At 38.4% G+C, this 144,179-nt stretch overlaps 2 protein-coding genes and 3 long non-coding RNA genes across 10 annotated transcripts; all 5 read left to right on the top strand.

Moving 5' to 3' along the window:
• The first annotated feature begins 92,050 nt into the window (after window positions 1-92,050).
• LOC139190508 (uncharacterized) lies at window positions 92,051-94,207 on the top strand. The gene is made up of 2 exons (XR_011574775.1): window positions 92,051-92,352; window positions 93,856-94,207. It is a non-coding gene; the product is annotated as an uncharacterized lncRNA (long non-coding RNA).
• Window positions 94,208-95,425: 1,218 nt separating this feature from the next.
• On the top strand, window positions 95,426-104,711 carry LOC139193665 (uncharacterized). 4 transcript variants are annotated; one of them, XR_011578023.1, is made up of 6 exons: window positions 95,426-95,632; window positions 95,716-95,875; window positions 95,981-96,049; window positions 96,748-96,806; window positions 103,533-103,591; window positions 104,523-104,710. It is a non-coding gene; the product is annotated as an uncharacterized lncRNA (long non-coding RNA). The 4 variants fall into 4 exon arrangements; XR_011578021.1 differs by lacking the exons at window positions 103,533-103,591; window positions 104,523-104,710 and adding an exon at window positions 97,738-98,591; XR_011578026.1 differs by lacking the exons at window positions 95,426-95,632; window positions 95,716-95,875; window positions 95,981-96,049; window positions 96,748-96,806 and adding exons at window positions 101,425-102,419; window positions 102,503-102,660; window positions 102,766-102,834 and having other exon boundaries at window positions 104,523-104,711.
• A 102-nt stretch (window positions 104,712-104,813) lies between these two features.
• Window positions 104,814-106,961, top strand: LOC139193664 (uncharacterized). The gene is made up of 4 exons (XR_011578020.1): window positions 104,814-105,032; window positions 105,116-105,237; window positions 106,000-106,058; window positions 106,884-106,961. It is a non-coding gene; the product is annotated as an uncharacterized lncRNA (long non-coding RNA).
• Window positions 106,962-114,007: 7,046 nt separating this feature from the next.
• LOC114824589 (uncharacterized) lies at window positions 114,008-116,889 on the top strand. The gene is made up of 5 exons (XM_070817126.1): window positions 114,008-114,107; window positions 114,614-114,696; window positions 114,782-115,266; window positions 115,428-116,337; window positions 116,424-116,889. The coding sequence occupies exons 2-4, from the start codon at window positions 114,668-114,670 to the stop codon at window positions 115,433-115,435; spliced, it is 522 nt and encodes a 173-aa protein (XP_070673227.1). The 5' UTR covers window positions 114,008-114,107; window positions 114,614-114,667; the 3' UTR covers window positions 115,436-116,337; window positions 116,424-116,889.
• Window positions 116,890-117,487: 598 nt separating this feature from the next.
• On the top strand, window positions 117,488-124,811 carry LOC103408432 (uncharacterized). Of its 3 annotated transcripts, XM_070817121.1 has the most exons (10): window positions 117,491-117,608; window positions 117,711-118,096; window positions 118,210-118,269; window positions 123,044-123,160; window positions 123,466-123,525; window positions 123,606-123,698; window positions 123,876-123,947; window positions 124,037-124,108; window positions 124,207-124,272; window positions 124,363-124,811. In XM_070817121.1, the coding sequence occupies exons 3-10, from the start codon at window positions 118,213-118,215 to the stop codon at window positions 124,636-124,638; spliced, it is 813 nt and encodes a 270-aa protein (XP_070673222.1). In that variant the 5' UTR covers window positions 117,491-117,608; window positions 117,711-118,096; window positions 118,210-118,212; the 3' UTR covers window positions 124,639-124,811. The 3 variants fall into 3 exon arrangements, with proteins under 3 accessions (XP_070673221.1, XP_028949098.2, XP_070673222.1); XM_070817120.1 differs by lacking the exon at window positions 117,711-118,096 and having other exon boundaries at window positions 117,488-117,608; XM_029093265.2 differs by having other exon boundaries at window positions 117,490-117,608; window positions 117,711-118,269.
• Window positions 124,812-144,179: the final 19,368 nt, after the last annotated feature.

Here is a 144,179-nt window from a genome sequence, read left to right as displayed (position 1 = left end):
TCGAGCAAAACAAAACAAATGAAACAAACAAAACATAGCCTAGACCTTCCAACATTTGCCTCAGGGATTTTTAATGAAACATGACATGCCAAAGATCACCACTCATATAGATTTAAGCAATCCTTACCCTCGAGCATACTTAATCATAGTCACCATTCACTAGTGATGTGAAAATTACCTGACAAACAAATTAAACCCTATTGATGACAATTGTAGCAAAGATGTAAGTAGGGATCGTTCTAAACCGGGGATTAACTAGGGCTACTAATCTACTCAAATTAAACTCTAAAACACTAAACTAGACTTAAAAACACAAGAATAGACTCTATAGACTCTAAACTGACCTAAGACACTCAAATCTGCAAAACTAAGTGAAATTGACTCAATTCTAAACCTAACAAGTGATTTAGACGAAATTAAAACTTACTTTGACTCAAAAGATTAAAAGAAAACAGATTGTAACTTAACTAACTCAGAAAACACTTAAAAGACTCAAAACAACACAATACTAACAATTAGACTCAAAACAGATTCTAGAGATGAAATTGGACGAATTTAAGACTAAACTAAGACCCAAACAATGTTTATGGACTAAACCTAACCTATATTGACTCAAAACACTCTAAAGAACCTAATTAGGACAGATTCTGACCTAATAACATAAAACAGAAAAGGGTGTTTGATTTCTGACGAAATTGAATTAAAACTAAACAGATTGCAAATCAAAGTAAACTAAAACGAAATTGAGATGAATTCAAGGGTGAAAAGATAGTTAGAGCATCCTTCTCCATACATGAACATATGCAACATAAATCAATTTCCAGTATTGTTTCTTTAAACCATGAACGACAATGCCCCAAATTAATCGTGAATGCACAAATTAACTATCAGATTTCCCTAAATTCATTGAATTGGATGAATGCATGCAACAACCCAAATTATTCTTCTCAAGTTCCCTATATGAACAACATGATAGAGATACATTCAAAGATCATTAAATCCCATGGAAATCATAAGCATTGACAAGGCAATTATAACTATGAACTGCATGATACTTTTGCCAAGAATCTACTTAACACGATTGTGACTAACAATCTCCACTACTTGTAATTCTAAGTTTCTAACGATTAGGTGAAAGTCCCTTATAATTTAGCATCAGATTCAAGCATGCAAACTAAGTAGGCCTCCTTAATTAACACACAAGAATAAGTTATCAATCAAATAGATAAGTAAATCGCATTCATGTTTTACGAAACAATAACTAAAAGGAATCAATTCATATTAACATATGTCCATGGCTTCAAATTCACCACTAACTAATAAGAGTTTAGTTCCACATGTTCATAGCAATTGAAAAGCAAATTAAAATAAACATCGAAACTGAAACGAGGGAAGAAAGAACTCTTAAAACTCCCAAGGATGCAGATGGCTTGCACACAAGGCCCTCCTTCATCAATGGAATGCACGACAAGGCTCTCCTTCTTCTCCAAAAGGTGCGGCAGAGATGTATATGGATGTAGGATGGTGTTTTGTGATGTAGAATGGTGATTAGGGTTGCGGCAAGGTGTTTCTGAATGGTGTGAAGGGTGGTGACGAATTTAGGCTTTAAAAACACATATATATAGGCACGGCAAAGCTAGGGTTTTCACAAAATCTGATGGGAAAAGGTTAGGGTTTTGGAGATAAAAGGCTTGGCCCATCCAAGGGAGAAAAGAACTAGGGTTTGTGTAGATTTTTAGGCTTCTAGAAGTGTTAGGTGCGACACAACCCTAGGGGAGATAGATTAGGGTTTAAACTTAGCAGATTTTAAGGCTTAAGGCCTAAGGATTCGGTTTAGGGTTTAAATCAACAAAGAAAAGGATTTGTAGAACCCAAATCCACAAGGAAAATGGCCTAACAATTCAGAATCCAAGAGGGAAGAAGCTTGAGAGGTGCGGCAAGGGTTGGAACCAAGGTGAAAAAAAGATTAGGAAACTTCCAATCCAAGAATAGAAACTTTCAAGAATGGAAACCTCCAACTTTAGAAACTTTGGCTTCCAATTCTGAACTCTTTGTTCTTCATGTTCATTTCTTCATTTCTTACCTCCTTTGATCTTCAATTTTGTCCATCCATTTGACTCCAAGCATGTGATATCCATTTTATGCTCAAAACTGCTCCAAAAGGCTCCAAATTACACCTTCTTGCATACTTTGTCATTTGGACCTACAAACACACAAAAATAGCTTAAAACACTATAATAACCACAAACTAACTATAAAAGTTCAAGAAAACAAGCTAACTAAGTCGCATAAATATGCTCCTATCAACTAGCTCACATTTAATCAATTAACACAACATTTTGTAGTAACATGCCTTAGAGAATTCCCTCAATTCCTTACTAGATGCACTCTTATTTTCACACAAGAATTTCTGACTACATTCCCTATACTAGGTATATGTGAGAAGATTGATGTAAACATGAAAACTAGTACTCACATATGTTTTTCAACAAAGAAGCAATTTTTGGAATTATTAATTCATGTATATATATGATCTCATGAATGGAATGCTACTACTTAGAAGCGAGAACCAGTGATATCATATGCTCATACCAATTTCAAACTCCACATATTGAAACACATAACACTCAAGATGGAAGTCACGGGTTGTAATTGGGTTAAAGGTGTTGGCTAACAAAGAAAGGTAAAGGTAAACAAACGTTCTTAAAGCAATAGTGAGCAAAGTAATGATTTTGACACTTAGAATTCACTTTTTGTTTGTAAAAATCTACTTAAACACAAAGGGGAAGTTCATGCAACAAAAGTTGATTTTTACATACAAAAGTGAATTCTAAGTGTCAAAATCATTCCTTTGCTCACTATTGCTTTAAGAACGTTTGTTTACCCTTACCTTTCTTTGTTAGCCAATACCTTAACCACATTACAACCCTTGACTTCCATCTTGAGTGTTGTGTGTTTCAATATGTGGAGTTTGGAATTGGTATGAGCATATGGAATCCTTGGTTCTCGCTTCAAAGTAGTGGCATTCTGTTCATGAGATCATATATATACATGCATTAATAATTCCAGAAAATTGCTTTCTTAACATATGTGAGTACTAGTTGTCATGTTTACATCAATCTTCTCACATATACCTAGTATAGGGTGTGTAGTCAGAAAATCTGAGTGAAAATTGAGTGCATATCTAGTAAGGAATTGGGGGAATTCTCTAAGGCATGTTACTACATTCAAAATGTTGTTTTAATTGATTAAATGTGAGCTAGTGAATGGTGACTATGATTAAGTATGCTCAAGGGTAAGGATTGCTTAAATTCATGTGAGTAGTGATCTTTGGCATGTCATGTTTCCTTGGAAATCCCTGAGATAAATGTTGGAAGGTTTAGATTGTATGTTTTGCTCGAGGACTAGTAAAATCGAAGTGTGGGGGAATTTGATAGGAGCATATTTATGAGACTTAGTTAGCTTGTTCTTATGCATTTATGTTGTTATTTCTTAGTTATTTTAGTATTTTAATCTATTTTTGTGTTTCTAGGTCCAAAGGGCTAAGGAGCAAAGAAAGTGCATTTTAGAGCCTTTTGGAGCAGTTTTGGGCATGAATTGAATAGCTTATGCTTGGAGTAATATAAATGGACGAAATTGAAGACTTAAGGAAGCTAGGAACCTGCCAAAGAGAGGAAGAAGAAGTAATTCAAGTCAAGGGGGAAAAAGGAATCCAAGAAGAAGATGGATTGACCAAGTCAAAGTTTCCTAATCTCAGTCCACAAAGGTTTCAGCTACAAAGAAGGAGTCTCAAACACTTTGGGATGACTAATTCCTTGCTCTAGGAGGATGCCGCACCTTCCTCATCACTCTCCCTTCCTTGCCGCACAAGTAAACACATTCCCTTTTAATTTAGGACCCAAATCAGCAAGGAAAACTCATTCTCTTCCCTTGCCGCATAGGAAAATTCTTTTCCCTTTATTTTCAGTCCTTGCCGCACCCTACATCCCTTTTTCCTTAGGATTCTAACTTTAATTCCTATTTCCCTTTAAGTTTTGGTTTAATTTCTGTTACCTAAATTATTTCCTAGCCCTAAATACCCTAAAGTCTTTAAATAAACACCCAAGCCGCATTCTCTTGCTCTCATTGACCATTCTACACAATCAACCATTTCCATACACATCTAGCTGCAACCCCATTCAACCTAAAACACATTCCTGAGCCCTAAATACATCTCATACACTTCATCCACCTCTGTGCCGCAGCAAGAAGAAAGAAGGGAAGACTCTTGAATGTTCGAGCTTGATTGTTGGTGCATTCTAGGTGTAATTCGTTCTATATTTACAATGTTTAATTTCTTTTTCTTTCGTTTTGCTGTGAACATGAGTGGCTAAACCCTTACTTAGCTAGGGGGAAGTTTGAAGCCATGAACATCCTTGAGATATGAATTGATTTCTTCCAACTGTGAATTGATAAGTTATGAATGCAATTCAATTAACTGTTTTCTTTAAAACTGATTCTTGTATGTTGATTAGGGATGCATACTTAGTTTTCATGCATGAATTTCATGCTAGAATATAAATGAGTTTCACCTAATCATTACAAATTTATATTCACGAGTAGTGAAGGTTGCTAGTCACAATCGCGTTAATTGAATTCTTGGCAAACGTATCATGCATTCATAGTTATGAATGTCTTGTCAACACTTATGATTTTCATAGAACGTAATGATCTCTGGTTGTATCCTTATTATGCATTCATGTAGGGGACCTTTGGAGAATGATTTGGGTTGTCGCATGTATTCATCCAATCCAATGAGTAAAGGAAAATCTAAGGGTTAATTAGTGCATCACGGTTAATCAGGGGTGTTGAGCTTCATAGTTTATTGAAAAGCAATTGGAAATCAATTCATGTACAAGTATGTCATGTGTGAATAATAGACCTCTAGCTAATCCATCAACCATCTTATTTCCCAAAATTCGTTTTACAATCTGTTTAGTTTTACAATTTGTTTATTTGTTTCAAATTCGTCAAAACCAACTCCCCCCTTTACTTTGTTGAGTCATATTAGTTAGAAATTGTTTTAGTTAGTGTTTTTAAGTGTTTTGAGTCAAGGTAAAACCAATTTTCGTCCAAATCACTTCCTAGGGTTTAGTTCGAGTCTATTTAGTTGTTTTAAGCTGTTTTGAGTCACTCTAGTTAGTTTTGAGTTGTTTGAGTCTAGTTAAGTGTTTTCAAGCCTAGTTTTGTGTTTTAAAGTCAGTTTAGCATAGATTAGCAATCCTTCCTAATCCCCGGTCCAGAACGATCCCTACTTACATCTTTACTACAATTGTCAATAAGAGGGTTTAATTTGTGTGCTTATATAGTTCGCATCAAAGATCATAATCAATAAGGGAAAAATTTGTTTCCAACATGTACAATCCCGATTGGAGTGATCAATCAAACTCTATGTGGTGGGAATCTCAACAAGTTCAACACAAAGGATATTGGCAACCATATGAGGAGTTCTATTCAAGTCCTGTGCAGCCACCACAACCTCATATACAATATGCCCGACCAAACTCAGGTTCATCAATAGATTATGGTCAAATTCTTGAAGAATTAATTTCTTTGGCATAGGGCTGACAAAATCAAGCCAAGGAGGCTCAACAAGGAGAATACTGGCAGCCATATGAAGGGTTATATACAACGCCATGTGCATCACCACAACCTCCCCCACAACAATATGCCCAACCAAATTCAGGTTTGCTATTTAATAATGATCAAGCTATTCAATTACTAACTTCTGTATCGCAGGAATTACAAAATCAAAATAATCGAATAGCAAATCAAGCCCAAGTGATGAGTAAATTGAAGAATCAAATGCGAGAGATTGTGGAATTCATGGGGCAAATACAAGAACAAAGTGAACTATCTGACTTAACTGTTGAAATTGCTGAAGCATCACTTTGAAAAGTGGCATGGAGGTTGGAGATGAACCCAAGACGTCCAAACCAAGCCAAAACATGGATGACCAGCTACTACTCGAATAAGAAGAAGAGGATAACAAGGCCACGGCAAGGCAAGAACCACCCTTGCCGCATCCTATCCTAGTACCAACACCCTTGTCGCCGCCCCATATGCCCTCTATGCCGTCCACTATAACCAAGGTAAGCCCAAATTCCATTCATCTTGACCCCATTCCACCAAATGTCCTTATTCCTTGTAGGATTATGCAATCCAAGGAAGAAGAGGGTGAGAAAGGCATCTTCGAAACCTTTCCAAAGAATCAAGAGCAAGAAGTGGATGGGGAATGTCTAGAATTCATCAAAGAGGATATACTTGAGACGACAATTCCTAAAGAAGTTGGATTTTATGACACGGGACAAGTCATAACTCTCACAACACCAAATCTGGTTGAATTTTCTAGTCCTACAACTTTCAAAGGGGTGTTTATTCTTGAGTTCATGTTGGAGCACACAGGTAAGCCACCGCCCCGAATTTCAGTTTTGTTTTATACTAATATGTTGTTAATGATTCAGGCACCCACTTTAGAATTTAAACCATTACCCAATCATTTCAAGTATCACCTCTCATTCAAAGATCAATTCCATGCCGTGGGACTTAGGGGAGTTTGAATGGAAGTATCGTCCGGTTGGAAGACGTTAAAGCAAGCACTTCTTGGGAGGCAACCCATGTGTTCAAATAAAGAAGACCTTGGAAGCTCTGACTCCATAACCAGATTTGCATTCTTAAAACTCTATTATTTATTGCTTTTACTTTTCCATAATTGTCGTGTTTGTTAGTTGTGTTGTTTGCTTGCTTATGTGTGAGTTTATGTTTAAAACATTGAGGACAATGTTTGGTTAAGTGTTGGGGGGGTAAACAAGTGTTTTTATTGAAAATTCATGGGTTTTTATCACCTAGCACCACTAAAGTTGTTTCTCACTATTTTTAAGTGTTTTTAGTGTGTTTTGAAGTGTTTTAGTGTGTTTTGAAAGGAAAATACGAAAATTTGAGAAAAAATAGAAAAAGTTTTGAAAAACCCAAAAAGAGTCGTTTTTGTGTGTTTGTGTCTTAGGGTACCTTCGAACACAATGATAAGGATTTGGTTTTTAATTGCATGACTGGTAAAGAAAGTTACAAACATGGGTGGAAGTTTGATATGCTTTTTGGTTTATGCTTGGTCAGTTTTTGTAACATGCTTGAAGGAAAGAACTCAAACTAACACTACAACCCTGAGAGACTTGAGCCTAAACTTTATTTGGAGAGTTATTAATCTGTGATTTCTTGTTTTCTAAAGTTGTTGCATGATCTCATTATTCTTTGCTTGGTTGCTACTTAGAATGCGTTTTATCACTTTAGTTCCAAATATTAGAACTCATGCCAGTTTCATTCAAAACTTAAAATTGAGTGCATAACATATAACAAGATGAAGTTATTTAGTAGTTACTACCAGAGACAAAAAGCCTTAATCCCTTGTGTATGTATTGTAGGTTTACACCCTTTGAGCCTTATTTAGCCTATTTTCGTTGTTTGCCACATTATTCCGACCTAGCTTAGAATAGGACTATTCACACCCTTGTTCTTAAAGTATAGTGGAGCATTACTTAGATGGAATTCCTTTTGATAAAACATAGTGCAGAAATCAAGTGTGGGGGAAAGATATGTATACGGGTAGAAAAAAAAAAGAAGAAAAAAAAGAGAAAAAACGTGAAAAGAAGAAAAAAGAAAGAAAAAAAAATAGAGTTGTGAAATAAGTGAGAATAAGCTCACAAGTATTGTTTGTTTAAGGAAGGGTAAAAAAAGTTTGAATATGACCCTAAGTTGTAAGAAATCCCCTTAGTGTTTCAAGTTATTTGTTGCATTCAAGAATGAATTCTAAGTTGATTTCATTGATTTGCTTACTATTGCTTTAAGAACCTTTGTTTATCCTTATCTTTCTTTGTTAGCCAATACCCTTAGTCCTATTACAACTCTTAGACTTCTATATTGGTTGTTGTGTGTTTCAATATGTGGAGTTTGGGATTGGTATGAGCATATGGTATCCCTGGTTCTCGCGTCTAAGTAGTGGCATTCCATTCATGAGATCATATATATACATGCATTAATAATTCCCGAAAGTGCCTTATTTAATTATAACATATGTGAGTATTAGTTTTCATATTTACATCAATCTTCTCACATATACCTAGTATAGGGAGTGTAGTTCGAAAATTAGTGTGAAAATAGAGTGTATATCCGGAGAGGAATTGAGGGAATTCTCTAAGGCATGTTACTACATCAAAACCATGTTTTAATTAAATGCGAGCTAGTGAGTGGTGACTATGATTAAGTATGCACTCGAGGGTAGGGATAACAAAAATCTATGTGCGTAGTGATTTTTAATGTGTCATGTTCCATTGGAAATCCCTGAGGCGAATGTTGGAAGGTCTAGGTTATGTTTTGTTTGCTTTGCTCGAGGACTAGCAAAAGCTAAGTGTGGGGGAATTTGATAGGAGCATATTTATGCAACTTAGTTCGCTTGTTTTCTTGCATTTTCATAGCTAGTTCCTACTTATTATAGTGTTTTAAGCTATTTTCGTGTATTTGTAGGTCCATATGACAAAGTTGGCAAGAAAGTGCAATTTGGAGCATTTTGAGGTAGTTTTGGGCATCAAATGGATAACTTATGAGTGGAGCAAGGTGGATGGATGAATTTGAAGTTCAAGAGGCCAGGAATGTGCTGAAAAGATGAAGAAAATAAATCTAAGACAAAGAAGATAAGGAATCAGCTCAAATGAAGGAGCTATTATCCAAAATCTTATTCAACCTTATCTTATCCAAACTAACCTTATCTTATCTTATCCTTTCCTAATCTAGCATTATCCAACCTTATCTTATCCAAATCAGCTTGTGCCTTAATTCCAGCCATTTATAAGGGATAATTATGCATTTAAAATACATATTTCATATTCTAGAAGCCTTATCTCCTCTCCCTACAAAAGTGGCACCCCAACCCTTTCTAGAACCCCTTTTCCTAGTTGTGATGCACCCTATATCCTTGTTCCTGATGGTTTTTGATGTGTCATCCTAATTTCTCTTGGTTTCTAATTGTTTTAACCCATTCCACTTGGGTTTGGAGTGCCAATCCTTTTCCAATGCTACCTAGGCCGTGCCTTTTTTCCCTATAAATATAATTACTGCAGCATTCATTCAGAACACCACCCTCTACCATCAAATCACCACACCATCCACCACAATTTTGTGCACCACACATACAAGTGACAAAACATCAAAAAAAAAAAAACATACTTGTGCACAGATTTGCAAGGAAGGAAGGAGAGGAGACCATTGGAGTCATGCCCTGCCATTCAAACTTAGATTGCTGGACATTCCTAGGTGTATTGTATCCTTAGTTTTAGTTCAATGTTTGTTTTAATTTGGTTTAATGTTTTTAAAGACATGAGGAACTAATTTCTTTTTAGTTAGAGGTGAATTTGAAGCCATGATTATATGCTTTATATGAATTGATTACATCTAGTTATTGTTTCTTGAGTCTTGAATGTGATTTGCTTATCTGAGTTATTAAAACTTGTTTATGTATGTTGATTGAGGGTCGACACTTAATTTGCATGCATGAACTTGATGCTAGAGTATAAGGGAGTTTCACCTAATCGTTATGAACTTATATTCACAAGTAGTAAAAGTCACTAGTCATGATTGTGTTAAGTAAATCCTTGGCAGGAGTATCATGCTTTTCATAGTTACGAATGGCCCGTCAATGCATATGATTTTCAAAGAACTTAATGACCTTTGATATGTTTTCTATCATGCTTTTCATAGTTAGGGGACTTGAGAAGGATAATTTGGTTATGATGCGTATCCCCTCCAATTCAATAAAATAAGGAAAATCTGATGGTTAATTTGTGCTATCATGGTTAACTTGGGGTGTTGTCATCACCAAACTCATTTTTATAAAGTGTTTTATGCAAAGTTTCTGTTTTAAGTTTTAAACTCGTCAAAAACAATCCCCCATTCATTAAGTCTTGTTAGTTGAGTCATAATATGTTTTCTTTTAGTCTTTTGAGTGAAGTTAAGTTTTATTTTCGTCAAAATCACTTGTTAGGTCTAGAATTGAGTCTTTTTTATTGTTTGTTGTTGTTTTGAGTGTTTTAAGTCAGTTTTGAGTCTATAGAGTCTAGTTTAGTGTTTTTGAGTCTTATTTGTGTAGCTTAGCATCCCTAGTTAATCCCCGATCTAGAAAGATCCCTACTTACATCTTTGCTACAATTGTCATCAATAGGTTTAATTTGTGTGTCAAGTTAATTTTCACATCAAATTTTGGCGCCGTTGCCGGGGATTAACAAAATTGCTAATCTCCCTTTGTTTCTGTTCATGTCTTTTACTTTTGATATTTGATTTAGTTTTCTTTCTTTGATTTTAGGTACTAGAAAAGCAAGATATGGCAATTGCTAACATTCAAGCTCAAATAGCGAATCTTACTTCTCAATTGTCGCAGTATACCGAAAGGACCACAAGGCAAAGTGTCCCTACATTTGGTGCGTCTTATAGCAAGAATATCAAGCAAATCAACGTCCACAAAGAGGTTGGGAGAATGTCAATACCTGGGGTTATCAAGATTGATAGGACCATATTTATGCGACTTAGTTAGCTTGTTCTTATGCGTTTATGTTGTTATTTCTTAGTTATTTTAGTATTTTAAGCTATTTTTGTGTGTTTCTAGGTCCAAACGGCTAAGGAGGCAAGAAAGTGCATTTTGGAGCATTTTAGAGCAGTTTTGGGAATGAATTGAATAGCTTATTCTTGGAGTAATATAGATGGATGAAATTGAAGACTTAAAGAAGCTAGGAACCTGCCAAAGAGAGGAAGAAGAAGTAATTCAAGTCAAGGGGGAAAAAGGAATCTAAGAAGAAGATGGATTGACCAAGTCAAAGTTTCCTAATCTCAGTGCACAAATGTTTCAGCTACAAAGAATGAGTCTTAAACACTTTGGGATGCCTAATTCCTTGCTCTAAGAGGATGCCGCACCTTCCTAATCACTCTTCCTTCCTTACCGCACAAGTAAACACACTTTGATTTTATCGATAACATTCATGGCCCATCCTCGAAATGGTCATGGTTTGGTGACCGAATGTATTGATTCGACTGGTTCTCTCTATATAGGCCCATGGATTTGACACTGTACACAACCTTTTGCGTACTCAATACAATCCTTCAAAATACTCGGCCAGAAATAATCGTGATGTCGATGTAGCAATGCATTTTTCATCCAAATTGGTGGGCTCCATAAATTCCTTCGTGTACTTCTGCCATCGTTTGAGTAGCTTCTTGTGGGCCAAGGCACAGCAACAATAACCCATCCTCACTTTTTCAATACAGCTCATTCTGATATAATACGTAGTTTGTGGCATGAACCCTTATCCGTCGGTCGTGTTTTTTGTTGGGGTTATTAATATATCGCATAATCATCCTTCTCCAATTGTCTGGTAATGCTTTGACGGCACACACCTCGATAATGTCCTTACGTTCTAACAACGACGACAAAGACATGACTCGTGTATGGATCACGCAATCTTCTTGGAGAACTTGTTGATTAATCAAGGCCGAATGTACTTGTCATAACACAGGTATTTCTCGGCCTAATTTGCCCTCATGAGTTGGGCTCCAGAGGCTGTTTGAGCCAATTCATCGGCGTCAGTGTTATGAACTCGTGAAATGTGTTAGAAAGTGATTATGTATAAGGATTCGACCAAATAGCTGGCAACCATGTGGTAAGGTGCCAGAGTACAACTTATGCAATGAAAAGTCCCGCTGAGTTGATTAATGACAAGTTCAGAGTTAGCACAAGGACACGAGTTACCCGCAAATCGTGTAGCACGCCGAGGTCGATAACAAGGGCTTCGTATTCGGCCTGATTATTTGTACAATTAAAATCGAGCTTGAGAGAAAAATACCAACGTTTATGAGTAGGGGACTGAATGACGATCCTAATGCCAGCCGAGACTAAAGTACTGGACCCATTAAAGTACATCATCCAGTAATTATCATGTGTTTGTAGTAGTCCGATGTCAATAGCAGTGCCCCCGAATTCGTACGGGGAAGGGTGGTGGGCCAAAAAATCGGTGAGAGCATGACCTTTGACAGCTTTCTGGGGTACATATTGCAGGCTGAATTCAGAGAGGGCCATCGTCCATTTGCCAATTCGGCCCTTTACGATCGGCCGAGTGAGCATGTAACGAATGACATCGGTCTAGGCGATGACCTGAGTGACTAACGGGAGCATGTAATGTTTGAGTTTTGACGCGGAGAAAAATAAAGCAAGGCAGAGCTTCTCGACAACAGAGTAATTAATCTCTGGTGGGTTGAGGTTCCGGCTAAGGTACAAAATGGCCTATTCTCATCCGGCGTCTGTTGGAAATATGCCCTAAAACCAATCATGTGATGATACTTTACGGACATTTCACATGTTAAACTAATCTAGTTTAAATATAAAGGGCAAAGATTATTGTTTGAGCTGTCTCATATAAATGTTATATGCTTAAACGATAAGTCCAAGGAATAGGTGATTGGAAGAATACGATCTAAAGAAGTTAGATTCATGAGACTATTCTTTCGTAGACACATCCTAAACGTTCCTAATGAAGGAAAAAATTTGTCCTAGCTAAGAACAAGTATGAACATTTGAATACACATGCAAGCTATCAACACTTTAAAGTAGACATGCATCCAAAAACAATTCATAAAACCCATGACTTTCAAAGCCTAGTATATGGTGAACCAAAATAAACTCTTTAACAAAATTAAAGAGAAGTAAAGATTTAGTGATTCTTTACCCTTGAAGCTCATCCTTGTTTACACAAGGGATTCACCCAAGTGGAGGGCCTTCAAGTCACCTCCAAGCTCCTTGAATCCTCCTTGTGTTTTCCTCCCTTTAGTGCTCCTTTGATGATTAGAGGAAAAAGGATTTGTTCTCCAAAAACATCAAAAGCTTGATGTCTCTAAGTCTCTTCACCAAGGTTGTATATTGTGAAGATGATATGGATGACTTAGAGAGATTTTAGATGCTAGTAAAAATCCTCTAAGTGGCCGGCCTCTATGTAGAAAAAGAGAGAAAATGTTTCACCCAATTTCTATTAGAAAACCCTAATGAGAAAATTGCTATAAAGTTCCTTTTATAACATTTTCTTTGGTGAGTGGCAAACTTGTAATTAAGCAAGCTTGCCCATTCACCCTAATGGCCGGCCTCTCCTTGTTATTGGGCTAATTTGCCCATTTTGTTTTAGTTGTCATACAACTTAAACATAATGGGCCTTGTGGACCAAAACACTTTTGGGCCCCGAAACCCAAAACCAACTTATAAGCCCAATACGAACTTTTCGTATAATTAATTAACTAATTAATTAATCTTGACCATTCTTCAATTAAACCATTTAATTGCTTATCCATTTCATATAATTTCTTCACTAACATCCTTATGTGGTGTGCGATCCATTAGGTTCCAATTAGCGAGGCAGTGGGCGATGTTACTCTTAACGATCGATTGTGAATTGAAACCACATTTCAATTCTCCCTTAAGATTAGTGTTTGCTAATCTTCAGGGCTTCCACAAACCATGAGTGACACCTAGCAGCATATCATGGTTACCCAAGCTGAGTAGAATTGGTTGGAGAACCTATCCAGTTACAACTACAATGCAATACGGTCATTCTCTAATACAATACTCTTAATCACATTGTTTAAGTGATAGTTTGTTTCATGTCTACTATCCAATGTGATACTTTCCTATATGACTCCTTTGAATATGATTTGGAACAAACTTCCTAAGTCATATTCATATGCTTTGGCCAAAGACTTTAGAATCATATCTTAGAGTATTCTCCTTCCACCATGGAAGGTTAGAGATCCCTTGTTGTGCATTCATATGCCTACATGACTAGATAGCTTGACCCCAACAATGCCGTGGACAATCCGAAGGAATGCCATTGACATGATCAAAGATCAAGGACCTAACCATTAGACATCTATGATGCCTCAGGTCAAAGGACTACTTTGCATATTGCAACTTTAGAGTTCATACATGACATGTATGTTCGAACTCTCTTTTGATCGACGTTCAGTGTACTCGATTACTCTTTCGAGCACCTATGTGTTTGTCTCAGTGTCCAACACCAAATGACTTGAGACTAGTTCATACTCACGTTTGAGTCAACATAACACATACTAACCTTAGCGGATTGTCAATGCCCAACTGGCAATCCTATGGCTAGGAACGTTTTAGGAATGAACATAAGAGAGAGGTCTCGATAATCTAACTCATTAGATCACTTCTCTCTTAGAACAAATACATTCCTTGGATTCCCTTATTGCTTAAACACATGATACAATAAATAGTGATTAACAATAAGCTTTGCCCTTCATTAAACATATAAAAGTTTAATACAATAAGTATTCCAAAAAGCTATTACATCAAATGAGTGGCTTTGTGGGCATACTTCCAACAATCTCCCACTTGCACTCAAAGCCATCTTCCCATGTATCTAATACCCATCTTATCCATATGACGATCAAGCTGGATTTGAGACATTGGCTTTGTCAGTGGATCTGCTACGTTATCGGCTGAGGCAACTTTGAGGATGTTGACTTTCCCCTCGGCAGCATATCTTCTAATGATATTAAAGCGCCTATCAAAATGCTTGTTCTTTTGATGTGCCCTGGGTTCCTTGGCTTGAGCTATCGCCCCACTATTATCACAGTACAAAGTTACTGGTGATGTAATGGTTGGAACCACTCCAAGTTCAGTAATGAACTTCTTCATCCAGAACGCTTCTTTGCCGGTTTCAGCTGTAGCGACATATTCAGCCTCTGTCGTGGAATCAGCAATTACACTTTGCTTCTTGCTTTTCCAACTGACAGCCCCACCATTCAGAGTGAATACATATCCGGAGTTGGAACTTCTATCATCGACGTCAGATTGGAAATCTGCGTCTGTATAGCCTTCCACTCGCAACTCTGATGCTCCTCCATATACAAGGAACATGTCCTTAGTTCTTCTTAAGTACTTAAGGACCGTCTTGACAGTTGCCCAGTGTTCTAATCCTGGGTTAGATTGATATCGACTAGTAATGCTCACAGCATATGCGATATCAGGCCTTGTGCATATCATGGCATACATGAGACTTCCTATGGCTGAAGCATAAGGAATTCTACTCATATGCCTTATCTCTTCAGGAGTCTTAGGTTCCATGGACTTAGAAAGGTGAATTCCATGTCTTACAGGAAGAAAGCCTTTCTTACATTGTTCCATCTCGAACCTACTTAGCACCTTATCAATGTACATAGATTGGGATAATCCAATTAATTTTCTGGATCTATCACGATAGAGCTTTATCCCAAGTACATAAGATGCATCTCCTAAATCTTTCATGTGGAAGGTTTTGGACAACCACACTTTTACAGAAGAAAGTATTGCAGTGTCATTCCCGAATAGTAATATGTCATCTACATATAACACTAGGAATACAACTGCATCCCCAACGACTTTTTGATAAACACAATTGTCGTCTTCGTTTTGAGTAAAACCAAACGTTTTGATTTCAGTGTCGAAACGAATGTTCCAGCTCCTGGAAGCTTGCTTGAGTCCATAAATGGACCTTTGAAGCTTGCATACCTTAGTCTTTTCAGACTTGGACACGAAACCTTCGGGTTGAGTCATATAGAGCTCTTCCTCTAGGTAGCCGTTCAGAAAGGCCGTCTTCACGTCCATTTGCCAGATCTCATAATCATGGTACGCAGCTATAGCAAGCAAAATCCGAATGGACTTAATCATGGCTACAGGAGAGAAAGTTTCTTCATAGTCAATCCCTTCTCTTTGCCTGTAACCCTTGGCTACCAATCTAGCCTTATAAGTCTCCACGTTCCCATCAACGCCTATCTTCCTCTTGAAGACCCATTTGTTTCCAACTGGTACAATACCTTCTGGAGGGTCTACAAGAGTCCAGACCTGATTTTGATACATGGAATCCATCTCGGATTTCATGGCCTCTTGCCATCTCTTTAAATCAATGTCGGACATTGCTTCAGTGTAGTCTCTAGGGTCCTCCTTTGTTTCATTGTCACCTAGAAGGTACAATTCATCAAAGTCATTGTCTAAGCCATACCTCTTAGGTGGCTTACTAACCCGTTCAGATCTACGTGGAGCCAGGGGTTCAGGAACAGGGTTGTCAATATGTCTAGTGCTTGTTTGTGGTTCATTATTAATCTCATTAATTTCCATCTGTTTGCTTATAGTCCCTTTGAGAACGAATTCGTCCTCTAGAAACTTAGCAGTTCTGGCGACAAAGACTTTCTGGTCGTCAGGATGGTAGAACTCATATCCCATAGTTTCTTTAGGATATCCCACAAAATAGCATCTTACTGATATCGCTTCAAGCTTAGTAGCTTCAAGCTTCTTGACATATGCTTCACAACCCCAAATCTTAATGTGTTTAAGACTTGGCTTTCTTCCATGCCATATCTCATAGGGCGTTTGTGGAACTGACTTGGAAGGTACTCTATTAAGCAAGTAAGCTGCTGTATATAGAGCGTATCCCCAGAATGTTACTGGTAGATCAGCAGAACTCATCATAGAACGAACCATGTTCATCAAGGTTCGATTTCTCCTTTCAGAAACTCCATTGAGTTGTGGAGTTCCCGGTGGAGTCCACTGTGATATTATTCCACACTCTTTGAGGTAATCTAGGAACTCGTTACTCAGATATTCACCCCCTCGATCCGATCTTAGGATCTTTATCTGTTTCCCAGTTTGCTTCTCAACTTCATTCTTGAATTCTTTGAACCTTTCAAAGGATTCTGACTTGTACTTCATAAGATACACATAGCCAAACCGAGAGTGATCGTCGGTGAATGTGATATAGTAGGAGAAGCCTCCTCTCGACGTAGTAGACATAGGTCCACATACGTCAGTGTGGATTAACCCTAGAATTTCAGTGGCACGCTCTCCTTTTCCAGTAAATGGAGATTTGGTCATTTTCCCTTTCAAGCAACATTCACAAGTACCCATCTGGTCATTACCTAATGGGTGGATGTATCCGTCTTTCGACATCTTGTGAATCTTTTCAAGGTTCACATGTCCAAGTTTAAGATGCCACATCTTTTCTTGGTTAACTTCTTCTCTAGCCCTTTTGGGTTTTGAGGTATTCCTGCTTGCAATACAGTGCATCCCACTATTCGTCTCTAGGTGAAAAAGTCCCTCTATCATATTACCATGAGAGATAATACGACCGTTCAAGTATAAAGTGCAACTCATTTTGTCAAACAATACTGAGTGCCCATCTCGTAAAAGCTTAGAGATGGAAATCAAATTCTTTATACATGAAGGAAAATATAAACAATTTTTAAGTTCCAGGACTTCCCCAGAGGGTAGGTTAAGCATGTAGGTGCCTATTGCTTTTGCAGAGATTTTAGTGCCGTTCCCAACTCGCACAACCATCTCATTATTGCGCAGTGATTTGCTCCCCACTAGTCCCTGCATCGTATTACAGATATGTTGACTAGCGCCTGAATCAAATATCCAGGAACTGGAGCTCACTGTAAAAGCACTCTCTATGACAGAAATAGTCTCTTCAAAAGTTCGTGTCATAAGGCTCGCAATGCGCACCCTGTAATTCTTCTTCCAACGTTCATCCTTTCCACAATGAAAGCATGTTCCTTTGGATTTCTTTGCCTTCTTCTTATGCAACCTTTTCCTTATGTTTGCATTCTCACTCCCACTGTCTATTTTGAAACCTTTTTCAAATTTACAGCACATGTCAATCATCTCTTTCAAAGAATGATCGAATCTATTCACTTTATAGTTTACAATAAACTTAGTGAAATCATCCGAGAGAGATGCAAGGAAAAAATCTTGGGCCATTTTCCCATCGATGGAAGTTCCTAAAATTTTAAGATCTTTAAATATCTTTTCCATCTTTTGTCCATGTTTATGGACCGATGTCCCCATTGCCATTTTGGCATTCATTAGACTACAAACATTTGAGAATCGTACATTACTAGTCTCAATGTCATGCATCTTATGCACACTTTCAACCATGGCACAAGAAGTGTCCATGTGCTTATGTAGCTTCATAAGCTCCTTACTAAGTGAAGTGAGGATTAAGCATTTGGCTTGTAAGTCATCCTCATAGTGTCTAACATAGTTTTGACACTCCTCCTTTGAAGCTAATTTCATAGGAGGTACATGAGGAGGGGATTGCTTAAGCACATACAATATGTCTTTCACCTTTGAGACATTCTCAATGTGGCGATACCAAGCAAGGAAACGTTGGCCCTTAAGGCCCCTTTTGTCAAGTATAATGGTGGGTATAATTTTAGGCATGTCGTTCACTACATAACATAACAGAAATCGTATTAGATTGTTTGTTTAAAACTATTTGATTGGGTCTTTGAATCAAATAGTACCACCCACTATTTTTGGCAAATTCCACATCCCTCAATAGAATTCGAGAGTTATATTGAACTCTTAGCGGGTTATGGGAGACTCACCATTACCAAGCCCACCTCACGATGATACGATGTTGGCTAGCAAAAATAATGATGAGAGAATAACGCATTATTCATTTACAACTTTTGTAATTACCCATCCGTTTGGCCTCTAGAGAATGTTGCCTCACGATGATACGATGTCGGCTTCATTGCACTTAGTTAAGTTATTCCCACCATGCTTAGTTTGTATAGGGGTTCAAGAATAGCCTCACGATGATGCGATGTCGGCTATCCTCGTTGCCTACATTCACCTCATCATATGTATATGAATTCCTCCTGGATGTAAGCACATGCTTTGTACTTCCCCATGATAGGGTGAAGCCGGTGCATGAGTCACAAACGCTTGGAACCCACCACGGTGGAAGGCCTACGAAGAGATGTTCAAAACATCTCTCGCTTATCAACTTAATATTTGATTTGAGGGAGTAGTTTTGGGCTACATCAAAACATTTTAATCATATTAAAAGAACTTGGGCCTATCACAACTATTGGTCCAAGTCAATATGATTTAGTAGCATATAATACTCCCACTGTTTCGTTGAAACAAGCGAGACTATATGGAACTACTAACGAATGCATTGCATCCTCATATGGACTATATAGTCATATTAGGTTTTAGGATGATTATGAACCGTTTGATTTGATCCAACACGAGCCTTGTGTTGGACCTTGGGTTTAAGGTAGATAGTTGTTGATTTTAGTTACGCGTTTAATCCAATTAAACCGTTATTTCCTATTGGGCGTTGGACCCAACTATTCCATTTTGCATACATATAAACAAAAAGGAATACATGAAATAATAATAAGGGCTTATGCCCTTTTACAACACAAATCAAATGATGGACTTATGTCCATTTACAACAAATTGAATTAATCAAATTACATTCAAATCTATACTACTAAAAAACCCAAACATTCAAAATGTATATCGGCCAATCACATAGCTCAATTATCGTGGCCTTTGGTTCATAATCACCCTTTTCTTAATCAATCACATTAACTAAGAAAACAACTTTAAACAATTGGTTTTTGGATCCATAGAATTGATTTAAGTGGAACTAAATGAAATGAAAATCCAATTCTCATTAAAGAGACAAAACAATTTTGTTCTCATTTTATTTGGGCCAAAAGGAAACTATGACCACAACAATTGGGCCATAATGCAAATACCAAAACTTTTGGGGTCACTTTGTATAAACACAATAGTCCACAACTTCATGTAAATACAACTAGATCCCAAAATTTTAATAATGTAAAAACATCATTAAAGGATCAAAACAATTTGTCCTTTAGAGTTTTTAAGCCTAAACGTAAAAACGTAAACTTTTGGGCCAAAATGCAAATACACAAAAGTATCTAAAACTTTATGTAATTGCACAAAAGGCCCCAAAAGCACCCCCACTAGGGGTGGCCGGCCATTTAATGAAAAATTGAAAAAAATTCTAAAAAGTTTTTGCAAGTTGATTTTATTAGGTGAGGTTAAAGGTGAAGGTGATGGTTTGTAAGAAAAACTTAAAGTTTATGACAAAACATTAAAACATTTCATCACATCTCACCAATAACATCACCCATCAAATAATAAATCAATTATATACCAAAACTTTATGAAAAACATAAAATTTTTGAATCAAAACTTCAAAACTTTATGTTCTTGGCAAGAACACCAAGAACAATGAAGAACACCATGAAAACTCATAATAGTTCCATGGATGTTTTCATTCACCAAAACTCAATTTTTCACCTCTCAAAAGAGGGCTAATATCCTAGGGTACTAAGGGGTTCCAAAAGTCACCTTAAAACCATTTTAACAAGACAAACATGAACCCAAAAAATCACCCTAAGGATTTGGCCGAATTTCCCAAAACTCATGGCACCAAATTTTAGTTCCAATATTTATGCTTAAATGAAATACATCTACAACATTTGAGATGCTAAATTTTCTAGCAAAATTTATATATTCAAAAGCAAGAACAAAGCTTGTAACATTTACAACATTTAAATCACAAAATATGAACATCACAAAACCCAAAAGGATTCACCATACACTAGGCCTAGGCTCTGATACCACTTGAAGGAAAACATTTGTCCTAGCTAAGAACAAGTATGAACATTTGAATACACATGCAAGCTATCAGCACTTTAAAGTAGACATGCATCCAAAAACAATTCATAAAACCCATGACTTTCAAAGCCTAGTATATGGTGAACCAAAATAAACTCTTTAACAAAATTAAAGAGAAGTAAAGATTTAGTGATTCTTTACCCTTGAAGCTCATCCTTGTTTACACAAGGGATTCACCCAAGTGGAGGGCCTTCAAGTCACCTCCAAGCTCCTTGAATCCTCCTTGTGTTTTCCTCCCTTTAGTGCTCCTTTGATGATTAGAGGAAAAAGGATTTGTTCTCCAAAAACATCAAAAGCTTGATGTCTCTAAGTCTCTTCACCAAGGTTGTATATTGTGAAGATGATATGGATGACTTAGAGAGATTTTAGATGCTAGTAAAAATCCTCTAAGTGGCCGGCCTCTATGTAGAAAAAGAGAGAAAATGTTTCACCCAATTTCTATTAGAAAACCCTAATGAGAAAATTGCTATAAAGTTCCTTTTATAACATTTTCTTTGGTGAGTGGCAAACTTGTAATTAAGCAAGCTTGCCCATTCACCCTAATGGCCGGCCTCTCCTTGTTATTGGGCTAATTTGCCCATTTTGTTTTAGTTGTCATACAACTTAAACATAATGGGCCTTGTGGACCAAAACACTTTTGGGCCCCGAAACCCAAAACCAACTTATAAGCCCAATACGAACTTTTCGTATAATTAATTAACTAATTAATTAATCTTGACCATTATTCAATTAAACCATTTAATTGCTTATCCATTTCATATAATTTCTTCACTAACATCCTTATGTGGTGTGCGATCCATTAGGTTCCAATTAGCGAGGCAGTGGGCGATGTTACTCTTAACGATCGATTGTGAATTGAAACCACATTTCAATTCTCCCTTAAGATTAGTGTTTGCTAATCTTCAGGGCTTCCACAAACCATGAGTGACACCTAGCAGCATATCATGGTTACCCAAGCTGAGTAGAATTGGTTGTGAAGGATTTATTTTGAAAAACATGTTCATTTGAATAACATCTATAGCATGCAATTAACAAATTAAAGGCGGAATCATGCTTGTATGCATTCAAAAACAAAACATTACCCATGAAATTCAAAGCCTAGTAGATTGGTGAACCAATAATCAACTCAAAACAAAGTGAGTTGAAATTAATACCTTTGTAGATTCCTCTTTGCATAAGCAAAGGCTAATCACCCAAAGAGATAGGGCCTTCATTCCTTGCTTCTTAGATCCATGGATTTGGATGGAAGAATAGGTTCTCCAAGTTCCCAAAATTGAGAACCTCTAAGTCTCTTCACCAAGGTTTGATTGTAGAATAAATGAGTGACCTTGGAGTAGTAGGATTGCTAGATGTACCCTCCAAGGTGTTGGCCTCTTTAGAGAGAAAATGGAGAGACAATTCTCACCCATTTTCACCCAAAATAAACCCTTAATCACATTAATGAATATTTGGCTATAAAGTCATTTATATAGTCACTTCTTTAAGTGACCTAAACAACCAAAACCCTAATTCATACACATATGGCCGGCCATTTAGGGAGTTTTGGGCTTTTGGGCCTTAATGAATCTTTATTCATTAAATTGTCATACAACTTAAGTTAATGGGCTTGACGTTCGAAGCCCATTGGGCCTTAAGGTCCAAAACTATCCCGAAGTCTTTAACGAATTTATTCGTTTGATTAATTAACATATTAATTAATCCTTGCCATAAATAAATGATTAAACCATTTAATCATTCTTACTCATTTCCGTTTAATCTTCAATCTCCACCTTTTATGGTGTGCGATCCATTAGGTTCCTTTTAGCGAGGCAGTGGGCGATTAAAACCATTTTACATCGATTGTGAATTGAAACAATTTTCAATTCTCCCTTTAGTGGTTATACACGTATAGGGCTTCCACAAACCATGGTTGACGCCTAACAGCATGTCAAGGTTACCCAAGCTAATCAGAAGAGGATAGAGAACCTATTCAGTTCGGGATTACAAATGCAATACGGTCCTTCTCTAATCTAATACTCTTGACCACATTGTTTGGTATGATAGTTTATTTACTCATGTCTACTATCCAATGTGAATCGTTTGCTTATATGATTTCCTTGAATGTGATTTGGAACGCATTCCCCAATCTCATTCATACTCTGGCCAGAGATTCCAAATCATATCATAGAGTATTCTCCCTCAACTGTTTGAAGGTTAGAGATCCCTTGTTGCGCATTTACTTGTCTCCATAGCTAAGTGGCTTAACCCCAACGATGCCGTGACACCCCTAGGGGGTGAATTAGACATAATCAAAGATTAAGGACTTAACCACAAGACAACTGTGATGCCTCAGGTCAAAGGACTACTTTGCATTATCCCAACCATGAGTTCTCATGTGACATGGAATATAAGAACTCTTCGTTGATCACGTTCAGTGAACTCATTCTCTTATTGAGCACCTACGTACTTGTCTTGATGTCACACACACCAATGACTCGAGACTAGTCACTCTCCCTGAGAGAAGACACAGTACGTACTGATCTTAACGGACTGTCAATGCCCAATTGGTAATCCTATGATCAGGAACATTTAGGATGTGTCTACGAAAGAATGGTCTCATTAATCTAACTTCATTAGATTGCATTCTCCCAATCACATATTCCTTGGACTTTATCGTTTAAGCATATAACATTTATATGAGACGGCTCAAACAATAATCTTTGCCCTTTATATGTTAAACTAGATTAGTTTAACATTTGAAATGTCCGTAAAGTATCATCATATGATTGGTTTTAGGGCACATTTCCAACAGGTTGGAGAACCTATCCAGTTACAACTACAATGCAATACGGTCATTCTCTAATACAATACTCTTAATCACATTGTTTAAGTGATAGTTTGTTTCATGTCTACTATCCAATGTGATACTTTCCTATATGACTCCTTTGAATATGATTTGGAACAAACATCCTAAGTCATATTCATATGCTTTGGCCAAAGACTTTAGAATCATATCTTAGAGTATTCTCCTTCCACCATGGAAGGTTAGAGATCCCTTGTTGTGCATTCATATGCCTACATGACTAGATAGCTTGACCCCAACAATGCCGTGGACAATCCGAAGGAATGCCATTGACATGATCGAAGATCAAGGACCTAACCATTAGACATCTATGATGCTTCAGGTCAAAGGACTACTTTGCATATTGCAACTTTAGAGTTCATACATGACATGTATGTTCGAACTCTCTTTTGATCAACGTTCAGTGTACTCGATTACTCTTTCGAGCACCTATGTGTTTGTCTCAGTGTCCAACACCAAATGACTTGAGACTAGTTCATACTCACGTTTGAGTCAACATAACACATACTAACCTTAGCGGATTGTCAATGCCCAACTGGCAATCCTATGGCTAGGAACGTTTTAGGAATGAACATAAGAGAGAGGTCTCGATAATCTAACTCATTTGATCACTTCTCTCTTAGAACAAATACATTCCTTGGATTCCCTTATTGCTTAAACACATGATACAATAAATAGTGATTAACAATAAGCTTTGCCCTTCATTAAACATATAAAAGTTTAATACAATAAGTATTCCAAAAAGCTATTACATCAAATGAGTTGCTTTGTGGGCATACTTCCAACACCTAATCATAGGATTGCCAATTGGGCATTGACAGTCCGTTAAGATCAGTACGTCCTGTGTCTTCTCTCAGGGAGAGTGACTAGTCTCGAGTCATTGGTGTGTGTGACATCAAGACAAGTACGTAGGTGCTCAATAGAGAATGAGTTCACTGAACATGGTCAACGAAGAGTTCTCATATTCATGTCACATGAGAACTCATGGTTGGGATAATGCAAAGTAGTCCTTTGACCTGAGGCATCACAGTTGTCTTGTGGTTAAGTCCTTGATCTTTGATTATGTCAAAGTCACCCTATCGGGGTGTCCACGGCATCGTTGGGGTTAAGCCACTTAGCCATGGAGACAAGTGAATGCGCAACAAGGGATCTCTAACCTTCAAACCGTTTGAGGGAGAATACTCTATGATATGATTTAGAATCTCTGGCACCAGAGTATGAATGAGATTTAGGAAGTCGTTCCAAATCACATTCAAGGTAATCATATAAGCACACGAATCACATTGGATAGTAGACATGAATAAATAAACTATCAAACCAAACAATGTGGTCAAGAGTATTGTATTAGAGAAAGACCGTATTGCATTTGTAGTCCTAAACTGAATAGGTTCTCCACTTCTTCTCATTAGCTTGGGTAACCATGATATGCTGCTAGGTGTCACTCATGGTTTGTGGAAGCCCTAAACGTGTATAATCACTAAAGGGAGAATTGAAAGTAAGTTTCAAATTCACAATCGATTTGAAATGGTTTTAATCGCCCACTGCCTCGCTAAAAGGAACCTAATGGATCGTACACCGTGTAAGGTGGAGATTGAAGAAACAATGGAAATGAGTAAGAATAATTAAATGGTTTAATTATATATGGCAAGGATTAATTAACATGTTAATTAAGCAAACAAATACGTTCGTTAAAGACCTCGGGATAGTTTTGGACCTTAAGGCCCAATGGGCTTTGAACGTCAAGTCCATTAACTTAAGTTGTATGACAACTTAATGAAGTTATTAGAGAGACTTTGATCTGCGTGAATGCCTCTTGGTGCTTGGCACGCCATTCGAAGGTGTCGAAGTCCTTGAGTTTCAAAAGTGTGGAAAAGGTTTTCATTTTCTTGGCCGAGTTAGCAATGAATTGGCGGAGAAAGTTGATCTTGCCGAGCAACAACTGTAATTGTTTCTTAGTCGTCGGTGGTAGAGCATTAATGATTGCGCAAGCCTTGTTGTCATCTACCTCAATACCTCAATACCACATTTGGCAGGATTCATTTTCAAATTGTGTCGGTGCATACGTAGGAATGCCTGACGAAGGTCATTGATAGGAGCATATTTATGCGACTTAATTGGCTTGTTCTCGTGCTTTTACGTTGTGTTTCTTTAGTTATTTTAGTGTTTAAAGTCACTTTTGTGTGTTTTCAGGTTTTAAGGTCAATGGATGCAAGATGATGCATTTTGGAGCCTTTTAAAGCAAAATTGAGCTTGGAATGGTGATCACATGCTTGAAGCAAAAGGAATGGATGAATTGAAGACTTGAAGGAAGTAGGTTTCCTAATCAACGAAGGATTCCTACTCCAAGAAGCAAACACATGGCAAAGAAAAGAATGTTGCAGCACACACATGGGAGCACACGACATGGGCAGAAATTGTGTGTGTTTTGTGGTTGAAATGATGAAGCATGTGTGTGTGTAAATGTAAAGGAGAAACATGGCAGAAAATGTGTGTGTTTTGTGGTTGAAATGATGCAAAGAACATGTATGTGTGCAAGTGTAATGGCAAAGCAAAGAAATATGGTAGCAAACCCACATGCAAAGTGGAAGAAAAGCACATGGCATGGGCAGAAAATTGGTGTGTTTTGTGGTTGAAATGATGAAGCATGTGTGTATAAATGTAAAAGGGAAACATGACAACTCACACCCACACAAGCTGCACATGCAAAGGAAATGGAGTGGTCCTCTCTCAAGCCTATAAATACCACCTCCCATATTCATCAAAGAAAACAGATTTTGATCCCTTACCTTAGCCGCACCTCTCCATCACCATTCTCTAAAAATTCAGCCAAACACCACCCCTAGCCACACCACCCATCAACCCTAAACCTTTCCATACCATTCCCCATCCATTCTACACCATAAAAACCACCCAAAACCTGTTCTAAATCTCTTATGCCGTGACTATTGCAAGGAAGGAAGGAGAAGGAACATCTTGTGCCGTGCCTATGCCCAAGCCTTGGGAGTGTTGGAGTGTTTCTAGGTGTTTTCTATCTTTGATTTCAATGTTTAATTTAAGTTATCTTTGTGTAATTGCGAGCATGAGGAACTAAACCCCTCTTAGTTAGGGGGTGATTCGAAACTATGTTCATGCTTACAATATGATTTGATTACATCCAGTTGTGATTCATAAGTTGTGAATTCAATTTACTTATCCGTTCGTATAAAAACTGATTTGTGTATGTTGGTTGAGAGTGCACGCTTAATTTTCATGCATGAATTTGACGCTAGAGTATAAGGGAGTTTCACCTAATCATTATGAACTTATATTCACAAGTAGTGAAGGTTGCTAGTCACAGTCACGTTAAGTAAATTCTTGGCATAAGTTTCATGCAAATCATAGTAACGAGTGCCTCGTCAATGCTTATGTTTTTCATAGAACTTAATGATTCTTACTTGTATCTCTATTATGCAATTCATGTAGGGAACTTGTAGGGAATGTTTTGGGTTGTCGTATGCAATCATCCAACCCAATAACTTGTGGAAAAACTGAGGGTTAATTAGTGCAATTCACGGTTAATTTGGGACGTTGAGTATTCATAGTTTATCGAAAAGCAACTGGAAATCGTTTTGTATGCAAGTGTGACATGTGTGGAGAAGAACCTCCTAGCTAGTCTTCCATCCATAAGTTTCATTCAAATTCATTTACAATCTGTTTTGTTTTACAAAGTTTGTTTTGTTTTCAAATTTGTCAAGAACCAATCTCCCATTTATTTCAAAGTGTTAGATTAGTTAGTAATCACTTTAGTTTGTGTTTTTAAGTGTCTTGAGTCAAGTCATAACCCAATTTCGTCCAATTTAGTGTTAGGTGTTCAAAACTGCCCAGAAAGTGTTTTTAAGGCAGTTTTGAGTGTTTATTTGCTGTTTTGAATCTTTTTGTTTATCTTAGTATTTTAAAGTATAGTTTTGCATTCTTTGAGTCTAGTTTAGTGTTTTAAACTTTGTTTTTACGTTTTCAAGTCAGTTTCCAAGTGATTTAGCAATCCCTCCTAATCCCCGGCCTAGAACGATCCCTACTTACATACTTTACTACATTTGATAAAAAGAGGGTTTCATTTGTGTGTTAAGTTAATTTTCGCATCACTAAGTCGCATAAATATACTCCTATCAAATTCCCCCATACTTAGCTTTTGCTAGTCCTCGAGCAAAACAAAACGAACTCAAGAAAACAAAACGAAACAAAACAAACAAAACACAACCTAAACCTTCCAACGTTTGCCTCAGAGATTTCCACTTACTAGTTCACATTTAATCATAGTTACCACTTACTAGTTCACATTTAATCAATTAAAACGATGTTTTGAATGTAGTAACATGCCTTAGAGAATTCGTTCAATTCCTTACTAGATATGCACCAATTTTCACTCAGATTTTCTAACTACACACCATATACTAGTTATATGTGAGAAGATTGATGTAGACATGAAACTGACCGCTCACATATATGTATAACAAAGAAAGCAATTTCTGGAGTTAATAAGCATGTTTAGATATGATCTCATGAATGGAATGCTACTACTAAGATGCGAGAACCAGTGACACCATATGCTCATACCAAATTCAAACTCCACAAATTGAACACATAACACTCAAGATAGAAGTCAAAGGTTGTAACGGGGCTTGGGGTATTGGTTAACAAAGGAAGGATAGGGATAACAAACGTTCTTAAAGCAATAGCAAGCAAAGTAATGAAATCGCAACTTAGAATTCACTTTAGAATGCATAAATCAACTTTTAAACACAAAGGGAAGAGTCATACAACACTTAGGGCCGAATTTAATATTTTGGACCCTATCTTCAACAATCAACACTTTAGAACTCGTTTTCACATCTTTTTCACTCTTTTCCACACTTTTCAGAACTTTTCTTTTCTTTTTTCTATTTTCCACAAAATTTTTTTTTTCTTTTTTTCTACCCGTGCCACATGAAAGTCTTTGGCACACACACACATCCCTTCCCCCACACTTGTTTTCTGCAATACATTGATCAAAAGGAATTCATCTTGAGTCATGCTTTACTATGCTTCAAGAACAAGGGTATGGATGGTCCTAATCTAGGCTAGGTGAGGATAATGTGGGTCAACAAAGAACATAGGCTACACAAGGCTCAACGCGGTTAAACTTAAACATATAATGAATTAGGGCACATGGCAATTTGGCTTTGGTGGTCACTACACAACTTCATCTTGAATATGTATTATGCAAATCAATAGCATGCTTTGAATGAAATGGGCATGAGTTCTAGCATTTGGAACTAAATGATGAAATGCCTTCTAAGTAGTAACCAAGCAAAGAATAATGAGATCATGCAATGACTTTAGAAAACAACAATGCACAGATTATTAACTCTCCAAATAAACGTTTAGGCTCAAGTTTCACAAGGTTGTAGCGTTAATTTGAGTTCCTTCCTTCAAACATGTTACAAAAACTGATTTTTTCCTTTATGATTGCATGTGAATTCATAAGTTATAATCACGACCAAGCATAAACTAAAGAGTAAATCAACTTTCATCCATGTTTATAATTATCTTTAACAGTCATGCAATTAAAAACCGAATCCTCATCATTGTGTTGAAAGGTACCCTAAGACACAAACAAACACACAAAAACAACTAAAAAACAACTCTTTTTGGGTTTTCAAAACAATTTTTCAAATTTTTATGAGATTTTCGGATTTTTATGTCAAAACACACTAAAACATTCTAAAACAGCTTAAAAACACTTAAAAACAGTAAAGAACAACTCTGGAAGTTATGGGTGATAAAATCCCACGAATTTGCATCAAAAGCACTTGTTTAACCCCCCACACTTAAATCAAACATTGTCCTCAATGTTTCAAGCATACACTCACACAAAAACACATAAACAAACAAACAGCAACTAAACAACTCAACATGGCAGAAACGAAATAACAACAAAGAAAAGGGTTTGAGGAACGCAAATCTGGAATTGGAGTGATTCCTAGGCCTTCATTTGTTGAATGCATGGGTTGCCTCCCAAGTAGTGCTTGCTTCAACGTCGTGCAGTCGGACGAATAACACATTCACTCCCCATTGGAGCCCACGCCATGCAGGGAGATGTCATCCACGGCATGCTCCTGAAAGTTCTCATAATAGAGCTTTAAATGGTGCCCATTCACCTTGAATTCATGTCCCGTTTTCAAGCTTTGGATTTGGACTGCACCATACACAAAAACATTAGTAATAACAAACGATCTAATCCACTTAGAACGTAACTTACCGGAAACAAACATAAGCGGGAATTGAACAATAGCACTTTCTGCCCTATGGAGAATGTTTTGCCACGAATCATTTTGTCTTGGAAAGCTTTGGTCTTCTCCTTGTAAATGCTAGCATTCTCGTACACCTCATGCCTTATCTCATTAAGTTCATTTAATTGGAATTTTCTATGACTTCTCGCTGCATCTAGATTCATGTTGAACTTCTTGATGGCCCAATTAGCTTTGTGCTCCAATTCTACGGGGAGATGGCATGGCTTGCCATAAATGAGCCTAAATGGGGACATCCCAATGGGTGTTTTGTACGCTGTACGATATGCCCACAATGCGTCATCTAACCGTAAGCTCCAATCCTTCCTTGTTGGCCCAACGGTCTTCTCTAGGATTTGCTTGATCTCTCGGTTAGACACCTCGGCTTGGCCATTTGTTTGAGGATGGTAAGGTGTAGAAACCTTATGGTTGACATTTTACTTCCTCAATAACGCCTCAATGATCCGGTTGCAAAAGTGAGACCCTCCATCACATATGATTACACATGGCATGCCAAACCTTGCAAATATGTTAGTTTTAATAAAATCTGCAACCATTTTAGAATCATTAGTCCGAGTGGCTTTTGCTTCTACCCACTTTGACACGTAATCAACCGCAAGCAAAATATACATGAACCCATACGAGGAAGGGAAGGGACCCATAAAATCAATACCCCGAACATAAAAAATTTCAACATTAAGGATAGAAACCTGCAGCATTTGATCCCTAACACCTATGTTACCCATTCTTTGGCATTTATCACAAGTTAAGCAAAAAGTTCTAGCGTCCTTAAAGATACTAGGCCAATAGAATCCACATTGTAACACCTTAAGTGTTGTTCTTTGTGTGCCAAAGTGCCCACCACATGCATATGTATAACAAAAGCTTAGAATTGATGGAAATTCAGAATCATGCACACATCGACGTACAATCTGATTAGGGCAAAATTTCCATAAATATGGATCATCCCATGCCTAAAACTGTGCATCATGTCTTAACTTATCACGTTGGTGCCTAGTGAAAGTGTCTCAGCAATAGGTAGGGACTCCTCATTATGCACCATTTGTTGGAAGTATGCCCACAAAGCCACTCATTTGATGTAATAGCTTTTGGAATACTTATTGTATTAAACGTTTATATGTTTAATGAAGGGCAAAGCTTATTGTTAATCACTATTTATTGTATCATGTGTTTAAGCAATAAGGGAATCCAAGGAATGTATTTGATCTAAGAGATAAGTGATCTAAGTGAGTTGGATTATCGAGACCTTTCTCTTATGTTCATTCCTAAAACGTTCCTAGCCATAGGATTGCCAATTGGGCATTGACAATCCACTAAGGTTAGTATGTGTTATGTTGACTCAAGCGTGAGTATGACTAGTCTCAAGTCATTTAGTGTTGGACACTAAGACAAACACAGGTGCTCGAAAGAGTAATCGAGTACACTGAACAACGATCAAAAGAGAGTTCGAACATACATGTCATGTAAGAACTCGATAGTTGCAATATGCAAAGTAGTCCTTTGACCTGAGGCATCATAGATGTCTAATGGTTAGGTCCTTGATCTTTGATCATGTCAAAGGCATTCCATTGGAGTGTCCACGACATTGTTGGGGTCAAGCTATCTACTCATGTAGGCATATGAATGTACAACAAGGGATCTCTAACCTTCCATGGAGGAAGGAGAATACTCTAAGATATGATTCGAGAGTCTTTGGCCAAAGCATATGAATATAACTTAGGAAGTTTGTTCCAAATCATATTCAATTGAATCATATAGAGAAGTATCACATTGGATAGTAGACATGAAACAAACTATCATTCAAACAATGTGATTAAGAGTATTGTATTAGAGAATGACCGTATTGCATTGTAATTGTAACTGGATAGGTTCTCCAACCACTTCTACTTAGCTTGGGTAACCATGACATACTGCTAGGTGTCACTCATGGTTTGTGGAAGCCCTAATGATTAGCAAACACTAATTTTAAGGGAGAATTGAAATGTGGTTTCAATTCACAATCGATTGTTAAGAGTAACAATCGCCCACTACCTCGCTAATTGGAACCTAATGGATCGTACACCGAGTAAGGGCGATAATGAAGAAATTAAATGAAATGGATATGCAATTAAATGGTTTAATTGAAGAATGGTCAAAGATTAATTAAATTAGTTAATTAATTTTACGAAAGGTTCGTATTGGGCTTTTAAGTTGGTTTTGGGTTTCGGGGCCCAAAAGCGTTTTGGTCCACAAGGCCCATTATGTTTAAGTTGTATGACAACTAAAACAAAATGGGCAAATTAGCCCAATAACAAGGTAAGGCCGGCCATTAGGGTGAATGGAGCAAACTTGGATTAATTACAAGTTTGCCACTCACTTGTAATGAAGTATAAAAGCAACTTTATAGCTTTATTTTCATTAGGGTTTTCTTTGAGGCAAAGAGGTGAAACATTTTCTCTCTTTCTCTCTACAAAGAGGCCGGCCACTTAATGGAGATTTAGCTAGCAATCTTTTCTTCTCTAAGTCATCCATTTCATCTTCACACCTCACCCTTGGTGTGGAGACTTAGAGACACCAAACCTTTGGTGTTTTGGAGATCCTTTCCTGACATCCTCAAGGAGCAAAGGAGCACTAAAAGGGGAAAATCACAAGCAAGATTCAAGTAGCTTGGAGGTGACTTGAAGGCCCTCCACTTGGGTGAATCCCTTGTGTAAACAAGGATGAGCTTCAAGGGTAAAGAAACTCTAAATCTTTACTTCTCTTTAATGTTGTTAAAGAGTCTTTTGGTTCACCATATACTAGGCTTTGAAAGTCATGGGTTTTATGAATTGTTTTTCAATGCATGCCTACTTTAAAGTGTTAATAGTTTGCATATGTATTCAAATGTTCTTACATGTTCTTAGCTAGGACAAAAATTTTCCTTCACCATTTGTAAACTATAAAGTGAATAGATTCGATCATGCTTTAAACGAGATGATTGACATGCGCTGTAAATTTGAAAAAGGTTTCAAACGGGACAGTGGGAGTGAGAATGCAATCACAAGGAAAAGGTTGCATAAGAAGAAGGCAAAGAAATCCAAACGAACATGCTTTCATTGTGGAAAGGATGAACGTTGGAAGAAGAAATACAGGGTGCGCATTGCGAGCCTTATGACACGAACTTTTGAAGAGACTATTTCTGTCATAGAGAGTGCTTTTACAGTGAGCTCCAATTCCTGGATATTTGATTCAGGTGCTAGTCAACATATCTGCAATACGTTGCAGGGACTAGCAGGGAGCAGGTCACTGCGCAATGGGGAGATGGTTGTGCGAGTTGGGAACGACACTAAAATCTCTGCAAAAGCAATAGGCACCTACATGCTTAACCTACCCTCTGGGGAAGTCCTGGAACTTAAAAATTGTTTATATTTTCCTTCATGTATAAAGAATTTGATTTCCATCTCTAAGCTTTTACGAGATGGGCACTCAGTATTGTTTGACAAAATGAGTTGCACTTTATACTTGAACGGTCGTATTATCTCTCATGGTAATATGATAGAGGGACTTTTTCACCTAGAGACAAATAGTGGGATGCACTGTATTGCAAGCGGGAATACCTCAAAACCCAAAAGGGCTAGAGAAGAAGTTAACCAAGAAAAGATGTGGCATCTTAAACTTGGACATGTGAACCTTGATAAGATTCGAAAGATGTCGAAAGACGGATATTTCCGCCCATTAGGTGATGACCGGATGGGTACTTGTGAATGTTGCTTAAAAGGGAAGATGACCAAATCTCCATTTACTGGAAAAGGAGAGCGTGCCACTGAAATTCTAGGGTTAATCCACACTGACGTATGTGGACCTATATCACATTCACCGACGATCACTCTCAGTTTGGCTATGTGTATCTTATGAAGTACAAGTCAGAATCCTTTGAAAGGTTCAAAGAATTCAAGAATGAAGTTGAGAAGCAAACTGGGAAACAAATAAAGATCCTAAGATCGGATCGAGGGGGTGAATATCTGAGTAATGAGTTCCTAGATTATCTCAAAGAGTGTGGAATAATATCACAGTGGACTCCACCGAGAACTCCACAACTTAATGGAGTTTCTGTAAGGAGAAATCGAACCTTGATGAACATGGTTCGTTCTATGATGAGTTCCGCTGATCTACCAGTAACATTCTGGGGATACGCTCTATATACAGCAGCTTACTTGCTTAATAGAGTACCTTCCAAGTCAGTTTCACAAACGCCCTATGAGATATGGCATGGAAGAAAGCCAAGTCTTAATCATGTTAAGATTTGGGGTTGTGAAGCATATGTCAAGAAGCTTGAAGCTACTAAGCTCGAAGCGAGATCAGTAAGGTGCTATTTTGTGGGATATCCTAGAGAAACTATGGGATATAAGTTCTACCATCCAGACAACCAGAAAGTCTTTGTCGCCAGAACTGCTAAGTTTCTAGAGGACGAATTTGTTCTCAAAGGAACTATAAGCAAAGAGATGGAAATTAATGAGATTAATGATGAACCACAAACAAGCACTCGACAAGTTGACAACCCTGTTCCTGAACCCCTAGCTCCACGTAGATTTGAACGGGTTAGTAAGCCACTTAAGAGGTATGGCTTAGACAATGACTTTGCGGAATTGCACCTTCTAGGTGACAATGACACAAAGGAGGACCCTAAGGACTACACTGAAGCAATGTCCGACATTGATTCAAAAAGATGGTAAGAAGCCATGAAATCCGAGATGGATTCCATGTATCAAAATCAGGTCTGAACTTTTGTAGACCCTCCAGAAGGTATAGTACCTGTTGGAAACAAATGGGTCTTCAAGAGGAAGATAGGCGTTGATGGGAACGTGGAGACTTATAAGGCTGGACTAGTAGCCAAGGGTTACAGGCAAAGAGAAGAGATTGACTATGAAGAAACTTTCTCTCCTGTAGCCATGATTAAGTCCATTCGGATTTTGCTTGCTATAGCTGCGTACCATGATTATGAAATCTGGCAAATGGATGTGAAGACGGCCTTTCTGAACGGCTACGTAGAGGAAGAGCTTTACATGGCTCAACCCGAAGGTTTCGTGTCCAAGTCTGAAAACACTAAGGTATGCAAGCTTCAGAGGTCCATTTATGGACTTAAGCAAGCCTCCAGGAGCTGGAATATTCGTTTTGATACTGAAATCAAATCATTTGGTTTTACTCAAAACGAAGACGACAATTGTGTTTATCAAAAGGTCGTTGGGGATGCAGTAGTATTCCTAGTGTTATATGTAGATGACATGTTACTATTCGGGAATGACACTGCAATACTTTCTTCTGTAAAAGTGTGGTTGTCCAAAACCTTCCACATGAAAGATTTAGGAGATGCATCTTATGTACTTGGGATAAAGCTCTATCGTGATAGATCCAGAAAATTAATTAGATTATCCCAATCTATGTACATTGATAAGGTGCTAAGTAGGTTCCAGATGGAACAATCTAAGAAAGGTTTTCTTCCTGTTAGACATGGAATTCACCTTTCTAAGTCCATGGAACCTAAGACTCCTGAAGAGATACGGCAAATGAATGCTATTCCTTATGCTTCCGCCATAGGGAGTCTCATGTATGCCATGATATGCACAAGGCCTGATATCGCATATGCTGTGAGCATTACTAGTCGATATCAATCTAACCCAGGATCAGAACACTGGGCAGCTGTCAAGACGGTCCTTAAGTACTTAAGAAGAACTAAGGACATGTTCCTCGTTTATGGAGGAGCAACAGAGTTGCGAGTGGAAGCCTATACAGACGCAGATTTCCAATCTGACGTCGATGATAGGAGTTCCAACTCCGGATATGTATTCACTTTGAATAATGGGGTTGTCAGTTGGAAAAGCAAGAAACAAAGTGTAATTGCTGATTCCACGACAGAGGCTGAATATGTCGCTGCAGCTGAAGCCGGCAAAGAAGCGTTCTGGATGAAGAAGTTCATCACTGAACTTGGAGTGGTTCCAACCATTACATCACCAGTAACTTTGTACTGTGATAATAGTGGGGCGATAGCTCAAGCCAAGGAACCCAGGGCACATCAAAAGAACAAGCATTTTGACAGGCGCTTTAATATCATTAGAAGATATGCTGCCGAGGGGAAAGTCAACATTCTCAAAGTTGCTTCGGCCGATAATGTAGCAGATCCACTGACAAAGCCAATGTCTCAAATCCAGCTTGACCGTCATATGGAAAGGATGGGTATTAGATACATGGGAGGATGGCTTTGAGTGCAAGTGGGAGATTGTTGGAAGTATGCCCACAAAGCCACTCATTTGATGTAATAGCTTTTGGAATACTTATTGTATTAAATGTTTATATGTTTAATGAAGGGCATAGCTTATTGTTAATCACTATTTATTGTATCATGTGTTTAAGCAATAAGGGAATCCAAGGAATGTATTTGATCTAAGAGATAAGTGATCTAAGTGAGTTAGATTATCGAGACCTTTCTCTTATGTTCATTCCTAAAACGTTCCTAGCCATAGGATTGCCAATTGGGCATTGACAATCCGCTAAGGTTAGTATGTGTTATGTTGACTCAAGCGTGAGTATGACTAGTCTTAAGTCATTTAGTGTTGGACACTAAGACAAACACATAGGTGCTCGAAAGAGTAATCGAGTACACTGAACAACGATCAAAAGAGAGTTCGAACATACATGTCATGTAAGAACTTGATAGTTGCAATATGCAAAGTAGTCCTTTGACCTGAGGCATCATAGATGTCTAATGGTTAGGTCCTTGATCTTTGATCATGTCAAAGGCATTCCATTGGAGTGTCCACGGCATTATTGGGGTCAAGCTATCTACTCATGTAGGCATATGAATGTACAACAAGGGATCTCTAACCTTCCATGGAGGAAGGAGAATACTCTAAGATATGATTCGAGAGTCTTTGGCCAAAGCATATGAATATAACTTAGGAAGTTTGTTCCAAATCATATTCAATTGAATCATATAAAGAAGTATCACATTGGATAGTAGACATGAAACAAACTATCATTCAAACAATGTGATTAAGAGTATTGTATTAGAGAAGGACCGTATTGCATTGTAATTGTAACTGGATAGGTTCTCCAACCACTTCTACTTAGCTTGGGTAACCATGACATACTGCTAGGTGTCACTCATGGTTTGTGGAAGCCCTAATGATTAGCAAACACTAATTTTAAGGGAGAATTGAAATGTGGTTTCAATTCACAATCGATTGTTAAGAGTAACAATCGCCCACTACCTCGCTAATTGGAACCTAATGGATCGTACACCGAGTAAGGGCGATAGTGAAGAAATTAAATGAAATGGATATGCAATTAAATGGTTTAATTGAAGAATGGTCAAAGATTAATTAAATTAGTTAATTAATTTTACGAAAGGTTCGTATTGGGCTTTTAATTTGGTTTTGGGTTTCGGGGCCCAAAACCGTTTTGGTCCACAAGGCCCATTATGTTTAAGTTGTATGACAACTAAAACAAAATGGGCAAATTAGCCCAATAACAAGGTAAGGCCGGCCATTAGGGTGAATGGAGCAAACTTGGATTAATTACAAGTTTGCCACTCACTTGTAATGAAGTAGAAAAGCAACTTTATAGCTTTATTTTCATTAGGGTTTTCTTTGAGGCAAAGAGGTGAAACATTTTCTCTCTTTCTCTCTACAAAGAGGCCGGCCACTTAGAGGAGATTTAGCTAGCAATCTTTTCTTCTCTAAGTCATCCATTTCATCTTCACACCTCACTCTTGGTGTGGAGACTTAGAGACACCAAACCTTTGGTGTTTTGGAGATCCTTTCCTGACATCCTCAAGGAGCAAAGGAGCACTAAAAGGGGAAAATCACAAGCAAGATTCAAGTAGCTTGGAGGTGACTTGAAGGCCCTCCACTTGGGTGAATCCCTTGTGTAAACAAGGATGAGCTTCAAGGGTAAAGAAACTCTAAATCTTTACTTCTCTTTAATGTTGTTAAAGAGTCTTTTGGTTCACCATATACTAGGCTTTGAAAGTCATGGGTTTTATGAATTGTTTTTTAATGCATGCCTACTTTAAAGTGTTAATAGTTTGCATATGTATTCAAATGTTCTTACATGTTCTTAGCTAGGACAAAATTTTTCCTTCACCATTTGGCTTAGGTGGTCAGCCACCACGTTTTCTCTTCCCTTCTTGTCTTGAATCTCAATGTCAAACTCTTGAAGTAGCAACATCCAACGAATTAACGGTGGCTTGGCATCCTTTTTGGTGAGCAAGTACTTCAAGGCTGCATGATCGGTGAAAATAATTACTTTAGAACCAATTAGATATGATCTAAATTTATCTAAAGCAAAGACAACGGCAAAAAGTTCTTTTTGCATAGTGGAATAGTTCAATTGAGCATCATTCAATGTCCATGAGGCATAGTAGATGACATGTGGCCTCTTGTCTTTCCTTTGTCCTAAAATAGCCCCTAAAGCGTAAGCGGACGCATCACACATAAGCTCGAAAGGTAGGCTCCAATCAGGTGGGACAATGATTGGTGCCGTGGTCAATAACTCCTTGAGTTGGTTGAATGATGTCGTGCATTCCCCATTGAAATCAAACACCACATCTTTTTGTAGGAGTCGGCAAAGAGGTCCTTTGAGAAGTCTTTGATGAACCCACGATAGAACCATGCATGGCCAAGAAAGAACGAACCTCTCTAACCGAAGTAGGAGAGGGTAAGTGACGTATAAGATCTATCTTTGACTTATCAACCTCAATACCATTTTCAGAGATGATATGACCTAAAACAATGCCTTGTTTAACCATAAAATGACATTTTCCCAATTAAGAACAAGGTTAGTTTCAACGCATCGTTTTAAGATCAAACTGAGATTATGCAAACAACCATCAAATGAATCACCAAAAACGCTGAAATCATCAATAAAAACTTCAATTATTTTCTTAACATAATTAGAAAATATGATCATCATGCATCTTTGAAATGTGGCAGGTGCGTTACATAAACCAAAAGGCATGCAACGATAAGCAAATGTACCAAAAGGGAATGTGAACGTGGTTTTTTCTTGGTCCTCGGGTGCTATGACAATTTGATTATAACCAAAATAACCATCAAGAAAACAATAGAAAGCATAACCTACTAACCTCTAAAGCATTTGCTCAATGAATGGCAAGGGGAAGTGATCCTTCCTTGTGGTGGCGTTTAGCTTCTTATAGTCGATACACACCCTCCAACCGGTTTGAATGCGAGTAGGCATAAGTTCATTTTCAGCATTTGCTACCACTGTCACTCCAGATTTCTTTGAAATGCATTGAACTGGCGAAACCCACCTACTGTCCGAGATTGGATAGATTACTCCACAATCTAAAAGCTTGATGATTTTCTTCTTCACAACTTCCATCATAGAAGGGTTGAGTCGGCGTTGAGCCTCTCTAGATGTTTTAGACCCCTTCTCCAAAAGTAAGTGATGCATGCACGTAGTAGGGTTGATTCCTTTTATGTCGGCCAATGTCCATCCAATTGCCGTTTTGTACTCCTTTAACACCCTCACCAACTTGCCATCTTCTTGTGCCGTTAGTGAGCATGAGATAATGACGGGCAACGTCTCATTATCTCCCAAGAAAACGTACTTCAAATGACTAGGCAATGGCTTAAGTTCAAGGGTAGGTGGCTGCACAACTGAGGGAAGCATCTTATTAACCGAAACTGAACTTAAAATTGGGTCTAATAACTTACCAGATTGTGGTGGCAATGATTCAAGGGCAGCCACCATCTCAATGACACCATCATTGGGGGGCACGACAAGGGAAAATTCATGCATGCCGTGGGTGTGCATAGTTACTGCTTCAATGTTTTGCATGTCCATTCCTCGTGCAATGACCAATTCAAGTGCATCGCTTTTCAATTTGTCAAAATGGTACTGCGCCAAAGAGTCAATTACATCAATAGAAAAACATGAATGATTCTCACTAGGGTACTTCATAGAATCAGAAAGATTGAAATTAATAACTTCCCCAGCAAATTCCATCGTCAATGTTCCATTAAACACATCAATCTTTGTCGGGGCCGTTTTCATGAATGGTGTGGAGCCAAAAATATTCACAAGGCGACACGTGGGTTTTTTGGACAAAAATGACAAAAATACCCTCGAGGCATACCGGGTCTCCTACACGCGAGCAGTGGAGAATCATCCATCAACCAAGTCAGAAGTACCCAAAATGGGTAACAATTCAAAACCTATTTCATATATGTTTTTACCTCATTTTTTCCTTATTCAATTAGCCATTTATTTCAAACATTCCATAACATCCTCAACCAATTAATATAATCAATATATTAAAGGCTAATTACATCACCAAATCACCCCAAAATCACACCAAGGGCCGGCCATTCCCATCCAAAAAGAGCCTATCATATTCTCTACCTTTTCCACCATTTTCCCTTTTTAATTACACTAATTAGCTAGCCAATTAAACCCATAACCATCAAAACATTCCTTTATGTTTAAATTAGCCAATTAATCATAATAAATTGGCTAATTAAACCTAAAAACCCTAGCCACCTCCTAACTCTATAAATAGGCACCTATTCTCACCAAAAAATCAATTCCAACACTTTGGCAAAAATCCCAAAATTCTCTAAACACTATTTCTCTCTAAATTCTAACTTTGGCATCGGAGGTTCTTCGGCCAAAGCCCCCCCCAATTCATCGTGGGCGCGTGAGGCTCTTGGCCTTAACCTAAGGTGTTAATTGTTTTGTAGGTGCAAAATTGTCCAAGATCAAGGAGGAAGAAATTTGCATCCACAAATTGGTGCTTTCATTGAGAGTTGAAATCCATACTCGTAGAAGACTCTCGCACAAAAAAGGTTTTTTCTTTATTTTCTAGTCCATTTGAATATTTTTCAAACGTTCTTATTATTAGAATTTTTTATTTGCAAAGGTTCTTTGATAAAACGTATAAGCAAAATATAATGGCTAGAAATTTAGAAAATTCCACAAGTGAAAATTCTAATGTTCAAGAAATGGGATTGCGGAGATCCGTGAGGCTAAATGCGACAATAAGGGGAGCGGCATCATCATCACGAGCTTCCACCATGGGAACCACCGTGGTGGCTACCTCGGTAGCCACCCGCGGCGAGGTCCATGGTGCCTTCACCACGGCCACCATGGGAACCACCGCGGTGGCTACTTCGGTAGCCACTCGTGGCGAGGTCCATGGAGCCTTCACCACGGCCCGGAGATCCGTAAGGCAATATGCGACAATAAGGGGAGCGGCATCATCATCACGAGCTTCCCCGATGGGAACCATCGTGGTGGCTACCTCGGTAGCCACCCGCAGCGAGGTCCATGGTGCCTTCACCACGGCCACCATGGGAACCACCACGGTGGCTACTTCGGTAGCCACTCGTGGCGAGGTCCATGGAGCCTTCACCACGGCCCGGAGATCCGTGAGGCAAAATGCGACAATAAGGGGAGCGGCATCATCACCACAAGCTTCTACCATGGGAACCACCGTGGTGGCTACCTCGGTAGCCACCCGCGGCGAGGTCCATGGTGCCTTCACCACGGCCACCATGGGAACCACCGCGGTGGCTACTTCGGTAGCCACTCGTGGCGAGGTCCATGGAGCCTTCACCACGGCTCGAGCCGTGCCATCCAAGGCTCACGGTACCAAGACCACGATCCAAGCCGTGCCATCCAAGTTTACGTGGACCCAAGCCCAAGCCTCGCATTCACATGCATCGCGCATTGAGCAGCCTGCTCCCGACAAGCAACCTACTCTCACGGCCCAACCTGCTCCTGCCGAGCAGCCTGCTCTCGTGACCCAGCCTGCTCCCGACGAGCAGCCCACTCCCGTGGCCCAGCCTGCTTTCGTCGAGCAGCCCACTCCGGTGGCCCAGCCTGCTCCTGCCAAGCAGCCCACTCTCGTGGCCCAGCCTGCTCCTGCCAAGCAGCCTGCTCTCGTGACCCAGCCTGCTCCTTCCAAGCAGCCTACTCCCGTGGCCCAGCCTGCTCCTGCCAAGCAGCCTGCTCTCGTGACCCAGCCTGCTCCCGACGAGCAACCCACTCCCGTGGTCCAGCCTGCTTCTTTCGAGCAGCCCACTCTCACGGCCCAGCCTGCTTCCGTGGCTTTCCAAGCAGCCCAAGTCGGCCCAAGACTATCTCAACCATCCGGACCTACCATCGAGCTGGGGGCATTCTCACCATATTTTTTACCGGATTTGACATTTCCCAACTCAAATCTCGCGCCCGGAGTCTACCACCTTTCCACTGCCCAAGGAGGCGCATTCCTTCCAAGCTCTTCCAATCCAAATGGCGAACAACACTTGTCTCGACAAGTCATAGAGTTGACGAGCGCCCTTGCACAACAGACAACCTTGGTGAATCAACTTTTGCAACACATTAGGATCCAACGTGCCCCGGACGAGGTATCCCGAAGTAGGACAAGGGCAGACGGACATTTCCAGCAGCGTCCCGGCAAGCAGCCACGAGCCGAACGTTTGGGCAGTGTACATTCCCGTCTTAGAGCGCGAAGGAGCATGCACTCTCGACTAGGCCTACGGAGGAGCATACATTCACGGTTGGGGTTATACTCCGATAGTCAACATGAACAACCTTCCTGGCAAAGTGTCTATTCGCAGCTAAGTCCACAAGGAGCGTCCTGCACCTCACATCAGAGTAGGCAGCACGACAGACGGAGAGAAGCAGTCACTCAATCCAGCTCAAGTTCAACCAGCAGCATGCGAAGAACTCGCTCGCCTACTAGGAACGCATCACATGCACTGCATCCGCGGCATAGACGAGCCAAACACATGGAAGAGCAGCCTAGACCAGCAAGTCATGACTGGGGGCAGCCGAGAGCTCCACTACCCCAACAAAGGCAAATTCAGGAAGAAGTAGAGAGACTCTTGACCAAGCGATTGCATGATTTCCAACGCAACGAGGTCACCGACGAGGCACTACGACGGAACATAACCAACATAAGCAGGCCATCCTTCACGGAGGAGATTGAGCAGGCAGAGCCTCCACGCGATTTCAGCATGCCACATTTCACATCTTTCAAAGGGGATGGAGACCCGGAGAGACACTTAAAACGTTACCAAAGTGCAATGATCCTTTATCGAAACAACGATGATCTCATGTGCAAGATATTCGCCACCACTCTACAAGGCGAGGCGCAAGATTGGTTCTACACCCTGCCGCCACAATCCATCCGGAATTTCTACGAACTTTCTTTGGTTTTCACCAAAGAATATTCATCCTATCACTCGATCAAAAAGAAGTCTAACCATTTGTTCGACGTCAAGAAGAACCCAAAGGAGTCGCTTCGCGACTATGTGAGGAGGTTCAAAGTAGAGAAGGCAAAAATAGTCGGATGCAACGACTCGATAGCTAGAGCAGCCTTCCAAAAAGGACTTCCAGCAGACCACCCGCTATTCGGAAAATTGATCATGAAAGAAAATCTAACTCTGGCAGACTCTTTTGCTTTAGCAGAGAAGCATGCACTTTGGGATGAGGCTCGCCAATGCACATTCAAGGACTTGAAGAAGTACCCGACATCACCTCCCTAGAAGCAGCGGAGGACTTATTCGCATGTTTGACGGTATCTAAAGTAGCAATAAGCTCTACCATCATGCGAGAAGAGCTGGGGGCCCGACTACCTGTATTCTACAGTTACCTGCAGTCATCATCATGACGCACTATTCCGCCGAATCTAAACCGGCGACGATAAAGGCGTAGACCCTGGCAGGCGTAAAGTTTTTTGACGAACGCAACAACTCGGCCCAACGATGCCTCAGAAGTAGCCGAGCACACTCTAACTGCGCCTACTCCACCCGATGGAGACTTCTGGCATTTGCATGTCGACGACGCAGAAAAGCCTTCATCACTGCCGGCAGAGAAGGCTCCAAAAAGATGGATCCCATATGGGAAGGTCCGTACAAGATCAGCAGAGTAGGGGGCAAGAGTAATTACACCCTCACCACCATGAAGCGACAAAAAGATTGAAAAGAAATGGATGGCCTACAATCTGAAGAAGTACCATGTGTGACCTCCCGCTACATCAAAACCCGAAGACTCAATAAGCTCGACGGGCACCACCTCACAAGCTGAGGACTATCCGGTTGTTATGCAGTTCCTACCTTACAACTAAAGTTCTCGTTCGTTTCACTCGTTTTTCAATGAGGAATTTAGAAGTAATCACAACTTGGCTTGGCTGCATGCTTACAACAACTAATCACTCCTGCACTTCAAAAGAAGACTGCGCCCTTCTTAGGGACTCATCGTAGGAATTGCGCCCCCCGAGGGACCAACCATGCTCTCTAGTGCGATAGGGTAAACAAATTTTCCGACACCCATATGGGTCAGCTCTCCAAGACAGGAGGATAAACTTTACACTCCGAATATCCAGACGTGGATGAGCCTGGCTACCCTAGTATAACTAGATACACGATGGCTTGCGCCGGGATTCCTAGAAGTAGCCACAATGGTCTTTTTCAAGGCTTAGTTAACTGAAGGATTTTGGGTCTCTTGGCCTAATCCGTGGGGAACCGGGCCCTAGAGACGGAGAGGGCACATTACGTAGTACATCCGATGGACGGCTGCCCTGGAATCCTAAAGCTGTTACTGAGTGCACTAAGGTAGCCTACGGATTCCGGAAGACTGCCTACGGCTTGCCCTTCGAGCAGTGAAGCCGCACTAGACTTATACAACCGCACATTCTTGTGAAAGGTTAAACAAGCTAGCGCGCATATACGAAGTTCTATCCACTACCGACATGCTACGTAGTCGATAAGCTTCACCTTTGCCAAGCGCGGAACAACCTACACCAAGTCCTAAAGTGTTGTGATACTTGCTACGCAACCTACGGAATTGAAGAAAGTCAAGGTTAATAGCCTAGTGGTTACGCGGACTTGTCTGCTTCTGTAAGTAAGGCATCCGGCTGCCAACCCTATGGCTAACAACTTTGCAAAGTTCTACACCAACACCTACGGCTGCATAGGCTACGCGAGTTTGTCTGCTTATAAAAAAGTAGCATACTTGCCACTGGTCTATCAAGTCTAAAGGTTAGGGCATGAACAAAAGAAGTGAAGATGAAGAAAAACGAACGAAAACATGTTTATAAACAACTAGCAAAGGCCGAAGGAGTTCAAGCAAAACAAAAGCTACAAGGAAAAACAAAGAAAATCCTAAAGGCTACCTAAAATACTACACTACAGTAGCTTGGACATCCCACGACTACTCGGTCGCCACACTTTCAACAGCCGTAACGCTCTTAGCAGCGGCATCATCCGACGCTTCACCCCTGGCTGCCCCAGTCTGGGCACTAACTTCTCCAACTACTTCACCAATGGAAGCCTTAAAAGTAAAAGCAAGCAAGTCTTCCGGAGAAATGGAGAAGGTCTTAAAACCTCAAGCCCATCCTTCCCACCCTTCAGTTGCTCATTCTTCTTAAGCAGACTAACACGGACGCGCTGCAGCTCATCCACTCTCTTCTTAGCATAAGTAGCGAAACGAAGCTCGGAAATTGCAAGCTTAAGATCTTGAATCTGAGGCGAATCAATCTCAGCAACAAAGGGAGCAGGCTTTGGCGCCACTTTAGCAGCAGAGTCCACCTTACCACTCTTCATAATAGCAAGTCTCTACAAAGGTGAATCGGACTTGGCTCCCAAAGAACGTCCTGGTACAGACTTCGGCACTGGGGGCATGATAAAACCTTTACGCTGAGTAATCTTATCCACAATTGTACTAGCCATTCTCAACATGGAAGACGCCACATGCTCAGATCTAGCAGCCTTATTTTTCTTCCCATTAGAAGAAGTCATGTCAATCACATACCTCTCGGTAGCAAGCGGACCCTCATAAGCAGCAGAAGAAGTCTTTAGTTTTTTCTTAACTAGGCATCTCATGAGCAGGCGGGGAAGATCTCTTCTTTCCATCTTCATTCATAGTAAGCTCCACGACAGCGATCAGACGAGCCAATGCATCCGCCTTGATCCTCTTTACCTCATCTTTCTGGAGCAGCCCACCTTTCTTTCAGCAAAGAAGACTAAGCAGCCAATGACATTCATGGTACTCAGCAGGGGAGCTCAACCCAGCATTCCAGCAGGCAGAAGGCCTGCATGCCCAACATTTCAGCAGCCCATGAGACCCGCAATCTTCTTATTTCTCTTAATCGCCAGCCTGGCCCGAGTCAGGTCCAAGAGCCCAAAGGACATGAGCCATGCGGCTCGCCTAACACTGTGCCCTAGCGCCACAATCCTCGACCCCAGCTGCACAAGCTGCCCTTGGCTCAAGCCAAGCCAAGCTGCCCAAGCAGTGGTCCCTGCCACGACATCTCCTCAGCTCATGCCGAGCCAGCTCCTGGCCCCTGCCAGCCGACGTGCCGCACCACCCCGACGGCTACCCCGCAATAGCACTATCCAAGAATAAGGCAAGAAAAATTAAATTTTTCTTACATTGGTGCGGCACGAGGAAGACGAAGAAAGCAACGAAAGACGGTCATTTGCACGGGCAAGATGTATAAGATTGCTAGAGGAGGGGGAACAAATATCCTCTAAGCTATCTCTCTCTTGTAGGGTAGAATAAATCGCTCTCCAAAGTTGATTTAATAACCCACTTAAGGTGGACTTAAATAGGCTTTGAGAGAAATTTATTTCCCTTTCCTAGAAGGATCTAATTTCCTATTAAAGAGAGAATCTACATCAAAATAGGAAGCATTCCAAAGTTTCCTAAAGCAAGAAAATCTCTACACCTGCCGCCCTTTTCTGCGAGCAGCCCAACAGGTGAAGGGGCATTTGTGGAGCCAAAAATATTCACAAGGCGACACGTGGGTTTTTTGGACAAAAATACCCTCGAGGCATACCGGGTCTCCTACACGCGAGCAGTGGAGAATCATCCATCAACCAAGTCAGAAGTACCCAAAATGGGTAACAATTCAAAACCTATTTCATATATGTTTTTACCTCATTTTTTCCTTATTCAATTAGCCATTTATTTCAAACATTCCATAACATCCTCAACCAATTAATATAATCAATATATTAAAGGCTAATTACTTCACCAAATCGCCCCAAAATCACACCAAGGGCCGGCCATTCCCATCCAAAAAGAGCCTATCATATTCTCTACCTTTTCCACCATTTTCCCTTTTTAATTACACTAATTAGCTAGCCAATTAAACCCATAACCATCAAAACATTCCTTTATGTTTAAATTAGCCAATTAATCATAATAAATTGGCTAATTAAACCTAAATTAAACCTAAAAACCCTAGCCACCTCCTAACTCTATAAATAGGCACCTATTCTCACCAAAAAATCAATTCCAACACTTTGGCAAAAATCCCAAAATTCTCTAAACACTATTTCTCTCTAAATTCTAACTTTGGCATCGGAGGTTCTTCGGCCAAAGCCCCCCCCCAATTCATCGTGGGCGCATGAGGCTCTTGGCCTTAACCTAAGGTGTTAATTGTTTTGTAGGTGCAAAATTGTCCAAGATCAAGGAGGAAGAAATTTGCATCCACAAATGGCCTTCCAAGGAGGATGGGCAATGAAGGGGCATGGTCCAACTCGTCCATCTCAAGCACGTAGAAATCTGCCAGGAAGATTAAGTGATTAACCTGCACTAAAACATCTTCCAAAACTCCATTTGGATAGGCATTAGATCTATCAGCCAATTGTATAATCACACCATCATTTTTCAACTCTCCTAAGTTCATAGATGCATAAATTGAATATGGCATGATATTTATAGATTCACCTAAATCTAACATGGCAGATTCAAAACGAGTATTACCAATGACACAAGAAATTGTAAAACTACCCGGATCTTTGCATTTAGGAGGCAGTTTGCATTGCAAGATGGCTGAGACATTTTCACCTACTTTTACAACTTCTTGGTTGAAATCTTCTTCCTAGTGGTGCAAAGTTCTTTCACAAACTTGGCATACCTCAGGACTTGCTTAATTGCATCCAAAAGAGGGATATTGACTTGAACTTTTCTAAATGTTTCCAAAATGTCCTTTTCAGCCTCCTCTTTCTTTGATTGCATAAACCTACGAGGAAATGGTACATTAGGTGGAATATGGTTAGTATTAACCAAAACTAGACCCATCTTACCTGATTTTGAAGGATGAGGATGTGGAAAGGGTGTAAGGGGTTGCGGCATGGATTGCTCAATCTTTGTCGCGGCCTTGTCTTGGCTTTCCTCCTCGAATTGCAACTTCTCATCCTCCTTTTCACTTGATTTGGATGGTCTATGATCAGCTCCAACTTCTTTTCCACTCCTTAGCATGATTGCCTTGGTAGATTCAAAGCCTCCTTTTGGATTCACAACGGTTGAACTAGGAAGTTTTTCTTGTTCTCAGAATTGCCCCATGAACTTTGCAATCTGCCATACTTGCTTCTCCAACTCGTCCACCTTTTTGTCCCTAGTTTGCATACCCTGCGCCATAGAAGTTAGTAATTGAAAAATCTAATCATTATCAATGGACGAACCTAGTTTGTTTTGGGCAGGTTGTGCTTGAGGTTGTGTGGGTACAAACGGTTTTTGATAGAAACCCAGGGGTTGTTGCCTAAATGCACTTTGTTGTTGGCCTTGTTGGGGTTCTCTCCATCTGAAATTTGGATGATCTCTCCATCCCGGATTGTATGTATTAGAAAATGGATCATTCCTTGGTTGGTATTGATTCCCAAAGCCCACGGCATTGAGTGTCTCCCACCCTCCGTTCTCAATCAATTGTGGGCCCTTATCCGTGAGATGTCCTTGCATGGAGAACACGCCACAAGCAGCCACATTTTGTACTTTTGGTCCTTCCACAACCTGAGAAAGAAGAGTAGTAAAGTTAGCCATTTGATTTTGAAGTTCAGAAATGGCACTTACCTCATTCACTTGGTGTTGTCGTGGGGTGCTTCTTTGTCCAACACCTTCGTATTGTTGAGTATTTAACGCCCGATTAGCAATTAAAGTCTTTGTAGCTGTGGGAGTCTTGTCCACAAAGGCTCCTCCTGCTGAGGCATCTAGCATTTGACGTTCAATTGGTAGAAGCCCCTCGTAGAAGTATTGTAGAAAAAGCTCATCCTTCATTTGATGTTGTGGACATGAAGCAACAAGAGATTTAAAATGTTCCTAATAAGTAGGAAATTATTCACCTACATCTTGCTGAATTCCACTTATCCTTTTTCGTAGAAGAATAACTCGAGAAGTTGGGAAAAACTTCTCCAAGAAAGCCCGTTTCATGCTCTCCCAAGATGTGACAGTTCCGGGAGCTAATTCATATAACCAATCTTTCACCTTTTCCAAGAGAGAAAAGGGAAAAGCCTTCATCTTCAATATACTCCCGTTAACGTTGATGGGAGTCATGCTTGAACACACCACCTCGAACTTTTTCAAGTGCTTGTTGGGATCCTCCATGGACAACCCATGGTACTTCGGAATATGGTGCAGCAGGCTTGACTTCAACTCGAACTCCTCAGTCTTGCCTTGAGCAGCCGCAGGGTATTGGATACATAGGGGTGCGGCATTGTCGAATCCCGAAGTGGAACGCTCTTTGATTGTTCGGTTGTCCGCTGCCATGTCTTGCACTACTTCACCCACCCTTGCCATGGGTTCTTCTTCCTCAAACTCAGATTCGGCCTCTGAATATGAACTTGATTCACTAGGTTCTGGATTCTTCCTCTTTCGTCTCAACTCTCGCTCGAAATCGTCATCAAAGTCCAAGATATGTTCACAAACCGGATGAGAACTCCGAGTCATAAACTAGTACCTAAGAACAAGGAAATAAAACAAGCTCAGAATCTGAAATCAATTAAAACAAAATAAAAGATCCAAGGGATTAGCAACTTTGCTAATCCCAGGCAACGGCGCAAAAAATTTGATGTGAAATATATAAGCACGCAAATTAAACCCTCTTTTTATCAATTGTAGTAAAGAATGTAAGTAGGGATCGTTCTAGGCCGGGGATTAGGAGGGATTGCTAAAGCACTTAAAACTGACTCAAAAACGTAAAACAAAGTTTAAAACACTGAACTAGACTCAAAGAATGCAAAACTAAACTATAAAACACTAAAACAACTCAAAAGACTCAAAACAAACTCAAAACACTCAAATCTGCCTAAAAACACAAACTGGGCAGATTTGCACTCTAACACACTTTTGGACGAATCTTGGGTTTTCCTAGACTCAAAACACTTAAAAACACAATCTAAAACATATTCTAACTAGTTACACACTCTAAAGTAAATGGGGGTTTCATTTTTGGACGAAAATCAAATAAAATAAAACAAGAAAGACTTAAACAGATTTTAGACGAAATTGGGTGAATTAGATGGATGATTGGCTAGCTAGGAGGTTCTTCTCCACACATATCACACTTGCATACAAAACGATTTCCAGTTGCTTTTCAATAAACCATGAATTCTCAACGCCCCAGATTAACCATGAATTGCACTAATTAACCCTCAGATTTTCCTAAAGTTATTGAATTGGATGATTGCATACAACAACCCAAAGTATTCCCTGCAAGTTCCCTACATGAATTGTTGGAAATGTGCCCTAAAACCAATCATATGATGATACTTTACGGACATTGCACATGTTAAACTAATCTAGTTTAATATCAAGGGCAAAGATATTGTTTGAGCTGTCTCATATAAATGTTATACGCTTAAACGATAAGTCCAAGGAATATGTGATTGGGAGAATGCGATCTAAAGAAGTTAGATTCATGAGACTATTCTTTCGTAGACACATCCTAAACGTTCCTGATCATAGGATTGCCAATTGGGCATTGACAATCCATTAAGATCAGTACGTGCTGTGTCTTCTCTCAGGGAGAGTGACTAGTCTCGAGTCATTGGTGTGTGTGACATCAATACAAGTACGTAGGTGCTCAATAGAGAATGAGTTCACTGAACACGATTAACGAAGAGTTCTCATACTCATGTCACATAAGAACTCATGGTTGGGATAATGCAAAGTAGTCATTTGACCTGAGGCATCATAGTTGTCTTGTGGTTAGGTTCTTGATCTTTGATTATGTCAAAGTCACCCCATCCGCGGGTGTCCACGGCATCGTCGGGGTTAAGCCACTTAGCCATGGAGGCAAGTGAATGCGCAACAAGGGATCTCTAACCTTCAAACCGGTTGGGGGAGAATACTCTATGATATGATTAAGAATCTCTGGCCAGAGTATGAATGAGATTTAGGAAGTCGTTCCAAATCAAATTCAAGGTAATCATATAAGCACACGAATCACATTGGATAGTAGACATGAATAAACTATCAAACCAAATAATGTGGTCAAGAGTATTGTATTAAAGAAAGACCGTATTGCATTTGTAATCCTAAACTGAATAGGTTATCCACCTCTTCTGATTAGCTTGGGTAACCATGATATGCTGCTAGGTGTCACTCGTGGTTTGTGGAAGCCCTAAATGTGTATAATCACTAAAGGGAGAATTGAAAGTAAGTTGCAATTCACAATCGATTTGAAATGGTTTTAATCGCCCACTGCCTCGCTAAAAGGAACCTAATGGATCGTACACCGTGTAAGGTGGGGATTGAAGAAACAATGGAGATGAGTAAGAATAATTAAATGGTTTAATTATTTATGGCAAAGATTAATTAATATGTTAATTAACAAACGAATAAGTTCGTTAAAGACCTCGGGATAGTTTTGGACCTTAAGGCCCATGGGCTTTGAACGTCAAGCCCATTGACTTAAGTTGTATGACAACTTAATGAATAATGATTCACAAAGGCCCAATTAGCCCAATAATACCCTAAGCCTGGCCATTTAGAGATGGAGTGAGTTTTGGACTTATTTACAAGTTTGCCACTCCAATGAATTAAGGTATAAATATGACTTTATAGCCAAAATTCATTTAGGGTTTTCTTTTGGGGAAAGGATGAGAACATAAGCTCTCCTTTCTCTCTAAAGTGGCCGGCCTCCTTGGAGGGTTTAGCTAGCAATCCTACTACTCCAAGGTCATTCATTTCTTCTCCAATCTAACCTTGGTTAAGAGACTTAGAGGTTCTCAATTTTGGGAACTTGGAGAACCATTTCATCCATCCAAATCCATAGATCTAAGATGCAAGGAATGAAGGCCCTCTCTTTGGGTGATTAGCCTTTGCTTATGCAAAGAGGAATCTACAAAGGTATAATTTCTCAACTAACAAATGTTGTTTTAAGTTGAGTCAAGGTTCACCAATCTACTAGGCTTTGAATTTAATGGGTAATGTTTTGTTTTGAGTGCATGCAAGCATGATTCCGCCTTTAATTTGTTTATTGCATGCTATAGATGTTGCTCAAATGAACATGTTTTTCACAAAATTTCCTTCAAGTGGTATCAGAGCCTAGGTCTAGTAGTTGGTGAATCCTTTTGGGTTTTGTATTATCATAGTTTATGATTTGAATGTTGTAATTGTTACAAGCTTTATTCTTGCTTCTTTGAATGTAAATTTTGTTATAAAATTTGCCATCTCAAATGTTGTAGATGTAGTTCATATGAGCATGAATATTGGAGCTAAAATTTGGTGCCATGTTTTTGGGAATTTTCGGCCAAATCCAAAGGGTGGATTTTAGGGTTCTTGTTTGACTTGTTAAAAATGTTTTCAAGTAACTTTTGGAACCCCTATGTACCCTAGTTTGGTTATATGTTATTTCCCTTAAGTTTGAATGGTTTTGGGATGTTTTTGGGTGAAAAATGTTCATGGAAATTTTTTGAGTTTTTCATGAGTGTTCTTCATTGTTCTTGACATTTTTGCCAAGAACAAAAAGTTTGGTGTTTTTATTCAAAGTTTTGATTTATTTCATAAAGTTTATGTTTTATGTTTTTCATATGTTTAAGTGTTTTAGATATTTATTTAGAAAGGTGTAAGAAATATTGGTGGGTGTGTAAGGATTAATTCCCTTTCACACACACCACTTGCATGACATTTATGTCATGCACCACTTCCATGCTTTATGTCTAAACCTACAAATCAACACACACATCACTCCCTTCTCTCTAAAACCGGCCACCCTATTAAAATAGGGTACTTTTGGGGCTTTTATGCAATTACATAAAGTTTTGATACTTTTGTGTATTTGCACTTTGGCCCAAAAGTTTACGTTTTTACGTATAGGTCCAAAAACGCTAAAGGACAAATTGTTTTGCTCCTTTAATGATGTTTTTGTATTTGTTGAAATTTTGGAGTAGAGCGTCCAACGCCCCTAAGACAACACGCCTTAATGTGATTAAACCGCGTAACTAAAATCAATCACCATCCCTAGACCGAGATTCAACACTATGCTCGTGTTGAATCTAAACAAAGGTTCATAGTCATCCTAAGGCCCTAAGGCAACTATATAGTCCATCAAATGAATGCAAAGTTTATGTTAGTAGTATACTCTTGCTTTAAAAACCGTTTTATAAGCATAGTGAGAGTATTATATACAACTAAATTCAATCAAATGGACCAATAGTTGTAATAGGACCAAAATTGTTTTAATAAAGATTAAAATGAATATTTATATGTGATGAGACCTAAAAACCCTCAACCAAACCATTATTAAGTTGAGAAGCGTGAGAGTGCTTTGAACACTCTTTCGTGGCCTTCCACCGTGGTAGGCTCCGATCGTTTGTGACTCGTACATCGGCTTCACCCTATCATGGGGGAGTACAAAGTGCGTGCTTACACTCAGGAGGAGTCTATATGCATATTTGATGTTGTGAAAGGTAGGCAACGAGAATAGCCAACATCATATCATTGTGAGGTTGTTCTTGAACCCCTACCCGAACTTGCATGGTGGGAATGACTTAACTAAGTGCAATGGAGCCAACATCATATCATTGTGAGGCTACATTCTCTAGAGGCCAAATAAGATGGGTACTTGCAAGAGATGCAAATGAGTAAGCGTACTCTCTCATTATTATTAATGCTAGCCAACATCATATCATTGTGAGGTGGGCTTGGTAGTAGTGAGTCTCCCATACCCTACTAAGAGTTTCCTCCAAAACTCTCGAATTCCAATGAGGGATATGGAATTTGCCAAAAATAGTGGGTGGTGCTATTTGATTTAAAGACCCGGATCAAATGGCTTAAAATCAATCAATTTATATTCGTTATGTATTTGTTTACCAATATATTTGCAAACGCTATCCAAAACTTGACAAAGAAAAACCGAATGCTTTAGTTTCCGGACTTGGTACAACAATCCCAAAGATTGTCTTAAATGGATTGTAAATGTACCTAAGTAGTCTCATCCTCACAATCTTCCTATTGATAATGTACCATTGGAAGAACATGTTAGATAAGTCTATCATAAAGAGGACAACACTTTTAAAGTCATAATTCTTCAATTACAAATCGTTGTATGAAGAAATAAGAGTTGCTTTGAACAACCCTTAACTAACACAAACATTAGTGCTTGTTTCTTTGTTACATGAACAAGGAACTTAAGAAGAAAGCACAAAGGCATGGACACTTTATGTGCCATAATCCTTCACTTACAAATTGTTGTATGAAGAAATGAGAGTTGCCTTGAACAACTCTTGAAAGTTTGTAATTATGTTTAGAACATAATGGTTGGTTGACAAAAATAGTCCATCAACATGGACTTATGATGATTTTGAATCATTGAGTGTTAAAGTGTTACACCACTTCTAGAAGCGGAAACTAGGCAAGGACTTCACCTTTGTGTCCCTATCCAAATGGTTCACTAAGTTTATTGTAAACTATATAGTGAACAATAACCACACGCTCTCCAAATCGTTTGATGTGTATAACACAATTGAAATAAGTTTCAAGAGAGACAGTGGGAGTTTAGGGACCATGACTATTGTAGACAAAGGAGAAGTCAAATGAAGAAAGCGAAATAACTCCAAGGGAACAAACTTTCTTTATGAAATGATGGACATTGGAAGGGGTATTTGCAAGAAATGTCTTGCAAGTGTCAAAGAACACACCTTTCGAAAGTGTTGTAAATTGTTCTTGAATGGTTCAAAATAGTTGGTTCTTCTACTTGAATGCTTGATTCCGTATTAGTAACTATGTTTTACAATCGTTGTAAAAGTGTGACTAATAAAAAGTAGAAGATATATGAGAGAAGAAAAAGGTGCTTCACATTCGGAATGTGAATAAAATAAAGATCTTTGCGAAAGCAGATAGTACTTACTTCCCCATATGAACTACCAAAGAAATTGGAAAAACCAAAGATTGTCTTTACATTCCAATTTTAAGGAACTTAATTCCGTCACTATAGTAGAGATGGATGAATGTTTTGTTTGGCAAAACATTGTTCTTTATTAGTGTTAACTGTTTTGAATATAATGATGCTTAAAACCCCAAAGGTTGCAAGGTAGTGACTAATCCCAACTGAGTTGTGATACCTCAAAAACATAAAATACGAGTTGGTCATAGATGGATGCTTTGGATCGTTAGATCCGGATCCAACACCTTCTTATTAAAATTGTATAGAGGCGAAATGTTCGAATCTTTATTCTTTTGGAAAGAAGAAAGAATCACAAAGTTGTTGAGGTTAATTCACTTAGATGTTAGTGGCACTTGTCCACAACATAATACTACTCATGTTGTATGACATTCACCGAAGATCACTCTCGGTTGGACTATAGTTTATTTTGAATAAACACAAGTCCGAATACTTTGCAAAAGGTTTCAAAGAATTCAAGAAATGTAAGTTGATGGGTAAGACGTCTAAAGTATTTGCCTCCTTAGATTTGATCCAAGGAAAGATAACACTTTAGAACAGTTTCCTTGAAAACTATCAAGGAAAGAAGCATCAAAAGATAATGGATTTCTCCATTAGGAGAAGAACGAACTTGAATAAGATTTAGTTCGTTGGATGTTATCAATTACCCATATATAGGATATATGCTTCTAAGACAATATGATTGTCAATTAGAAAGATCTTCCAAAATTTTCATGACTCCATAAGATGTAGTTGGAAAGAAAGACAAGTCTTAATCGTGTTAAGATTTGGGGTTGTGTGCTAAACAAGCAATATGTGTTTAAAGAATTATCTTGTGGGTATCCTTATATTAACATTTGGATACCACTTCTATAACCCAACTAACAAATGTTGTTTGTTCGGTAGTTCATTGTAATCCTACAATATGGTTTGCCAAAGAGCAAATGAACGAGGGATAGAACTCAAAGAATGGGTTCTTTGAGAAACAAGTTAGTGATCAACAAATATAACAACCTAGTTCCTATACCAAAAGCTCCAAGGTAGTCGAGAAGGATTTATAAACTGTCTCAGTTGAATGGTTTGAACTTTATGACTATGTCATAGAGTTACACCACTTAATTCGAAAGAAATAAGAATGAGAATCCTTATGACTACGTTGAGTGTATATATGACATATACTCAAGGAAATGGTAAAGTACCATTTGACCCGAAATAATGAAACCTTTATAGCTAATTGGTAGCTTAAGGTGACTACAATCAAAGAAATTGGTTGACTTTGAAGAAACCATCTTTGACGTAGTCTTGTTTTCAATTAATTCGAAGATTGCTAGCTACAACTAAATGGTGATTCAATGTTTGGACATTATATGGGTTTCCGAAACCATTATTAAGATAGTCTTGATAATATATATGTCTAAAACTATGAATCACAAGACATGTAAGTTGTAGAGATCCATCCATCATGGATCTTAGCAAGCTAGTGGGAGCTATAAACGTCTTATGAGAGAAAGATCAAATTGTTTGATTTCTCATAAAGATGTAAATGAATCTTTTGTTTACTAGGTTTACAAAAGATTAGTGGGAGTTAATCATGTTCCTAAATTTAAATAAATATATATATATATATATATATACACACATATATGATATATTAATTTTGGAAATGAAAAGAATACTTCTTCGTTAAAGTTATGACTTTAAACATTCTATAACGATAGAATGGATATGGGAGACATAGTCTATATACATGGGATGGAAATCTATAATGATATATTTCAAGATATAATTGGATTATATCAATCCCTAATAATAGACAAAAGATGCTAGGAAGTTTCTCATATGATGATAAACTTCAATCAGAAGAACAACTCTACTAAGACTAGGAGGTAGCTCTTCTCAAACGTACCTTTTTGACTCCTAAAGAAACATAATGCATAAATAGAATCCTTTAAGCATACGCAGAAAGGTGATTTACGTATTTCATATTGTATGAAAAACATTGATATGAATTGTACCTAGATCGGTACAAGACAATATCAATGCAAGCCCAAGATCAGAACCATGGCAACTGTCAAGTGAGTCCCTAAGTATTTAAGACATACTAAAGGATAGATTCCTCAAAGAATGGGGAAGAATTAGAGTAACGTAAAGGAATCATAAATGTATTAGATTATGAATCTAATCCATCATTGGATGTTTCTTCATTATGAATGAAGAGATAATCAGATATCTCTTTATTATGACTAAAGAGATATTTGGATGGAAACATTAAAAGTAATGACTTTAGTGTGTTCCATTCTGAATGCAAAATATATTGCCATATAGAAGCTTACAACAATGTTGTTTGGATGGGAAAGTTCATTTATGAACTTTCTATTCGGTTCCAACCAGAAAGTGTCTCTAGTGTACCGACACTACGACACTAATGGGGCGATAGCTCAAGCCAGGGAATCAAGGTCTCAACACGATCCGAACTCAAATGAGAGACTGAACCACATGATTGAGAATCATGTATAATGGTGATGTCATTATTCTCAAGGTTGCTTCTATGGATAACATATAAATATCCATTGTCTAGGCCTACTACTCAGCCATTTATTAAATGACTACAGAAGAGGTATCATCACTGATGTCCAAGCTGATTGGCTCTAGTGCAAGTGGGAGAATGTTGGAAATGTGCCCTAAAACCAATCATATGATGATACTTTACGGACATTTCACATGTTAAACAAATCTAGTTTAATATCAAGGGCAAAGATTATTGTTGGAGCTGTCTCATATAAATGTTATACGCTGAAACGATAAGTCCAAGGAATATGTGATTGGGAGAATGCGATCTAAAGAAGCTAGATTCATGAGACCATTCTTTCGTAGACACATCCTAAACTTTCCTGATCATAGGATTGCCAATTGGGCATTGACAATCCATTAAGATCAGTACGTGCTGTGTCTTCTCTCAGGGAGAGTGACTAGTCTCGAGTCATCGGTGTGTGTGACATCAAGACAAGTACGTATGTGCTCAATAGAGAATGAGTTCACTGAACACGATCAACGAAGAGTTCTCATACTCATGTCACATGAGAACTCATGGTTGGGATAATGCAAAGTAGTCCTTTGACCTGAGGCATCATAGTTGTCTTGTGGTTAGGTCCTTGATCTTTGATTATGTCAAAGTCACCCCATCCGCGGGTGTCCACGGCATCGTCGGGGTTAAGCCACTTAGCCATGGAGGCAAGTGAATGTGCAACAAGCGATCTCTAACCTTTAAACCATTTTGGGGAGAATACTCTATGATATGATTAAGAATCTCTGGCCAGAGTATGAATGAGATTTAGGAAGTCGTTCCAAATCAAATTCAAGGTAATCATATAAGCACACGAATCACATTGGATAGTAGACATGAATAAACTATCAAACAAAACAATGTGGTCAAGAGTATTGTATTAGAGAAAGACCGTATTGCATTTGTAATCCTAAACTGAATAGGTTCTCCACCTCTTCTGATTAGCTTGGGTAACCATGATATGCAGCTAGGTGTCACTCATGGTTTGTGGAAGCCCTAAATGTGTATAATCACTAAAGGGAAAATTGAAAGTAAGTTTCAATTCACAATCGATTTGAAATGGTTTTAATCGCCCACTGCCTCGCTAAAAGGAACCTAATGGATCATACACCGTGTAAGGTGGAGATTGAAGAAACAATGGAGATGAGTAAGAATAATTAAATGGTTTAATTATTTATGGCAAGGATTAATTAATATGTTAATTAATCAAACGAATAAGTTCGTTAAAGACCTCGGGATAGTTTTGGACCTTAAGGCCCAATGGGCTTCGAACGTCAAGCCCATTGACTTAAGTTGTATGACAACTTAATGAATAATGATTCACAAAGGCCCAATTAGCCCAATAATACCCTAAGGCCGGCCATTTAGAGATGGAGTGAGTTTTGGACTTATTTACAAGTTTGCCACTCCAATGAATTAAGGTATAAATATGACTTTATAGCCAAAATTCATTTAGGGTTTTCTTTTGGGGAAAGGATGAGAACATAAGCTCTCCTTTCTCTCTAAAGTGGCCGGCCTCCTTGGAGGGTTTAGCTAGCAATCCTACTACTCCAAGGTCATTCATTTCTTCTCCAATCTAACCTTGGTGAAGAGAGTTAGAGGTTCTCAATTTTGGGAACTTGGAGAACCATTTCATCCATCCAAATCCATAGATCTAAGATGCAAGGAATGAAGGCCCTCTCTTTGGGTGATTAGCCTTTGCTTATGCAAAGAGGAATCTACAAAGGTATAATTTCTCAACTAACAAATGTTGTTTTAAGTTGAGTCAAGGTTCACCAATCTACTAGGCTTTGAATTTAATGGGTAATGTTTTGTTTTGAGTGCATGCAAGCATGATTCCGCCTTTAATTTGTTAACTGCATGCTATAGATGTTGCTCAAATGAACATGTTTTTCACAAAATTTCCTTCATGAATTGCATAATAGAGATACAAGCAAAGATCATTAAGTTCTATGAAAATCATAAGCATTGACAAGGCACTTGTTACTATGAATTGCATGAAACTTATACCAAGAATTTACTTAACGCGATTGTGATTAGCAACCTTTACTACTCTTGAATATAAATTCATAACGATTAGGTGAAACTCCCTTATATCCTAGCATCAAATTTATGCATGAAAATTAAGCGTGCACTCTCAACCAACACACACAAATCAGTTTTAATTCATATGGATAAGCAAATTGAATTCACAACTTATGAAACACAACTGAAGGTAATCAAATCATATAGCAAGCATGAACATGGTTTCGAATTCCCCCCTTAGCCAAGTGGGGATTAGTTCCTCATACGCACAAAGCAAAGATAAACAAATTTAGACATTGAAAACAAAAGAAAGAAAACACCTAGACGCTCCAACTTGAACAACAAGCACATACATGATTTTCCTCATTTCTCTTTGTTACGGCACAAGGCTTGGGGACGGGTTTTGGGGGTTATGTGTATGGAAGAATGGATGGGAGATGGTATGGTAGTGTTTATGATGGATGGAAGGTGCGGCAAGGGGTGATTTTTGTCAGGAACTATGGAGAATTGGTGGTGATGGCTACAGCAAAGAAGGGGAAAAGTGTTTCTGGCGTGAATGATGTATATGGGAGGTGTTGGTTCGGCCAAAGATGAAATATGAGTATATAAAGGCACATAAAACCCTAGGGAAATCAAGTTAGGACTTGGACTTAGCAGAAAATAAGGATTAGGGCCCAAACAATCAAAATCCAAAGGGAAAAAGGCTTGAAAGGTGCGGCAGATATGGAAAGGAAGGATAAGGCTTCTAGAATGCCTTGGAAGGCAAGGAAAAAGGGTTTCCTTGCTGAAATTGGTGCGGCAAAGGTCCTAAATCTGAAAGGGATTGGTTTTCTTGTGCAACAAGGATAGGAAATGAAGGGATAGGGCTTCTAGAAACCCACAAACCCAAGGAGATGCATGATAAGGATAGGGAAGTGTTCTAGAACCTTTCTTTGTGTGCAAAAATGCTTAGGAAACCTTCAATGTTGCTGGAACTTAAGGTTATCTAGGTTAAGGAAAGATCAACCCAAAATAGGAAACTTTAGGCTTAACTTTCCTACTTCAAGTAGGAAACCTTGTTTGAGAAGGAATCCTCATTCTTATAGGAATCCATCTTTGACTAGGAATCCTTCTTCAATTAGGACTCCTTCGTTGATTAAGAATCCTTCTTCAATTAGGAATCCTTCTTCAATTAGACTCCTTCAATTTTGTCCATTCCTTTTGCTCCAAGCATTTGTCATTCAATCCAAGCTCAATTTTGCTCTAAAAGGCTCCAAAATGCACTACTTTGCATACTTTGCCCTTAAAACCTGAAAACACAAGAAAATGACTTAAAAGACTAACTTAACTAAGAAAACACAACGTAAATGCACAAGAACAAGCTTACTAAGTCGCATAAATATGCTCCTATCACACTGTGTCTCACTGGGCGTGCCAAAATGTTAACCCAAAAAATTGTTGGAAATGTGCCCTAAAACCAATCATATGATGATACTTTACGGACATTTCACATGATCATAGGATTGCCAATTGGGCATTGACAATTCATTAAGATCAGTACGTGTTATGTCTTCTCTTAGGGATAGTGACTGGTCTCGAGTCGTTGGTGTGACTAACACCAAGACAAGTACGTAGGTGCTCAATAGAGAATGAGTTCATTGAACGCGATCAACAAGGAGTTCTCATACTCATGTCACATGAGAACTTATGGTTGAGATAATGCAAAGTAGTCATTTGACCTGAGGCATCATAGTTGTTTTGTGGTTAGGTCTTTCATCTTTGACTATGTCAAAGTCACTCCATCCGAGGGTATCCATGACATAGTTAGGGTTAAGCCACTTAGCCATGGAGGCAAGTGAATGCGCAACAAAGGATCTCTAACCTTCAAACTGTTTGAGGGAGAATACTCTATAATATGATTAAGAATCTCTGGCCAGAGTATGAATGAGATTTATGAAGTCATTCCAAATCACATTCAAGGTAATCATATAAGTAAATGAATCACATTGGATAGTAGACATGAATAAACTATCGAACCAAACAATGTGGTCAAGAGTATTGTATTAGAGAAAGACCATATTGCATTGTAATCCTAAACTGAATAGGTTCTCCACCTCTTCTGATTAGCGTGGGTAACCATGACATACTGCTAGGTGTCACTCATGGTGTGTGGAAGCCCTAAACGTGTATAATCACTAAAGGGAGTGTTGGAAGTATGCCCACAAAGCCACTCATTTGATGTAATAGCTTTTGGAATACTTATTGTGTTAAACTTTTTATATGTTTAATGAAGGGCAAAGCTTATTGTTAATCACTATTTATTGTATCATGTGTTTAAGCAATAAGGGAATCCAAGGAATGTATTTTTTCTAAGAGAGAAGTGATCTAATGAGTTAGATTATCGAGACCTCTCTCTTATGTTCATTCCTAAAACGTTCCTAGCCATAGGATTGCCAATTGGGCATTTACAATCCGCTAAGGTTAGTATGTGTTATGTTGACTCAAACGTGAGTATGAACTAGTCTTAAGTCATTTGGTGTTGGACACTGAGACAAACACATAGGTGCTCGAAAGAGTAATCGAGTACACTGAACGTCGATCAAAAGAGAGTTCGAACATACATGTCATGTATGAACTCTAAAGTTGCAATATGCAAAGTAGTCCTTTGACCTGAGGCATCATAGATGTCTAATGGTTAGGTCCTTGATCTTTGATCATGTCAATGGCATTCCTTCGGATTGTCCACGACATTGTTGGGGTCAAGCTATCTAGTCATGTAGGCATATGAATGCACAACAAGGGATCTCTAACCTTCCATGGTGGAAGGAGAATACTCTAAGATATGATTCTAAAGTCTTTGGCCAAAGCATATGAATATGACTTAGGAAGTTTGTTCCAAATCATATTCAAAGGAGTCATATAGGAAAGTATCACATTGGATAGTAGACATGAAACAAACTATCACTTAAACAATGTGATTAAGAGTATTGTATTAGAGAAGGACCGTATTGCATTGTAGTTGTAACTGGATAGGTTCTCCAACCAATTCTACTTAGCTTGGGTAACCATGATATGCTGCTAGGTGTCACTCATGGTTTGTGGAAGCCCTGAAGATTAGCAAACACTAATCTTAAGGGAGAATTGAAATGTGGTTTCAATTCACAATCGATCGTTAAGAGTAACATCGCCCACTGCCTCGCTAATTGGAACCTAATGGATCGCACACCACATAAGGATGTTAGTGAAGAAATTATATGAAATGGATAAGCAATTAAATGGTTTAATTGAAGAATGGTCAAGATTAATTAATTAGTTAATTAATTATACGAAAAGTTCGTATTGGGCTTATAAGTTGGTTTTGGGTTTCGGGGCCCAAAAGTGTTTTGGTCCACAAGGCCCATTATGTTTAAGTTGTAAGACAACTAAAACAAAATGGGCAAATTAGCCCAATAACAAGGAGAGGCCGGCCATTAGGGTGAATGGGCAAGCTTGCTTAATTACAAGTTTGCCACTCACCAAAGAAAATGTTATAAAAGCAACTTTATAGCAATTTTCTCATTAGGGTTTTCTAATAGAAATTGGGTGAAACATTTTCTCTCCTTTTCTACATAGAGGCCGGCCACTTAGAGGATTTTTACTAGCATCTAAAATCTCTCTAAGTCATCCATATCATCTTCACAATATACAACCTTGGTGAAGAGACTTAGAGACATCAAGCTTTTGATGTTTTTGGAGAACAAATCCTTTTTCCTCTAATCATCAAAGGAGCACTAAAGGGAGGAAAACACAAGGAGGATTCAAGGAGCTTGGAGGTGACTTGAAGGCCCTCCACTTGGGTGAATCCCTTGTGTAAACAAGGATGAGCTTCAAGGGTAAAGAATCACTAAATCTTTACTTCTCTTTAATTTTGTTAAAGAGTTTATTTTGGTTCACCATATACTAGGCTTTGAAAGTCATGGGTTTTATGAATTGTTTTTGGATGCATGCCTACTTTAAAGTGTTGATAGCTTGCATGTGTATTCAAATGTTCATACTTGTTCTTAGCTAGGACAAAAATTTTCCTTCAAGTGGTATCAGAGCCTAGGCCTAGTGTATGGTGAATCCTTTTGGGTTTTGTGATGTTCATATTTTGTGATTTAAATGTTGTAAATGTTACAAGCTTTGTTCTTGCTTTTGAATATATAAATTTTGCTAGAAAATTTAGCATCTCAAATGTTGTAGATGTATTTCATTTAAGCATGAATATTGGAACTAAAATTTGGTGCCATGTGTTTTGGGAAATTCGGCCAAATCCTTAGGGTGACTTTTTGGGTTCATGTTTGTCTTGTTAAAATGGTTTTAAGGTGACTTTTGGAACCCCTAAGTACCCTAGGATATTTGCCCTCTTTTGAGAGGTGAAAAATTGAGTTTTGGTGAATGAAAACATCCATGGAACTATTATGAGTTTTCATGGTGTTCTTCATTGTTCTTGGTGTTCTTGCCAAGAACATAAAGTTTTGAAGTTTTGATTCAAAAGTTTTATGTTTTTCATAAAGTTTTGGTTTAATTTTGATGGGTGATGGATATTGGTGAAGCATTAAAATTGGCTTTAATGTTTGTCTAAACTCATTAATGTTTTTACAAAACATTTTCTTACAAACCATCAATTTCACCTCACCCACCAAAATCCACTTGCATATTGCACATGCATGCTCAACTTCCATAAAACCCTTTCACACTCATTCACACCTCTAAAAACCGGCCACCCCCTAGTGGAGGTACTTTTGGGGCCTTTTGTGCAATTACATAAAGTTGTGAAAATTTTGTGTTTTTGCATTTTGGCCCAAAAGTTTACGTTTTTACGTTAAGGCCCTAAAACGCTAAAGGACAAATTGTTTTGATCCTTTAATGATGTTTTTACATTAATGAAATTTTGGGATCTAGTTGTAATTACATGAAGTTGTGGACTATTGTGTTTTTACAAAGTGACCCCAAAAGTTTTTGTATTTGCATTATGGCCCAATTGTTGTGGTCATAGTTTCCTTTTGGCCCAAATAAAATGAGAACAAAATTGTTTTGTCTCTTTAATGAGAATTGGATTTTCATTTCATTTAGTTCCATTTAAATCAATTCTATGGATCCAAAAACCAATTGTTTAAAGTTGTTTTCTTAGTTAATATGATTGATTAAAAAAAAGGGTGATTATGAACCAAAGGCCACGATAATTGAGCTATGTGATTGGCCGATATACATTTTGAATGTTTGGGTTTTTTTAGTAGTATAGATTTGAATGTAATTTGATTAATTCAATTTGTTGTAAATGGACATAAGTCCATCATTTGATTTGTGTTGTAAAAGGGCATAAGCCCTTATTATTATTTCACGTATTCCTTTTTGTTTATATGTATGCAAAATGGAATAGTTGGGTCCAACGCCCAATAGGAAATAACGGTTTAATTGGATTAAACGCGTAACTAAAATCAACAACTATCTACCTTAAACCCAAGGTCCAACACAAGGCTCGTGTTGGATCAAATCAAACGGTTCATAATCATCCTAAAACCTAATATGACTATATAGTCCATATGAGGATGCAATGCATTCGTTAGTAGTTCCATATAGTCTCGCTTGTTTCAACGAAACAGTGGGAGTATTATATGCTACTAAATCATATTGACTTGGACCAATAGTTGTGATAGGCCCAAGTTCTTTTAATGTGATTAAAATGTTTTGATGTAGCCCAAAACTACTCCCTCAAATCAAATATTAAGTTGATAAGCGAGAGATGTTTTGAACATCTCTTCGTAGGCCTTCCACCGTGGTGGGTTCCAAGCGTTTGTGACTCATGCACCGGCTTCACCCTATCATGGGGAAGTACAAAGCATGTGCTTACATCCAGGAGGAATTCATATACATATGATGAGGTGAATGTAGGCAACGAGGATAGCCGACATCGTATCATCGTGAGGCTATTCTTGAACCCCTATACAAACTAAGCATGGTGGGAATAACTTAACTAAGTGCAATGAAGCTGACATCGTATCATCGTGAGGCAACATTCTCTAGAGGCCAAACGAATGGGTAATTACAAAAGTTTTAAATGAATAATGCGTTATTCTCTCATCATTATTTTTGCTAGCCAACATCGTATCATCGTGAGGTGGGCTTGGTAATGGTGAGTCTCCCATAACCCGCTAAGAGTTCAATATAACTCTCGAATTCTATTGAGGGATGTGGAATTTGCCAAAAATAGTGGGTGGTACTATTTGATTCAAAGACCCAATCAAATAGTTTTAAACAAACAATCTAATACGATTTCTGTTATGTTATGTAGTGAACGACATGCCTAAAATTATACCCACCATTATACTTGACAAAAGGGGCCTTAAGGGCCAACGTTTCCTTGCTTGGTATCGCCATATTGAGAATGTCTCAAAGGTGAAAGACATATTGTATGTGCTTAAGCAATCCCCCCCTCATGTACCTCCTACGAAACTAGCTTCAAAGGAGGAGTGTCAAAATTATGTTAGACACTATGAGGATGACTTACAAGCCAAATGCTTAATCCTCACTTCACTTAGTGAGGAGCTTATGAAGCTACATAAGCACATGAACACTTCTTGTGCCATGGTTGAAAGTTTGCATAAGATGCATGACATTGAGACTAGTAATGTACGATTCTCAAATGTTTGTAGTCTTATGAATGCCAAGATGGCAAAGGGGGCATCGGTCCATAAACATGGACAAAAGATGGAAAAGATATTTAAAGATCTTAAAAGTTTAGGAACTTCCATCGATGGGAAAATGGCCCAAGACTTTTTCCTTGCATCTCTCTCGGATGATTTCACTAAGTTTATTGTAAACTATAAAGTGAATAGATTCGATCATTCTTTGAAATAGATGATTGACATGTGCTGTAGATTTGAAAATGGTTTCAAAATAGACAGTGGGAGTGAGAATGCAAACATAAGGAAAAGGTTGCATAAGAAGAAGGCAAAGAAATCCAAAGGAACATGCTTTCATTGTGGAAAGGATGAACGTTGGAAGAAGAAATACAGGGTGCGCATTGTGAGCCTTATGACACGAACTTTTGAAGAGACTATTTCTGTCATAGAGAGTTCTTTTACAGTGAACTCCAGTTCCTGGATATTTGATTCAGGCGCTAGTCAACATATCTGTAATATGATGCAGGGACTAGTGGGGAGCAAGCCACTGAGCAATGGGGAGATGGTTGTGCGAGTTGGGAACGGCACTAAAATCTCTGCAAAAGCAATAGGCACCTACATGCTTAACCTACCCTCTGGGGAAGTCCTGGAACTTAAAAATTGTTTATATTTTCCTTCATGTATAAAGAATTTGATTTCCATCTCTAAGCTTTTACGAGATGGGCACTCAGTATTGTTTGACAAAATGAGTTGCACTTTATACTTGAACGGTCGTATTATCTCTCATGGTAATATGATAGAGGGACTTTTTCACCTAGAGACGAATAGTGGGATGCACTGTATTGCAAGCAGGAATACCTCAAAACCCAAAAGGGCTAGAGAAGAAGTTAACCAAGAAAAGATGTGGCATCTTAAACTTGGACATGTGAACCTTGAAAAGATTCACAAGATGTCGAAAGACGGATACATCCACCCATTAGGTAATGACCGGATGGGTACTTGTGAATGTTGCTTGAAAGGGAAAATGACCAAATCTCCATTTACTGGAAAAGGAGAGCGTGCCACTGAAATTCTAGGGTTAATCCACACTGACGTATGTGGACCTATGTCTACTACGTCGAGAGGAGGCTTCTCCTACTATATCACATTCACCGACGATCACTCTCGGTTTGGCTATGTGTATCTTATGAAGTACAAGTCAGAATCCTTTGAAAGGTTCAAAGAATTCAAGAATGAAGTTGAGAAGCAAACTGGGAAACAGATAAAGATCCTAAGATCGGATCGAGGGGGTGAATATCTGAGTAACGAGTTCCTAGATTACCTCAAAGAGTGTGGAATAATATCACAGTGGACTCCACCGGGAACTCCACAACTCAATGGAGTTTCTGAAAGGAGAAATCGAACCTTGATGAACATGGTTCGTTCTATGATGAGTTCTGCTGATCTACCAGTAACATTCTGGGGATACGCTCTATATACAGCAGCTTACTTGCTTAATAGAGTACCTTCCAAGTCAGTTCCACAAACGCCCTATGAGATATGGCATGGAAGAAAGCCAAGTCTTAAACACATTAAGATTTGGGGTTGTGAAGCATATGTCAAGAAGCTTGAAGCTACTAAGCTTGAAGCGAGATTAGTAAGATGCTATTTTGTGGGATATCCTAAAGAAACTATGGGATATGAGTTCTACCATCCTGACGACCAGAAAGTCTTTGTCGCCAGAACTGCTAAGTTTCTAGAGGACGAATTCGTTCTCAAAGGGACTATAAGCAAACAGATGGAAATTAATGAGATTAATAATGAACCACAAACAAGCACTAGACATATTGACAACCCTGTTCCTGAACCCCTGGCTCCACGTAGATCTGAACGGGTTAGTAAGCCACCTAAGAGGTATGGCTTAGACAATGACTTTGATGAATTGTACCTTCTAGGTGACAATGAAACAAAGGAGGACCCTAGAGACTACACTGAAGCAATGTCCGACATTGATTCAAAGAGATGGCAAGAGGCCATGAAATCCGAAATGGATTCCATGTATCAAAATCAGGTCTGGACTCTTGTAGACCCTCCAGAAGGTATTGTACCAGTTGGAAACAAATGGGTCTTCAAGAGGAAGATAGGCGTTGATGGGAACGTGGAGACTTATAAGGCTAGATTGGTAGCCAAGGGTTACAGGCAAAGAGAAGGGATTGACTATGAAGAAACTTTCTCTCCTGTAGCCATGATTAAGTCCATTCGGATTTTGCTTGCTATAGCTGCGTACCATGATTATGAGATCTGGCAAATGGACGTGAAAACGGCCTTTCTGAACGGCTACCTAGAGGAAGAGCTCTATATGACTCAACCCGAAGGTTTCGTGTCCAAGTCTGAAAAGACTAAGGTATGCAAGCTTCAAAGGTCCATTTATGGACTCAAGCAAGCCTCTAGGAGTTGGAACATTCGTTTCGACACTGAAATCAAAACGTTTGGTTTTACTCAAAACGAAGACGACAATTGTGTTTATCAAAAAGTCGTTGGGGATGCAGTTGTATTCCTAGTGTTATATGTAGATGACATATTACTATTCGGGAATGACACTGCAATAGTTTCTTCTGTAAAAGTGTGGTTGTCCAAAACCTTCCACATGAAAGATTTAGGAGATGCATCTTATGTACTTGGGATAAAGCTCTATCGTGATAGATCCAGAAAATTAATTGGATTATCCCAATCTATGTACATTGATAAGGTGCTAAGTAGGTTCGAGATGGAACAATGTAAGAAAGGCTTTCTTCCTGTAAGACATGGAATTCACCTTTCTAAGTCCATGGAACCTAAGACTCCTGAAGAGATAAGGCATATGAGTAGAATTCCTTATGCTTCAGCCATAGGAAGTCTCATGTATGCCATGATATGCACAAGGCCTGATATCGCATATGCTGTGAGCATTACTAGTCGATATCAATCTAACCCAGGATTAGAACACTGGGCAACTGTCAAGACGGTCCTTAAGTACTTAAGAAGAACTAAGGACATGTTCCTCGTATATGGAGGAGCATCAGAGTTGCGAGTGGAAGGCTATACAGACGCAGATTTCCAATCTGACGTCGATGATAGAAGTTCCAACTCCGGATATGTATTCACTCTGAATGGTGGGGCTGTCAGTTGGAAAAGCAAGAAGCAAAGTGTAATTGCTGATTCCACGACAGAGGCTGAATATGTCGCTACAGCTGAAGCCGGCAAAGAAGCGTTCTGGATGAAGAAGTTCATTACTGAACTTGGAGTGGTTCCAACCATTACATCACCAGTAACTTTGCACTGTGATAATAGTGGGGCGATAGCTCAAGCCAAGGAACCCAGGGCACATCAAAAGAACAAGCATTTTGATAGGCGCTTTAATATCATTAGAAGATATGCTGCCGAGGGGAAAGTCAACATCCTCAAAGTTGCCTCAGCCGATAACGTAGCAGATCCACTGACAAAGCCAATGTCTCAAATCCAGCTTGATCGTCATATGGATAAGATGGGTATTAGATACATGGGAAGATGGCTTTGAGTGCAAGTGGGAGATTGTTGGAAGTATGCCCACAAAGCCACTCATTTGATGTAATAGCTTTTGGAATACTTATTGTGTTAAACTTTTTATATGTTTAATGAAGGGCAAAGCTTATTGTTAATCACTATTTATTGTATCATGTGTTTAAGCAATAAGGGAATCCAAGGAATGTATTTGTTCTAAGAGAGAAGTGATCTAATGAGTTAGATTATCGAGACCTCTCTCTTATGTTCATTCCTAAAACGTTCCTAGCCATAGGATTGCCAATTGGGCATTTACAATCCGCTAAGGTTAGTATGTGTTATGTTGACTCAAACGTGAGTATGAACTAGTCTCAAGTCATTTGGTGTTGGACACTGAGACAAACACATAGGTGCTCGAAAGAGTAATCGAGTACACTGAACGTCGATCAAAAGAGAGTTCGAACATACATGTCATGTATGAACTCTAAAGTTGCAATATGCAAAGTAGTCCTTTGACCTGAGGCATCATAGATGTCTAATGGTTAGGTCCTTGATCTTTGATCATGTCAATGGCATTCCTTCGGATTGTCCACGGCATTGTTGGGGTCAAGCTATCTAGTCATGTAGGCATATGAATGCACAACAAGGGATCTCTAACCTTCCATGGTGGAAGGAGAATACTCTAAGATATGATTCTAAAGTCTTTGGCCAAAGCATATGAATATGACTTAGGAAGTTTGTTCCAAATCATATTCAAAGGAGTCATATAGGAAAGTATCACATTGGATAGTAGACATGAAACAAACTATCACTTAAACAATGTGATTAAGAGTATTGTATTAGAGAAGGACCGTATTGCATTGTAGTTGTAACTGGATAGGTTCTCCAACCAATTCTACTTAGCTTGGGTAACCATGATATGCTGCTAGGTGTCACTCATGGTTTGTGGAAGCCCTGAAGATTAGCAAACACTAATCTTAAGGGAGAATTGAAATGTGGTTTCAATTCACAATCGATCGTTAAGAGTAACATCGCCCACTGCCTCGCTAATTGGAACCTAATGGATCGCACACCACATAAGGATGTTAGTGAAGAAATTATATGAAATGGATAAGCAATTAAATGGTTTAATTGAAGAATGGTCAAGATTAATTAATTAGTTAATTAATTATACGAAAAGTTCGTATTGGGCTTATAAGTTGGTTTTGGGTTTCGGGGCCCAAAAGTGTTTTGGTCCACAAGGCCCATTATGTTTAAGTTGTAAGACAACTAAAACAAAATGGGCAAATTAGCCCAATAACAAGGAGAGGCCGGCCATTAGGGTGAATGGGCAAGCTTGCTTAATTACAAGTTTGCCACTCACCAAAGAAAATGTTATAAAAGCAACTTTATAGCAATTTTCTCATTAGGGTTTTCTAATAGAAATTGGGTGAAACATTTTCTCTCCTTTTCTACATAGAGGCCGGCCACTTAGAGGATTTTTACTAGCATCTAAAATCTCTCTAAGTCATCCATATCATCTTCACAATATACAACCTTGGTGAAGAGACTTAGAGACATCAAGCTTTTGATGTTTTTGGAGAACAAATCCTTTTTCCTCTAATCATCAAAGGAGCACTAAAGGGAGGAAAACACAAGGAGGATTCAAGGAGCTTGGAGGTGACTTGAAGGCCCTCCACTTGGGTGAATCCCTTGTGTAAACAAGGATGAGCTTCAAGGGTAAGGAATCACTAAATCTTTACTTCTCTTTAATTTTGTTAAAGAGTTTATTTTGGTTCACCATATACTAGGCTTTGAAAGTCATGGGTTTTATGAATTGTTTTTGGATGCATGCCTACTTTAAAGTGTTGATAGCTTGCATGTGTATTCAAATGTTCATACTTGTTCTTAGCTAGGACAAAATTTTTCCTTCAGGGAGAATTGAAAATAAGTTTCAATTCACAATCGATTTGAAAGAGTTCTAATCGCCCACTGCCTCGCTAAAAGGAACCTAATGGATCGCACACCGTGTAAGGTAATGCTTGAAGGATTTGACGGAGATGAGTAAGGACAATTAAATGGTTTAATTGTTTATGGCAAGAATTAATTAATATGTTAATTAATCAAACGAATAAGTTCATTTTAAACCTTGAGTTAGTTTTGGGCCTTAAAGCCCAAATTGGGCTTCAAATCGTCAAGCCCATTAGCTTAGGTTGTATGACAACTTAACAAACAAAATTCAAAAAGCCCAAAACAGCCCAAAGGCTTGGGAAAACTGGCCATATAGAGAGGGGTAATGAACTTGGCTTAATTGCAAGTTTGCCACTCCATTGTGAGGTGGTATAAAGGCAACTTTATAGCCATTTCATCCTTAGGGTTTCTTTTGGAGAAAAGATGAGAACAAAAGCTCCCTTTTCTCTCTAAGAGGCCAACCACACTAGAGGATTTTAGCTAGCAATCTTACTTCCTCTAGGTCACTCATCTCTTCTTCAAGTCCTACCTTGGAGTGGAGACTTAGAGGTTCTCAACTTTGGGAACTTGGAGAATCCTTTCAACCATCCTCATCCAAGAAATTCATGGAGCTAAGAAGCAAGGAATGAAGGCCCTCACATGGGTGATTAACCTTTAATAAGCTAAGAGGTGCTTCAAAGGTATAAAATTTCTCAACCCACTTTGTTCTTGAGTTGAGTCTTGGTTCACATAACTACTAGGCTTTGAATTTCATGGGTAATGTTTTGTTTTTGAGTGCATACAAGCATGATTCCGCCTTTAATTGTTAATTGCATGCCATAGATGTTGCTCAAATGAACATGCTTTTCACAAAATTTCCATAAAAAACTACCAAGCCTACGTGGCGCGTAGGCCGAGTAATTAGTAAGCTAACTACGTCATTCGATTGTATGCGGGGCATGCCAACTGGTTGGCCGAGGGGTAAAATGTGTTGATGTTGCATTAAGCGCGTGGCTAACTTTTTGATCTTGCGACCGGGGCTGAGGAAGGAACACGTCTCGGCCTTCACATTCTAGAGCTTGAAGACAAAGCTACTAGTTCTGCGAAGTTAACAAATCGTCGACGCCGGATTCGGTCACGGTGATTATATTCGTGAGAGTATAAGCATGCCGAATCAACACCAAAGTATAAGGACACAAATACTCAAAACAAATGTATGTCTTGATTGTGAAAGTGGTTCGACCGTCAGAATGCCGAACTCTAAAACCTACTTGCGAACAACCAATCATAAACGACTTGGCGTTCAATGTGCCTAGTATAGTAACTTGTAACACCTCGCTTCGCCGAGAAAGCTAACGAGATGACCCCTGTCGATAAGGATTAAAAAATCCTTCTCGACCGAGACTTGGAAAGATAACCAGTCGGCCCTGTTGCAATGTTGTTTATCCAAACTGAAGAGGCTTCACGGTCGGCTGATTCTACGACAACAGTGTTATTTATCCAAACTGAAGATGTTCGCCGGTTGCCTTCACAGTGTTGTTTATCCAAACTGAAGGTGCGTTGGCGAAAAGAGGAAAACAAAAATCTCAAGGTTTTTAAGAGGTTTCGCATAGAGCGAGAGAATGGGCAGGGCAATTTGTGTGTTGAATTTGAGGGGCTTGTTTCGATGTCTTCTCTCCCTATTTATAGCAGGCAACCTGTATTGAATCCCAATCACTTCCGGATTAGAACTTATTTCCCTGATCCAACTTTACCTCGGCTAATCCTACTCCTACTAGGACTTTGAACATAACTCGTTATCAGGCCATATTTAATTCCAGCATCCTGATCCTGTCGAAACTCCTTATGATAATAGTACTCATCCACATCCCTAATTCCCTGATGGGATATGGCCAACTTCGACTGCACGGCCCATAAGCTAGATAACCCCCAACGGCACCTATACACGGCCTCTGGGCCGATCAGAATTCTAGACTCAGCCCAACCAACACTGGGCCGAGAACAATTCTAAACTCGGCCCAAAACAATATTTTTAGGCCCAAACACTAATATAGTATTTGTATAGGCGAGAACTAAGAAGACATACATACTCATATGAAAAATGTGAAAGAATATATAAACACTCGTGATTCATCATTATTCCTCCACGAGTAAATAATGGTTACACTTGCATCATCGTTTAGATTTTTAAAATCCTCCAAAACTTCGTGAATAATATTTTTTTATTTGAGGGCAAAATTAATAATAATTATTGTAGAAGTGTAAAAAATGTAAAAAAAAAAATATACAATCACTCATAGTGACAAACTTTAACCGTCGATTGCCATTTACGCTTTATTCTTCTTACTGAATTTCATTTTTAAAATTTTCTTTTTTGAAAACATGATCATCTGGCAAATGTAAGAAGATGAACGGTTCAGATCTTTAATATCATGTTTCAATATTTACGGTTAACTGAAATATGAGTCAATGTCATATAGTTTGTAGAAACTTTATAAACATCAAGCAATATTTTCACTGAATATAATATCAACAATCCAAACCGTTCATCTTCCTGGATCCTCTAATAGATCAAGTTTTCAAAAAAGAAAAATCTGAAAAAACAAAATTTGATGAGAACAATGAAGCATAAATGTAAACAATAATCAACGGTTAAATTTTGATCTATGATTTATATGATTATAATGGCGAATTTCGAAGTTAAGCTCTTCATGAAAGTTGTAAAGGTCATCATTATGAGCGTTTATGTATTTTTTCTATATATTTTTTACACTTCTACATTAATTAAAAAACTATTAAAGACTTTAGGTAAGTGAAAATATACTTAAAAGAAAAATGTGCTTTTTGTGACGACCCGTCCCTAATTTTACGTTTTTATTAATTTTAAAAGCGTGAATTTATGAAAATGCCCTAGAGACAAGAACTTTGACTTCCGTTGACCATCGCCTAGAGAAATGTATGACTTATTCTTTTAGCGTACCCTCGTAGTACTCGTCGCTACGAATGCGTGAGTGCATGTAGACTCGAATCGGATCTGTAACGAAAAAGTTACGTTCCGTTAAAGTACGTTGAATATGACTATTTTTGTACATGCGCGTACAAATTTAGCATATCAAAACACTGCTAAAAAGGTAGATTTTGTACATTTAAAGTTGTACAAAATCCATACAATCCCTAAAAGTGTATCCGGTTCCCTTCACCAATCAAATCCCCCCAATCCCTCTCCACCACTCACATATTTTCCCTCTCTTACCTCACCAATCAAAAATCAGAAAAAGGTTACTCTCTCTCTCTCTTCCTTTTCTCTCCCTCCTATTTACCCTTTCTTCTTTGCAACCTCTATAAGCAACCATTAAACATTGTAGATCGAACCTAAAAATCCTACCATTAGACTCCTCTTGAACTCACAATCACAACCATACCAACTAAACTAAGAATGGACGAGTTTTGACTCACCAACTTGGAAGGTCCGAACTGGGACGAGTTGAGTTCACGTGTTTTCAACCGAGTCACGTTGTTTTAGGACTCAAGAAAGCTTCTACACAACTCCTTAGGGTTCCTATTCAGGGTTTGAGGAAGCTGTGATGTGAAACAACTCGATTTCGAGAAGTTCAAGTTTGACCTGTGCCTTTCGAGCCAATTTTTTGCCAAACCACGGGGAGTTGGTCAGTCCGCAAGGTATCAATCTCTTTACCTCACTGAGTACTATAACTTTCCTTTTTGTTTCACCCAATTTTGTTGAGTATTGAAGAAGTTATACTCATTTGAATCTTACCCAGTTTCTAGCGAGTCTAACAGCGTCCGAGGCGCTTTCCGGCAAAACCATGGTTAGTTAGATGTCATGCAAGGTACCATTCTCTTCTCTTTATCTCTTCGAGAACTACAACTTTCATTTTTATTTCACTCAATTTTGGTGAGTAACGAGGAAGTTATTAACGTTTAAAGGTCATTCAGTTTTCTGGCCGAATCCGGCCTTCCCTTCCCTTTAACTCCGGCGAGCAGCAACCCAAATCCAGGCCCTGTTGGAAATGTGCCCTAAAACCAATCATGTGATGATACTTTACGGACATTTCACATGTTAAACTAATCTGGTTTAATATAAAGGGCAAAGATTATTGTTTGAGCGGTCTCATATAAATGTTATATGCTTAAACGATAAAGTCCAAGGAATATGTGATTGGAAGAATGTAATCTAATGAAGTTAGATTCATGAGACCATTCTTTCGTAGACACATCCTAAATGTTCCTGATCATAGGATTGACAATTGGGCATTGACAGTCCGTCAAGATCGGTACGTGCTATGTCTTCTCTCAGGGAGAGTGACTAGTCTCGAGTCATTGGTGTGTGTGACATCAAGACAAGTACGTAGGTGCTCAGTAGAGAATGAGTTCACTGAACGCGATCAACGAAGAGTTCTCATACTCATGTCACATGAGAACTCATGTTTGGGATAATGCAAATTAGTCCTTTGACCTGAGGCATCACAGTTGTCTTGTGGTTAAGTCCTTGATCTTTGATTATGTCAATGTCACCCCATCGGGGTGTCCACGGCATCGTTGGGGTTAAGCCACTTAGTCATGGAGGCAAGTGAATGCGCAACAAGGGATCTCTAACCTTCAAACCGTTTGAGGGAGAATACTCTATGATATGATTTAGAATCTCTGGCCAGAGTATGAATGAGATTTAGAAAAGTCGTTCTAAATCACATTCAAGGAAATCATATAAGAACACGAATCACATTGGATAGTAGACATGAATAAATAAACTATCAAACCAAACAATGTGGTCAGGAGTATTAGATTAGAGAAAGACCGTATTGCATTTGTAATCCTCAACTGAATAGGTTCTTAACCTCTTCTGATTAGCTTGGGTAACCATGACATACGGCTAGGTGTCACTCATGGTTTGTGGAAGCCCTAAAAGTGTATTATCACTAAAGGGAGAATTGAAAGTAAGTTTCAATTCATAATCGATTTGAAAGAGTTTTGATCGCCCACTGCCTCGCTAAAAGGAACCTAATGGATCGTACACCGTATAAGGTGGAGATGGATGAAACAAACTAAATGAGTAAGAATAATTGAATAGTTTAATTATTTATGGCAAGGATTAATTAATATGTTAATTAATCAAACGAATAAGTTCGTTAAAGACCTCGGGATAGGTTTTGGACCTTAAGGCCCAATGGGCTTCGAACGTCAAGCCCATTGACTTAAGTTGTATGACAACTTAATGAATAATGATTCACTAAGACCCAAAAGCCCAAACAACCCCCCATGGCCGGCCATATAGAGAAAGGGTAGTGAACTTGCTTTAATTACAAGTTTGCCACTCAAATGAATAAAGGTATAAATATGACTTTATAGCCTTTTATTCAAAAAGGGGTTTGTTTTAGAGAAAATTGGTGAGAATTGTCTCTCCATTTCTCTCTAGAAAGGCCGGCCACCATGGAAGTTGTAGCTAGCCATCTATTCTTCCATGGTCACTCATTTATCATCCATACTCTCCTTGGTGTAGATCCATCCAAATCCATGGATCTTAGATGCAAGGAATGAAGGCCCTATCTCTTGGGTGATTAACCTTTGTTTAAATACAAAGAGGAATCTACAAAGGTATATATTTCAACTCACTTTGTTTTGAGTTGATTCTTGGTTCACCAATCTACTAGGCTTTGAATTTCATGGTTAATGTTTTGTTTTTAAGTGCATGCTAGCATGATTCCGCCTTTAATTGTTAATTGCATGCTTATAGATGTTGCTTAAATGAACATGTTTTCTCAAAATATTCCTTCAAGTGGTATCAGAGCCTAGGTCTAGTAGTTGGTGAATCCTTTTGGGTTTTGTAGTTCATAGTTTGTGATTTAAAAGTTGTAATTGTTACAAGCTTTATTCTTGCTTCTTTGAATATAAATTTTGTTAGAAAATTTGCCATCTCAAATGTTGTAGATGTAGTTCATATGAGCATGAATATTGGAGCTAAAATTTGGTGCCATGCTTTTGGGAAAATTCGGCCAAATCCAAAGGGTGGATTTTTGGGTTCTTGTTTGACTTGTTAAAAGTGTTTTCAAGTGACTTTTGGAACCCTTATGTACCCTAGTTTGGTTAGATGTTATTTCCCTAAAGTTTGAATGGTTTTGGAATGTTTTTGGGTGGAAAAAGTTCATGGAAAAATTTTGGGTTTTTCATGAATGTTCTTCATTGTTCTTGACATTTTTGCCAAGAACAAAAAGGTTTGTGTTTTGATTCAAAGTTTTGATTTATTTCATAAAGTTTATGTTTTATGCATTTTCAAATGTTTAAATGTTTTAGATATTTGTTTAAATGGTGTAAGAGGTGTAAGAGATGTAAGAGATATGGTGATGGGTGTGTAAGGATTAATTTCCTTTCACACACACCACTTGCACCACTTGCAAGCTTTATGTCAAAACTCACAAATCAACACACACATCACTAACTTCTTCTTCCAAAACCGGCCACCCTACTAGTGGGGGTACTTTTGGGGCTTTTATGCAATTACATAAAGTTTTGATACTTTTGTGTATTTGCACTTTGGCCCAAAAGTTAACGTTTTTACGTTTAGGTCCAAAAACGCTAAAGGACAAATTGTTTTGATCCTTCAATGAAGTTTTTGCATTGATTAAATTTTGGGTTCTAATGTAATTACATGAAGTAGTGGACTTTTGTGTCTTTACAAAGTGACCCCAAAAGTTTTGCAATATAGCCCAAAAGTTGAGGTTAATTGCTTTATGGCCCAAAAGTTGTGGTTATTGCATATTGGCCCAAATTAAGTAGAGAACAAAATTGTTTTGTCTCTTTAAATGAGAATTGGATTTTCATTTTGTTTAGCTCCATTTAAATCAATTTTATGGATACAAAAACCAAATGAAAATGTTGCATTCAATTTAATTAGTTAAAGTGTTAATTAATTAAAGGGTGATTATGAACCTAAGCCTAATATAATTGAGCTATGTGATAGGCCGTTTCAAATTTGTTTGAACCATGGGAATGTGTAGATTAGATTTTGGTTGTAATTTGATTTGATCAAATGTTGCAAAAGGGCTTAAGCTCTTCTTTACTTTAAAGTAATTTGTTTTATGCAAATGTTGTAATGAGCTTAAGCTCACCTTTACTTTGAAGTACTTCTTTCTTGCTTTATATGATATGCATGAAAATGAAGTAGTTGGGTCCAACGCCCCTAAGACAACACGCCTTAATGTGATTAAACGCGTAACTAAAATCAATCACCATTCCTAGACCGAGATTCAACACAAGGCTCGTGTTGAATCTAAACCAAGGTTCATAATCATCCTAAGGCCCTAAGGCAACTATATAGTCCATCAAATGAATGCAAAGGTTATGTTAGTAGTATCATATACTCTTGCTTTAAAAACCATTTTATAAGCATAGTGGGAGTATTATATACAACTAAAAACAATCATATGGACCAATAGTTGTAATAGGACCAAAATTGTTTTAATAGAGATTAAAATGTATATTTATATGTGATGAGACCTAAAACCCTCAACCAAACAATTATTAAGTTGATAAGCGTGAGAGTGCTTTGAACACTCTTTCGTAGGCCTTCCACCGTGGTGGCTCCAATCGTTTATGACTTGTACACCGGCTTCACCCTATCATGGGGGAGTACAAAGTGCATGCTTATACTCAGGAGGAATCCATAAACATATGATGAGGTTAGTGTAGGCAACGAGGATGGCCGACTTCGTATCATCGTGAGGCTATTCTTGAACCCCTTCACGAACTAAGCATGGTGGGAATGACTTAACTAAGTGCAATGGAGCCAACATCATATCATTGTGAGGTGACATTCTCTAGAGGCCAAATAAGATGGGTACTTGCATTAGTTGCAAATGAGTAAGTGTACTCTCTCATTATTATTAATGCTAGCCAACATCATATCATTGTGAGGTGGGCTTGGTAATAGTGAGCCTCCCATACCCTACTAAGAGTTTCATCCAAAACTCTCGAATTCCAATGAGGGATATGGAATTTGCCAAAAATAGTGGGTGGTGCTATTTTGATTTAAAGACCCGAATCAAATGGCTTAAAATCAATCAATTTATATTCGTTATGTATTTGTTTACCAATATATTTGCAAACGCTATCCAACACTTGACAAATAAAACCGAATGTTTTAGTTTCCGGACTTGGTACCACAATCCCAAAGAATGTCTTAAATGGATTGTATATGTACCTAAGTAGTCTCATCCTCAAAATCTTTCTATTGGTAATGTATCATTGAAAGAACATGTTAGATAACTCTATCATGAAGAGGACAACACAAACAACCAATGCTTATTCCTTCGTTATATGAACAAAGGAACTTACGAAGATTAGCATAAAGAAAAGGACACTTTTAGTGTTATTAGTTCTTCACTTACAAATCGTTGTATGAAGAAATAATGAGTTGTTTTGAACAACCCTTAGTCAATGCAAACACTTAGTGCTTGTTTCTTTGTTAAATGAACAAAGAACTTAAGAAGAAAGCACAAAGGCATGGACACTTAATGTGCCATGATTCTTCACTTACAAATTGTTGTATGAAGAAATGAGAGTTGCTTTGAACAACTCTTGAAAGTTTGTAATTATGTTTAGAACATAATGGTTGGTTGACAAAAATAGTGCATCAACATGGACTTATGATGATTTTGAATCATTGAGTGTTGAAGTGTTAAAACACTTCTAGAGACGGGAACTAGGCAAGGACTTCACCTTTGTGTCCCTATCCTTATGGTTCACTAAGTTTATTGTAAACTATGTAGTGAACAATAACCACATGCTCTCCAAAATGTTTGATGTGTATAACACAATTGAAATAAGTTTCAAGAGAGATAGTGGGAGTTTAGGGACCATGACTATTGTAGTCAAAGGAGAAGTCAAATGAAGAAGATAAAATTAACTCCAAGGGAACAAACTTTCTTTATGAAAGGATGGACATTGGAAGGGGTATTTGCAAGAAATGTCTTGCAAATGTCAAGAACACACCTTTCGAAGGTGTTGTAAATTGTTCTTGAAAAGTTCAAAACAGTTGGTTCTTCTACTTGAATGCTTGATTCCGTATTAGTAACTATGTTTTACAATCGTTGTAAAAGTGTGACTAATAAGAAGTAGAAGATATATGAGAGAAGGAAAAGGTGCTTCACATTCGGAAAGTGAATCAAATATAGATCTCTGCGAAAGCAGATGGTACTTACTTCCTCATATGAACTACCAAAGAAATTGGAAAAACATAGATTGTCTTTATATTCCAATTTTAAGGAACTAAATTCCGTCACTATGTGAAATGGATAAATGTTTTGTTTGACAAAACATTGTTCTTTATTAATCAATGATTGGATTATGGTAATCTAATTGATTGTCTCTATAGTAGAGATAATATGGTGGTGTTAATTGTTTAGAACATAATGATGCTTAAAACCCAAAAAGGTTGCAAGGTAGTGACTAATCCCAACTAAGTTGTGATTCCTCTAAAAACATAAGTTATGAGTTGGTGAAAGATGGATGCTTTGGATCGTTAGATCCGGATCCAATGCCTTCTTGTTAAAATTGTATAGAGGCAAAATGTTTGAATCTTCATTCTTTTGGAAAGAATAAAGAATCACAAAGTTGTTGAGGCTAATTCACTTAGATGTTAGTGGCACTTGTCCACAACATAATACTACTCATGTTGTATGACATTCACCGAAGATCACCCTCGGTTGGACTATAGTTTATTTTAAATAAACACAAGTCCGAATACTTTGCAAAAGGTTTCAAGGAATTCAAGAAATGTAAGTTGATGAGTAAGACGTCTAAAGTATTTACATCCTTAGATTTGATCCAAGGAATGGTAACACTTTAGAATAGTTTTCTTGAAAGATATCAAGGAAAGAAGCATCATAAGATAATAGATTTCTCCATTAGGAGAAGAACGAACTTGAATAAGATTTAGTTCGTTGGATATTATCAATTACCCATATATAGGATATATATGCTTCTAAGACAATACGATTGTCAATTAGAAGATCTTCCAAATTTTTCATGACTCCATAAGATGTAGTTGGAAAGAAAGACAAATCTTAAGCATGTTAAGATTTGGGGTTGTGTGTTAATACACAATATTTGTTTGATAACAATCTTGTAGGATATCCTTAAATTAACTTTTGGATATCGCTTCTATAAACCAACTAACAAATGTTGTTTTGTTGGGTAGTTCATTGTAATCCTACAATGTGATTTGCCTAAGAGCAAATGAACGAAGGATAGAACTCAAAGAATGGGTTCTTTGAGAGACAAGAAAGTAATCAACAAATATAACAACCTAGTTCCTATACCACAAGCTCCAAGGTAGTCGAGAAGGATTTATAAACCGTCTCAGTTGAATGGTTTGAACTTTATGACTATGTCATAGAGTTGCACCTCTTAATTCGAAAGAAATAAGAATGAAAATCCTTATGACTACATTGAGTGCATATACGATATATACTCATGGGAATGGTAAAGTACCATTTGACCCGAAATAATGAAACCTTCATAAGCTAATTGGTAGCTTAAGGTGACTACAAACAAAGAGAATGGTTGACTTTGAAGGAACCATTTTTGACGTAGTCTTAGTTTCAATTAATTCGAAGATTGCTAGCTACAACTAAATGGTGATTCAATATTTGGACATAATATAGGTTTCCGAAACCATTATTAAGATAGTCTTGATAATATATGTCTAAAAATATGAATCACAAGACATGTAAGTTGTAGAGATCCATCCATCATGGATCTTAGCAAGCTAGTGGGAGCTATAAGCGTCTTATGAGAGAAAGGTCAAATCGTTTGCTTTCTCATAAAGATGTAAATGAATCTTTTGTTTACTAGGTTTACAAAAGATTAGTGGGAGTTAGTCATATTCCTAAATTTGTATGTATATATATATATATAAATATATATCTGATATATATGAATGTATATATGATTTATTAATTTTGGAAATGAAATGAATATTTCTTCGTTAAAGTTATGACTTTAAGCATTCTATAACGATAGAATGTATATGGGAGACATAGTCTATATACATGGGATGGAAATCTATATTGATAGATTTCAAGATATAATTTGATTATATCAATCCCTAATAATAGACAAAAGTTGCTAGGAAGTTTCTCATATGATGATAAACTTCAATTAGAAGGATGACTCTAGTGTGACTAGCAAGTTGCCCTTCTCAAAGGGAACGTACCCTTTGACTCCCAAAGAAATAATGCGTAAATAAGAATCCTTTATGCATACGCATAAAGGTGATTTATCTATTTCATATTAAATGAAAAACATTGATATGATTTATGTATTTCATATTATATGAAAAACATTGATATGAGTTGTACCTAGAACAGTACAAGACGATATCAGTGCAAGCCCAGGATCAGAACCATGGCAACTGTCAAGTGAATCCTTAAGTATTTAAGAAATACTAAAGGATAGATTCCTCAAAGAATGAGGAAGAATTAGAGTAACGTAATGGAAGCGTAAATGTATTAGATTATGAATCTAATCCATCATTGGATGTTTCTTCATTATGAATGAAGAGATAAACAGATATCTCTTTATTACGACTAAAGAGATATTTGGATGGAAACATTAAAGTAATGACTTTAGTGTGTTCCATTATGAATGCAAAATATATTGCCATATAGAAGTTTGCAACAATGTTGTTTGGATGGGAAAGTTCATTTAGTGAACTCTCTATTCGGTTCCAACCAGAAAGTGTATCTAGTGTACTGACACTATGACACTAATGGGGCGATAGCTCAAGCCTGGGAATCAAGGTCTCATCAAGATCCGAACTCATATGAGAGACTGAACCACATGATTGAGAATCATGTATAATGGTGACGTCGTTATTCTCAAGGTTGCTTCTATGGATAACATATAGATATCCATTGCCTAGGCCTACTATTCAGCCATTTATGAAATGACTACAGAAGAGGTATCATCACTGATGACCAAGCTGATTGGCTCTAGTGCAAGTGGGAGATTGTTGGAAATATGCCCTAAAACCAATCATGTGATGATACTTTACGGACATTTCACATGTTAAACTAATCTGGTTTAATATAAAGGGCAAAGATTATTGTTTGAGCGGTCTCATATAAATGTTATATGCTTAAACGATAAAGTCCAAGGAATATGTGATTGGAAGAATGTAATCTAATGAAGTTAGATTCATGAGACCATTCTTTCGTAGACACATCCTAAATGTTCCTGATCATAGGATTGACAATTGGGCATTGACAGTCCGTCAAGATCGGTACGTGCTATGTCTTCTCTCAGGGAGAGTGACTAGTCTCGAGTCATTGGTGTGTGTGACATCAAGACAAGTACGTAGGTGCTCAGTAGAGAATGAGTTCACTGAACGCGATCAACGAAGAGTTCTCATACTCATGTCACATGAGAACTCATGTTTGGGATAATGCAAATTAGTCCTTTGACCTGAGGCATCACAGTTGTCTTGTGGTTAAGTCCTTGATCTTTGATTATGTCAATGTCACCCCATCGGGGTGTCCACGGCATCGTTGGGGTTAAGCCACTTAGTCATGGAGGCAAGTGAATGCGCAACAAGGGATCTCTAACCTTCAAACCGTTTGAGGGAGAATACTCTATGATATGATTTAGAATCTCTGGCCAGAGTATGAATGAGATTTAGAAAAGTCGTTCTAAATCACATTCAAGGAAATCATATAAGAACACGAATCACATTGGATAGTAGACATGAATAAATAAACTATCAAACCAAACAATGTGGTCAGGAGTATTAGATTAGAGAAAGACCGTATTGCATTTGTAATCCTAAACTGAATAGGTTCTTAACCTCTTCTGATTAGCTTGGGTAACCATGACATACGGCTAGGTGTCACTCATGGTTTGTGGAAGCCCTAAAAGTGTATTATCACTAAAGGGAGAATTGAAAGTAAGTTTCAATTCATAATCGATTTGAAAGAGTTTTGATCGCCCACTGCCTCGCTAAAAGGAACCTAATGAATCGTACACCGTATAAGGTGGAGATGGATGAAACAAACTAAATGAGTAAGAATAATTGAATAGTTTAATTATTTATGGCAAGGATTAATTAATATGTTAATTAATCAAACGAATAAGTTCGTTAAAGACCTCGGGATAGGTTTTGGACCTTAAGGCCCAATGGGCTTCGAACGTCAAGCCCATTGACTTAAGTTGTATGACAACTTAATGAATAATGATTCACTAAGACCCAAAAGCCCAAACAACCCCCCATGGCCGGCCATATAGAGAAAGGGTAGTGAACTTGCTTTAATTACAAGTTTGCCACTCAAATGAATAAAGGTATAAATATGACTTTATAGCCTTTTTTTCAAAAAGGGGTTTGTTTTAGAGAAAATTGGTGAGAATTGTCTCTCCATTTCTCTCTAGAAAGGCCGGCCACCATGGAAGTTGTAGCTAGCCATCTATTCTTCCATGGTCACTCATTTATCATCCATACTCTCCTTGGTGTAGATCCATCCAAATCCATGGATCTTAGATGCAAGGAATGAAGGCCCTATCTCTTGGGTGATTAACCTTTGTTTAAATACAAAGAGGAATCTACAAAGGTATATATTTCAACTCACTTTGTTTTGAGTTGATTCTTGGTTCACCAATCTACTAGGCTTTGAATTTCATGGTTAATGTTTTGTTTTTAAGTGCATGCTAGCATGATTTCGCCTTTAATTGTTAATTGCATGCTTATAGATGTTGCTTAAATGAACATGTTTTCTCAAAATATTCCTTCAGGCCCTTCGGGCCATTCCTGCCAAGTTCAAAACCTTGGGCAGCCCAACCTAACCCTTTATTATTATTTTTTATTATTATTTGGTTAATTAAAGGCCTTTGGGCCATTTCCTTTTAGGGCTTTAAGCTCATGCATTTTAAACCCTAAACCCTTTTAGTTTAGGCCTTTAGGCCTAGAAGCCTTAAGTCCAACCTATTAATCTAACCCAACCTAATGACCCTTAACCCAGATGAAATATTCTGTTAGGGAATATTCCATCCGTTTGAGAATATTCCATCTTTCAGGGAATATTCATCATGTTGACTTTTGTTGACTTTTCGGAAATTTAAGTGGGACCTTTTTTAGGGTAATTCGATGTCCTGAATCCTTTTTTGACGTCCATTTTCCCAAATTCAATTGTTATAGTATAGTTTTATTAATTGTACCCTTATTTGCTTAGGGGCAATTATTAGTGGCGTTTCCATCTTCGCTAGGTTGCGTGGCTTGTCAGTGGTGAAGTATCTATGAGTGGGCAGTTTGTTTTTATACCTATACATATTATAGTTTCCATAAATGCGTATTTACTTCATTTTATGCCTATATTGCCTAGTATCATTATTGTGATATGAATTGTGATAAATGCTGTTATATGGTTGAGGTATTACTGTCATGACTTTCATTCATACTTGTATACATGCTCATCTTACTGCACCTTGGTTTTAGTACTCGCCCCAGGGCCAGTCCTTCACATGTATGTTCACATCGCACCGTTCGCTCACCTTGGATCCAAGTTAGGTGCCAGTGATGTCGGGTAGTTTGGATTAGGCAATCCGACTTGTATGTGACTGTGCTTCTGCAACAGTCTTCGCGTGATTGTAGTACTAGAGTGCATTAATTACACCCAGTCCTGTCGGGTAGAATTGTCTTAGGCAGTTCCGACTCATGTGCTAGCTTAGATGATGAGCAAACTACTTATAATTGATTATCACATGATTATATTACTTTGGCATTTGATATAACATGACTTGGCATATTTCTGGTTATATTGCTACTATATTTGATTACATACTTACTACATAGTATGTTTTGAGGAAACTATACTTGTTTTACGGTGAGAGGTTAGTATATTAAAAAATAAAGGTTTTCGTATAAGTATTGTTTTACTGACCCACTCAACTTGTTTTTTACCCCTCCAAGTTTAGTAGCGTTGTTTACGCGTATACGAGGATTCTGGCAAATCTCATGAAATGGTTACCTTCAGTGGTATAACCTTCATCCTATTTACTATACTATTTTATGCTCTGACATCACGTGTGAAAAGGGGTCAATTCCGCTGACCAGCGCACTTTTTTGATTAGGCACTTTTCGGTTTAATTATTTACTTTTTCCACATCTCTACACTTTATGGCTTCGTCACCTTCCAGGTGTCGGCCATCATAACTCGATTCGGAGTTCAAGTGGACATTCCAGGTCGGGGTGTGTCAGTTTGGTATCAGAGCTTAAGTCTGGGCAGTATTGCGTTCATCTCACATGTGATGTAAGCATTCTTGGTTCTTGAACCGAATATTCGAAACTTGCCACCTCGTTGAGCATGAAAAACGTATTAACTTTTACTCAAGTTTTGGGCACTTTAGACGACTTATCGTCATTTTAGAGAATCATTTTGGAAATCACCCCTAGACTTTAAACGACAAATCTTCCTACCAAGGACATTTTGTTTTGGGAGAAACGAGTTGCTAGCCCCGTAGTCGGGCTAATGCATTAAAAGCTGAATATCACCAGGGATTTACTAATTGTTTTTACCAACCTTTCAAATTAGGAAACCAAAAATGGTTTTGTTTCTTTGGTATCACCTATTAGTTTACCCTCTCTTAGAATCTTAACGAAGTAGCAAATTCTAGAAATGGTTGAAGCGACAACCTGGTGCTAAAGTGGTAGCAATTGACGGAAGATCATATGAGGGACAATTACTTTTGGCCTCTGTTAGCACTAATATTTTAAATCGTACTAGTGTTCATGCTAGATCTTTAGAAGGAAGATCGACTCTCGATAAAGTGATTTTGAAAGTAGATTATTAACAAGTTCTTTTTCCACCCTTGGGACTTCCCTATCAATGCTAGTTCCCAGATTTTCCTTTCATTGTTATACTTATCAATTGGGTGTGTATGGGCTTGCGAGTATGAGTTGTCATATCTTGGGGGTAGTAGAAATCCCAAAAGCAATAATCAAATCCTCCTAGGATCAATGAACTACTTCGCTTGACCAGTTCCTTCCCAATCACTTTAAGCTTACTACTCGAACGGGCTCTAACCCGTAATCAGCCTACAGTGGCGTTACTAATTGACGATGATGTCTGATATCCAGATACCGTTAACCAACATTTGGTGGTATGATTTCTAATACTGGATGTAAGTACTAGTATCTGGGAGTGATACCTTTATTCTTGAATGCCGGTTCATTGTTTCAAAGTAACGAACAATATTACATTATCCTAAGTGTGTTAAATTGCGGCGCGACTGATAAACTGATCAATAGTGGCTACTTGAGCCGAATAAACTAGGATTGTGGAAGCTTAGGAACAAGCTTGGTATTAGGACAATAAACTCATAGTTGTTTTTACCTTATCACCTACCTAGGTAAACGAAACCTCTTTGACTAGCCACCTCTCGATCACTTCCATTATCTCGTTGTTAGAGTGATTTAAGTGTCGAGAAAACTGTGAAGACCTTTTGTTCCTTTCATAGAGTTGGTTAGTAGTATGCTACATTTCGAGGACGTATACCTTTGGCGTCATATTCCAAAATCTTACCTGAGATATCACCAAATTGTGAAGTGAGGTACATCATCGACCCACTTCCTAGTATTACACCAATTTTCCTTGCTTCATATTGAACGTTTTTTAAGGCATTGAGAAACTTAGTTACGAAGTCTCCCAATTAGGAAATTACCCAACTAGGGACTAAACACTTTATCTTGAGAATCTCAAACCTATCCACAAAGCAAAACGTCAAACCCTAGAATCATACCTAGACTTCAACAATTCAGTCGGTTGACGACTAAAATCGTTAGTCCTACTTCGAGTTGTTGTTCTCTCGGATTAACTTTTGGAAACCGAGAATTCTTTCATAGCCTAACGAAATTCGGAGTAGTCTTACCAACGACTCTCTCCTCAATTTTAGTGTTTGGGAACACCAACATTCAGTTGATACCATTTCCTCAAGTAACCCTTGTTAGTTGGTACTTTCTTGGAAGACGTGATCTTGGTAAACAACAATCTTTCATTTTTCCAAAAAGGGTTTAGTGGAAGAAGGTTGAAATTCTTGCAAGGTATTGCAAAACTATGATATCTTGATCTTGTCAATTTATCGACAAATTGTTGACGATCTTTTTGGCTACCGTGTCGTTCTTTACTTACGACCGAGGAAAGTTAATTTAGGTTAGGTTATTGCAAATGATTAAAGTTTCTGACAACTGAAGTGTTGTCTCATCTTACCCTTATTTTACACTTTTTGTTTACTCTAATCATTTCAAAATCCAGTGTGACGTGTTCTTCAGATGTTTCGGCTATGCAGAGACAACATAACGGAGTATCGCTTTTATTTTCCAAAGGTTAGAACTGTTCGAACCGAACCATCTTATTCATGACCTAAAGTCAACAGTCATCATCTTTCTTCAAAAGATGGAAGACACTTCTTTATGAAGAAATGTGTTCAAAGTCTTCATCAACCTCACAAATTCCTCGAGTACACGTTTGCTGGGAAAGAGCTAAATTCTACCAACGACGTTGGAAGAACTAAACCCAATGTCTACGATTGTATTATCGTGTATTATCCCGATTGTGCAAATGTATTTACTGCTATAACAACAAAGAATGTATCTACCCTTGAACATCTTTAGCTCGTTGTATCCCATTCTAGTTGGGATTCACAAGTATTGGTTTGACGATACCTACAAATGATCAAATCATCATTCTTGTGGTTTTAATCACTTCTTATATCTGTGTAGAGATAGGAAAATATTGCCATACGCTCCTAGTGCGAGTTCCTGTACATGTGGAGATTGTGGTGATGTATAGTGATTATCGATTGATGTGACAAATCAATTCGCTTTCCGCTAGTTCAAAAGGACAACATTTTCACCTCTTGGTGCTGTAAGGTATTCTAGTTAACCTTGGGTACGTGTCTACTCTACTGCACTTCGTATTGCACTGTCTAGAAAAATCGTTAATGTTGGGAGTGCAGTTGTGACCATTAATTTCTAAATCACCCAGCAATTACTCAGTTGAATGAATCTTTATTGTGGTGATTGGATACCTCGAAAACTATTGTTGTAATTGATGTTTTGCATTCAATCTAACTTCTCATACCCTAGATTAAATGGACTTGCTTTAATCCTCAAATTCTCGACTATTCTTTTAACCTTCTCGATGTAGTCACTATCTCACTAAGTTCGAGAGAACTTCTCTTTATAGAATTGCTTACTAAGGCATTATGGACTACGTTGGCTCAATTACATGGTAGGTGTACCACTATTATATCTCATCGTGATGCGAGTTTCAATATCTCAATAAGTTTTGTCGTCGGCTACATTTCACCTTCAGACTAATGGCTAGTCTAAGCGACTTACCTGGACCTTTTATGGCATGTTGTGTTTATCTACTCTTTTGTGGTAGCATAATTGTATTAGACATTTATTTCTATTAGAACTACTGTAACTGCGGTTATAATTTTTGGTCTTGGTTGTGACACGTTTAAGACGTGGTTTGGAGATTGTTTGCTTAGCACTTGTTTAACGGAGGAGTTTTATGAACAAGTGTTCAATTGTGCGATTACATAATAAATAATTGTTTTATTGTTGTTGATACCCAAGGAGGGTTAGTGTGTGGGCACGATAGAGACTTGATTAGACGTTTGTGTATTTCCCCAATGGGGGGAATGATGGTAATATTACACCCTCAGGAATATGTTACTTGTTATAGTGACAATGATGAGTTGTCGATATCGTGGGCAAGTAAATAGGTAAATTCTTTTATGTTAGTGCTTACTTAGTACTTATGTGTTTGTTGTATTTTGCCTATTTATTACTTGGGCTTGACCCAAGGTGTCACATCCCGGCCCGAGGCGGACCACTTCCCGGGCCCGCTCCACCACTGTAGCATGATATTGTCCGCTTTGGGCTTACCATTCCCTCACGGTTTTGTTTTTGGGAACTCACGAGCGACTTCCCAGTGGGTCACCCATCCTGGGAGTGCTCTGGCCTCCTTCTCGCTTAACTTCGGAGTTCCTACGGAATCCGAAGCCAGTAAGTTCCCAAAAGGCCTCGTGCTAGGTAGGGATGAGAATATACATTTAAGGATCATTCCCCTGGGTGATGTGGGATGTTACAATCCACCCCCCTTAGAGGCCCGACGTCCTCGTCGGCACACCACGACGAGAGTTAGGCTCTGATACCAAATTGTCACATCCCGGCCCAGGGCGAACCACTTCCCGGGCCCGCTCCACCACTGTAGCACGATATTGTCCGCTTTGGGCTTACCATTCCCTCACGGTTTTGTTTTTGGGAACTCATGAGCGACTTCCCAGTGGGTCACCCATCCTGGGAGTGCTCTGGCCTCCTTCTCGCTTAACTTCGGAGTTCCTACGGAACCCGAAGCCAGTAAGTTCCCAAAAGGCCTCGTGCTAGGTAGGGATGGGAATATACATTTAAGGATCATTCCCCTGGGTGATGTGGGCCAGCACGCCTTGATCCTCTGGGTCGGGGTGTGTCACAAGGATATTATGTATTTACTTTTGGAGTATGTGATGCACGAGAGCGTAGTAGAAAAAAAAATCCTATGTTCAGTTTTAAATCAGTACAACTACTTTTACCTTATGTTGCTATTTATATGTATTTTCGACGGGGATGTTAGTACATATAAATATTTAGACATTTTTTTTTTTGCGAAAACTATTATATTATAGTATTGTACTGAAGAAGAAGGAAAGTATGAGTTGGAGGCATGAGAGAGGAATCATTGCACTCTAATCACGACGGAATGGTATTTTCCTTTTTATGCAATCGCTCTGACTTGATTTCTTCGTTACACACACATATTTTATTCTTCTCTATCATTGAGTTTTGTATAATAAATGATTTTAAATTTCGGGGACAAAATTTTCTTAAGGGGGGTTGATTGTGACGACCCGTCCCTAATTTTACGTTTTTATTAATTTTAAAAGCGTGAATTTACGAAAATGCCCTAGAGACAAGGACTTTGACTTCTGTTGACCATCACCTAGAGAAATGTATGACTTATTCGTTTAGCGTACCCTTGTAGTGCTCATCGCTACGAACGCATGAGCGTGTGTTAGACTCAAATCGGATATGTAACAAAAAAGTTACGCTCCGTTAAAGTACGATGAATACGACTATTTTTGTACACGTGCGTATAAATTTACAGTATCAGAACACTGCTAAAGAGGTAGATTTTGTACATTTAAAATTGTACAAAATCCATCCAATCCCTAAAAGTGGATCTGGTTCCCTTCACCAATCAAATCCCACCAATCCCTCTCCACCACTCACATAGTTTCCCTCTTTTACCTCACCAATCAAAAATCAGAAAAAGGTAACTCTCTCTCTCTTCCTTCTCTTTCCCTCCCGTTTACCCTGTCTTCTCTGCAACCTCTATAAGCAACCATTAAACATTGTAGATCGAACCCAAAAATCATACCATTAGACTCCTCTTGAACTCACGATCACAACCATACCAACCAAACTAAGAATGGACGAGTTTTGACTCACCAACTCGGAAGGTCCGAACTCGGACGAGTAGAGTTCGACGTGTTTTCAACCAACACGATGTTTAAGGACTTGGGAAAGTCTCTACGCAATCCTTAGGGTCCCTAGTCAAGGTTTAAGAAAGCTTTGACGTGAAACAACTCGGTTTCGAGAAGTTCAAGTTTGACCCGTGCCTTTTGAGCCAATTTCCGGCCAAACCACGGTGAGTTGGCCCGTGTAAAGGTATCAATCTCTTCGTCTCGCTGAGTACTATAACTTTCCTTTTTGTTTCTCCCAATTTCGTTGAGTATTGAAGAAGTTATACTCTTTTGAATCTTACCCAGTTTTTGGCGAGTCCGACGGAGTTCGAGGGCTTTTCTGGCCAAACCACGATGAGTTAGATATAGTGCGATGTACCATTCTCTTCGTCTCTTCGAGAACTACAACTTTAATTTTTGTTTCACTCAATTTCGTTGAGTAACGAGGAAGTTATTAACGTTTAAAGGTCGTCCAGTTTTCTGGCCGAATCCGGCCTTCCCTTTCGTTTAGCTTCGGCGAGCAGCAACCCAAATCCAGGCCCTTCGGGCCATTCCTGCCAAGTCCAAAACTATGGGCAGCCCAACCTAACCCTTTATTATTATTTCTTATTATTATTTGGTTAATTAAAGGCCTTTGGGCCATTTCCTTTTAGGGCTTTAAGCTCATGCATTTTCAACCCTAAACCCTTTTAGTTTAGGCCTTTAGGCCTAGAACCCTTAAGTCCAACCTATTAATCTAACCCAACCTAATGACCCTTAACCCAGATGAAATATTCCGTTAGGGAATATTCCATCCGTTAGAGAATATTCCATGCTTCAGGGAATATTCATCCTGTTGACTTTTGTTCACTTTTCGGAAATTTAAGCGGGACCTTTTTTAGAGTAATTCAACGTCCTGAATCCGTTTTTGACGTCCATTTTCCCAAATTCAATTGTTATAGTATAGTTTTATTAATTGTATCTTTATGTGCTTAGGGGCAATTATTAGTGGCATTTCCATCTTCGCTAGGTTGCGTGGCTCGTCAGTGGCGAAGTATCTATGAGTGGGCAGTTTGTTTTTATACCTATACATATTATAGTTTCCATAAATGCGTATTTACTTCATTTTATGCCTATATTGCCTAGTATCATTATTGTGATATGAATTGTGATAAATGCTGTTATATGGTTGAGGCATTACTGTCATGACTTTCATTCATACTTGTATACATGCTCATCTTATTGCACCCTGGTTTTAGTACTCGCCCCAGGGCCAGTCCTTCACATGTATGTTCACATCGCACCGTTCGCTCACCTTGGATCCAAGTTATGTGTTAGTCATGTCGGGTAGATTGGATTAGGTAATCTGACTTGTATGTGATCGTGCTTCTGCAACAGTCTTCGCATGATTGTAGTACTAGAGCGCATTGATTACACCCAGTCCTGTTGGGTAGAATTGCCTTAGGCACTTTCGACTCGTGTTCTAGCTTAGATGATGAGCAAACTACTTATAATTGATTATCACATAATTATATTACTTTGGCATTTGATATAACATGACTTGGCATATTTCTGGTTATATTGCTGTTATATTTGATTACATACTTACGTAGTATGTTTTGCGGAAAGTATACTTGTTTTATGGCGAGGGGTTAGTATATTAAAAAATAAAGGTTTTCGTATAAGTATTGTTTTACTGACCCACTCAACTTGTTTTTTGCCCCTCCAGGTTTAGTAGCGGTGTTTACACATATACGAGGATTCTGGCAAATCTCAGGAGATGGTTACCTTCAGTGGTATAACCCTCATCCTATTTACTATACTGTCTCTGACATCATGTGTGGAAAGGGCCAATCCCTCTCACCCGCGCACTCTTTTGATTAGGCACTTTTAAGTTTAATTTATTCACTTTTTCCACATCACTACACTTTATGGCTTCGTCACCTTCCAGGTGTCGGCCATCACAACTCGATTCGGAGTTCAAGTGGACATTCCAGGTCTGGGCGTGTCAGTTTTTATGTTTTGGATGTGACAATATGTTATGTATATACTTATTTAGTATTATGTTTTTCATTTGATTATTCATTGGTTTAAAATATATTTTCCTTAACGGATAACGGGTCATGTCATATTACCTGTTAATATTATCGGGTCGATTTCGGGTCGGATCCTTTTACCCGTTTATTTTAACAGGTGTTACATGACACAACCCGTTAAGATATTGAATATGACACGAAAACGGAAAACACGACACGAATGCCAAAAGAAATGTCATAATTGACAGCTCACAAACTCTTGTCCACTAATGAGTTTGAGTGTGAGTGACATTGTGATCTCAATGATTTTCTTCGTGACCTAAAAAGATGGTTCAGTCAGTAACTTGAATTAGTGGAACAAATCTAGAAGAATCCCATCTATCCACTTTAGTTGAATACACACAGACACACATATATATATTGCGTGGGTGGTACCTGAATAGGGAAGCACCTTTCTTTGCTTTTGCTTTCTGCCATAAGGATATCCTCTATCATGAAAATTTAATTTAATTTTGTACCATCTCCATATTAAAATGTAGCATGCTAGCTCGATTGTATGGAAGTGTATCCCAGTATTAACTAGTCAGAAGGCTCATCTCCATACATTACCTTATTGAACTCAAAGCAGTGCACTTCCCTTTATCAGTTTGAAAAGTATACGGTTTCAGTAGATTGGGATTCTAGTTGACCAAAATTAAAGAACCCATTAAGCTTTGAAAACTATTTTATCCAAAGCATTTGGAATCATATATCATACTAAAGGCCCAAGTTTTTTTTTTCAATAAATAGATTTTATTAAATTCTAATCGAAAGGTTTACATTCGTAGTTAAAATGTTGAAAAGAAATGTTGGCCCTATATATTCTCATTCCATACAACCTCCATAATTCCAAAAATAAGAAGCAACATCATCTGCAGCTCGGTTCCCTCCTCTGGGCACAAACAAGAACTTCACCTGTCACAGCCCGTCCCGGAGATACATTTGACGGGAATGTGAAATGACGGATTTACCCTTAGCGGTTATTAAGGTACGTGTGTGTGATATGTTTGAACATTTCATGTGTCACAGCCCGTTCCAAATTATTATATTCGTGGCTGTGAATGGACGAAATTGCCCTTAAGAAATACTAAATTTGTGAAGCTCAGGTTGCTAATTATCTAGGTTCCTAAGTTTGAAAATAAAATGGAATTTAATAAGGATGGAACTTAGATTTTTAGGTTAAAATGTTAAAGTTTGGTGTTTGGAGATTGGAATAAGGACCACGTGGGATCCCCACATCCCTCAAAACCCTCCTCATTTCCCGTTCACTGTCTTTCTCTCTCCTCCTTCACGATTTCTCACTCTCTCTGTCTCTCTCCTTCGAACTCACACGGACCACCACCAAAACCACCCTAAATCTATACCAACGTCAAGTTTGAGACCACCATTGGAATCCTGAGGACTTCACGATCACGTTGGTATCCATTTCAGGTAAGTTTTACTTCGGAAAACCTAGATTCTAAACTCCCCATGAAAGTGTACTGTTCATGAGCTTTGAATTGGTTGATTTTTAGGACAATCCAAGCTCATAGTGAGCTTAGTGAGGTCCCAAGGAAGCTCGGAGTGCTTCGTTGGAAGTTTTTGGACGTAAGAACACGGAGATCGACAAGTTCAAAGTTTGGCCGGAGCTTTCGAGGCTTTTTCCGGCTAATCCCCGGCGAGTTAGGAGTCGAGGTAGGTATCAATCTCTTCGTCTCGTCAAGTAATACAACTTTCCTTTTTGTTTCACTCAATTTCGTTGAGTATTGAAGAAGTTATACTCATTTGAAAAATACCCAGTTTCCGGCGACCTCCGAGGCTTTCGAGGCAGTTTCCGGCCAAACCACGGCGAACTAGGTGTTGTGCAAGGTACCATTCTCTTTGTCTCTTCAAGGTCTACAACTTTCGTTTTTGAATCACTTGATTTCGTTGAGAAATGACAAAGTTATGGCAATTTGAAAAACTGCCCGGAAAACGGCCGCCGGAAAAACCAGTCCGGCGACCCAAGGAAGAAGAAGGTGCTATAGTAAAAATAAAAAATAAAAATAAAATTATTTTAAAAATATGTCGACGTCCGTGACGTCGAGTAGATCACTGTGGTATATTCATATACCTAAATTGAACACCGTATGAGAAAGTTATTAAGGATTGTTGGTTAGGTGTTCAAATAACGTTTTATAGTTTTCACATTTAGGTGAAAATGTGAATTGATGATCCGACCGTTGGATCGTCACCAAAATTTGATACGTTGTAATACGTAATATTTGAGGATTATTGGAACTTACGGATTGGGAATCCGAGTTACGGATCTTCCGGAATTGGAATTGTAAGTCCACAATATAAAATGTTAACCGTCACTTAGTTTTGGAAATTGACGGAAATCCAACCGTTGGATGGTAATGAAATTTTAGGATGTTGTCCTAGAGGTATAATGTGGACCTTTGGAAGTTATGGATTTAAAATCTGAGTGGCAGATCTTCCGGATCGAACTACGTAGTGACGTATTTTATATAAGTTAAATATTCTATCGATATGAATTCTGAGGTTGGATTTGATTACTATTCTAGGCGGCGATCGTCGTGACGCCTTGATGTGTGGTGCTAGGGAGTTGTTGGATGAACTCCAGGTGAGTGGGCAGTTTTGTTTTCCGTATACATATATACTTGCCGTTTTCCCAGAAATTGAAAATGCATGAAATTATGCTTTTAAATGAAAATGTATAAAAGTATATGAGATATATTAGTTGAAATGCCATGCATAGAAGTATGCGAAAAGTATATAGAATTATACGAAAAATATGAATTGAGATGCTATGCATAAAAGTATATGAAAAGTATATAGAAATGTGAATCGAATTGCCATGCATGAAATGATATGAAAAGCATGAATTGAGATATGATGCATATGAATGAATGGTGCGGCGGACGCACAGGTGAATATCAGGTGAGTATTTAATTACTGTTATGATGATGTTGATGTATATTGAGCTCAAATCCTGCACCATAGTTTAGTGCTTATAGTATTCACCGCATCGCACGCTCGCCTTGGATCCAAGTAGATGCTAGTCGTACAGACCACCGGGGGTGGTTCCGACATGCCAGTCGTACAGACCGTTAGAGGGATTCCGACTGGTAGGTGACCTTAGATTATGTGCACAGATGATTGATGAGAGAAGCACTAGAGCGTAACTTGTGTGCAGAAGGCCGTACAGGTCACAGAGGTGACTCCGGCAGAGTGAGAGTGATAGATTTTGAGCTCTAGGTTCAACCGTACAGGGCTATTAGAGGGCCTCCGGTTGATTACTTCTTGCACCTGATATAATTACTGTTGATGCATTCATACTTAACTGATGAATTCCGATATGGCATGTCATATTTGTACTGAAAAATGTGGAGTAATGAGTTGAAGTATTGAGAATATATATGTATAATTATATTTTACATTTCTGGGAAAGTATACATGTTTTACAGAGAGGGGTTACAACGTTTTGAGAAATGTTTGGATTTGGAAAAGATTGGTTTTACTGACCCACTCAATTTTGTTTTTCGCCCCTCCAGGTTCTTGATAGCAGAGTTTTGGTGGCCACGAGGAATCCAACGGTATTCTGACAGAATTCACAAAATTAGGTCTCACCTTTGGGTGTTTCATCTTAGAAATTGTATATTTAAAGCTTCCGTACTGTGTAAATGGTTACGTCACTCTCACGTGACGGCCAGCATGCCCTCCTTCGGGACGGGGTGTGTCAGTTGGTATCAGAGCATGGTTGCAATCTTGGACATCTTGAGAAGTTTCTAGTGAATTCTGTCAGAACTACACCGCCTCGTAGCAAACCACGTAGTTAGAGGAATTTAGTCTCCCTGATTTAGCGGTTTGGGGGAAACTATTATTATGGTGATTCAGTATATTATCAAAATGGACATTTTAAGACGGGGTATGAGTTGAATTTGAATCACCTTATGAAATGATGAACCTGAGGGAGCGAAGTAACGGTTTAACCATTTGGTAAAGATGTTTCAGATTATGCAAGTCAAAGGAATCTTCCTTCTGACAGGGGGTCGAGACGATTACCTGGTTTTGGGTATGAATTTGTATCCTGGTGGAAACAGGATTATTAATTGTTGTCACAAGAGGAATCAGCTGATTTAAAATTGTTTAAGGACTTGTTTAAGGAAAAGTTTATCCCTCCGACATTTATCGATGGTAGTAAGCAAGAGTTTGCAAATGTGAATCAAGGAAGGTGATGATCGAGGGATATTATAGAAAGTTTTCAGACTTGCCTCGTTCTATCCAGATATTGTTGTTAATTTGGTGGAGGTGTTATGTTGTTTTAAGCTGGGTGGCAAAAAGGGAAGTGGTATTTTGGGTGACCACTATCCATTATACTTCTTACCAGGAATATACGAGATGTTGTTGAGCCTTGAGGACTCTGAGAACATGATCAACGAGAGTAAAGAGGAATAAGAAAAGAATGGGAATTAAAAGAAGACAATAAAGTTAATGATTCGTCATATCAAGAATATCGAAGGATTCAGAGCTTCGAAAGAAGTGAAGCTAGAGTTAATTCTTCCAGCTGAGGTTTTAATGTCGCTGGTCAGAGTAAAAGTGATGGATATACTGGTAATCCCAGATATTTGAGACAAGGTGTCTCGAGTAAAGGAAATGTACTTTGTGCAGCAGGTACAAAAGTAACACTTTGGGAAATGTGAAATTAATGAATGTGTTTATGTGAACAGAAGGGACACAGAGTTGTGAATCGTCCCTAGAATCAGTTGTACTCAACAATTTTCCATGAAATCATAGTGTCGATTCAGCAGAGTTATGGATTTAGTAGTTTGGTCGGATTGACCGTGAGTACAGAGATATTTGATGAGTTATATGTTCAGCCGTACGGACCATGAGAAATGGATTTGACTGACACATGAGAAATTGGTGAGTTATAGGCTCGGCCGTGCCGACCACGCGGAGTGGATCCGGCCGACGTATTATTGAGATAAGAGTTGAATCAACCGTATTGGTCATTCTAGTTGACTTCGGCTGATATATTTCTTATTATGTATGATATTACCTAGAGAGTGGTAAATAAATGTAGTTGAGACGAGTGTATGTATTTTGCATTGAGTGACAAAATAGTAATGTTATATCTTTGTGAGTGGTTGCCTACTTATCGAGACAACGATGATTTATCAGTATTGCGGGCTGCAGACCGTAATATTAATAACTCATTCGTGGATTCGTTAAGCAAGCAAACCGGTAGATTATTTTATGTTAGTATTGTACTTATTTGGAATGCTTAATAATAATAGAATATATATTGTATCAGTTAATTCTGTTCCATTAGATTGGTTGGTTATAATTGTGACAAGACGAAATGTTATGGGAAACCAGTACTTTCCATCGATCTGGATGAACAGAGATTACTTTTGTAAGTATGCAAAATGGATTGAGTCAGGCTGTTATTTATGCTGTGAGAGCAAAGAGATTGTTTTCGAAAGGCTGTCAAAAATACTTAGCTCATGTGGTGCTAAATGATGTTGTTTGGAGTAGTGTGAATAATGTCGAAAGAGTTAGACTTTTCTTGATGTCTTCCTTGAAAGTATACCTGGATTGCCTTCAGGCAGAGATATGAGGTTCATTATTGATTTGTTGCCAGGTATAAATTTATATTGGAGATTGGTTCAGGATGAGTTAAGGGAATTGGAAATTCAGTTGAGAGAATTGGTTGATAAAAGTTTTATTCAACCTAGTACAACACTTTTGAGGAGCCCCAGTTTGTTGGTGAGAAAGAAAATGGACTTTAAAGACTATTCCTTGATTATAGATAATGGAGTCGGGTAACGATTGAGAACCGTTATCCATGGTGATGTACTGATGTTTATTTAACCAGCTCAGAAGTAATTGCGAAGATTCAAAGATTGAATTGAGATCTGGTTACTACCAATTGAATATTATAAGTGACGTTGATCATAAGATGGTTTTCTGGACTTGTTATAGTTTTTATGAAGTTTGGTGATGCTATATGGATACTCATGCTGTTTTATGAGTTATTGGATGAAGTATTCCAATGATGCCTTGATAAATTGATATCATTTCCATTGAAGATATTCTGGCATATTCTGAGCCAGAGCAGAGTATGTAAACGTATTAAGTCAATGAAGTAAAGATTGAGAGAACGTTGGTTGTATGCTAAGTTTAGCAAATGCGAATGTTGGATGAATCAAGTGGCATTCTGAGATTGGTTATATCTGCTTAAGGTATTCAAGTGAATCCTTAAAGGATAGCAGAAATTGAGAATTTGGAACAACCACGAGTCGTAATTGAGATTTGGAATTTCTTAGCTTACCAGGCTATTTTGGATGGTTGTGAAAGAATTTTTAGTCATTGCTTTGTCATTAACGAGACTGATGAGAAAAGAGGTTATGTATGAGTGGGAAGGAAATTGTGAGCAAAGGATTCAACAACTGAAGTATTTCCTCACTCATGCACGTATTTTGGTATTCCCAGAGAATAATGGTAATCATAAATTTTTAGTGATGTTTCTTGAATGGTATTGGAGGCATGTTGATGCAAATGTTAGGGTGATTGCATACGTTTCACGATAAATGGAACCTCATGAGATGAATTACCCTACGGGTGACTTGGAAGTCATGATTATCATTCTTGCTGTGAAGTTATGAAGGCATTATATTTGGTAAGAATGCAAGATTTTTACGAATCCAAAAAGTCTTCAATATCTATTTCTTGGAAGGATTTTGATATGAGGCAGCGAAAGTGAATTGTATTGCTTAATGAACATGATTGTACGATCAGGGTGATCGTAAAGTTTGTTCTAGCTGAAGCACTTGATAAGAAGACTGCAGTAAGAATTAATATCTGGTACGCTTGCCAAGATTATCTTCTTGTGGATTGGAAATCAACTAAAGTAAAGTTAAGAATGAAAGATCGAGAAGAAGTTATACTTGCTAAGTTTCAAGTTAGGCCTTTTGGTAAGGTCGTACTCGAAACATAAATGTTTGACGAGGAAATTTAAGAATTAACCAAGGCAGAGAAAGAAGGGAAAAAGAATGAGTACATGATTCGTGAATCAAATGGTATGTGGATACAAGAAAACAAAAAGTATGTGCCTAATGCTGAGGATTTGAAGCAAGCAAATATTGGACGAAGTTCACTGTTCAACTTCTGCAATATTCCGAAAGTAATAAGGTTTATCATACCATTCGACATTTTTATTGGTCAGCAGATTGAGGCAGAAAGAAATAACCCTTTGGATTGAGACAGCTATTTTCTGTTTCGAAACGGAAATGGAAAGAGAATTGGATTACGGAACTGCTAAGTTTCTTAAGTATGTTGGTTGCGCAGTTTCCGAAGTGAAGCCATAAGGTTCATGAAGTGTGTCATGTGTGTGTTTTGTTGACTTGTGAATGGAATATTTCTGGGTAGAGAAAGATTCGATCGAGAAAGAGTTTTAGTAGACCCTGAGACTATGGATGAGTCTCCTCAAAGTATTCAGGTGATTAAGTTAACCTAAAAGTAACCAGGAATGACAAAAGACATCAACAGATGGATATGCCACTAATCGAGTATATAAGGTAAATGGTTTTATATTTTAGAAGTGTTCACCTTAGAAAAGTAGAATTTGGATTGGAAAAAGAAGGTCCTGAGAGTTAAGATAGAGTAAATGGTAAAAGTTTTGTGAAGGAATCATTCAGTGGAAGAAAATTACGTGGGAGAAAAAGAATCGGATGAAAGAAACTTACCGAGGTTGGTATAAGTGTTGATGAATTGGTTGGTTGCTGGAATTTCGGGGACGAAATTCTATAAGGAGGGAAGATTGTCACAGCCCGTTCCAAATTATTATATTCGTGGCTGTGAATGGACGAAATTGCCCTTAAGAAATACTAAATTTGTGAAGCTCAGGTTGCTAATTATCTAGGTTCCTAAGTTTGAAAATAAAATGGAATTTAATAAGGATGGAACTTAGATTTTTAGGTTAAAATGTTAAAGTTTGGTGTTTGGAGATTGGAATAAGGACCACGTGGGATCCCCACATCCCTCAAAACCCTCCTCATTTCCCGTTCACTGTCTTTCTCTCTCCTCCTTCACGATTTCTCACTCTCTCTGTCTCTCTCCTTCGAACTCACACGGACCACCACCAAAACCACCCTAAATCTATACCAACGTCAAGTTTGAGACCACCATTGGAATCCTGAGGACTTCACGATCACGTTGGTATCCATTTCAGGTAAGTTTTACTTCGGAAAACCTAGATTCTAAACTCCCCATGAAAGTGTACTGTTCATGAGCTTTGAATTGGTTGATTTTTAGGACAATCCAAGCTCATAGTGAGCTTAGTGAGGTCCCAAGGAAGCTCGGAGTGCTTCGTTGGAAGTTTTTGGACGTAAGAACACGGAGATCGACAAGTTCAAAGTTTGGCCGGAGCTTTCGAGGCTTTCCGGCGAATCCCCGGCGAGTTAGGAGTCGAGGTAGGTATCAATCTCTTCGTCTCGTCAAGTACTACAACTTTCCTTTTTGTTTCACTCAATTTCGTTGAGTATTGAAGAAGTTATACTCATTTGAAAAATACCCAGTTTCCGGCGACCTCCGAGGCTTTCGAGGCAGTTTCCGGCCAAACCACGGCGAACTAGGTGTTGTGCAAGGTACCATTCTCTTTGTCTCTTCAAGTTCTACAACTTTCGTTTTTGAATCACTTGATTTCGTTGAGAAATGACAAAGTTATGGCAATTTGAAAAACTGCCCGGAAAACGGCCGCCGGAAAAACCAGTCCGGCGACCCAAGGAAGAAGAAGGTGCTACAGTAAAAATAAAAAATAAAAATAAAATTATTTTAAAAATATGTCGACGTCCGTGACGTCGAGTAGATCACTGTGGTATATTCATATACCTAAATTGAACACCGTATGAGAAAGTTATTAAGGATTGTTGGTTAGGTGTTCAAATAACGTTTTATAGTTTTCACATTTAGGTGAAAATGTGAATTGATGATCCGACCGTTGGATCGTCACCAAAATTTGATACGTTGTAATACGTAATATTTGAGGATTATTGGAACTTACGGATTGGGAATCCGAGTTACGGATCTTCCGGAATTGGAATTGTAAGTCCACAATATAAAATGTTAACCGTCACTTAGTTTTGGAAATTGACGGAAATCCAACCGTTGGATGGTAATGAAATTTTAGGATGTTGTCCTAGAGGTATAATGTGGACCTTTGGAAGTTATGGATTTAAAATCTGAGTGGCAGATCTTCCGGATCGAACTACGTAGTGACGTATTTTATATAAGTTAAATATTCTATCGATATGAATTCTGAGGTTGGATTTGATTACTATTCTAGGCGGCGATCGTCGTGACGCCTTGATGTGTGGTGCTAGGGAGTTGTTGGATGAACTCCAGGTGAGTGGGCAGTTTTGTTTTCCGTATACATATATACTTGCCGTTTTCCCAGAAATTGAAAATGCATGAAATTATGCTTTTAAATGAAAATGTATAAAAGTATATGAGATATATTAGTTGAAATGCCATGCATAGAAGTATGCGAAAAGTATATAGAATTATACGAAAAATATGAATTGAGATGCTATGCATAAAAGTATATGAAAAGTATATAGAAATGTGAATCGAATTGCCATGCATGAAATGATATGAAAAGCATGAATTGAGATATGATGCATATGAATGAATGGTGCGGCGGACGCACAGGTGAATATCAGGTGAGTATTTAATTACTGTTATGATGATGTTGATGTATATTGAGCTCAAATCCTGCACCATAGTTTAGTGCTTATAGTATTCACCGCATCGCACGCTCGCCTTGGATCCAAGTAGATGCTAGTCGTACAGACCACCGGGGGTGGTTCCGACATGCCAGTCGTACAGACCGTTAGAGGGATTCCGACTGGTAGGTGACCTTAGATTATGTGCACAGATGATTGATGAGAGAAGCACTAGAGCGTAACTTGTGTGCAGAAGGCCGTACAGGTCACAGAGGTGACTCCGGCAGAGTGAGAGTGATAGATTTTGAGCTCTAGGTTCAACCGTACAGGGCTATTAGAGGGCCTCCGGTTGATTACTTCTTGCACCTGATATAATTACTGTTGATGCATTCATACTTAACTGATGAATTCCGATATGGCATGTCATATTTGTACTGAAAAATGTGGAGTAATGAGTTGAAGTATTGAGAATATATATGTATAATTATATTTTACATTTCTGGGAAAGTATACATGTTTTACAGAGAGGGGTTACAACGTTTTGAGAAATGTTTGGATTTGGAAAAGATTGGTTTTACTGACCCACTCAATTTTGTTTTTCGCCCCTCCAGGTTCTTGATAGCAGAGTTTTGGTGGCCACGAGGAATCCAACGGTATTCTGACAGAATTCACAAAATTAGGTCTCACCTTTGGGTGTTTCATCTTAGAAATTGTATATTTAAAGCTTCCGTACTGTGTAAATGGTTACGTCACTCTCACGTGACGGCCAGCATGCCCTCCTTCGGGACGGGGTGTGTCATCATGGTTCCTAAGTTTTTGGAAAATTAATTAAATTGGATTAAAGGTTGATTTAAAATTTGGTATGTATTTTTGTCTGGTTAAGGAATTAAAAGACTTGGAATTTTGGTGGGTTTTGTTGGACCACACAACACACACACGGGTCAACCTCAACCCTTTCCTTCCCCCGTGCTGCCTCTCTCCTCCCTCACGGCTTTCTCTCACTCTTTCACTCTCGACTTGTACGGACACACTCACCACCAAGCCTACAAGCACGGATCGAAGGTTGTGAAGGTACCATCGTGCTCGTGAGGACTATAAGAACTCAACCACACCCATTTCAGGTAAGAAATCTTTCGATTCCACGTCGAAATCCCAAGCACCGATTTTGGAATTGTTCATGAACTTTTTGTTGGTTGATTTTTAGGACAATCCAAGCTCATAGTGAGCTTAGTGAGGTCCCAAGGAAGCTTGGAGTGCTTCGTTGGAAGGATTTGGACGTCGGGATCACGAGGGTTAAGTTTGGCCGGTTTTGCTTGGATTTTTCCGGTGAGATTTAGTTGTTTTTGAAGCTTAAAAGTAGTATATTGTGATTCTACATGTTGAGGGCTTTAAATTGATATATTATACGAAGAAAATGGTTGAGAAACGAAGGAGAACAAGGCATTTGAAAAATGCCCAGAATCCGGCCACCGGAGAAAAACCAGTCCGGCGAACTCGCGAGGAAGAAGGTGCGCGTGGGCGCGCGTGGACCCGTGCCTTCCTTGGCGCGTGGGGGCGCGTGCCACAGTAAAAAAATTATTTTAAAAATTTGTCGACGTCCGTGACGTCGAGTAGGTCAATGTGGTATATTCATATACCCAAATTGAGCACCGTATGAGAAAGTTATTACAATTATTGGTTAGGTGCTTTAAATAACGTTTTATAGTTTTCGCATTTAGGTGAAAATGTGAATTGACGATCCGACCGTTGGATCGTCACCAAACTTTGATACGTTGTAATACGTAATATTTGAGGATTATTGGAACTTACGGATTGGGAATCCGAGTTACGGATCTTCCGGAATTGGAGTTGTAAGTTCATAAAATAAAATGTTAACCGTCACTTAGTTTTGGAAATTGACGGAGATCCGACCGTTGGATGGTAATGAAATTTCAGGATGTTGTCCTAGAGATATATTGTGGACTCTGGAAGTTATGGATTTAAAATCTGAGTTGCAGATCTTTCGGATCAATCTACGTAGTGACGTATTTTATATAAGTTATATTCTATCGATATGATTTTTGAGGTTGGATTTGATTATTGTTCTAGGCGGCGATCGTCATGACGCCTTGATGAGTTGTGCTAGGGAGTTGTAGGGCGAACTCCAGGTGAGTGGGCAGTTTTGTTTTCGTATTACCTATATACTATTGAGTTTTCCCAGAAATTGAATTTAAATGAAAAGCATGATTTGAAATGCCATGCATAGAAGTATATGAAAAGCATGAATTGATATATGATGCATACATATATGTGAATTGGTGCTGTGGACGCACAGGTAAGTATCAGGTGAGTTTTATATTATTCATGTGCATTGTTGATGTGTATATTGTGGATAGCTCATAACCTGCAATCATGGTGTTAGTGCTTATATTATTCACCACACCGCACGCTCGTCTTGGATCCAAGTAGGTGGATGTCGTACAGACCAAGTGAGGGTTCCGACATGCTAGTCGTATAGATTACTAGATGTGATTCCGACTAGTGGGTGACCTTAGATTATGTGTACAGATGATTGATGAGAGAAGCACTAGAGCGTATTATTACACCATCCATGTCGTACAGACTACTTCAGGTAGTTCCGACTTATCTGCAGTGTAGTGCCGTACAGGTCATCGAGGTGACTCCGGTTGGATTGGATGTTGAGCTATGGAATTAACCGTACAGGACCAACTGCAGGGTCTCCGGTTAATTCAACTTTTCACCTGTTACATTGATGCATCATTTATTTTGTTTTCGAAATTAAAACATGGCATACTTTCGGGTTTTAAAGAAAAATTGATGATTCGAGATTTATGAAAAGTATTATGTTATTATACTATTTTCTGGGAAAAGTATACAGGTTTTACAGTGAGGGGTTAGAATTATTTTTGGCGAAATGTTTTTGAAAAGCTTGGTTTTACTGACCCACTCAATTTTGTTTTTCGCCCCTCCAGGTTCTTGATAGCAGAGTTTTGGTGGCCACGAGGAATCCAACAGTATTCTGACAGAAATCACAAAAGTAGGACTCACCCTCGAGGGTTTCCATTTTAATAATTGTATTTTAAAAGCTTCCAAACTGTGTAAATGGTTACGTCACTCTCATGTGACGGCCAGCATGCCCTCCTTCGGGACGGGGTGTGTCATCACCGGTTCCATTCTGTGTGCAAGTTTGGATTGTTACGTTTCTTCTCAAAAAAACTGCTTTAGTCTTGCATTAAGAATAATCAGTTGTCAAATAAAGTAATTGAACGTTTGATAAATTGTATTTTTAAAAGTGTTGTAAGTATGGAGAAGAGTGTAAAAATGTTTGGTAAATTTTGATGCAAAATCGAGGGTGGTGGTGATGATATCGATGGTGGAGTGTTGGTAGTTTGTGGTAGTGATGGTGGGGGCAGTGGTGATGGCAACAACAAAGGTGAGGGTATGGTGATGGTGTCAATAGTGGGGTGTGGTGGTTGGAGTGTAGAGGTTACAATGGTAGAATGGGCAGCGGCAATGGTGGTTGTAGTGGTTGTGGTGGTAATGATGGGGACTATGGTTATGGTGGTGATGGTGCTGGTGGTGGCAACAATGGCGGCGACAATGGTGGCAGCAATAGTGGTTGAAATGGTGGTTGTGGCGGTTGTGATGGAGGTGGTGGTGGTGGTGTGAATGGCATTGGTGGTGTAAAGTTAGTGTTTCTAGTAGTAGATGGTGACTGTCACTTTGTCCTCCAAGGTATAAAATGAGTGTAGAAGGTTAAATAATGTCACTTATTAAAATTAATGTAGGTATTACAAGAATTGGAAATATTCATTAAGTGCTCAACTCCGCCATTTATTAAAGCAACTTTTAGAAACAATCTACATGATGCTTTTAAAAGATGTTCATTACTTTTAAAATAAGCAGGACATTTTATTTTTCAAATACATTTTTATTGTATAACTTTAAAATGGAGTAGTTTTAGTGAAAAGGGCCTGATAAGAAAGTTCTAAATGATTTTTTGGGTGTATAGCACCAGCAAAGCCAAGTGGCTTCGATGGGCTATAGCATAAGGAGAGTTTTAAATTTTAAGTTTAAAAACACTAATCATTTGGGTAATTTTATGATTAAATTGTCATAGCTCACGTAGCAAATATAAAGTCTGAATCTTAGGGCAGTTTTTACGGAAAATAAGAGTTAATAAATGTTAAATAAACCAATCATTTTAACTAATACTATAATTTAATAGTAATAAATTAAAACTTTCATACCATACACGATTATTTATTTTATTCATTTGAAAGTTTTGAAGGTTAGAAGCCAAGAAAATAGACTATAAGTTTCTTGCTTTAAATTTTTACTTCGAGTTTACTATTATATTACTTTATGTAGGCAACAAAAAAAAGCATTTGATTTCGTAGTAATATTTTTATCTTAGCCTACCATAGAATAATTTCTGGCTCCGCCATTAAAGTATATATTACATCCTCATAACGTTGCACACAGCACCATCAGGTGTGGCTACATTCCTCCAAGCATTGGATAAACAAATATATCCTCCTAGGAAATCACTACCTTTCTAATTAATTTAGTTTCATAGTTTTTTAATTAGTTAAAAGAGAAATGCTAAGGAGAATCTCAAGTGGGACGCCATATGGACTCAGTGTTACTTCACACTTTAACGTTAATTTCCCTATCAACATTATAAAATATTGTTGAAAAAAATGAGATGGCAAAGAGTCCGTGAAAAGTCTCACATTTAACTAATTGATCTGATTCTTGATGTTTAGGTAATTTGGATTACAGTTTTCAAGGGAAAACTCACACTTTTAAACACAGAGGAAAATTAAGAACATGCAAACCTGATTATGGACCAAAATAGATTGTGAAATTTCTGATTATGGAAATGATATTGATATATACATGCAAACCTGTCTGTGATTCTTCAATGTTGTGGTTGCTTTCTGTTCAAGAAATATGATTAGACAAAGGTGTTGATCAAACAAAACTTCCACGTAATTTTCAGTTGGCAAACAATAGAAAACAATACTGTTATCATAGATTAAAGGCAACATGACAACCACTTCTTATCTCAACTCAATCACAAGATTGCGTCGACAAACGTACCACTTTGTTGGATACTAGAAGCTTTGCAACCAAATGCCCCAATTCATACGTAAGTTAAATATATAACTCAATAAATAATTGCATACAAGTTTCCATAAGCAATGTGATGTGAATCGAAAAAAGAAAAGGTCTGTAAGATTTATACACTCAATATAGGGTGTATTATCGATATGTGGTATTTGTTTCACATTGATCATTTCTCTTTTCTCTCTTCCCTCCTAGCCACTATATAAAGAGGGCTCTGAGAAAGGAGAAAATACACCAACATAAATAATTTTCTTAGCTCTAGAGAGGATAATGCTCTCTACTCTCAATAATATTTTTCTCTCTTAATTTAGCTTCTAGGGTATCACCTTGGCCCTAGGATTAGGAGGCTACTAAGAACTACGGTAGTTTGATCCCTGTGCATTAACACAAGGTATGTAGGCAATCTAACGGGGCTAGATGCAACCGAATCCTTCCTTGGATGACGCTTTCCTTCGTGATTCGTGCAACGGTTCGTAGAAACGAGACGGTGATCCATAATTCGTTAATTCTGCAAGGTAAGTTCTATATTGAATTCCTTATATAATTAGTATAAATTCCCAACAATGGTATCAAAACCATAGGGCTTGTTCCTTGCCTTACAATTCGATGTAAATTGTGAGAACCACTATATCCACCATGGTTGCATAAACCCAAAAACAATCACGTTTTGATTCGTTACGTTTTTTGAGGATTTCTTTTGAGAAATATGTTATCCTATGTGTGAGAATCATTCCCTCAAAACTTCGTGCAAATATGTGCCACGGTTTGAGAGAAATCACAAACCCTAGTTTCGTGATTTCTTGAAAATTTCAGTTTTTTCAGCCGTTTTGTGGGCTGAATTTAGTGTACAAGGAGATGATTTTTTTTGTATTGTTTTCTTGGGCCTTGTATTCAGCCACATAAGCTTCAAAAACATATAAAATACACATAATTTGGATGAGTATTAAAGAAGATATGGCTTCCTAAACATGCCTTAGCGAATCTGTGGAATTTGGGATTTCTGCAGCAAAATTGGAGGAAAAAAAAAAAACGTGATTTTATGTTCAGATTTGGGAGCTCTTTTTCGTGCTATTAGAGTCCCTTTTTGGAATTTATTCCTGACATAGAAGTTGTAGCTTGTAATCTGGGCTTTCTAGTGGTATAAGATACGCATCAAAAGGATGCATATCGAGTGAGATATGGTCTTAAGAAAACAAGTCACCCACCAGTCGGAACCCCTCTAATGGTTTTTGTATTTTTTTTGTATTGTTTGCTTGGCTGAATTTAGATACGCATCTAAAGTCACCCACCAGTCGGAACCCCTCTAATGGTCTGTACGACTGGCATGTCGGAACCACCTCTAGTGGTCTGTACGACATCCACCTACTTGGATCCAAGGCGAGCGTGCGGTGTGGTGAATAGTATAAGCACTAATACCAAAGGTGCAGTTTATGAGCTCACAACGCAATCACATCATCATTCATTCATATAAACCATATAAACTCACCTGATACTCACCTGTGCGTCCACGGCACCAATTCACACATATATATGCATCAATTATCAATTCATAACTCATAATATGCATGCATGGCATTCTAGAAATATAATTTCATATAAACGCATTTTCTGGGAAAACAGTAGTATATAGGTAATACGAAAACAAAACTGCCCACTCACTGGTAAGTTGATGGGGTCGTAACCCCCGTGACGTCCCTGGATACGCTCGTCCTCTGGATAGGTGTCACCTATATGCGAAACAACTATAAAAACGTTAATTTAAACACATAACCAACAATTCGAAATAACTTCTCATACGATGCTCAATTTGGGTATATGAATATACCACATCGACCTACTCGACGTCACGGACGTCGAGAAATTTTTAGATAAATTTTTGGAGGCCGCACGCGCCCCCACGCGCCGGGACAGGTACGGGGACATGCGCTCCCACGCGCATCATCCCTAACCTCGGCTCGCCGGACTGAACTTTCCGGCGGCCGGTTTCCGGCCAACTTTGAAACTCCTTGTTCTCCTTCTTTTCTCAACCATTTTCTTCGTATTTTATATCAAAATGAAGCCCCAAACATGTAGAATCACGATACACTACTTTTAAGCTCCAACAACAACTAAATCTCACCGAAAATTTCCAAGCAAAACCGGCCAAAATCGAACCTAGTGATCCCGACGTCCAAAACCTTCAAACGAAGCACTCCAAGCTTCCTTGGGACCTCACTAAGCTCACAATAAGCTTAGAATTCCCTGAAACACAACATTTCACGTGTGCATGAACAATGACCAAAAATGAGGGGTTCGGGTTCACGTGATATCGAAGGTTCCACGTCCTAAAACTAGCACTAATCAACTCAGAACATCACAAGGATGAAGAATCTTACCTTGTTTGCTTCGATCCACTGAGTTTTGGATGGTTTTGGGTCTCGTCCGTACACTTCGAGAGTGAGAGAGAGAGAGAAAGCCGTGAGGGAGGAGAGAGAGAGAGTGCTACGGGAAGGGAGAGAGAGTAGGGGGTTTAGATGGTCCAACATCCAATCCTCACCCTTCATCATCTAATTCCCTAACCAAAATTTTATAAAACTAAAATTTAAATCCAAAACTTATATAGAATTAATCCATATAATGTCACACACACGTACCTTAGCCCCCGCTAAGGGCAAATCCGACATTTGACGTCCTTAATAAGAAAATCTCGGGACGGGTTGTGACAATCTCCCCTCCTTATAGAATTTCATCCCTGAAATTCCCACAATCAAATAAACCGCTTAATACCCATATAACAACCTTGGGTACATCTCTCTCATTCAATCTTTTGTCTCCCAAGTAGCTTCTTCTACAGAATGGTTCCTCCACAACACCTTCACCAAACTCACCGTCTTGTTCCTTAGAACCTTATCTTTCCAATCCAAGATAGTGACTGGTTCCTCATCATATGTCAAATCCGGATTAATCTCTAGCGGTTGAGGAGGGATCACATGCGAATGATCAAAAATATAATGTCGAAGCATAGAGACGTGGAACACATTATGGACCTTAGATAACTCCAGAGGCAACTCCAACCAGTAGGCAACTTCACCAATTCTTTCAGTGATCTCATAAGGTCCAATGTATCTCGGACTTAGCTTTCCTCTTTCTCCAAATCATACCACACCTCTCCAAGGTGACAATTTCAAAAATACCCAAAAATACCCAATCGCCCACATTATACACTCGATCAGTGGCATGTCGATCAGCTAAACTCTTCTGTCGATCCTGGGCTGCTTTCAGATTAGACTTAATCACCTGAATATTTTGGATAGTCTCATCCACAATCTCAGGGCCTTCTAACATTCTTTCACCAACCTCAGACCAACACAATGGCGTACGACATGCCCTACCATAAAGTGCCTCAAATGGTGACATACCAATGCTCGAGTGAAAACTATTATTGTAGGCAAATTCCATCAAGTCCAGACGATCATGCCAGGAATCACCAAATTGTAACACTGAAGATCTCAGCATATCCTCCAACGTCTGAATCGTCCTCTCAGATTGCCCATCAGTTTGAGGATGATAAGCAGTGCTATAAAGCAAATTCGTACCAAGAGCTTCCTGAAAAGCTACCCAAAATTTAGAAGTAAATCTTGGGTCTCGATCAGAAATAATATTCACTGGAACTCCATGATACTTTACAATCTTCGTAATGAACAACTTAGCCAATTTATTCAGAGGATACTTTTCCCTCACTGGAATGAAGTGCGCTGACTTGGTAAGTCGATCTACAATCACCCAAACACCATCGAATCCATTTCGTGTACGAGGAAGCTTATACACGAAATCCATGGTTATATTTCACTAGTACATAACAGCATATTTACCACATCAATTCCATCACGGGCATCAACAGCTCGTGGTAGAAACTATTCAATTACCACGGTTAAATGTAGCTTGTGGTAGATAACATTAATTCACCACGGTCAAATTCTGGCCCGTTGTTAAAAGTAAATAATTTACAACGGTTTTTAATCCCGTGATGAAATATCAAAACCACCACGCGATATACTCGTTGTGGTTACTTCAAACAACCACACAGCCTTTTGAAAATTCACCACGGCATCGGCCTGTGGTGGATGTTTTTTTTTTTTTTTTTTTTTTAATATTTTGGAGGATATCATATATACTAAAACTCAAACGGGAAGGGACTGTGGATGACCAGTGGGTGGACCATTTTGCCCCTGGATTTTTCCTCTGGCTGTTCTTCTCTTTGGTTCTTGGGGTGCAAAAATGCCGGTTTTGTCCATGCTAGACGCGTGTTGGTAAGGGAATGATGCTGAATTTACGCGTATTGGTCATCTGGGAAAGGAAGAAAGGTGGAAAGGCAGAGCTCTTTCATTTGCTTCCACAGATTTCTCGAGCTCTCTCTCAAGCCTGGAACCCTAGCCTCCGCAAGCGAATCAGGTTTGTCTCTCGCTCTTTCTCTCTCACATATTTTTTTTCAATTCTGGACCGAATTTTGATCATCGTTGGAGCTCCTGCTTCCTCTTATTTTCCGTTTTTCTTTTCCTTTCATTTCTCTCTCTCGCTCTCCGTCACGATTCTCACCTTCTTCAAATTTTCAATTTATTTTGAAGAAAATGTTACCCAAAAAAGCTAGGGTTTCCTGGTGAGTCTTACCTCGACAATATACTTTGTTTGAATGTTTGATTTGAGTTGTTTGAATGTTTTATTTTACTTGAACTAGAGTCTCTGTGTTTCCCTTTGCTGATTGTTGTTTCTTTCGAGCAAAGTCTGGGTGGATTTTGGGAAAACAATCTGTTGTGTTTCGGCTTTTTTTTTTTTTTTTTTCTATCTGGGATTTTCAATTTTTGTCCGAATTTTTGGTTGATTTCAAGCCCAGTTTGGGGTACCTGCCTGCTCCTTAATTAATTTTTTATTAATTTCACTTTAAGCACTAATTATTACAATTCTTCCATTTTTGTTGGTGAAGGTACAAAGAATGGTGTGGACTATGAAGGAAGCTTGCTTTGTGTTGGAAGTATGTTGATGTCTTGGGCTCCCATCAAAATCTCTGATATCACTCCTCCTGATAGGTATTTGCTCTGCACTTTTTTCTCCTTTCATTTTTTCATATGTATACACGAAAACTTTGGGATGTCAATGATAACGTGTCTATATAATTGTACCAACACAATGTACCACTATGTTATTTCGATGCATTTGCTACAAATTTAGGATTTAGATAAGAGTAATGATTGAGATAAGGGTATGATGAGGCTGATATGAACTCAATCCACTTCTTGGCTTCATAACGTGGATGTTGAATGCATGCACTTTTTTAATTTTATATGCAAACAAAATCAAATCTTCTATTTGCTTTTGTTTTTTTGCTTGCTTCTGTTTTCAAACTTATTTTAATATAATTTTTGTTTTGGGATTAATTACATGCATAGAGTTTAGTAGATTTGGATTAAATTTTGGTTGAACAGATTGTGCTTAGAGTTTAGTAAGAAGGGGTGCCCTTAATATACATATATACACGCGCATATATATATTTTAGTATATTTTGCCATTAAGTTGTGAGTTGTGGTTATTTTAGGATTACTTTTGAGAAGCATCGTTGGAAACCATCATTGTCAACTATCTGATTGCAATGGACAAAGATTGGCTAACATTTTCGAGGTATATTATCTGCCTCAATGAATTTCATTTTTGACATTGATAACTAGGGTCTGTTTAAAGTGATTAAGATTTATTTATAATACAGACCATCAACAGAATACAGAGAGGGTGCACAAAAGTTTGTACAAGTTGCTAAAGAATATGGAGGAAATCGAGATAAGATCATTTGCCCGTGTATAATATGTCAAAACCAATGTTTTCAACTACCTGCGATTGTGTATGAACACTTGGTTATAAATGGAATAAATCCTTCATATACTACTTGGGTGTTCCATGGTGAACAAGAACCTATTCTTCAACAACATGACTATGCCAACGTGACAGAAACATATCAGATGTATAGGGATGTCTTGGCTGAAGATGATGGAACTGGAAAAGCAAACTTGCTAATTGGAGATGAGAATTTCAAACAAAAGGTTGAAGAAGCTGAAGCTTCTTTATATGAAGGTTGTACGAAATACACAAAGTTGTCAGCAACTGTAGTTTTATACAAGATTAAAGCTTCAAATGGTGCAACAGATAAGCTTTTTGACGAGCTCCTCCAAGCCTTAAAGGACATGTTTCCGGAAGGTAATACACTTCCAAATTCAATGAATTCGACAAAGAAGTTACTTAAGGTGTTTGATTTAGGGTTCGAGAAAATAGATGCATGTGTAAATGATTGCTGCTTATTTTGGAAAGACTTTGAACAACTTGAGACGTGTCCAAAGTGTGGTTCTTCACGTTGGCAGGTTGGTAAACGTAATAATCACATTTACAAAGGAGTTTCTGCAAAGGTGTTGCGCTACTTTCCTATTATACCAAGATTTAAGCGAATGTTTAAGGATGATGACATGGCCAAAGACTTAACATGGCATCATACTAACAAAAGTCAGGATGGTAAGATGCGACATCCAGTTGATTCGCCAACATGGGAGTCTATTGACACTAGATATCCTGATTTTGCCTCAGATCCACGAAACTTGAGACTTGGTAAACCCATTCCGCCAGATAAGCTCTAGATATAGTTGTTGGCCAGTTATATTAGTTACATACAATCTTCCTCCATGGTTAGCCATGTCGAAAGAGAATTTGATGTTGACGTTAATAATTCCTGGGAAGAAACAACCCGGAAATGATATTGATGTTTACTTGCAACCACTCATAGAAGATTTATGTGTGTTATGGAATGAAGGAGTGGGTGTATTTGATGCAACTACAAATTCTACTTTCAATTTGAGGGCTATTTTGATGTGGACAATCAGTGATTATCCCGCTTATGGTAACTTGGCTGGATGTTTTACAAAGGGCAGGTTTGCTTGTGTGGCATGTGGTGCTAACACGCGATCTTTGAGGTTGCCATTTAGTAAGAAGCATGTATATACCGGCAATAGAAGATTTCTTCCACCTTCTCATGAGTTTCGCAAGAAGGGTAAATGGTTTGATGGGAATGATGATATTGGGCAAAAACCAAGGGTATTGACAGGTGAAGAAGTTTTATATGCTTTCGAAGCAGCTGGAAGGGATTGGGGAAAAAAGTCAACTACACAAAAAGGCACAAAAAGGAAGATGAGTGTAAAGAAAGGTGTACAGACAACAGGAAGTGATCCTATTAACATATGGAAAAAGAAATCAATTTTCTTTGATTTGCCGTATTGGAAGGTTTGACAATTACACTTAACATTTAACTATAAAGAAAAGTATGATTTTTTTCACAACTAATTTGCTTATTTTTGCTTGTTTTGCAGAAATTATGTTTGAGGCATAATTTGGACATCATGCACATAGAGAAAAATGTTTGTGAAAGTATTGTTGGCACATTGCTACATATTAAAGGTAAATCAAAGGATGGACTTAATTGTCGTAAAGATTTAAAGGAATTGGGTATTTGGCATGATTTATGCATAACTGAAGAGAAAGGAAAAAAGATGAAACTACCTCCAGCACTTTACAACTTCTCTAAAGCAGAGAAACATATTTTCTGTAAGAGGTTGTTCGATATGAAGGTACCGGATGGTTATAGCTCAAATATTAGTAATTGTGTGGATCTAAGTGACTGCAATCTAATTGGACTCAAGTCCCATGATTGTCATGTCCTAATGCAACAATTGTTGCCAGTAGCAATAAGAGGTCTTTTGCCTAAAGGTCCAAGACATGCAATCTTTCGGTTGTGTGTATTTTTCCACGAACTCTATCAAGGAGTTATTGACAAAAGTAAGCTGGAAGTATTGGAGAATGAGGTTGCAGAAACAATATGCATGCTTGAGAAGTATTTTCCACCTTCTTTCTTTGATATTATGATTCACCTTACAATCCATTTAGTGAGGGAAGCTAGGCTATTTGGACCTGTTCATTATCGTTGGATGTATCCTTTTGAAAGATACTTTCGTATTTATATTTCTAGTATTAGCCTATTTTTTTGTTTTTCTATTTTAGATGACTTACTAGTTTATGACATGATTAAATTTCTTTCAGATTTATGAAGGTGTTAAAGGATTATGTTAGAAATCGAGCACGACCAGAGGGGTCTATGGTAGAGTGTGTCTTAGCTGACGAGTGTGTGAAATTTTGTAGTAAGTACATAAAACAAGCTGAAAATATCGGTTTACGACATAACCGATATGAGGATGAATCAATTGTTATTGGGAATCCTATTTCAGCTGGTGTGACAATGACCATGTCTTCAGAAATGTACCAAATTGCTCATCGTTACATATTGTTTAATAGCTCAGAAGCTGAGCCATATCGAGAGTGAGTTATGCACCCTTTTAGAAGCTTATGTGCATTGTATTTTATTAAAACTTCATAACATATTATTTTGTTCCACAATGCATGTTGAGGAGCTTAAGTATTCAGATCCGAGCCTTGTAGGCAAATTGAACAAGCTACATAGGATGCATGCAACTCAATTTTCATCTTGGCTCCGCAATAAGGTTGGATTTATATTCTTCTACTTTCTTTTTTTTTACTTTTAGGTAGGTAATTTGTAGTTCCAACAATATTATGTTTTTAGCATTCCATTAATTATTGAACAGGTTATTGCACTTGGACCGATAACACAAGTAATGTCATATTCAAGATATGTTGTAAATGGAAGGCGTTTTTGTACAAGAGCAAGTGAGAAGACTACACAAGACAGTGGTGTTTATCTTGAAGCTGAAACATCGGTCAATGGCACCGAAGAGATTAAAAAGGTTTTATACTATGGGGTGATTCAAGAGATTCTAGTGATGGACTATTACATGTTTCGGGTCCCCATATTTAAATGTGATTGGGCGAATACTAGTAATGGCATTAAGGTTGATGATGGATTTACTTTGGTCAACCTGCATCGTCTAAATCAATTTCAAAATGATCCATTTATTCTCGCTTCACAGGCCAAACAAGTATTTTATTCAAGAGAGAGTGAAACGTCTGATTGGTATGTTGTTCTAAAAGCACCTCCAAAAGGGTTCCATGACTTGGGAAAGTTTGACGAGGATGCTTACATGTCATATGCCCCATTAGATGTTTATAAACTTGATGATTATGTAGGTGATGAAGATGAAGGTTATGTTCGGGCAGATTGTGAGGCCATTCCTGTGTAAAACTAGACTATTATTGAATGAAAACATTTTTCACAAATTTCTCTACCTTTTTCTGGATCTTCTTAGGAAAACTGATATTTATGTGTATGGTTGTTTTTTTTTCTTCAAATCAGAATTAAATGAAAACGAAAAATTTCTCACCATAAAGTCCCCAACATGTATTGTTCCCATCTCCACCAACTGACCATTCTCTAATCCCAGTTATTTTACTATGTATTCTTTTGCTCGGCCAATTTTCTTCTTTGTGGCTCCTTTGGCGGCAGAGCAAATTTCTGTTTGAACCTCACAGGTTCAGAGAAGCTCATACACAAAAGTAAAGATGATTCGGAAAGCATCCACATGTTAAAAAAAAATCATAAGCTCTACTCTTTACACTTGTCTTCTTGACGACAAGCAAATGTACAGGCAAGCAGCAATATTGCATCCCGATTTCTTCCTCTAGTGTAAATATTTTAAATTGAAGATCGAATTCATTCATTGTATTCATATATGGTCAAAGAGTGTAGCTGTAAAAAGTCATCAAAATCGGAGTTAAAATAACCGTTAAATCGTGATTTTTCGTTGATAACCGTCGAAAAGTTTTGTCCCGTTACTCGATCTCTGAATGTTTGTTTTTTGCAATTTTTGGTGTATGCGATCTCGAAGTATATACAAACAAGTTTGACGGTTGGATCGTTGAAATTAGTTTCGTAGAATGCGTATCCCATCAAAACGATAGATTCGCTAACACTTAAAAGTTTATTTATACTTTCATTAAGTATAATATAAGATTTTGTGGTATCCATTAATGTAAATATTTTAAATTGAAGATCGAGTTCATTCATTATATTCATATAGGGTCAATGAGTGTATCTGTAAAAAATCATCAAAATTAGAGTTAAAATAACCATTAAATCGTGATTTTTCGTTGATAACCGTCGAAAAGTTTTGTCCCGTTACTTGATCTCTGAATGTTTATTTTTTTCAATTTTTGGTGTATGCGATCTCGAAGTATATACAAACATGTTTGACGGTTGGATCGTTGAAACTAGTTTCGTAGAATGCGTATCCCATCAAAACAATAGATTCACTAATACTTAAGAGTTTATTCATACTTTCATCAAGTATAAAATAAGATTTTGTGGTATCCATTAGTGTAAATGTTTTAAATTGAAGATCGAATTCATTCAGTGTATTCATATACGGTGAAGAAGTGTAGCTGTAAAAAATCATCAAAATTGGAGTTAAAATAACCGTTAAATCATGATTTTTCGTTGATAACCGTTGAAAAGTTTTATCCCGTTACTCGATCTCTGAATGTTTGTTTTTTGCAATTTTTGGCGTATGCGATCTCGAAGTATATACAAACAAGTTTGACGGTTGGATCATTGAAATTAGTTTCGTAGAATGCGTATCCCATCAAAACGATAGATTCGCTAACACTTAAAATTTTATTCATACTTTCATTAAGTATAACATAAGATTTTGTGGTATCCATTAATGTAAATATTTTAAATTGAAGATCGAGTTCATTCATTGTATTCATATAGAGTCAATGAGTGTAGCTGTAAAAAATCACCAAAATCGGAGTTAAAATAACCGTTAAATAGTGATTTTTCGTTGATAACCGTTGAAAAGTTTTGTCCCGTTACTCGATCTCTGAATGTTTGTTTTTTGCAATTTTTGGTGTAGGCGATCTCGAAGTATATACAAACATGTTTGACGGTTGGATCGTTGAAACGAGTTTCGTAGAATGCGTATCCCATCAAAACAATAGATTCACTAACACTTAAGAGTTTATTTATACTTTCATCAAGTATAACATAAGATTTTGTGGTATCCATTAGTGTAAATGTTTTAAATTGAAGATCAAATTCATTCAGTGTATTCATATACGGTGAAGAAGTGTAGCTGTAAAAAATCATCAAAATTAGAGTTAAAATAACCGTTTAATCATAATTTTTTGTTGATAACCGTCGAAAAAATTTGTCCCGTTATTTGATATTTGAATGTTTGTTTTGCGATTTGACCAAAACAAATAAAAAATGATAATTACAATTCGATGGAATCTGCTAACCTCGGTCATCCCTCTGCTCCCTCTTGATCTCTCTCTCCCAGTGTCGAGAAATTATAGAGTAGTATGCTTTCATTAAATCTCACAATCTGTCCTTAATTATGTTTTATGGAATTTTATTATCATTTTGACCTTTTAAAAATTAAAAAAAAAGAAAAGAACAAACAGAGGAGATGGACGGTCTCCTTCCCCATCCGACCCAACCCCTCCCTCTTCCCAGCCATTCCTTTCTCCCCCAAAACCCAGCCCACCTTCTTCCCCAAACCCCAAGCCATTCCTTCTTCCCAAAACCCAACCTTCCTTCTTCCCCGAACCTAGCTTTCCTTCATCCTCAAACCCTATCTTCAACGATTTCTTTATCTAAAAATGATGATTCTCAAATGCAGTCTTCCTTCTTCCCCAAAACGCAGCCTTCCTTCTTCCCTTGGCTGGAGGTCCTTTTTTTATGGTTATCAATTTTTTTACCCCAGATTGCGAAATCCACAAAACCTTCAATACGGTTCTCATCGATTGAGAGTAACCATTACTCTCCTCCCTCTCGATTCATGATACCTGAGCTCCCTCCCTCAGCTTCTCTAAAGTCGACGACTCCGAGTCTCCGACCACCACCATCTGCTCCTCTCAACTTCGACCACCACCTCATGGTCATGAGTCTCCTGACTCCTGAGTTCTGACCAATCCATTTCGAAGCCACAAGGTAATTCAAATATCTATAAGTATCATACCCTAAACATTTTTTATTGTATGTTAAGTACCAATTACTGTATAATTTGCACCTCGGTTAGGAACCATGGATAGATTACCGCAATGTTCTTTAAGTTTTCAAAGGGTCTATTCACTAATTTCTCTTTTGGGTTATTTTTGGATTTGGACCCTGCATTGGATGTCTTGGAGATGTTAATTTGGATTGGATTTGGATGTTATTTTGGATTTGGAATTTGGATGTTATTTTGGAATTGGAATTTGGATGTTATTTTGGATTTGGAATTTGGATTTGGATAATAATATTAATATGTGCTGCTGGGCACAATCTGTGCTTCAATACTCCCCTAATATGTGCTGCTGCAGTGCACTGCAGTGCATCCTCAATTCTTGAAGACAGCTCCTGTGAGTGTATGTGCTGCTGCAGTGCTGTTGTGCATTGCAGTGCAGCGGCTGGAGCCTTTTTTTTATAAAAATGATGTATATAAGAGAGTTGCAACCCGTGCCCACCCCTAGTATCAGAGTCCCAATAAACTTTTAATTTTATGGCTATAAGAGAGTCCGAATGATAATATAATTGTAAAACAATTAACATAATAATAGTTAATATATTTTTTATTGGAAAGAAAACTTAATTAAAAACCCACGATGCCAACAAACTGCCGTGCAAAGTTCCCACCACCAGTCGCTTGCAGTTAATATTTGGCTATCCCCTCAATCCTTCTCTTCACATCGTTCTTTTTTACTAGGATGCAAAGATTATTCACTGATCTCTCTCTGTAAATTTGGTTTAAATTTTTAGGTGTCTATGGATTTTGATGGTTTGCCAGACGGTGACGAGATGCACTCAAGTGATGATGTGAATGAAGCAAAAAAGAGAAAGGGAAGAGGTCCAACAATGTTGGATTATAATGCTCTGTCAAAGGCCAAACAAATTGGCGTTCAATTCAATGACAAAGGACAACATTTTGGTGCTGGATCAGCGAGTTTGAGTTCGTCGGCAGGGATCCTTGCAAGACAACTAATACCAGTAACTTACGCAAGTTGGGATGAGGTTCCTACAATTTTGAAAGATAAATTATGGGCTGCTGTGAAGGTAAAAGTTATAACCGAAGCTGTGCTCTTATTTCCTAACTAGTTTGTTCTTCTATAATACATATAAAAAATCAATTATCTTTTTTATGTTAATAAAGATTCATGGTTAATGCAGCAAAAATACGATTTGGCACCCTGTCGTAAGAAGATATTATTAACACAAATGTCTGGATGTTGGCGTACATACAAAGCCACGTTGACAAAACAAATAAGATCCCTTGATGATGGTCCTGATGCAATGGAACAAATGCAACTCTTGAAGCCTGCTAATGTTGAGAAACAGGCTGATTGGGACAAATTTGTTAAACATCGATGCTCTCCTGAGTTTGATGTAAGCTTGTTTGTATTAAATTTTAAATTAATGATTAGGTTTTCTATGCATGGATGTTGGTTAAATGAAGTTCCTTGTTATCTATTTTTCTTTGTTAGGCAATTAGTGAGAAGTTCAAAAAGTTGAAATCATTCCATACTCTCCCTCATGTGATGAGTCGTAAAGGATATGCACGCTTGGAGGACGAGCTGGTATGAACCTTTGTATATATTTTAATTTCATTTCAGTGACAACACACTTATACGAAGTTTAAATTATGGATTAATTAATAGAGAAACAAAGGTACACCTGAGGAGGATTTAAATAGAGTCAGTCTTTGGATAGTTGCTCGTACAAGAAAAAATGGTCAACCCGTAAATGAGATAGTGTCAAAGAAAATGGTACGAAGCTTCAGTTTGAAATTATCCTTGTGTTATTTTTTGTTCATTTTTCTTTTAATCTTGTAAATGATTTTTAAATGTATAGGATGACATTAAGTTGGCTAATGAAATGCCAACAACAGACAATGGTTCTATAAAAGATGATGCCTTATCACAAGCACTTGGACCTGAACATCGAGGTCGACTTCGTGGAGGTGGTTATGGGGTTACACCTTCTAGATATGATGCCCAAACATATGCCAGCATGAGTAATCGAGAGCTTAGAGACCGACTACAAAATGTCGAAGGAAAATTGCGGGAAGTGTTTGATCTTGTGTTGGCTAAACAACAAAATGAGGTAATTATATATGCAACTTTGTATATATTTATAAAATGATAAAAGATTTACGGCATGATCAATTTGTATATATAGTTAGAGCTTACTTGAGGGAAGCTAATGGTTCCATCGTAAATACCCACCAACACTGGATGAATATTTGTCAGCAATACTTGATACATCCAACTTTACCCTAGCAACCACATCTTTTATCGGAAAGGGAGATATTTGTTACAAAAGACTCATTGGATTGGTTTTTTATTGAGTACAAATAAAACAATAACGGTCTAAAAAATATATTCTAACTTCTAATCATATCGCTGCAGGGAAATGGTAAAGAAACTAATACCAATGATGCAATTCAAGTCTCCACAAATAGGCCTCAGGTAAAAATGTGTCATTAGTAAATATTGGTATTTTGTTGAATCTGAAATTGATCAACTTCTATTTCTTGCGTATTCACTAGTCGCAGGGAGGCTGTATAGATCTCCAAAGAACTAAGAATGGTGTAAAACAGGTTCCCAATTCCAGTTACCAGGTTTCCAGATCATCTCCCCAGGTATGAAACTGATTTTGTTTAACTTGTCTCGATGTCTTCATCATTAGATAGAAAGAAAATAGTGAACATGTTCACTTTCAGGCTTAGTTAGTCTATGTAGCTAATAGTTTCTTTGCATCTATCTTGTTATCAGTTGTTTCTTTTGATTTTGATTATTTGCATTTATCTTTTTATCAGTTACAATGTAATAAGAAAAGTGCACCAGAGGCTAACGATGGTTCTAGACACACTTCAAAAGCTAGTTCTCAGGTACATATATGATCCCAAGTATAGCACAGTGGAAATATAATAAGACATAGCAGATGTTGATAATTAGATTGTTTTTGTTTTGTTATTAGATACAATGTGATAGAAGAAGTGCACAAGAAGCTGACGATGCTTCTAGACAAGCTTCCAAAGCTAGTTCCCAGGTATACGAGAACAAGTACTAAATAGTTAGCTTATGAAACTTATGAGATTTTGATATAAATTGATCGAATTTTGTGTCTTCCATGTTTGGTTGTCACAGAGAAGTAGTCCAAACATAAAAAGAGACAACATTAAGAGAAAAGAAGGTTCTAAAGCCACTTCTCAGGTAGTAAACACATGCTTGATAATAATTGTTAAATAGTTTGATAACTTAATCATTTAAAATTGATGTTCTTATTTGATTTCTTTATGCTAGTTACAACCCGTTGGTATTTTACGAGGGTCTTCATGCAAGTTACTAAATTGGCTCAGAAATGGACAAGTTGTTGCAACTGGAGAAATAGAATCAACAAATCCTGAGGCGAAAGTTCATCACATGGTGCTTGGTCCTGATTGCTGGAAAGTTTGGGTAACTGTTGTCAAAGTGGAGAATATATCTTTGTACCGCCCTACAAGTGAATTTCGTGTCCTGGAGGATGCTGTGTCTAGTACAATTGCCTGGCCATCAAAGTACGTCCGAGTTGGAGAGTAATTTTAGTTCGTACTTAGACTAGAAAATGGTACTTTGACACTACATAGATAGTACTTTATGACTTCCGTTTATGTATTCATTAGGCACTACATGGATAATACTTTATGACTTCCGTTTATGTATTCATTTGGAAACTCAAGTATTTTTAAATTATGTTATAATATTATCAAGTATTTTTTATGTGCTTATTATATTGTAGTAAATCTGCAATTTTGTTGGTTATTCTATACTAAAATATATAAATACAGATATATATATATATATTTGTTAAATGATTTTTTTTTTAATTTTGGAAAATAATTTATAACGGGCATTAGCTGTGGTTAATTAGTAATCGACAACGGTCATAGCACGTGATGTTAGATCTCAATCTACCACGGGTACAATCCGTGGTTATATTGCAGTTGACAACGGGCATAGCCCGTGGTAGAAATTAAACTTTTAATCACATCCAGAATACTAACGGGCATAGTGTCCGTGGTGGATTGCCATTTAGCACGGGCATTAGCTGTGGTTAATGAGTAATCGACAACGGTCATAGCACGTGGTGTTAGATCTCAATCTACCACGGGTACAATCCGTGGTCATATTGCAGTTGACAACGGGCATAGCCCGTGGTCGAAAATTAGACTTTTTATCACATCCAGAATACTAACGGGCACAGTATCCGTGGTGGATTGCAATTTATCACGGGCATTCACCGTGATAGATGAACTTTTTTCTTCTAGTGTTTTCCCATTTCCACTGGGGAACGGGAAGTGGCTGCATTCGCCCAAAATGCTTCTTTCTTTCTGCTTTAACTTGCTGGCAAATAATACATCTATTCACATACTCAGCAATTTCCCTCTTCATACCCGGCCAATAATAAAATGGTCGAATGGTATGATACATCTTAGTTCCTCATGGATGCATCGCATAAGCTGAACAATGCGCTTCATCCAAAATCATCTTCTTTAATTCCTCATTATTCGGAACATACATTCTGTTCTCCTGCATAAGCATACCATCTGATTCTCGAATCCTGAGGTCTTTCTTTTTCCCTTCATTTCTTAATTGAACCATTTCTTGAATTTCTTCATCCACCATCTGAGCTTCGAGTATATGATCCACCAAAACTGGCCTGACTTGAAAACTAGCAAGAAAAGCTTCGCTTCGATCTTCCAACTCCAACTTTACTCCAGTTGTCCTCAGTTCAGCAAGAAGGGGAACATGACAAGCATATAAAGCATTGAGTCTACCTTGAGGTTTCCTACTCAGTGCATCAGCTACCACATTAGCACGACCCGGATGATACTCAATAGTGCAGTCATAATCATTTAATAATTCCATCCATCTTCGCTGACGAAGATTAAGATCATGTTGAGCAAATAGATACTGAAGACTCTTGTGATCAGTGAAGATCTTACACTTCTCACCATATAGATAATGCCTCCAAATCTTCAAAGCAAAGACAATGGTTGCCAATTCAAGATCGTGAGTAGGATAATTCCTTTCATGATTTTTCAACTGTCGAGAAGCATAAGCAATCACTCTATTATGCTGCATCAAAACACATCCCAAACCATTCAAGGAAGCATCACTGTAAATCTCAAAATTACCGTTATCATCAGGAAGTACCAATACTGGAGCATGAGTGAGGCAATCTTTCAATTGCTGGAAACTTCGCTCACAATTCTCATCCCACTCGAATTTAACATCCTTCCTGGTCAACTTCGTTAACGGCAAAGCAATCATAGAAAAATCCTAAACAAACCGTCGATAATAGCCTGCCAAACCAAGAAAACTTCGTACCTCAGTGACGGTTCGAGGTTGCTCCCAGTTCTCCACTGCTGCTATCTTTTGCGGATCTACTTGAATTCCTTGAGTCGATACAACATGCCCCAAAAATGCCACTTCAGTCAACCAAAACTGACATTTACTGAACTTGGCATACAATTGATGTTCCCTCAACTTCTTTAATACCAAGTTAAGGTGTCGGATATGATCTGCTTTAGATTTAGAGTATACCAGAATATCATCAATAAAAACAATAACAAATTTATCAAGATATTGCTAGAATACCTCGTTCATCAACCTCATGAAAGTTGCAGGTGCATTGGTTAACCCAAATGGCATAACCAAAAATTCATAATGTCCGTAACGGGTTCGGAAAGCCGTCTTAGGTACATCTTCATCCTTAATCTTCAACTGATAATAACCAGATCTCAAGTCAATCTTAGAGAATACACACGCACCTTTCAGCTGGTCAAACAAATCATCGATGCGAGGCAATGGATAACGGTTTTTAATCGTTACCCGGTTCAATTGCCTATAATCAATCCATAATCTCAGAGTTCCATCTTTCTTTCTCACAAATAATACTGGAACTCCCCAAGGTGACGAACTAGGTTGAATGAAACCTTTATCAAGTAATTCTTGTAACTGAATTTTTAATTCTCTCAACTCAGCTGGAGCCATTCTATAAGGAGTTAGAGATATAGGATCAGTACCTGGAAGTAAATCAATAGAGAATTCCACATCTCTGTCTGGCGGCAACCCCGGCAAATCATCAGGAAATACATCAGGATAATGCCTGACCACACCAACTTCTCCTATACTGGTAGGAACAACATCATTTAACACCACATGTGCTAAATATCCTTGGCAACCCTTCGATAATAACTTCCTTGCTCTTATGGCAGAAATAACATCATGTCTCACCCCACTTCTTTCACCCACAAAAGTAACCTCGGGTAGTCCATGACGATAAAAAGTAACCGATTTCCCATAACAATCAATATGGGCACGATTATAATGCAACCAATATGCTCCAAGAATCACATCAAAATCCACAATATCTAACGGAATAAGATCAACTGGCATAACTACGCCCTCTACCATCACTGGACACCCAAGATACACACTATCAACATAACATTTATCTCCTCTAGGCATGGCAAACTCTAAATCAAATCCTAGAGGCGACGGGTGAGGTTGAGTCATTTGAGCAAACGTATGAGAAATCACAGAATGCGTAGCACCACAATCAATCAAAACCCTAGCAAAATGACCAAGAACATTTAACGTCCCCATGATCAAGTCTGGATGGTTCTGAGCATCTTGAAGTGAGATGTGATTAACACGCCCCTGAGCTTGCTGTCGTCCACCACGACCTCTGATGCCCTGATTACCTCGCCCCTAAGAAGTACGTCCCTGGCCTGACTGACTAGGCTGCCTAGATGATTCTGCACCACCAGCAGTAACTTCTCCCTGACGGGGCTGACCTCCCTGATGCCACTGAGATCCACCAGCTGGCATGGAAGAATAAGAAGAATAACCCCTAAAGTCCTGGGAATACCCTGTCTGAGAATAAGGCTCCTTGGGATACTGATAAGGTCCAGAAGCATAAAGAGCAGCATCTCCCTAGTAGTGGTAAGCACCACCACGACCCGACTGGCCATAATTGCCTGGTCCAAAACTCTGCTGAATCGGCACTGGAGGTGGCATAGTGGTCTGCTGAGGTCTCTGCTGACCTTGGGGACAGTGAGAAGCCCGATGTCCCATTTGCCCACAAGTATAACAAGCACAACCACATCTCCTGCACTCACCATGATGACGAAAATTACAACGGCGACACCACGGAGCACCAGAACCACCAGCATCACCGGAATCCCTCTGCCTCTGAAATCTGGGTCCACCAGAAAATCTTCCACCACCTCTCCTCGGGCCAGTAATACTATATCCACCACTAGAAGAACTCGAACTCGCCCCACTCTTCTTAAAATTCTGAGTCTTGCGAGGTCCCGGAATAGAGATACCTTTACCTTTATCATCATTCTTCTGACCATCATTCTTGTCTTCGTCATCCTCACTCTCACTGGGAAGATTATCGGAGTCCTCCATCCTAACCAAAATCTCAAAAAACTCATGATAATCGGCGCAGGGAAGTGCACTGGAAAAAGTCCGCCATTTTCTCTTAGTTCCCAACTTGAAACGTCGAAGCATCTCTACCTGATTACCAGCTGTATCAGGGTCATAACGTGACAAATCAGTAAACTTTCTGTAGTACTCATAAGCTGACATATTCCTCTGTTTCAATCGAGTAAACTCTTGCTTTTTACGATCAATGTATTCTGGAGGGACAAATCTCTTCATAAAGTTCTCTTTGAATACTTTCCAGTCAGCAGCCGTCTCAGGTGACATGTACCTAGTCTGATTTTCCCACCAAGCTACTGGCTCACGGCCCAAAAACCAGGTAGTGGTCTCAACCCACCTATCAGCAGGAAAGTTCCCCTGACTTTGCATCACCTGAAACGTCTTTTCAATATGGTCTAGCCATTTCTCTGCCCCCTCGTGACCCTCATCACCCATAAAATGATCTAATTTCAAGTTGTACATGGTCTCCAGGGATTTTCATATTTCTTGGAGGAAGATAATCTCTAATATTTTGAGTTATTGAGTTAGTTTATATTGCTTCTCTCGATTGAGTATTTTAAACGGGAGATTATATCATTTAATTGCTCCTTTTGAGACTTGAGCATTAAATGGAGAAAAATATTATTTTGTAGAATATTATTTCATGAGATTAATTCTAATTAGGTGATTTTATTTTCATATTATACTGGTTATCAAATTAGAATTAGAATTACTAAGAGATTATCTCCTATTATCTCTTGAATTAATAATGTGGATTGATTATTGATAGGATCATATTTATGCGACTTAATTAGCTTGTTTCCTTGCATTTACGTTGCTAGTACTTAGTAATTTTAGTATTTTAAGCTATTTTTGATGCAATTTCAGGTTTTAAGGACAAAGTATGCAAACATGCGCATTTTGGAGCCTTTTGGAGCCTTTTGGAGCAGTTTTGGGCATGGAATGGATAGCTTATGCTTGGAGCAAGGTGGATGGATGAAATTGAAGATCAAAGGAGGCTAGGAATGAATAATGAAATGAAGAAATGAAAATGAAGAACAAAGAGTTCAGAATTGGAAACCAAAGTTTCTAATCTTGGAGGTTTCCATTCTTGAAAGTTTCTATTCTTGGCTTGGAAGTTTCCTAATCCTTCCTCACCTATGTTCCAGCCACAAAAGGATTCCAAAAATATGTTAGGACATTTAATTACATATTCTAGAAGCCCTAAAACCTTCCCTAAGGTCCATGCCACACCAAATCTGCAAGGATCCTTCCTTGCCGCAATTCTCTCCTCTAATCAGCCATTCCGCATTCCACCCTTCACCATAACCTACCTACATCCATCCACCACCACAATTCACCATAAATCATCAACAAACACCCTTGTGTCGCAGCAAAGAAGAAAAAAGGAGTCCCTTGGACGTGCTTGCCATTCAAGACGTTAGATTGTTGGAGCGTTTCTAGGTGTTTTCATTCTTTGTTTTCAATGTCTAAATTTATGTATCTTTGTTTTGCGTTTATGAGGAACTAAGCCCTTCTTAATTAGGGGGTGATTCGAAACCATGTTCATGCTTGCAATATGAATTGATTACTTTTGGTTGTGATTTCATAAGTTGTGAATTCAATTCGTTTAACTGCTTGATTGATAACGTATTCGTGTATGTTTGTTAAGAGTGCACGCTTAGTTTTCATGCATGAATATGATGCTAGAATATAAGGGAGTTTCACCTAATAGTTACAAACTTATATTTGCAAGTAGTGGAGGTCACTTATAAACGATCGCGTTAAATGAATTCTTGGCATAAGTTTCATGCTCATCATAGTAACGAGTGCCTCGTCAATACTTATCGTTCTCATGTTGCTTAATGATCTTTGATTGTATCTTTATTGTGCTTTTCACGTAAAGGACTTTTGAAGAATGTGTTGAGTTGTTGTATGCGCTTTCCCATCCAATTCAATAACTTAAGGAGAACTTGAAGGTTAATTTAAGCGGACCTAATTAACCTGGGGTGTTGAGTTTCATGATTTATTGAACGAACAACTGAAAATTGGTTTGTATGCAAGTGTGTCATGTGTGGAGAAGAACCCTCTAGCTAGCCCATCATCCATAGTTTGATCCAAATTCGTCTAGAATCTGTTTTCAATTTACAATCTGTTTCGCAAGTTTAATTTCGTCCAAAATCAAAACCCCCTTGACTTTATTGAGTCTTATTAGTTAGAAAGTACTTTAGTTTGTGTTTTTAAGTGTTTTGGTTCAAGTTATAACTCAATTTCGTCCAAATTAGTGTTAGAGTTCAAAAACTGCCCAGTTTGTGGTTTTAGGCAGTTTTGAGTGTTTTTAGCTTGTTTTGAGTCTCTTGAGTTTGTTTTGAGTCTTTTGAGTCTAGTTAAGTGTTTTAAAGCTTAGTTTTATCTATCTAAGTCAGTTTAGAGGTTTTAGCAAGCCCTCCTAATCCCCGGTCCAGAACGATCCCTACTTATACATATACTACAATTGTCAACAAGAGGGTTTAATTTGTGTGTTTAGTTATTTTACGCATCAAATTTTGGCGCCGTTGCCGGGGATTAGCAACTTTGCTAATCCCTTGGTTGTTTTCTTTTTGTTTAGTTTGTTTTTGTTTTAGTTTCTGACTTAGTTTTGTTTTCCTTGTTTTGTGTTACTTTTGATATTTGATTTAGTTCTCTTTCTTTGATTTTAGGTACTAGAGAAGTAAGACATGGATTTTACTAGCATTCAAGCTCAATTAGCAAATCTTACTTCTCAATTGTCACAGATCACCGAAAGGACCACAATGCAAAGTGTCCCTACATTTGGTGCGTCTTATAGGCAAGGATATCAAGCCAATCAATGTCCACAAAGAGATTTGAGTGATCATTCAACTTCTATGTGGTGGGAATCTCAACGAGCTCAACACGAAGGATATTGGCAGCCATACGAGGAGTTCTATTCAAGACCTATGCAATATGCTCAATCAAACTCTGGTTCGTCAATAGATTATAATCAAATTCTTAATGAATTAAATTCTTTGGTGCAGGGCTCACAAAATCAAGCCAAGGAGGCTCAACAAGATGCATATTGGCAGCCATATAAGGAGTTCTACACCACGCCTATGCAGCCACCACAACCTCCCCCACAACAATTCCAGTCAAGTTCAAGTATGTCCATGGATAATGATCAAATTTTTCAATTACTAACTTCTTTGGCGCAGGACCAACAAAATCAAGACAAAAGAGTGGATAACTTGAAGAATCAAATGGGAGAGATTATGGAGTTCATGGCACATTTTCAAGAGCAAAGTGAACTTTCCAACTCAACTATAGAAAATTTGAAGGAAAATTTTGAAATCCATGATGCTATCACTTTGGAAAGTGGCATGGAGGTTGGAACAAGCCCAAAAACGTCCAAACCAATCCAAAACATGGATGAATAGCTGTTGTTCGAAGAAGAAGAGGATGACAAGGCCATGGCAAGGGAAGAACCACCCTTGCCGCAGCCTACCCTTGCTCCACTACCCTTGCCGCAACCTCCCAATGCTCTACCACTGTCCAATACAGGTAAGTTGGGTCCAATTTTCGTTAATTCTAACCCTATTCCACCCAATGTCCCTTTTCCTCGCAGGTTTTTTATTCCCAAGCAAGAAGAGAGTGAAAAAGACATTGTGGAAGCTCTTCCCAAGGTGCAAAATGATATTCCAATTCTTGGTGCAACAAAGCAAGTTCTAGATTGTGTTGAATTGTTCAAAGGACTTTGTACACCAAGAAGAATGATTCAAGAGAAAGTAATGGCTGGAGAATATCAAGAATTCATCAAAAATGACGTATTTGAAACAACAAAGCCCAAAGAATTTGAGTTTGATGACACGGGACAAATCACAACCATCGTAGTAAATCTGGCCAAATTCAAAGTCCCTGAAACTTTAAAAGAAGTGGTGTTCGTCCTTGAGTTCTTTACGGAAAGAAAAAGTAAGTCATCTACTCCAATTTCCATTACATTTTATACTTACATGTTGTTAATGATTCAGGCACCCACTCTCAAATTTAAACCATTGCCGGATCATTTCAAGTATCACCTTCCATTCAAGGATCAATTCCATGCCGTGGCACCTAGGGAAGCTTAAAGAGCAGTATCGTCAACTTAGGAACGATGAAACTTTCACTCCACTTCCAGATTTGCGTTCCTAAACCCTTCTCTTTGTTGTTGTTTCTAATCTGCCCTGTTTAGTTATTTAAGTTGCTGTTTGTTGGTTTCTTTGTGTTTTGTGTAACTTTATGCTTGAAACATTGAGGACAATGTTTGATTTAAGTGTGGGGGGGGGGGGTAACCAAGTGTTTTTTATGCAAATTCGTGGGATTTTATCACCCATTACTTATAGACTTGTCCCTTGCTGTTTTTAAGTGTTTTTAAGCAGTTTTGGTGTGTTTTAGTGTGTTTTGACATATAACTCCGAAAATCACATAAAAATTTGAAAAAAAAAAGTGTTTTGAAAAGCCTAAAAAAAGTGTTTTGAGTCATTTTTGTGTGTTTGTGTCTAGGGTACCTTCCAACACAATGATGAGGATTCGGTTTGTAATTGCATGGCTGTTAAAAAGAGTGATTAACATGGATGAAAGTTTGAATTACTCTTTGCTTATGCTTGGCTGTGGTTATAGCTTATGAATTCACATGCAATCACAAAGGATAAAAACTAGTTTTTGTAACATGCTTGAAGGAAGGAACTCAAACAAACGCTACAACCTTGTGAGACTTGAGCCTAAACGTTTATTTGGAGAGTTAAAATATGTGCATTATTGTTTTCTAAAGTCGTTGCATGATCTCATTATTCTTTGCTTGGTTACTACTTAGAAGGCGTTTCATCATTTAGTTCCAAATGCTAGAACTCATGCCCATTTCATTCAAACCATGATATTGAGTGCATAACACATATTCAAGATGAAGTTGTTTAGTTACCACCAAAGCCAAAAAGCCTATCCCTTTTGTCATATGTTTTGTATGTTTAGGTTTAACCCCCTTTGAGCCTTCGTTAGCCTATTTTCTTTGTTAACCACATTATCCCTACCTAGCCTAGATTAGGACTGTCCACACCATTGTTCTTAAAGAATAGTGAAGCATGACTTAGAGGGAATTCCTTTTGATTTTTGCAGAAAAACAAGTGTGGGGGAAGGGTTTTCAAAGTGTGTTTTGTGTGTCAAAAGAAAGAAAAGGGAATAAAAAAAATTTAAAAAAAGGAAAAAAAATTCGTGGAAAAAGAAAAAGAAAAAGAAAAGTGTGTGAAAAGTATGAAAAAGAGTTGAAAAATAACTGAGAATGAACTCACATGTGTTGGTTGTTGAACAAAGGGTCCAAAAGTTTGAATTTGACCCTAAGTGTTGCATGAATCTTCCCTTGTGTTTAAAAGTTGATTTTTGCATTCAAAAGTGAATTCTAAGTGTCAATTTCCTTACTTTGCTTACTATTTCTTTAAGAACCTTTGTTTATCCTTACCTTTCTTTGTTAGCCAATACCCTTAACTCCGTTACAACCCTTAGACTTCAATCTTGAGTGTTGTGTATTTCAATATGTGGAGTTTGGAATTGGTATGAGCATATGGTGTCACTGGTTCTCGCATCTAAGTAGTAGCATTCCATTCATGAGATCATATCTAAACATGCTTATTAACTCCAGAAATTGCTTTCTTTGTGATACATATATGTGAGTGTTCGTTTTCATGTCTACATCAATCTTCTCACATATAAACTAGTATAGGGTGTGTAGTTAGAAAATCTGTGTGAAAATAAGAGTGTATCTAGTAAGGAATTGAGTGAATTCTCTAAGGCATGTTACTACATTCAAAAACATCGTTTTAATTGGTTAAATGTGAACTAGTAAGTGGTGACTGTGATTAAGTATGTGCTCAAGTGTGAAGATGACTCAAATCTGTGGGAATGATGATTTTTAACATGTCATGTGCATTGGAAATCCCTAAGACAATTGTTGGAAGGTCTAGGTTTTGTTTTGTTCTTTTGTTTGTTTTGCTCGAGGACTAGCAAAAGCTAAGTGTGGGGGGATTTTATAGGAGCATATTTATGCGACTTAATTAGCTTGTTTCCTTGCATTTACGTTGCTAGTACTTAGTAATTTTAGTATTGTAAGCTATTTTTTATGCAATTTCAGGTTTTAAGGACAAAGTATGCAAACATGCGCATTTTGGAGCCTTTTGGAGCAGTTTTGGGCATGGAATGGATAGCTTATGCTTGGAGCAAGGTGGATGGATGAAATTGAAGATCAAAGGAGGCTAGGAATGAATAATGAAATGAAGAAATGAAAATGAAGAACAAAGAGTTCAGAATTGGAAACCAAAGTTTCTAATCTTGGAGGTTTCCATTCTTGAAAGTTTCTATTCTTGGCTTGGAAGTTTCCTAATCCTTCCTCACCTATGTTCCAGCCACAAAAGGATTCCAAAAATATGTTAGGACATTTAATTACATATTCTAGAAGCCCTAAAACCTTCCCTAAGGTCCATGCCACACCAAATCTGCAAGGATCCTTCCTTGCCGCAAATCCCTTTCCCTTTCTCTTCCAAAATCTGCCACATATCCTCTTTCCCTTTCTCCCTTGCTTTGTTGCACCCCACATTCCTTTTCCCCTCTTGATTTCTGATTTTCCTTAGCCTTTTTCTTATGGATTTGGGCTGAAATTATGTTTCCTTAAATTAATTAGGGTTAGGACTTTCCCATCCCTATAAATAAACCCCTTTATGCCGCAACTCTCTCCTCTAATCAGCCATTCCGCATTCCACCCTTCACCATAACCTACCTACATCCATCCACCACCACAATTCACCATAAATCATCAACAAACACCCTTGTGTCACAGCAAAGAAGAAAGAAGGAGACCCTTGGACGTGCTTGCCATTCAAGACGTTGGATTGTTGGAGCGTTTCTAGGTGTTTTCATTCTTTGTTTTCAATGTCTAAATTTATGTATCTTTGTTTTGCGTTTATGAGGAACTAAGCCCTTCTTAATTAGGGGGTGATTCGAAACCATGTTCATGCTTGCAATATGAATTGATTACTTTTGGTTGTGATTTCATAAGTTGTGAATTCAATTCGTTTAACTGCTTGATTGATAACGTATTCGTGTATGTTTGTTAAGAGTGCACGCTTAGTTTTCATGCATGAATATGATGCTAGAATATAAGGGAGTTTCACCTAATAGTTACAAACTTATATTTGCAAGTAGTGGAGGTCGCTTATAAACGATCGCGTTAAATGAATTCTTGGCATAAGTTTCATGCTCATCATAGTAACGAGTGCCTCGTCAATACTTATAGTTCTCATGTTGCTTAATGATCTTTGATTTTATCTTTATTGTGCTTTTCACGTAAAAGACTTTTGAAGAATGTGTTGAGTTGTTGTATGCGCTTTCCCATCCAATTCAATAACTTAAGGAGAACTTGAAGGTTAATTTAAGTGGACCTAATTAACCTGGGGTGTTGAGTTTCATGATTTATTGAACGAACAACTGAAAATTGGTTTGTATGCAAGTGTGTCATGTGTGGAGAAGAACCCTCTAGCTAGCCCATCATCCATAGTTTGATCTAAATTCGTCTAGAATCTGTTTTCAATTTACAATCTGTTTTGCAAGTTTAATTTCGTCCAAAATCAAAACCCCCTTGACTTTATTGAGTCTTATTAGTTAAAAAGTACTTTAGTTTGTGTTTTTAAGTGTTTTGGTTCAAGTTATAACTCAATTTCGTCCAAATTAGTGTTAGAGTTCAAAAACTGCCCAGTTTGTGGTTTTAGGCAGTTTTGAGTGTTTTTAGCTTGTTTTGAGTCTCTTGAGTTTGTTTTGAGTCTTTTGAGTCTAGTTAAGTGTTTTAAAGCTTAGTTTTATCTATCTAAGTCAATTTAGAGGTTTTAGCAAGCCCTCCTAATCCCCGGTCCAGAACGATCCCTACTTATACATATACTACAATTGTCAACAAGAGGGTTTAATTTGTGTGTTTAGTTATTTTACGCATCAATTATCTAAGTGATTATCTCCTTATTAATTATTTTAAATTGATTATTTAAGTGACTATCTTCTGATTAATTTATATATGATTGTTTATTCCTCATTATTTAATTACGAATAATTGAATATTGTTGTTGGGCTTATTATGAGCATGTCATTTAGGAAAATGATCCATATTTAGAATGTTCATCAAACATGGACTGGGGTTCACTAATGGTCACCTCTTACTTGATGTGATGTCTAGGAAAAATCTTTAAAAGACACTTTGGGTGTCCAAGAGGGTCGGTTTTTAAAAGCTTAGCGCCACCACCCTTCCTGGATTTTACCTGGCCACACTTACGGAGGCCCAATTGTGGAGCCCATTGTCTAAAACTCAAATTTAATCCCAATGAAGGGCCTATTATATACATGAGTACTATATGATTGTTTAAGCTTTTGCCCAAATTATTTTTTTTTTCTTGCGCTCAATTGGATGTAGCATGAAAACGAAATGGAAATGTGTTTGGAAAAATGTTTGGACAAATTTTTCCAAAAATAAATATTTGTTTCCAAGATAATTAAAATTGTGAACACAACCTTTAATGACACACCCAGATCCTAGAATCAAGGCATGCTGGCCGTCACGTGAGTGTGACGTAGCCAAAAGTGCGACACGGAAGCAAGATATAACAGAAATATGAAGGAATTTAAAGCAACCACTAGCAGCATAACCTACTAGCATACAAGAGAGAGTTATAAAGTAAAACACACGAATTCAGAGCGTAGGTATAAGTGCAGTCAAGTAGGACCATAATTAAAGTACAACACCCGCAGGTGAGTCCTACATGCAGAACGTCTGTCAGAATGCCGAAAAAGACCTCGTGAGCCACCAACTGCTAACTAGAATCTGGAGGGGGGCAAAACAAAGGTGAGTGGGTCAGTAAAACCAAAGATTTTCCAAAACATTTCATTTAAAACATTTCTAACCCCTCACCATAAAACCTGTATACTTTCCCAGAAAAATAGTATATAAACATATATATATACATAAATCATCAAAACTCAGCTTACCATCTATCAACATAACATCTCAGAAAGAATATGCCATGCCATGCCAAAATATAATATGAATGCATCAATATAACTCATGTGAAATAATAAATCAACCGGAGACCCTGCAGTGGTCCTGTACGGCTGATTATATAGCTCAATGTCCCATCAAGCCGGAGTCACCAACTGTGACCTGTACGGTCGGAGTCACCAACTTGACCTGTACGGCACTACACTGCACATAAGTCCGAACTACCTATAGTAATTTGTACGACTAAGATGGTGAAATAATACGCTCTAGTGCTTCTCTCATCAATCATCTGTGCACATAATCTAAAGTCACCCACCAGTCGGAACCCTTCTAATGGTCTGTACGACTGGCATGTCGGAACCACTTCTAGTGGTCTGTACGACATCCACCTACTTGGATCCAAGGCGAGCGTGCGGTGTGGTGAATACTATAAGCACTAATACCAAAGGTGCAGTTTATGAGCTCACAACGCAATCACATCATCATTCATTCATATAAACCATATAAACTCACCTGATACTCACCTGTGCGTCCACGGCACCAATTCACACATATATATGCATCAATTATCAATTCATAACTCATAATATGCATGCATGGCATTTTAGAAATATAATTTCATATAAACGCATTTTCTAGGAAAACAGTAGTATATAGGTAATACAAAAATAAAACTGCCCACTCACTGGTAAGTCGATGGGTCGTAACCCCCGTGACGTCCCTGGATGCGCTCGTCCTCGGGATAGGTGTCACCTATATGCGAAACAACTATAAAAACGTTAATTTAAACACATAACCAACAATTCGAAATAACTTCTCATACGATGCTCAATTTGGGTATATGAATATACCACATCGACCTACTCGATGTCACGGACGTCGAGAAATTTTTAGATAAATTTTTGGAGGCCGCACGCACCCCCACGTGCCGGGATAGGCACGGGGACACGCGCCCCCACGCGCATCATCCCTAACCTCGGCTCGCCGGACTGAACTTTCCGGCGGCCGGTTTCCGGCCAACTTTGAAACTCCTTGTTCTCCTTCGTTTCTCAACCATTTTCTTCGTATTTTATATCAAAATGAAGCCCCAAACATGTAGAATCACGATACACTACTTTTAGGCTCCAAAAACAACTAAATCTCACAGGAAAATTCCAAGCAAAACCGGCCAAAATCGAACCTAGTGATCCCGACGTCCAAAAGCTTCAAACGAAGCACTCCGAGCTTCCTTGGGACCTCACTAAGCTCACAATAAGCTTAGAATTCCCTGAAACACAACATTTCACGTGTGCATGAATAGTGACCAAAAATGAAGGGTTCGGGTTCACGTGATATCGAAGGTTCCACGTCCTAAAACTAGCACTAATCAACTCAGAACATCACAAGGATGAAGAATCTTACCTTGTTTGCTTTGATCCACAAAGTTTTGGATGGTTTTGGGTCTCGTCCGTACACTTCGAGAGTGAGAGAGAGAGAGAGTGCTACGGGAAGGGAGAGATAACAGGGGGTTTAGATGGTCCAACATCCAATCCTCACCCTCCATCATCTAATTCCCTAACCAAAATTTTATAAAACTAAAATTTAAATCCAAAACTTATATAGAATTAATCCAAATAATGTCACACACACGTACCTTAGCCCCCGATAAGGGCAAATCCGACATTTCACGTCCTTAATAAGAAAATCTCGGGACGGGCTGTGACATTTAATATTGAGTGGTAATTACGTGCGACTTAGCGAATTTTTCGATCTTAATTTATAGGATATGTTCATATTTCTTAATTAAGACTTGTGAAATAAATAAGAAAAATGTGTAGTTAATATATATCAATGTTTATATATTACTTTTGTGCATAGTGATATGGCTTAAATTATTGAGAGTTACAAAAGATATTTGTGGACATCGAAATTTCGGTAAATAAATCTTCACCATCGCATTAAAATTACAACCTTCACTCATTCCACCAATATCATACACTCACTTCACCTACAACATCCACTCATTTTACCAATATCATACACTCACTTCACCTCATTTCACCAATATCATACACTCACTTCACCTACAACCTTTACTCATTTCACCAACATCATACACTCACTTCACCTACAACATCTACTCACTTCACCAAAAACATGGATGGTAGTAATTCATTCTCAAAGCCTATAAATAGGCTTTTCCATCAAGGTATCGATCATCCTAAAATTGACAAATACATTTCTCTACTCCCAAAATGGAAGAGAATACTCCCTACACATCCAAAATCCTTGAAGCTTTGAAAATCTAAAGCTCTCAAGCAAATCCAGAAAGATCAAGAAAGCCCTCTTCGTTCTTCGTCAAATCCTTCTTCAAGATCAAGCCCGAACGACCCTTGAAGAACTTCCACCAATTCAAGATCAAGCCTCGACGGCCCTTGAAAAAAGTGTTCATCGTTCATCGTCCGATCATCCTAAGATCAAGCCCCAACGACCCTTTGGATCAACAACATCAACAAATCCGCACAATCATTCTTCAAGATCAGGCCCAAAAGCCCTTGAAGATTTATTCATCCGTCAACCTTCAAGATCAAGCCCAAAAGCCCTTGAAGATTTATTCATCTGTCAACCTTCAAGATCAAGCCCAAAAGCCCTTGAAGAAATCCGCACAACAGTTCTTCAAGATCAAACCCCGACGGCCCTTGAAGAAAGCTCCCAACCGTTCATCCAAGATCAAGCCTTAACGGCCCTTGGATCAACAACATCCATAAATCAACACCTTATGAAGATCGAATCAGAGGATCAAGTTAAAAGAGATCGTAACCCCAAAATCATTAACACCGAAAATCTTTCTTAGTACACGTCGTTCTTGTTTCAGGAATTTCTGTGTTCACAAATTTGGCACGCCCAATGGGACCATCTCGACCTCTAATCTCTTTCTCCGTTCAAGAAATTCAAGCACACTTCATGGCTTTAAACAAAGAACAAGCCATGACCATCAGTGCTACCTCCATTGAGGAACAACTGGTTCAGATGAAGGAAACAATTGCAAGGTTGATAAAGACTACGGAGGATGGGGCCAAAGTGAAACCAAGCTCCCTTCCAACTAAGAGGACCGAATAAGGTCTCAACCCAAATGCCTACGAACTCATGTCAAAAGCTGGGCATGACTTTGTTTCCTCTTCAAATCTTGGGAAGAAGGTTTTAGACACCGTCAACGACAAAGATCATGACATCACCGAGACTCAGAAGAAGTTGGAGGAGCAAGATTACGGAGTTGACAACAACATAGCTAGACTTGGCTTCACACCAAATGCACCCGTGAAGATTTCAAGCAAAGCCAAAAATGCTAGTGCTCAACACATCAGCTTGAAAATTGAACAAGATCAAGAGGAGCCCCAACCTCCCATTCGAGTGTTAGTCTTTGATAGGCTGAATCGTTCAAAACCCAGAAGGTCGGCACTTGATCGCATTGGTACGCAAGACCGAACTTCCGTCTTCAAAGGACTTAACACGCCAACACCCCCAAAGCCCTGTTTTTGAAAGGTTGTCAAAACCTAATAAACAAAGTAGGAAGGCTAGCTTTCCTTCGCGACGATCGGCTTTGGAAAAACTTGAAGAAACCAAGAAGCCTTCTAGAAAGAGGAAGACAACGCCAAAGGAAGAAAAGTTCGACGGTTTAGCAGGAAAAGACAACATTCAAAGCTTGATTCCTTCAAGGATGAAGCGCCAAAGGAATAAAAGGACCACTGAAGGTAAGCAGGCGCATTATTGTCCATATCGGCCAATCTTCGTGCCAACAAACCTAAGAAGATGGCACTGAAGAGGAGGCCCAAGAAGACATAAAAGATGAAATCCTGGAAGAAGACGTCGCTTCCGGCTCTGTCAACTTAAAATCTTCACCTCAATCACTGGGGCATGCTCCAAAACCATGCTAGTCAAGCTGAGTGAAGTTAAAGATGGACTCATGTCACTCCGAAGAAACTGCACAAGTAGCATATGTCTTCTCCACAAGTGCATCAATCGGAAATGGGGCAAAGCAGCTTTCGTCAACCTTTAAAGTGACGTGAAAGTGTTGAAGATGAGGAAATTTCGACACAAAGATCGACCATGCATGATCTCTTCTTCCTCATAAATTATTCAGATACTCGATCAAGGCTCCTTGCTATAAAGATTGCGAGGAATACCTCTCCAGGCAGCAACCATCTCGTCCACAAATTCATCAATCGGAAAGAGGGCAAAGCAACTCTTGTGAACCTCCAGAGCAATGTGAGAATGTTGGAGATAATGTAATTTCGACACAAAGATCATCCATCCCCATCACAATGTGTGACCTCTTCCCTGAAAACTTATTCAATTACTTAGTTAAGGCTTCTTGCTATAAAGATTCCAAGGAACGACTCTCCCAGATCGCTTGACAAATAAACCAATGCTCCTCATTCGCACGAGCCTAAAAGGTGACAACAATGCTCCTCGTTCGCATGAGCCTAAAAGGCGACAACCAAAGCTCCTTGTCTTCATGACCATAAAAGGAGACACCAAAATGCTACTTGTCCGCACGAGCATAAAAGGCGACAACTAAAGCTCATTGTCCGCACGAGCATAAAAGGCGACACCAAAAGCTCATTGCCGCGAGTTGAAACTGCAAACGGCACCAAAAAGCTCCTGGCCCGCAAGAGCATAAACTGTGTACGGCACAAAAAAAATCCAAAAAATATATATATTTGAACTACGCTATGACTTAATCTCTTCTCTAGAGGGGTACGTAGGCAGCTTGAGCATTCAATTTCGAGTTCAGTCACATCAAAATAAAAAATAAAATAAAAAAGAAATAAGGATTTTATTAAGGAAAATCAAATTCTTTACAAAAAAAAAGAAGGAATACAGTTTCTGCAATAAAAAAATAAAAAAAATAAAAAAAATAAAAAAAAATTAATAAAAAGAAAACATAAAAAATGAATTGGATCCCTCATTTTCTCCACCGACAAAGGATCAATGCCCAAAAACCGAGGTCCAACTTCTCTTCTTTCCATGTTCATCATCTCACCTTCTCCGAGATCCTTCTACTCCCACTGAGACAGCTGCCGCAACCAGTAGCACCATGGGCTATCTAAATAGACATTCAACTGGTCGTCGACCTATGTGAAATCCAACCGTTGCTGAAGGACGTAGAGCGGAGACAACAGAAAGATACCTTCGTCCGTAACTGGCTGTGCAACCTCAAAGATGTTGTCTCCGACTCGGATGACGTGTTGGACTAATGGGACATCGGTCTTCTCAAAATCAAGTTAAACTCCAGTCCGGTTTCTCTGGGAAGGTACGATTCTGCATACCCAACTTCTTCCTTTGTCGCAGTCAAGTCCACTACGTCGGTCAACGCTGTCATCATCGGATCGCATCCCCCTCAGCTACGACTTCAGCATGGACTCGGCCAAGGTCTTTTTTGCGTGTGTGCACAGAGAAAAGAAAGTAATCCCCACAGCTTCAACAGCTCCGTCGTCTCCAGAGTCTTGCAGGGCAGCGGCGAGTGCTTCACATGCCTCAATATGGGCACGTCTAATGTACTCTCTGGTCTTTTTTGACATCTTCTCTATCTTCGAACAGTGACTTAAGTGTGATCTTGAGAGAAGATAACAGTCTCCAGCTCCGCTACACATCTCCTCCATCACCAAGCGTAATCCCTAGTGCTTTGTTCTCGGTGACGCAACCTATTGTGCATGTTGTGTAGACGACCTTGCTACGAAAGACCTCTTGTTTCACTTTCCTTTTGCCCATCATATAAACCAGCAACACTTGCGTGAACTTGCAGATCTATCGAGGTAGCGGTGATCAAATGGACGACCTTCAGACAAAGGCAAGGGCTCTGGTACACGCTACAAATATCTCCATCGGTTGAGCTCTTGATAGGTATAGATCTTTGGCGGGGGCTCTCGCTGAGTAGAGAGGAGCTCGTTGGAGGAGTAGGGTGTTTTGAGAGATTCCCTCGAGTTCATCTTGTCGTATCTGCCACAACAGATGCGCTTGAAAATTAGGAGGATCGACGAAAGGCTGAAATTGCTTGAGCTTGTACGACTCAGTTGGGTTGCTGAATGCGTTAAAGCTGTTGAAGGAATTACGTGCATGATTTGGGCATGTTTCTTCTTTCTAAGGGCTGCAAAGGTTTACAGTCAGTGAAACTCTGTGGGTTCTCCAAAGTCAGTGACCGCCGTTAAACGACTAGCCGGTCATGAGCTCGATGCTTTACACTCTGCCTCAAACTCCAGCTGCTTCTGCACTTCCGCCATGGCTGCTGCCTTTAAATGTGATCCACAAAACCAAAAGTTTGTCAACTCATACCCAAAGACCTCTTTCGTCTTCTTGCCTCTGCTGTTGCCTTTGAATCAGCGAAGAACTTCAGTGGCCGCCGTCAAATGACTAACCAGTCGCATAGCTTGACACGTTGCACTACCACCAAGCTTGATGTGAAAATTAACTTAACACACAAATTTAACCCTCTTTTGACAATTGTAGTATAAGTATAAGTAGGGATCGTTCTGGACCGGAGATTAAGAGGGCTTGCTAATAACCTCTAAACTGACTCAAAAACATAAAACTAAAGTTAAAAATACTTAACAAGACT

This window comes from Malus domestica, chromosome 02 (genome assembly GCF_042453785.1).
Source record: "Malus domestica chromosome 02, GDT2T_hap1".
Taxonomy (NCBI): domain Eukaryota; kingdom Viridiplantae; phylum Streptophyta; class Magnoliopsida; order Rosales; family Rosaceae; genus Malus; species Malus domestica.
The sequence above is the reverse complement of the archived record's forward strand: the minus strand, read 5'-3'. Positions and strand labels throughout refer to the sequence as shown.

Excerpts from the sequence above, each read along its gene's own strand:
- LOC114824589 (XM_070817126.1), top strand. The coding sequence starts at position 114,668 with ATGGACAAAGATTGGCTAACATTTTCGAG. Across the intron at positions 114,697-114,781 it reads GATTGGCTAACATTTTCGAG|ACCATCAACAGAATACAGAG; the intron begins GTATATTATCTG and ends TTTATAATACAG.
- LOC103408432 (XM_070817120.1), top strand. The coding sequence starts at position 117,504 with ATGCATGTTGAGGAGCTTAAGTATTCAGATCCGAGCCTTGTAGGCAAA. Across the intron at positions 117,609-118,209 it reads CATCTTGGCTCCGCAATAAG|GTGATGAAGATGAAGGTTAT; the intron begins GTTGGATTTATA and ends ATGATTATGTAG. Across the intron at positions 123,948-124,036 it reads CTTCAAAAGCTAGTTCTCAG|ATACAATGTGATAGAAGAAG; the intron begins GTACATATATGA and ends TTTTGTTATTAG.